The sequence below is a fragment of the Calonectris borealis genome, chromosome Z (genome assembly GCF_964195595.1).
Source record: "Calonectris borealis chromosome Z, bCalBor7.hap1.2, whole genome shotgun sequence".
NCBI classification, from domain to species: Eukaryota; Metazoa; Chordata; class Aves; order Procellariiformes; family Procellariidae; genus Calonectris; species Calonectris borealis.
The window spans coordinates 90,492-202,892 of NC_134352.1; the positions used below are offsets into that span (position 1 = coordinate 90,492).

The 112,401-nt window shown below is 48.8% G+C and overlaps 6 protein-coding genes across 24 annotated transcripts; 4 read left to right on the forward strand and 2 right to left on the reverse strand.

The window, feature by feature from the left end:
• The first annotated feature begins 7,802 nt into the window (after nt 1–7,802).
• FRMPD1 (FERM and PDZ domain containing 1) lies at nt 7,803–33,870 on the forward strand. The gene is made up of 16 exons (XM_075136891.1): nt 7,803–7,888; nt 9,195–9,299; nt 10,095–10,252; nt 12,747–12,849; nt 13,253–13,298; nt 15,812–15,919; nt 20,579–20,674; nt 23,107–23,232; nt 24,388–24,507; nt 24,817–24,953; nt 26,155–26,281; nt 26,680–26,775; nt 28,016–28,198; nt 28,636–28,783; nt 29,491–30,306; nt 31,565–33,870. Exons 2-16 carry the CDS (start codon nt 9,199–9,201, stop codon nt 33,868–33,870), a joined length of 4,671 nt encoding a protein of 1,556 aa, XP_074992992.1. The 5' UTR covers nt 7,803–7,888; nt 9,195–9,198.
• Nucleotides 33,871–36,188: 2,318 nt separating this feature from the next.
• Nucleotides 36,189–43,313, reverse strand: TRMT10B (tRNA methyltransferase 10B). 6 transcript variants are annotated; one of them, XR_012671065.1, is made up of 9 exons: nt 43,132–43,309; nt 42,865–42,973; nt 42,608–42,732; nt 41,790–41,942; nt 40,939–41,017; nt 40,011–40,078; nt 39,577–39,700; nt 38,178–38,530; nt 37,037–38,035 (listed from the first exon to the last, which is right to left on the reverse strand). XR_012671065.1 is itself a non-coding variant. In XM_075138184.1 (8 exons), the coding sequence occupies exons 1-8, from the start codon at nt 43,279–43,281 to the stop codon at nt 38,424–38,426; spliced, it is 990 nt and encodes a 329-aa protein (XP_074994285.1). In that variant the 5' UTR covers nt 43,282–43,312; the 3' UTR covers nt 36,189–38,423. The 6 variants fall into 6 exon arrangements, 5 of the variants coding, with proteins under 5 accessions (XP_074994285.1, XP_074994287.1, XP_074994290.1 ...); XM_075138184.1 differs by having other exon boundaries at nt 36,189–38,605; nt 43,132–43,312; XM_075138186.1 differs by having other exon boundaries at nt 36,193–38,530.
• Nucleotides 43,314–43,534: 221 nt separating this feature from the next.
• On the forward strand, nt 43,535–51,726 carry LOC142075976 (uncharacterized). 2 transcript variants are annotated; one of them, XM_075138194.1, is made up of 5 exons: nt 43,535–44,036; nt 45,959–46,120; nt 47,948–48,047; nt 50,582–50,712; nt 51,344–51,726. In XM_075138194.1, the coding sequence occupies exons 1-5, from the start codon at nt 43,986–43,988 to the stop codon at nt 51,623–51,625; spliced, it is 726 nt and encodes a 241-aa protein (XP_074994295.1). In that variant the 5' UTR covers nt 43,535–43,985; the 3' UTR covers nt 51,626–51,726. The 2 variants fall into 2 exon arrangements, with proteins under 2 accessions (XP_074994295.1, XP_074994294.1); XM_075138193.1 differs by lacking the exon at nt 43,535–44,036 and adding an exon at nt 44,215–45,214.
• A 516-nt stretch (nt 51,727–52,242) lies between these two features.
• Nucleotides 52,243–73,327, forward strand: DCAF10 (DDB1 and CUL4 associated factor 10). 5 transcript variants are annotated; one of them, XM_075138196.1, is made up of 7 exons: nt 52,243–52,571; nt 57,034–57,147; nt 62,487–62,684; nt 63,125–63,327; nt 64,146–64,256; nt 65,455–65,600; nt 67,906–73,327. In XM_075138196.1, exons 1-7 carry the CDS (start codon nt 52,279–52,281, stop codon nt 68,248–68,250), a joined length of 1,410 nt encoding a protein of 469 aa, XP_074994297.1. In that variant the 5' UTR covers nt 52,243–52,278; the 3' UTR covers nt 68,251–73,327. The 5 variants fall into 5 exon arrangements, with proteins under 5 accessions (XP_074994297.1, XP_074994296.1, XP_074994299.1 ...); XM_075138195.1 differs by having other exon boundaries at nt 52,247–52,571; nt 67,882–73,327; XM_075138199.1 differs by lacking the exon at nt 52,243–52,571 and adding an exon at nt 52,828–53,453 and having other exon boundaries at nt 67,882–73,327.
• A 2,602-nt stretch (nt 73,328–75,929) lies between these two features.
• SLC25A51 (solute carrier family 25 member 51) lies at nt 75,930–82,673 on the reverse strand. 8 transcript variants are annotated; one of them, XM_075138209.1, is made up of 5 exons: nt 82,554–82,673; nt 81,774–82,070; nt 79,849–79,950; nt 78,910–79,020; nt 75,930–78,595 (listed from the first exon to the last, which is right to left on the reverse strand). In XM_075138209.1, exon 5 carries the CDS (start codon nt 78,566–78,568, stop codon nt 77,681–77,683), a length of 888 nt encoding a protein of 295 aa, XP_074994310.1. In that variant the 5' UTR covers nt 78,569–78,595; nt 78,910–79,020; nt 79,849–79,950; nt 81,774–82,070; nt 82,554–82,673; the 3' UTR covers nt 75,930–77,680. The 8 variants fall into 8 exon arrangements, with proteins under 8 accessions (XP_074994310.1, XP_074994305.1, XP_074994306.1 ...); XM_075138204.1 differs by lacking the exon at nt 78,910–79,020 and having other exon boundaries at nt 81,892–82,070; nt 82,554–82,671; XM_075138205.1 differs by lacking the exon at nt 78,910–79,020 and having other exon boundaries at nt 79,849–79,977; nt 81,892–82,070; nt 82,554–82,671.
• Nucleotides 82,674–87,433: 4,760 nt separating this feature from the next.
• Nucleotides 87,434–108,778, forward strand: FBXO10 (F-box protein 10). Of its 2 annotated transcripts, XM_075138121.1 has the most exons (11): nt 87,434–87,571; nt 87,700–88,290; nt 92,184–93,032; nt 95,460–95,609; nt 97,030–97,166; nt 100,802–100,872; nt 101,463–101,615; nt 103,137–103,412; nt 103,709–104,019; nt 106,617–106,798; nt 108,441–108,778. In XM_075138121.1, exons 2-11 carry the CDS (start codon nt 87,706–87,708, stop codon nt 108,604–108,606), a joined length of 2,880 nt encoding a protein of 959 aa, XP_074994222.1. In that variant the 5' UTR covers nt 87,434–87,571; nt 87,700–87,705; the 3' UTR covers nt 108,607–108,778. The 2 variants fall into 2 exon arrangements, with proteins under 2 accessions (XP_074994222.1, XP_074994223.1); XM_075138122.1 differs by lacking the exon at nt 97,030–97,166 and having other exon boundaries at nt 100,821–100,872.
• The last annotated feature ends 3,623 nt before the right edge of the window (nt 108,779–112,401 follow it).

A 112,401-nucleotide genomic window follows, 5' to 3' on the forward strand; every position in this document is an offset into this window, starting at 1 on the left:
GATGTGGAGACAGGTCTTTCTCAGACAAGAGTAGAGGGGTAGGAGGGCTCTGGATGGACAGGGGGCTTGAAAGAAGCCAGTGAAGCCTTTCCAGAAATGGCAGTTGAAGTTCTTTTCTACCAAAGCTTTTCGGTCACGTCCTGTACCAACTGCAACTGCTATGGAAAGGGTGGCTCGGCAGCAGATACGGCACCGTTTGGGTGTAGCTGGAGCTTACTGTGGTGGTGGAGACTCCTTTGCTTCTCTAATTTAGCCATTGGTAGCAAGCATATGGCACACATTTCCAAGTAGTAGTGCTATCTAATTTATCCCGGGTTTTGCTCCTCTAAGTTTTAGTAAATTACCCTCTCAATTCTTGCTCAGCAAGCTGCTAGCAAATAGAGCAGTGTGTTTAATGCTATTTAGTTATCTGGGCTCTAATGCTCATGAAAAGCCTGGCATTTTTAAAGCTGAAGAGAAGCTCTTAGGCTTTTGTGAAATGGCTCTCTATGCAGCATGAAATTCCCGAATCAATATTTTTCAAGTGCATATATTTTCCCTTTCTTTATTCTTCCTTTTTTTGGCATTTGCCAAAAGGCTATGCAGAAGTTGTTTCCCAGCATACGTAGGAACACATAAAGATCATCTTTACCAACAGGTATGGAGGACCCTGTTGCATTGCCTGCCCTGAACTTATATATGCTGAGGTGAGTTTTCTTCTGTGCAAACAATCCCAGGAAGACACCGGAAATACTCCAGAGTGCCAGACTTTACAGGCATATTTGTTAGTTCAGGGTCGGCACCAGGACATGGAGATCAGTGCCAAGATGTAGAGTTCTGCACAGAATCTTTTTCTTTTTTCCCCCTGCTGTGCAAACGGCAAGTGGCATGAAAGTGTTGCTAATCGGGTGAGCTGTCCTAAGTCAGGAAATTAGAGGGGAGCATTCCTTCTGTGCTGACAGTTCTTGTCCAGAGAGATATAGCTGAAGGGATAAAAGTCTTCACACACTTCCACACAAGTCTATTTTTAGAAGTGAAAGCTATTCAGGAGAGAAGTATTGATTTTTCTCCTTTCCACCTTGAACATTCTGTTTATCATTTTCTTCAGTTTGTGTGTAATGGACCGTATACAAAGCTATTCTTACTTCTCCTCTGCTCTAAGTATATGAGCCAGGCAAGGATTTTTATTTGGTGCCTGAAGTCTTTGCATGCTATGTCCAGAACCTCGTAATTTAAAACTGATTCAGATGTGAAGCCTCTTATGTCTGCAGGAAACCAGAGCACAATGAGGGTGTAATGGTACAGGCCAGACTTGCAAACGACTTCAGAAAGAAAGCTAACAGCTGGCACTGCCCTGCAGATTGGTTGGGAAGAGAAGCAGTGAACAGCTAACTTGTGTTCGTGGTCACTAATGACTTCTGGCCACCAGTAATATGTCTGGTCAAGCTAAAAGAGACAAAGAAACCGTCTTCACAAGTATCTGGCAGCAACAGGGATGATCTGGCAGCGCTGGTCACACTGCTCTTGTGATGTTTGCCTGAGAACAGGCACAAATTACAAGATGTGCTCCTGGCTCCCTGGATCTGGCCAGGTATTACTTGGCTTTTGCTTAAAGATGCCACATGACGGATTCCTCTGTGCCTCTTGGAAGATGGTTGTGCTAGGTGATTGCTGTCAAGGGTGTAGCTCATTTGGAGCTTCAGCTTCATCCTTCAGCTGGCCAGCCACCACTGGTCTCTTCCTCTGTTGTTCTGCTGCAACAAGGGCCTGTTCCAGGGCTGGGCGTGGAGCCGCCTTGCCAGCAGTGCTGGCACCAGGTCCCAGCAGTGCTGAATCTGTGCCCTGGCCAGTAAACCGTGTGTCCGCAGGTTGCATGGGGTCTCATGCCATTCCTCTCCTCCGCAGGCACCTCAATCCCAGGCTGTGCCGGTCCAGGGTTGCATCTGCTGCATGGCAGGTTCCACTGTGAAGAGCACCTGAAGGGTGTGGCTGGGGCTCTGAGAAGCTTTGTCCCAAGTGACATGCACCTGTGAAGATACTGCAGTCTTTCAGAGCCAGAGTGTGTCTGTGTAAAACCTGACCAGTGCTGTGGGAAAGAGGAATGTTGGAGGACTCAGGTAGCCAGGATGTGCAAGTACCGGTAGCACAGCTGGTGTCTCTGGGAGGTGTCCCTGGTGTTCCTGGGAAGCCTCATCTGTGTGCAGCAATTGCATCAGCCAGGGTTCAGCAGCACCACGGTCTGAAGCAGAATCTCTCCTGTCTTCCCTGGGTTGCCAAGTGCTCAAAATTCTCCTGCTGACTGTTTTTGACTTATGGCAGGTGGAAAGTTTCTTTTTTTTTTTTTTTTCCTTTTTTCTTTTTTTTTGTCTTCCTGGCAGCAGCTGTTTGTAGGTGAAAACCTGGGTTTCCAATAACATTAAAAGCAATAGTGCTTTTTAAAATATTTTCTGGAGTGAGTGGTAGTGGTGGTAATTCTTTTCCTGATATTACAAAGAAGTGCTGAACATCAAAGGTTTTTCCATTTTGTATGAGAGGAAATAATGCTATGACTTGGCAGCACTTTGTGGGAACTGCGGCTTGGGCACATGATGTTTCTGACATGGATTGCACCTCCTGAAACACTTCATGGCTTTTTTACCACATGATGTGCTACTTTCCTCCTACTTTCCTCCCCCAGCCAGCAACTAAGCACCACACAGCCGCTCGCTCACTCCCTGCAGTGGGATGGGGGAGAGAATCAGAAGAGTAAAAGTGAGAAAACTCGTGGGCTGAGACAAAGACAGTTTAATAGGTAAAGCAAAAGGCATGCGTGCGCGCAAGCAAAGCAAAACAAGGAATTCATTCACTACTTTCCATCGGCAGGCAGGTGTTTAGCCACCTCCAGGAAAGCAGGGCTCCGTCACGCGTAACAGTTACTTGGGAAGACAAACCCCATCACTCTGAACGTTCCCCCCTTCCTTCTTCTTTGCCCAGCCTTATATGCTGAGCGTGATGTCATATGGTATGAAATACCCCATTGGCCAGTTGGGTTAGCTGTCCTGGCTATGCTTCCTCCCAGCTTCTTGTGCACCTGGCAGAGCATGGGAAGCTGAAAAGTCCTTGACTAGTAAACACTACTTGGCAACAACTAAAACATCAGTGTGTTATCAACATTAGGCTCATACTACATCCAAAACATAGCACTATACCAACTACTAGGAAGAAAATTAACTCTATCCCAGCCAAAACCAGGACACCTCCTTTAAGACTGGAAGATATAGTGCATTGTGGGAGGAGTCCAGTCAAGGACTGTGACTTCTGAAGTAGCTGCAGGAGGCATCAGAAATGACACTTCCTCAGGCTGCTGCAGTCTGTCTCGTTCACACAGCATGGGTCCATTTTGCCAGGGTCAGAAGGATTTTGCCTTGGCTCTGAGGACGGGCTGATGAGTGGGCATGGTGGTGGTTGTCACTTGGGCTGTGATGAGCCATTCAAGTGCAAAGTACTTTCATTCTGTAGAAACAAAAGCCTAAAACCCAAGATGCATTGATGGCTTGATGAAAAACTAACTAAGCCAGATTGGTGCTTTTGCCTAAGGTAGTTTGTGACAACAGCTGACAAGCCAGAACTTGCTCACCTGCTCACTGGAAGCAGTGACAATGACAATCCAAAGTGGTGACTGCTTGCTTGAACAGCTGGAGAAGCTTTGTGCACAGTGGCCCTGTAATCGGATGGTGCTGGACTTGCCTGGTCTTGCTTGGCAGACAAGGTCATATGTTTCTGGCACAGCACAGGTTCTCTTTCTGGCTGCCGATGGCAGTAGATGAACCAGAGAATGTACAGAAGACTATGTAGGATTGTGCTGGCGTGCTGACTCTTGACCAGCCTGGAGGGACGTGGCCCATACTTCTGCACAGTGCTAGGTCACAAGCTTGCTGACCCACTGGCTGGTGCTGTAGGGCGCCTTCCCCTTTTAACCAAGTCAAAGCTGCTCATTTTCTGGGTTCCAGCTTAGCTTCCCTAACATGGAGAGGCCAGGCTGAAGAGCTCAGGACTGTCATGTGGTCAGAGAGTCATCAGCTGAGCTGTGAAGTCCTTGTTAAGAGAGCAGGCCATCCTGCAATACCAAAGCAATTATGACCAGGACCCCAGAGGTGATCAGACAAATAGCAGACGTAAGAGTGTGGAGGATAAAGTCTGCTGAACAGACTTCAATCCTATTAGTGACATCTGGCAATATTGAGCAGTGTCATGCGGGTGTTTTCCTTGTGAGGAGAAGCAGTGCTGCTGTAATGGGTGAGGGGACTGACATCACAACACACAAGGATGTTTTTGGCGATGGAGAGGATCCTGCTCTGGACCCTCCTCCTTGGGCAGCAGGATGAGCCCCAGATGGGCCCGTGACTCTCATATGACAGAAACTTGTGTGTGGACAATTTGGGCTGGCCTTTGATCTGGGCAAGCCCCATGTGAATGCAACTTGTCTCTGCAAAAGCCAGGGAAACATCACAGGTTTGCTCAGGGAAAACTTCTCCTACTTACATTGTGTTGACTTGTGAGACAGGATGACCATAGTGATTTTTTTCTTCTTCTTTTTTTTCCTTTTTTTTTTTCCTTTTTGCAAGGGTCATGTTATTTAATTGTGTGGTTGTGGAAACTGCAACAGCAGCAGTTCAATCACAGCCAAATCATGACAGCAGCATGGCTCACCCCAGCCCATGTGCTCATGTTCCTTTTTCCCTAACTGTTCACCTGCCTCGCTGCAGGGGCTGGACATGGGAGCCATGACAGGGGCCTGTAACAATCCTTGATTTCTGTAAAAAAAAACTTGGTTGTTGGAAGAGAAAGGAGACCCGTCCTGTCAGCATCTGCTGTGTTTGCATGGAGATGAACCTGGGGAGAGTCCCAGGGGATGTGGAAGCTGGGAGGTAGTAGGTGAGTGCTGGGCTGCACTTGTGGATGCGTACTGTGCCTCCGTGACCGCATGTCATTCAGCTGCTCCTGCTTCTGGGCAGAAATCATGAGTCTGGGCATCTCAGTAGCATTTTAGGGTTGTTGTCTTGGGTAAAATGTCTCCTAAGAAGAAGAGACCCCTTGTGGGCCAGGTGCTACACAGGCAGAAACATTCTTGGAGGGATTTCTAGTATCATCTTCCCAGCCGGGGTTTGCTCACATCCTGGTGTGCCCTGGTTCCGGCTGGGACAGAGTTAACTTTCGTCCCAGTAGCTGGGGGGGGAGTGCTGTGTTTTGGGTTTGGTATGAGAGGAGCATTGATGGCCCATTGATGCTTTGGTTGTTGCTGGGTGGTGCTTGCACCGGGGACTTTTTGGCCACCCATGCTTTGCCAAGTGCAGGGGAAGCGGGGGCGGGAGCATAGCCGGGGCGGTTGACCCAGCTGGCCAGTGGGGTGTTCTATACCATGTGACGTCATGTTAAGTATAAAAACTGGGGGGGCAGGGCTCTCTTGGTTCGTGACAAGCGGTCAGCGAGTGGTGAGCAGTTGCATTGTACATCGCCTACTTTGTATATTCTGTTATTGTTGTTGTTATCATTGTTATTATTACTGTTCTACTTTGTTTTATTTCCATTATTAAACTGTTTTTATCTCAACCTGTGAGTTTTTCTAATTGTGCCCTCCCAATTCTCTCCCCCATCCAACCGGAGAGCTGGGGTGAGCGAGCGGCTGTGTGGTGTTTAGTTGCTGGCCGGGGTTAAACCACGTTATGGGTGTGAAAGCCACCTTCCAGAGCAAGCTGCAAAAAATACACATGACACGGTTGTGCATTTCATCATATCTTCCCTCCCCTTTGCTTTTTCATGGCAGAGTAGAGGAATATAAGAAAGTCCTGCCAGTGTCCAAACTGTAACTATTCTTGCCAAAAAGGCTGAAGGTGCTGGTGAAACCATGCTCTGCCCTCTCTGAGACAGAAACACAAACATTCACCAGAAAAAACTAAGAGATCAAAGCGATCTCCCACCAGTAGGCAGAAGGCAGTAACTTAAAGGAAGGGAGTGAATGGAGGCAAGTCTAAGCTCAGGGTGGCAGATGAATCCTCTCCTTGCCTACCTCGCCTTCCCAGGTGCCTCTATACAACAGGTAGGAGGCTCTAGATTTGGAAGGTCGGTCAATTGATAATGTGGATGATGGTGCATATACACCTGCTGGTCAAACTTAAGGGCAAGAAGGAAATGCACAGGCAGTGGAAGTGGGGACAGAATCACCCACCCAGGTTTCCTCTGAGACACCAAGCAATGGCTGGCTGCAAATACCTGGCAAGTCTTGGTTTTCTCTGACAGAGTTTAAGGATCTTTGTGTATTAGGATCCTAGCCCACTCAAGCTGCTTAGTGACATGCTCAAGGGCTTAGCTCAAAAATAGTAGCAACAGGGCAGGTAGGAGAAGGACTCAGGTCAGAGCTTTCATAGGACATCTTCGAAACAAGGAGGAGGCGCCAACTGGACATGCATGATGGCTCTCTGCAAAAGGCTGGGTAATCCTGTCCCACTCAGCACACATGCAGGTGCGCCTGTGTGCCCTGGGGACACCATGAGAGAGAAGGCTGCTACCTTGTGTTTTGCACTATTATAGGGAAATATCTGCCAAAATCGCCTCTTCTAAGATGCCTATTGTTTGGCTCAAACATTCTGGTTTACTGAAAGGACAATGTGGGTTTTTTTCTCTTTTAGTATTCCTTCTGGGTTTTTAAGCATTTATGTTTGTTCTTCAAGCTTTTCCTCCTTGTCCTGCAGGTTAAGAGACTTTCTCTAGAAATTCTGTTTTGTGAAGCACAGCAGAGCATAGAAAGGAAAGGCTGTCCTTTCTGCAGAAAAAGTAGAAGATACGGGGCAGGAGTAGATAGGGTGGAGATGCACATGGAGGTAATGAGAAAGCACCAGAGAACAATTGATCTCAGTGCATCAGTAGCTGAAGCAGGTGACTTGTAGGCATCCAAACAGAGAGCCTCTTGGGAGGAAGGACCAGCGCAAGCAGGACTTTCCCTGTGGCTCAGAAGGGAATGTTAGAGCATTTGAAGGGATGTAGGAAAGCCAAATCAGTTTATGCTACTGAGAAGAGAGATTAAGTCAAAGTCAGAAGATGGTTGCAGCCACACTATTGCATGAGTATTACGCTGTCTACAGAGCTGACTGTCAGAAACAGTGAAATACTGAGGCTGAAAGGGAACATGCTAAGCATAGACGATGACTGCTCAGACCTTGGTTTGAAATGTCCTATGTGTGTCTTTCAGATTGCAGAACTGCTATGCTTCTGCTTGTTCTGTGGTTACTTTCCAGTCACCCTCTGGAAGGGAGGGGATTTCCCATCCTACAAGTTTCCTTCAGAAAACATCACTTGATTGCAAGGGTACTCGTTTTTGGTTCAGAGATGCTGCTTAGAGACAGATATAGGAGCAGTGTGGCTGAAAGAGCAGTTTTGAATTGTGTTGCTTAAGAAAGAGCAGCTAAGAGAACGCTCAGTGAAAAAACTCCTGCAGGGTTGAATTTTATGGCTGTCTTGTCTGTCCATCGCTACACAGGCAGGTAGTGAACTGGGCCAGAATGGCTTCCTGGGAGGAAGGAGACATCAACGAATGTTTGTCCTGTCCTCTTATCCTTGTTAGAAAAGATGAGTTAGGGGGAGTGTTACGAGTGGGAGGGTGCTGAGGGGAAGAGGTCCAATTTGTGTGAGACAAAATGTTTTGTGCCTCATTTCTGTCAGCTTCCAACCATCTCTTTTATATCTTGCTATTCTGAAGTTAACTTACTAACATTTCTGCTACAGCAGAGCTCCTGCTATGGACCAGCAGCCTGCTGTCCTGTGCACTGTCCCAGCATAACAGACAATGTCCCTGATGCGCAGAACTTACTCTCTGAGCAGAAGACACTCCGGACATAGAAACCTTGCAAGCTGATCAGAAGACACAGTGTGAAAGGTGGCTATAATAATTCTGTTTCCTTGCTGAAATACAATTGAAATACAAAGAGTTGATATTCTTTATGACTTCGTATAGATGCAGACATATTTTCTGTTTCATTTTGTGTTTGGTTCACTTGCAGCTTACAGTTCTTCCCAATGTTTGAATGAGTAACAGAAATGGTGTGTGGCTACAGCCTTTCTGTACCTTGGAAGGCATAAGTGGCAAATTATCTGCTTTGATAGAGGAATTGTGGACTGGCAGGTTCATTTTGGGGTCTAGAAGCTGACCTAGCCTTTGCATCTTCAAAAGAAGGGACATTTTTAGGTGCAATTAAAGTTGCAATGAATTAACCAGATCTGAACTAAACCCTTCTAATGCCACAGTTCTTCAGTTCAGTAGGACTAAAAACATCCTATCAACAGCAAAGAGTACATGCACGAGGAGCAGGTTGGGTGAGTTACCATTTTCATATTGTTGAACTAGAGCTTTTAAATGGAAGATCCAGGATGAGCCACTCACTTCCCTGATTTCTGGAACCACATATATTTGCAGAGCTCCAGGACTAGTAGACGCCAGTACACTGGACCAGTTGTATCAGAGACAAATTTGAGCTTATTACCTTGGTTTAGAGACTGCTTCTGCTAGTGCAAACAGCAGTGTGCAGCAGCTTGCACTGGCCACTCAGTTTCTTGCTTCATTACTGCTCTCTGTAGAATTTCTGTGGCTGTATTAATCTGAGAGGAAATCTGTTACAGGGAGGGAATACACCAGCTCTCTGCCTCCCCAAGGCAGCCAGGAGTTGGCTGTAAAACTCACTGTCATGCTCTGAAGTGTTTGGCCCACTGAGACTGTGTACTTGTCCCTGAAATGATGGTCAATGGAAGAAGCATGTCTAGTTTGGATCAATGTATAGGTGGATGTTACCAAACTTATCAGTCAGAGATCCCAGACTAAAATAGAGAAGAGCTTTCCTATGACTAGGTATGACAGCTTTCTCTTGTTGAGAAAACAGATCACTGGATCCAGAAACCATGAAAAAGGACTACAGAGGTTACTGGGTCATTCTCTGCCATGAGAAGCTAATGCACTATGACTGCCAACATGGGCTAACCAAAAGCACCAGGCAGGGGAGACTGGATGTTAACATAGTAAGTGTTACAGATGTTAACATCTTCTGTTAAAGCACGTGGTCTTCCCAAGGTGCCAATGGATCACCTTATTACAAAAGAGTTGTGAATTGGTGTTGGTAACTCTGAACAGTGTCTAGAAGATTTCCTCATTCTTTTATCATTCTATTTCCTGTGATTTCTGTCCCTTTCAGGTAAATGGAAGATTTGGAGACTAACTTAATCCACAAACGCAAAGCATGTAGAATAGAGCAAATGGTAGCAAAATGGCTTCATCGCTCTCGGGATGGTGCATCCAGGTAAACATGTTTTTTGTGAAAGGAATGTCTATTGATTACCTTTGATCAGAGGCAGCACAAGCTTGTTCCCGACAAACAGGGGCAGTCGCAGGTTGCAGATCTTACTCATTGTTTCAGTTGTTCTTGGGAAATATGCATACAGTAGTCCCTAGAAAAAACAGTGTTTTTAAGCATTGCGCTTGGTTTCCAGGGACAGATGTTCCTGCTTTCACCCATTCTGGTTTTGTGAGCCACATCTGCAGAAACATAATACTGCTCAATGCAAAATGTGCTTTTCTTGAAGATGGGGTGGTACTTCTCTTTGTGTCTTGCCATTAGCCCATGTTTTTAGGGCAAGACTGAGTTGCATTTACAAGGGATCCTGGCCCACAGCTGCTTTACTTTCCTAAGGTCTGTGAATCAAAATGAAGCTGGACTGGAACGTGGCAGAAGCAGAGAGCTGTAAATTCTCTCGCTGCCTTGCTGGGTAAAGGTGTTGCTGTGATCTATGGAGGTCAGGGCTTGCTGTGGAGCACACCTGGAGTTCTCCCTCCATGTGACCACTGGGCTGAGGTGGCTGAAAGAGTTGTGGTTACTACCAGCTGGTGCCACTTGTCTGATGTCTTTAGCTTTCTATGGAGCCTGGGGGATCACTGGGCCTGCACTACAGAGCCACCTGTGGGTACCCAGAGAAGTGCTGGCCTCTCTGTGTACTGGTGCAGCCCACTGAAAATGTGTGTGTATGTGTGTGGATCTATGCCCCTTTCATAAAGTATCTTCTGACTATATCGTAATTAATCACTTCTTATCTCACAGGGGCAGAGTGTCTGTGACAGACAGCACCAGTGATGGCAGTGGCCAGTCTGCAAGCCGTGTCAAACTTACTGTCACAGTATACAAAGATTTGGTCCTCCATCACTACGGCTTTGAGATTTGCCCAAACCTTCCTCTTACGATTGCATCTGTCACTGCAGGTAAGCACTGTTTCCTTCTCCCTACAATCACAGGTGTGAGAAGCCTGAACTGTCCCAGATGGCCTTAGTGATAAACTCCTGCCAGGTATTTATGAGTTTTTCAGGTACCTCTGGTTGGCATATAATCCTTGAATATTGAGGGCAAAAGCCTGTGTGCCTGTGGCATGCAGAGTGCTTGAACATCTACCTGATTCTGATGGCATGGAAGAAATCTAAGCCAATGGCAGCTTCATTGCTAATCCTTTGCCTGCACTCGAACACAGCTGACCTTCAGGGATGCAAAGAGCTGCTTCAAAGCAAAGTTTTTTCTGGTGTTTTATCTGAAATGCAAAGGAAGAATTTAATTTAGAGTTCTTATTCTGCAGTGGCCCCGGTACTCTGTTGTTGAAAATGGTCTCTGGGCTTACAGCCCTGTAGTGTGGAGAGGATCACTGCTAGTTACAGGCAGCCCAGCTTAAGTCAAGCAGATCAACTCTTCCAGTTATAAAAGGGAGGGGTATAACTCTGCTTTTAAGGTGGCTTGGGCATTTTGAATCAGAAACTGTGAATCTGTTTTCTATTTACCTTTTATTTTTTTAATGAGTACACAAAAATGCCTGCTTTTTATCTGTCAGTGTGAGTGTGACAGCCAGAGAAAGACTATGCCCGAGCCAGGCAGGTAGGTGTTGTGGGGAGGGTGGCTGGAGAGCTGGCCTGGCTCTCCCTCTGTGGGCTGTCACATCCCCCATCTGCCTGGGGGAATGGACTGTCCGAGTGCTCGTACTTGCAGAATGTTTAGCATAAAGGCACTACAGTATGGTCTCTGTCCTTTGACAGTGCTTTTGAGTGAAATTTTCTCTTTATGCCTCTTCCCATGTGAAACGTGGCTAAATTAGCTGAGAGTCTTGGCGTCTACGAAGTGGGGAAGGTTTTCTGTTATGCTTTTTTTTTTCCTAATCAGAAAGAATCAACATTTTATTAAAACTGAGGCACAAAGAGACCTGTCCTTTTAAGTCCTGTCTTTTGCTGTGGGAGCCCACGGCTAAAATTTTTAATTCCAAATGATTGTCTTTGTATTTTGCCTTTCATGTACGCTACCTGACGCCAGGGTCTCCCTGAGGGACAGGGGGCGGGTGCTAGGTGGGTTTGTGGCAAATCTATCTGGCAGAGAAATTCAATAGTATGCCTCAGCCAGCAGGCTGGCCGTGGTGGAGCTGGGGGCTGCATGCATGCTCCTCCTTCTCATACCAGAAGTCCACCTGCTGCTTAGCCCCTTGGATCCTGCGGCTGCCACTCTCCTGGAAAGCAAAGCTCAGAAAACATCTTTTTCTCTTGTTGTGGGTCCTCCCAGCAGGCAGCGTGGTTAAGTGTCCCGGTTTCGGCTGGGATAGGGTTAAATTTCTTCCTAGTGCTGTGTTTTGGATTTAGTATGAAAAGAATGTTGATAACACACTGATGTTTTCAGTTGTTGCTAAGTGCCCTCCTAGTCCAAGGACAGCTCCCATGCCTACTGACTGAGCTAGGTACACAAGATGGGAGGGAACATAATCAGGACAGCCAGCCCAGCTGGCTAATGGGGTATTCTATACCATGTGACGTCATGCTCAGTATATGAATTGTAGGCGTGATCCAGGAAGTACTGATCGCTACTTGGTTATCGGTCAGCGCGGGTGGTGAGCAATTGCATTGTGCATCACTCATTTTGTATATTCTATCATTATTTATTATTATTCTTTTCCCTTTTCTGTTCTATTAAACTGTCTTTATCTCAACCTATGAGTTTTTCTCACTCTTACCCTTCCGATTCTCTCCCCATCCCACTGTGGGGGCGGGGGGAGTGAGTGAGCGGCTGCGTGGTATTTGGCTGCCTGCCAGGTTAAACCACGACATTAAGGAGACCTCCTCCTTGTTCTCCCAAGTTGCAGAGGGGAGTCACTATGCTGGGAATCCAGCCCACATCTCCTGGGGACTGCTGCAGCACCTTGGGCTGGATGGCGGCATGCTGGGAGCGCTGAGCCCTGGCCTGTGCGCTGTATGTGGTCAGCCGCTGGGATGTAACCAGCAGGGTCAGGCCAGGGTGCAGACCCTGCAGAGAGGGAGCACTGTGCTGTGGCAGCTGCCCAGGGCTCGCAGGCAGGTGAAGGGCAAGGCAGTGCTGCTACACCCCAGTCCTCCTGTGGTTTCCCGAGAGCCTGTGAACCCTCCTGCTGCACCCCAGGCAGGCGGTGTGTGAGGACTGTGTGGTGGCCTGCGACAAGGGAAAAGACATGTGCAAGAGTGATTTTTTGTGGGGCCAGAGGACAGCCCAGGCAAGGCAGCGTGGACACAGGCAGTGGTATACCAGCTGGCATCAGGGCCCAACGTCCTTTGGTCCCTTTTTATTTTGCCATCCAGAGGCAGTAGCTGAGGCAAGTGGGTGTTGGGTGGGAAGAGGAGCTTGGAGTGAGTGTCCCCGGTGGGAGGAGGTCTGCCAGTTTGGTGCTGTCCCGACTAACAGTGTGCCGGTCGCCTGCAGGGAGCACCGCCGAAGGGAAGCTGCAGCCAGGCGATCAGCTCCTCCTGATAAACTCTACCGCAGTGGACAACGTCTCTGTTGAACGAGCAGCTGACATCATCAGGTGTGGTCCCGCATGGCCTGCGGGGATGAGGTCGCAGAGGGCTGACAGGAGGGATGCGGGGACCGGGTCTCACCAAGGGTTGCAAAGGTGCACGGCTGCTTGGGGCCGGCCCCCCTGCGGAGGAGGACCTCACCGCCTGCCAGGGTGCTGCGCTCGGTGGGGTCCTGCCCCACAGGGACGAATCTGCCCTGTGGCTGAAAGGCACAGCAGCCCAGGAGAAAGGGCTTCCACCACTTTCCTGTACCATGGCGGCGCTTGGTGGGCTGCGCCCTGCCTGGCTGAGAGCCTTCCCTCGCAGGGGGGGCGGAGGGGCCAAAGGCTTCGCTGGCGCCATCTGCCGCGACACTGGGGAGGAAGGCGCAGGCAGCTGCTGACCCTGGCTGACTGCGTGTCTCTGTTACAGGGAGGCCGGTGACGAGCTCCTCCTAACCGTCCTGCGCTGCACGTCGGTAAATGGCCTTTCTTCAGCACTCTCAGCACTCCCAGCAGCACTGCCCAGATGGCCATGGCCAGCAGTGTGGCCTGCAGGGAAGGTGGAGCGGCTGGGCTGGCATGCAGGATGCAAAGGCCCAACCGAAGCTGAGAGGGAGCTGCGAGGGTCCTCTGCTTTCACGCTCACCCTTTGAGGAGGTTTTGGGGAGAATCAGTGGTAACTCCTCACAGCTCCCCTGGGTGCAGGGCCAGGGCGGCTTGCAGAGCCTGTCACACGAGAGCCTTGCTGAGCGATTTGAGCCCATGCTCCCTGGAGCTGGAGGCTCCATCAGGAGCTGTGGGGGCCCAGCAGGCTCCACAGGGGCTGGGAGGCCACAACAACTGGGATGCAGGCAGGTCTCCTCAGCAAGCTGTGGCCAGCCCACCAAAAGCAGCCTAGAGTGCTCCCCACGTGCTGGGGCTGTCTGGGCCCCAGCGGACACGAAAGGCAGGTGCTGAGACTTCAGGCCCAGAATCCAGCCTAGGTGCTCCTTGGAAGCTCTTGAGGTTTTCCTTTCTGAGTGCTGGAAAAATTTATCCTTTTTTCTCCAGGCTCCGTCTGGTTAAGGGCTGGGACCTAGGTGTGGATCATACTTTGGGAATAGAAGCAATGTTTTAGTATGAAACTTTGGTGCTGATTGCCCATTCCTGTAGCATGAAATTCCCCAGAAGGCACGTACTGCCAACGTGATGTGTTTATCCACATGAATTTCAATGTGTGTAAAAGCTGAGCTGCAAAGCAAGGACAAAATTGGGTTTGTGTGCTTTTTGGCTTCTTGTGATGTATGAAAGTGGCCTGAGGGGGATTTCCCCCCTGCCCCACCCCGGAAAGCATTTTGGGAGTGTTTTTTGTTTGTTTGGAGGTTTTTTAATTTTGATTTATTCTTAGAAGCAAGAATGATGATTCCTTCAGAAGAGTTACTGGAGCTCTCAGACTTAAGGTCATGAGGTTTCTTGGTCATTCAGTAAAGATACATTAAAGAGAAAAATCTCTTAAATGTATTTTTCCTGCCCAAAGTTTTCCAGGTATTGGCATTCAATGGATGTGCACAAAGCCAAAGTAACCAGAAAAAACTTTAAGCAAACCCACTGAACAGTGGCTTGCCTCTTTTGTTAATCTGATCTCCCTTGCCTAATACATCGTCTGTCAGTCTTGCCAGTGCTTGATCTGGCTCTGGAGATCAAGGAAAAAATGAGAGTTAGTTATGGAAGACCTGAATGCCTGCCAAAGGGGGGAAAATGCAATGGCTTTTCAAAGAAAAAAGGATTTGGAAGACCCTTCACAGGATTTGGAATACCCTTCACAGGCCTTCATCCATTGTTGAGAAGCAAATGGGGCACGAACCCATTTTTGTTTTTTCCCTTGCAGGTCACTTTAAGGACACCTCCAAATACAGCCAAGGCTGATCTTGGGTTTGGGGTTGGCTCTTGCCCCACTCTGAAGGCAGCTGTGCTTAGAGCTGAGAGGTAACGCCTCCCATCAATGGATACCAGACCCTCTGCTGGGGCTGCTCTGGCCACATAGAAGGGATGTGGGAGGCCTTGGCCCTCCTCTGGGCAGCTGCAGGGCACGATGCTCTCTGCAGCCTGGCAGACTCTGGAAGGGCTTGCTGGCCAGGCACAGAGACTCCTGCCTGCCTCCCTTCCTCCATCCTTGCCAAATGGCCTTGGGGCAAGATGGGGCTGTGGCAGGTTGGGAGGCACCTGCGCCTCTGGCAAGAGGGCAGGAATTGCTCTACCTCAAAATGATCTGGGAGGATACTGAGGGATGCTGCCTCTGTTCTTCTTAGGGAGTATCATGCTTTACAAGAGCAGGACATTTGGGCACAAGAACTCAGTAGTTCCTAGGCTCGTATGGTGTCTTGTGAGCTTGGTAGTCCCCTGTCATGGTGAAAGCATGGCTATGTGACAACAGTGCAATGAAGTCAAGTTGGCTTTTTAGCCTTGGGCAGTTTTCTTAAACATTTGCAATATAAGAGTATGCTCTAGAAACCCCAGCTGAGCTGGGAAGTGCTGTATACACGGCTGTGTTCTTGTGATATACTGACAGGAGGTTTTGTCTGTCACTCCAAGGCAGCCTGCATGTGTTGGTTTATGGTACTGTGTAGCCCCACTGCAAGCCAGCTGTTGGTAGATTAACAGTCATTCTGCAGGATCCTGGTTTCACTGCAGGAGTTGGGGAGATGCCTAAGCACAATAACTGGTTAACATGCAGTGAAATTAGGAGTGTGTACAGCATGTGTGTCCCCTTGTTGAACAGCTGGGTTTGGGTTCAGAAGGCAGCAACTGCCCAGATAGGTCAAAAAGGCCTTTAGGAAGCCTGGAGGCTGAGAGACTCCTAACGACACCTGTTCCTGTAAGCGCGAGGCAGCGTGGTGTAAGCAGCTTCAGCATGGGCTGTGATCGCACCCCTACGTGTACTGTGGGCCTCTGCCTCTCATACGTAACTGCAACAGACTGAGCTGCCAACCAAGTGCTGTTATTTTTTCAGGGCGGGCCTAAGTCATCGTTTCTTACTGCAGAGAAGAGGGCAAGGCTAAAAACAAACCCTGTGAAAGTACGGTTCGCAGAGGAAGTGCTGGTGAATGGACACACACAGGTCAGTGGGGCATGTCTGCAGCCGGGCACCGTGGGCACTGCATGCTGGGAAGAAATGGGTCACTCCTGCAGACAGATGCTGGGCTGGGTTAACATGGCCAGGACCTACAGAGTGGCTGCAGCCTCACTGTGCCAGTCTGCCCTGGCTATGCATCCAGGCATCTGGTCCCAACTTGTTTCCTAGGCTCACTGGTGATCGGGGGAAGAGCTGGCATCTCCAGAGATTTTATCTTTGATTTGCTTACTTAGACTAATGAAAAGTACCTGCATGTACCACTTTTGTTCTTTTACCATCAGGTAAACTTTAAACCAGGATTATACAACTGTGGGATGTAGTAGTCATCTCTTGAGGTGCTAATCTCTCCCTAGTAAACCTAGACTGAAGTTTGGGCATGACAAATCCTAACCCTAAAGATGAGAGGTGAATCCTGCTGTGCCTGCCAGGTTTATTTGCTGCCAAAGTAGCTGGGGTATCTCTTCCTCGCCTTCAGTAGTGTTCAGGTAGCATTGTGTTCAGAGAGTTTGGTACTGGTGACTTTGCTTTGGTGTTAAATTTGACATATGTTCTTTCGCTGATGACAAGGGTGACAGCTTCTTGTGTTTCATATCCTTGCAGAGGTTTTCCACAGAGCATTCACAGCTGCCTCCATAATGTAAGCTGAGCCAATCTGTTCTTACGTGAAACAAGATCACAGCTCACCGGAGGAATGCTGCAAATTTATCACAGGCTTTCTAGCACTGATAATAAATGAGCTGGGTAGATATGGGTCTGCCTGTAGTAGAAAAGGACAAGCAGTGAGAATGCTTGTAGCTTCCCTGAAGTGAGAACAGCTCTTAAATGTTTCCTTCTTCTTTCTGTGTAGCTTGCTAAGCTCAATGTGGTTGGGATGGACTGGGGTCAGTTGGGAGTCTTTAACTCTTTTGAGTTTTCCTTTTTCCCTTTGGAATGAAAAATTTAAGTGGTCAAAATCCCCCATTCCTGTCCCCTACTCATTAGTGCTGTTCAGTTGTTCAGGTCTGACCAAATCTTGCTTCTTTGCACTTTGCAGTGATGATGAACCAGCCATTAGGCCCTTTTCTTCTCTTCTAGGCTGTCTCTTGTTTCCCACCTCTAGTGGTAGGGAGCTCTCCTGACCCAGCCCAGACAGAGCCTTCCCTGTGACAGGCGTTTTGTCTTTTCCTCCTGCACCAGGGCAGAGATGCAGCCAGAGATGTCATGGATATCACCAGCCTATTAGACAGGCACAAGTGTGAATGCTTTGGCACCTGTGGCTGGCTCCAGGCATGTCAGGACTCCTTCTCCTTCTCTGGCCTGCTCTCCAGAGCAGGAGGGGGTCAGGTGTGACTCCTGACACGTTTGCCACTAAGTTTCTCTAGGCTCTGGGCTCCTTTTCTTCCTGCCAAATTGTTGCCAGATATGCTGGAGCTGCTGCAAGGCTCGTCTCTGCTCTACCAAGGGCTGTGTTCACATCCCTCAGATCTTAATGACAGGTCTGTCTGGGATTCTACCTGAGCATTATGGCAGCTGGGCCACCCTTCCTGACATAGAAGCCAGGTACTGGAACCCTCCTGTGGTTGGGAGACGTGACATACAGGCCACAGAGCTCACAAAGCAGGGAACAGGGAAGGGGAGGATGTGCTCTGGAAGTGGTCCCAGGCAGAGATGACTGAGAGGCCTTGGGCAAGGCTGGTCGTGGGATACAGCCAGACCTGAAAATGCCAGCAGTCTCTGCTTTTTCTTATAGCTGGAGGTTCACACTACTATCTGCTTGGGAGCTTCCTTGGAGCTCTTTCAGCCAGAGGTTGGGCACTGGTGTTGCAACACATGGAGGTCTCAGATCTGGGCCACTCAATTACTGATTGCAACGTAGGTCTTGAGAAGTCTGAAGAAGGCAATTCTGGATGGGACACTGTACCCTGCGCTTCCTACAAAGCTTCTATCAATATTCTGCTTAGCTAAGTTAATCACACCTTTGCAATTGCAGAGGAGGGACACAATCAATATATAGTTTGCCATTCATTTAATGAGAACATAAAGGTAAGAGAAATTCATTCAGATGTTGGGGTCCCACTGGTGTTAGCTTCCCTTTTCACCAGTTGGATATGGACCCTGTTTTGAACAGTAATGTATTAGCACAAAGGAAGAGCATATACATTTTTTGCATATTTATGACTTCTTTCTGGAAAAGCACCATAGACAGCAGCTATTCTGCTTGAGTGTTTTGGAACTGCTCTCCTTTCAGCGGACTGATGTATTAAGACAGCCAAAATGGGTATTACGGCCCTGAAAAACTGCAAAGCCTCCTGTTTCAATAAATATACTACTCTTGTCATCTTAATGGAGCATTGCTAAATGATCTTTGTGGCAACTGGAAGGAATGCAGAGGCTGCCTTCTGCAGTTGAAACCTGAAACTCCAGTTTGGGAACATAAATTCTTAATAAGCCTCAATGCTATCCAGCCTCCATTTTCTGTTGCGAACTTATTATATATTTCCATATAACTGAATGATATGCAAGAGACAGGCCCCTCAGGATCCTCAGATCAGCATCAGTCAGTGTATTATTAGAAGCTGTGGGCGTAGCTCTAACATGGAGTAAATCAACCTTGCACCAGACAAAACAGGACGGGTACAGCTGCTTAAGCCATAGCAGAAGCTTTCACAATTAATTCATAGTCGTCTATTAGAGCCTGCACAAAAGGAGAGAAATCCCATCTGGGTGTTCTGGCCAGCTAATTGGATCTGACCAGGAGAGTGGTGGTACTTCATTTGTATATGAATTTCTATATAGATTTCAAGTTCTGCTGTGTGCTGGCTGTACAAGGCCCCATTCATATGATAACCTGTGGTTGCAGGAGCTACCAGAGAAGATGTGCAGTTGGTATAAACCAGCATCACTTTTCTGAAATTGATGAAGGACCCAAAGCCTGTCAAAGATATGATGTGTTTGTGCTACTTAGCACGAAGGAGTTAGAGCTTGGGCTCGGGAATAGTGGCAATGTTCACTTTTTTCTCTCAGTGATGACTGTAGGCAGCTTGAACCCCACAAAACAGGGAGGGGAGGAACAAAGAACAAGAATCAGAAGTGGTTTATGTTTGTTCTCGTAGTACTTCCAGGGTATATGGGCTCTCTATCAAGAGGGACCAAGGTTGTGAGATTTATAAGGTGTTGCACAGCGCATGAAACATAGGAGAGATCATCTTAGAAATGCCATTCTCAACCTTGAGACTGTCATGACAAGTGGATGTCCTGGTTTCGGCTGGGATAGGGTTAAATTTCTTCCTAGTGCTGTGTTTTGGATTTAGTATGAAAAGAATGTTAATAACACACTGATGTTTTCAGTTGTTGCTAAGTACCCTTCTAGTCCAAGGACAGCTCCCACGCCCTACTGACTGAGCTAGGTACACAAGATGGGAGGGAACATAATCAGGACAGCCAGCCCAGCTGGCCAACGGGGTATTCCATACCACGTGACGTCATGCTCAGTATATGAATGGTAGGCGTGATCCAGGAAGTAGCGATCGCTACTTGGTTATCGGTCAGCGCAGGTGGTGAGCAATTGCATTGTGCCTCACTCATTTTGTATATTCTATCATTATTACTATTATCATTTTCTCTTTTCTGTTCTATTAAATTATATTTATCTCAGCCCACGAGTTTTTCTCACTCTCACCCTTCCGATTCTCTCCCTGCCCCACCGGGGGTGGGGGAGTGAGCGAGCAGCTGCATGGTATTTGGCTGCCTGCCAGGTTAAACCACAACAGTAGATAAACTCTTTAAGATTGGAGAAGCATGCTGGTCCAAGAACATAGGAAAGATATGCTAAATGGGAAGTCCAAGGGTGGAGGAGTAAACCTTCACAGCACTGAACAAGAAGAATAAGGCTGAAAACAAGAAGGAAGGTGCAAATGAGCTCTACTAAAGCAATAAGGTGGAAGACTGAAAGTACAGCTCTAGACAGCCCCAGAAGGACAGAGGCCAAGTTCCCAGACCCTTCTCAGAGCACCCAGTGGAGGTGCTTTTGCTATGGGAGTCATTGCCTTGTTAATGCGTTTGAGACCTATCTCAAGAAACTGTGGTGACATCATCTGTTTGAGAAGCCCCCGAGTCACAAATCTTAGAGGAATGCTCAATAAAAGTACCACGGCATGTTTAGCTGAATCCTACTGCCTTCTTGTGGTGTGCAAGATCTATTCATGGTAGCATGGAGGGTTTGGGTAGCTCTTGAGTTGAAGTCATGGCTGCTGCCAATGGGAAAGTGTCAATGTGCAGGTTAGTGCTGCCTGGTGCCCAGTAATGGGAAGATGTCTTTTTCGGCAGACATTGCTGCTTTTCTGGTAATAAGCAGGGAGGATGGCTCTCAGCTTTCAATATCTGCCAGATCTTTCTATGCCATGTGGGAACTGAACAGTGGGCGTATCTGGGCCATGTGCAGCTATTGCACTGGCTGGAGTTCTATGGTAAAGGCATTTGTTACGCTCTCTTTCACTTGTTCTGTGCCAGAAGCATAATCAGTGAATAAAGCTTGGTGCCACAGAAGAAGATTGCAAAAGCAGAAAAAGATTTTCATTTATACCAGGATGTGCTGTGTCAGGCAGAGCAGCCTGGTACCCGGAGGCTTAACGTCCAAGGATTAGTGCTGTTGCTTTTGTTCTGCAGGGGAATTCTCTTCTTTGTATGCCCAACGTTCTCAAGGTATACTTGGAAAACGGACAGACAAAGGCTTTCAGGTTTGAGACGAGCACTACTGTGAAGGTAACACGCTTGGTTGACTGTCTTTGTTCCCACCACTTGAATTCAATCCAGTAGCAAAGGTGCATGCAGTGGAACTTGCAACCACTTGGTTGTATTGGCCAGCTAGTAGGAACAGGATTGCTGGCTGATGCTGAGCATGCTGGATTTTCCATGCCCTTCCTGCAGAGGAGGTGTTGCTTTGGTGCACTCTTTTTCCTTCTCAGCAACGGATTTTCACAGAACTTGCAGGAACTTGGCTACGAGACCACTACAGCTTTGTGAAGTGTGATTTAAGTTGGGCAAGAGGACACGTTGCTGGGGGACTGGCAAATCAGCAGCTGTCCACACAAACGTTGCTTTCCTTGGAAACCACATGGTTGAATGCAGAGGAGGTTGTTTAATGTATCAGTGACAATGTGCATCCCTGAGAGGGAGAACAAGACTCCTGGCTTGGGACCTGGACAAGGAGGTCCAGGTTTGGATATCATGAGAACTCAGCAAGTGCAATTGTGCCAGTTGTTACATAAAGTGCCTGTTCGTGTTCCAGCCTCATTTTTGCACTGGTAAAAACGTTCACCTGTGGACACATGAAAGCTGATTAACCCCTTGAGATGGAAAAGCAGTACCACCTCCCTAGGATCACTTGTGCTTCGAGGCATTATAGAGAAGTTACCATCATTCTTTTCAAAATACAGTGTTGCTCTCCAGAGCCATTAATCTAGCACTTTCCATAACTGCTGTGTTTAGACATAGGCTTATAAACTTTAAGTTTTTCTAGCCTGATCTGTAGAGTTGCTCAGTGTTTATGTTGGAGTTAATAAGATTTGCCTGTGCACAGTGATTGGAGGCCATAGTTTCTTTAAAGGATATATGATGTCCTGCAGCCGTGCAGTTACTGTGGAAAAGATGCATGATGGACAGACATTCTGGAGTTATTAGGCTGAAAGGATATTAAGGGGAAAAGCAAGGAGATTTTATTCATAATGCACCGAAAATTTTCCTCAGAAAGAAGGAGTTTATTGTCTAGTTCATCCAAACTTCACAAAACTGTTGTGGTCTCTCATGCAAGTAAGTCTCTGCAAGTCTTGTGACTTGCAGGGCAGAGAAAAAGAAAATAATGAAATAAAGCAAGGAGGTAGTAAGGAAAGGGGAGATGAGTTGTAAAGAGAGATTTGAATGCCCATCTGCAAGGGATTAATTTCTAAAAGTGGATAGCTCTTCGTGTTTGACTTGAGTTGCTCACCTCTGACCTGTAACAAATTTTTCCCTATTGGAGTTGAGTGCAACCCTCACCAGCATCCTCACAGAAACTCAAATGGGTGAAATGCTTCCTAAGTTAGGTGTTTTCAAAAGTTCCTCTGCTGTTTGAGAGATCCTTGCTTAAAACTGAGATGAGTCAAACATTTATGTTTACCTCAAGAGGCTTAAGTGAGTCAAACGAGTTTTCTTTCAATTTGTACTCCGTCAAGCCTTATGTACCAATACCAAAAATAAATGTAGTTATTTCCATGACAGTATTCCAACAGAATTCTCCATACAACTGAAACACCAGTTTCAGTCAAATTTGGTAAGATTTTTACAATTATGCTCTCAAATTCTTGTTTATTGGTGGGGAGAAGTGTTTTTCACCAGTTCTTTGTAGTTTCTTCAAAAAGTGTCGTAGAGTTCTCAAAAACTAGAATGGTTAACAGCAAACATTTAGATCAAGGGTGACAAAAGATGCTCAACACCACCAAACTAAAAACGGTAAGGCCAAAACTTTCAGCATGAAGCAGCCCAGGACATGCAACTCTCAGAAGTGGATTTGATGCCTATTACACCTTGAAGTTTGCATCTTACTGCACTCTTACCACAGCAAGCTGCAGTTTCTCTGCCTTGACCTCCTGATCTACTGAAAAGTGTTGCCTTCCCTTTATCTGTGCTTCCCCTGCAGTTCCCTTGATTCCCTTCCTTACCAACTGGCTCACATCAGTGGACATGGGTGGCTCTGATCACCGTCCTGCCAACTGCCTGGCTGGCATATTCTTTTGTTGCTCAGACATCCAGCTGGGATAGCACAGCAGCTAACTGCCAAGTTTGTGCTTGGTGTCCCAGAGAGGTTGCCATCTCCCGTACCTCCACTTCTGATGAACTCAACAAGCTTTCTCTAGCCTTGAGACCTCTGTGGTTTGTCTAGGTCAATGTGTTCAGAAGCTGTCAGGGAAGAGGGAAAGGCAGTACATCGTATAGGCACTGGTTTCCTGTGAAACAGCACTAAAAATTTCGCTCTGTGTTGTAGCACCAAGCATTTTCTTGGCTGCAGAGAATTTTGTGTCTGGCCACTGCCATTTCAATGCTGTCCCACACAACTCCCAGCAGCAGGCTGGAATCATCCACATTCATGCAATGTGCTAGCAGTGCTCAGCAGCTGTGTCTTAATTCTGTTTGACTGTCTATGTGCCTTCCCTTCCCAGGACATTGTTCTCACTTTGAAAGAGAAGCTTTCCATCCACAGCATTGCACACTTTGCCCTCGCTCTGGAGGAACAGTACAACGTGGCAAAGATCCACCTGTTGCATGAGGATGAGCTCATCAAGCAGGTGAGGAGAGCCCCTCACATGTCCCCACAGCCATGCTGGAGGGAGGCACCAGCACTAATAAATTGTGGCCAGCAAGGTGCAAAGAGAGCTCAGCTCTGCATGTGTCACAAGAGGGGGTGAGCTTGGTGCCATCTCCAGAGGTGCGGTGCTGTCCTCTTCTCTTTGTCTGTTGCATGTATTACCACTGCATTAACCAGAACCCTTGGAGAAATGGTGCTTTTCGAAGCGTCTCACTCAGTTTAGAGAGCCCACAGAGCAATACCCATGGGCTGGTATTGCTTGGACCATGTAGAGCAATCAGGGATGAGTGCGCTTCATGCCACCTGTCACACAGGCCCATCTACGGAGAACTATTTGAGACAGTCTTAAAATAGCTGCGTACCCAGCTATTTACAGTTCCCTAGATAGTAAGAGAGTTAACTCAGCCAGGTGCCACTTTGATTAAATTGTAAATCAAAAGTTTGTGTCCTGCAAACATGAGGTTAGCTCTGTTAGTAATTGTTGCCCTGCTAGTAATTCTGGGCTAATCTAATTTGTGAGAATGTGCCTACTTGGGAGTCTCATCTCCATGCTGTTGACTTTGTTGGTTGGTGATCCGCTGTGATGCAGAGAAGTTCGCTAGCTAACACTGTCCAAGCACTGAGCACATGTGCCTCAGAATTTCTGCTTTGTTTCAGCTGGTGAGCCTGTATGGGATTTGCCTAGAATAAAATATGCTAATGTATAACCCAGGGGGCTTAACATTGTATTGACATTATGATGATGATCCAAGTGTCAGTTTAGGGCTGCTGTATCTTATGACTGAACTTAAAAGCAGTGAAGCTTGCCCCTTCGTCTGTCAGTATCATATGGCCTTGAAGCCTCTGTCCTGCAAGTGTATGAGGTCAATGGATATTTAATGAAGTTTTGCTGTCAAAGGACTTCCAAGCTACCACAGAAAGAAGCAAAAACCAGAAAAAGAATTGAAGATAAAATTACAAACACTAGCAATGTCTCCTTGTATTTGCTAAGGACAATGGCTAATCTGCAGCCATCCCACTTGACAGTAGCTTTAAATTATTTCTGTGAGTTCATACAAGCCAGAGGCTTACTATGCATTTATGAAGGGAGGGACTGCAGCAATAGTTGTGGCATGATGCTGTTTGTCTGTTGCAGGTGGTCCAAAAAAGAGAATCTCACGACTACCGGTGCCTCTTCAGAGTTTGCTTTGTACCAAAGGATCCCTTAGACCTCCTGCAGGAAGACCCAGTTGCCTTTGAGTATCTCTACCTGCAGGTGAAGACAAAGCATTCCATGCTTCAGGATCTCTTCTCACCAATTCTCTTTTCTGCCTTAAACCAAAGCATATTTCAGGCCAGTTCAGTTCTATGAATGTGAAATGCAGAGCACTTAAGAACAGAGTGTTTGGATTCAACTTGCCTTAAATTCTTGAATCAACTTATATGCTTGGCTTTTTAACAGAATGAGATTGAAATGAGCTGGGTGGTTCCCTTTATTTGACGCATGGTAGTCATATCAGAGGTCTTATCCTGACTACTTCTTGAGCTCATCATCATCATGCTAACTCAGCTCCGTTTGTTCCAGAGCTGCAGCGATGTGCTTCAGGAAAGATTTGCTGTGGAAATGAAATGCAGTGTGGCATTACGTCTGGCTGCTCTGCACATACAGGAGAGGATCTATGCTTGCACTCAGCCACAGAAAGTATCCTTGAAATACATTGAGTAAGTTCCCAAATTTCTGTGTTATGTTGTGACTAAGCCTGGCAAAAGGAGCCAACTAAAAGTGGCATCATCGCTATGTTTGCCCAGTGTTTAGCTCTGGATAGAAGACTGTCTCTGACCCAAAGAGACTTCAGTCTCATAGTAGTGCCAGTCATTTTAGGGCAAGATGGCTTCACGAGCCTCCCTGTCTTTAATCTGCTGAGCTGCTTGAATAATATGGACAGTATAACATCTGGGCGTGTCCCTAAGCAGAAGGAGGTTCTGATCTGTAGCTAGAACAGGGACATAAAATTGCAAATCTCTCACATAGTTATGGTTACCCAGCCTGCTCCTGCCAGTGTACTAAAATTTGCATGCTACAGTTGAGAGAGGGGATAATCATCAACTTTGCACAGCCAGTACTTTACATCTCTTCATCCACCAGAACTATATCAGAAATATCTAATTTCAGTATAAGTGATAGATCTTGTGAAGAAATGGGATCTGGAAAAAAGATCAGCAGCAGTGCTCTGCTGCATGTCAGTGCTGTTAGACCACACTTGCCCTAAAGAACAACCCTGCTTTAAGAACTTGTGATGAGCTAATCATTAAATAACAGACATTTGTGTGGTAACTGCACCATTAAGCCAGCCCATGCAAGCACTAGCTTCCTTGCATACAGCTATGTGCAGTTAGTGGAGAGAAGCGACTACAGACAACTGCAGCATTCTTAGTTCCTGGATATTTAATGCTTGGGCTGAATAAACTCTTCAGCAGAACAGATGGCCCACATTTTTGGGTCTAGGGAACTGGAGATGTTAAGATATAATAATCTTGTAACCAAAGTAAAGTGAATGTAAAGACAGAATCTTCATCCTCTGGGTGGTAAGGACAGATTGGGACCATTATGCTGACTAAGCTTGTAGATTGTCTCCTGTATAATCACGTAAAAAACCAGACATTCTGGATGAAAGCACATGTTCCTCCAACCCCATCTCCTGACGTAATAGCAGATGCTACATAGAAGTGAATTCGAGTGAGGCAATCATGTTGCATGAGCTGTCCGGACATGTTACAGCACCCTAAGGCTCGGTGCATCCTGGACGGGCATGGTGCCTTTGCCCTTCTCTGCCTCTGGCCAACTGCCGTTCTGCACATTCCTGTGTTGCTGGGGGAAAGCGCAGCTGGGACCCCCTTTGCTTCCTTCCCATCTTTCTGGCAGGAGGGACTGGGGAATCGAAAACTTCATCTCACCAACTTTGCTTCGAAACATGAGAGGGAAGGATATCAAGAAAGCCATCAGCTACCACATGAAGCGGAACCAGGTGCTACTGGACCCTCGGCAGAAGGTAGTGTGCATCCCCCCCCAGTTCAAGGCACATCCAGGATGATGGCAGCATCTCTCAGGGTCAAAGAGGCAATGTCTTTCCTTCATGGGTCTCCTCTCTATGGGACCACTTGGGGCTTTTCTCCTATCTTTTCCTTTTGTAACTTCCTCTGCTGCACACACATCCTAATTTCCCTGCATGGTGTGTCTATTGCAGTTTGCTTGTGGGATTGCCAGATGGCAAATGTGGCAATGTGGGATGGGCCTATACAGATCTATTGCCTATCCAGACCAAGCTAGATGTGTTGGTCAAATACTAAGTCCTATATGAAAAGAACGTCTTCTAGTCTACAGGCTACCTGTCAAACCTTATTCGTCTGTCGTGTTTCTAAACGGTATTTCTTCTCTTGCAAAACGAAGCATATGCTCGCAGCAGTTCAAGTGCGCCTGAGCTACCTGCAAATACTGGGAGACCTGAAGATGTACAATGGGAAGATCTTTAATGCCACCCTGATGGTACGAGTGCCGCTTATTTATGACAGTTTTGGCATACTGTCTTATTGCCTTGCTTTCTGCATCTCTTATGGCAGTGTTCTTGGACAATAACTGCAAAGATAGGGCACAAGAAGCAGTTTTAACCCTTTTTCTTTACCAGTGGGTAAGATCATGTCTTAACCAAAACAAACCCTGTCTAAAGCAGAAATGTTTAAATATTTTTCTAAATTGATTGTTGATGTGAGACTAGCAACCTCTTACTGAGTCTTCTTCCCTGTATTTGCTTTGATGCTCATAGAAAATGTAACATTAGCTCTGGTGATGCTGTTTCAGCCATACCACTTTTCCCTGTCCTGTGACATCATGATAAATATTGGTAAGGGACTCTGCTAGGGTAACTCAGCATAGTTCCGTTGAAGTGAATAACATACTACCCTATACAATAATTATGCATATTTTTTCTAATTGAAAGTTGTGATTCTTGCCCTTCATTCAAGCTCTATCTAGATTTTGTATGTTGCAAAGTACTTAAGAGATCTGGGGATGTTTCAAAAACTCTTGATATTGGCCACACTTAAAACTTGCTGTAAAAAAGAACACTGCTCTTTTCACAAGCGGTTTCTAGGGGTTTTTTTTGCCTGTCCCCTCTTGGATCTCTACTAAACTGTGGACCACAAGCTGTTTCGTACAGAGAGCTGAGCAGCATAGGTAGGTCTGTAGCAGAGGAGGACCTTACTGATGGGTTGCAGTAATGCCTAGGTTTACACTTGTATGCAAATAGAAATATTTCTGCCAAATTATATGGCTGTTAGTTCCTTTTTTAAAGTGTCTGATCCTAGCAGAAAATGTTGATACTTCTTCCAAAACCAAAAATGCCTTCCTGAAGCTTCTAGCCAGCTCCAGTAGATCTCGCTAGGTCCATCTGGCTAGGTCCAGCCTGCCAGGTGACACTTCTGATAGCAACCTGCTACTGACCACCTCTTTGGATCTGCTAGATGGCTGGTGCATCTCTGGGGCCACCTGCCTTGGGGGCACAGGGAAACTGGCGGTCCCCGAGCCAGAGAAGAGAACGGCCAGGAGCAGGTGACCTGACAGCCTGTAAGTAACAAGGGGCTCCCTTTGCAGCTGGTTACAACCCAGTTGTAGAGTCCAGTGTTAAAAGATACCACACAAGATTGGGTGGCTGAGGAGTCCCTGCCCAACACAGGTGAATGGGTTCCTGCTCAGATTTTGGCTACAGATTTAACCTCTCCCCCTACAGCTACAGGACAGAGAATCATACGTTGCCTTGCTGGTGGGTGCCAAGTATGGGGTGAGCCAGATTATCAATAATAAGCTCAACATCATAACAAGTCTGGCAGAGTTTGCAAACATCAGCAGGATGGAGCTTACAGAGGAGTCTGAAAAAGTGAGCATGGTGAAAATCTACCTGCAGGATCTGAAGGTAAGTAGTGCTTCATGATGGCCAGCGTGTGGCTGTGTCAGGGTCAGAGAACAAGGGGGGGTCATTCACACCATCTATTCTTTTCAAAATCTGACATTTAGTTGATGGTGTCATCAGTACAAAAGGCTTAGAACAGACTCAGAAGGGAAAGCTCATAGGAAGAATACCAAATGACTGAAGAAAAGTGATTCTTCCAGCTGTCCTCCATCAGTGAGACATACCAAAGAAACAAAATGCGAGAAAAACAATTTCTCTTCTTCCTCTGTGCCTCATGCAAAACCAGAGTGCTCTGCAATGATGGTGGTATCGGACAGAGGGAGTGTCTTTTCAGTGTGCAGCATGTTCCTGCAGACTGTGGTACAAGCAATATTTGTCTATTCTAACATTTTTTCTGTTTTCTACCCTTCCCCACCCCCCCAACCCCCCCCCAAAAAAAGCTGCTGACTCTGCTGCTGGAATCAAACAGTGCAAAAGATCTTGTCTGCCTCATCATTGGCTATTACAGACTGTTCGTGGATGCAAATGTCTCTATATTTACCTGGGGAGAGAGAAACCAGCAACTGCACCGTGTCTCAGCTGAAGAAGGTTTAAAAAAAGACCAGCCGTTTTTTTGCCAAAGGATGGGGAGAAAGTGGGTGGATCCTCCAGCATTAGAGGTGTTATTCCCTCCTGGGAATAGCATCATGCTAGAACAGTGGCCCAGGGGTGTGCAGTGGCATCTGCAAATTATTAAGACTGTCAGCCTTGATTGCAGGCAATGCCAGGTTTCCATCAACCCCAGACATGTCGGGTATGGGAAGAGCAGCAGTAATTGTCAGCTCTTCCCAAGAAGTGAAGGCTGAGAGCCTGTCATCGAAATGGCAAACCTGTCCTTGAGCGTTTGTGCTCTTTTACCAAGCTCCTGAACAACTTTCCCTCTGCTGGCATACCTCAGCTAGGAGAGAGAGGATCTGTTTGCCATGCTGTCCTGTCCCTCATCAGGGTAACTCCAGCCTCATAGGGGCTGCAGACTGAGGCTTTAGGCAACAAGTTAGCTGGCTGCTGTTCTGCAGCTCCCTCTGGTACTGCTCTGCAGTAAAACCAGGCAAAGCAGGCAGGAGGGACCAAGTGTCCTCTGACAGGTTATGGCCCTGCAGGTCAGACTGCATCTTCATTTTGTTTGCTGATGAGCAAGTGAGGGCAGAGCTCTCTGGGCTTTGAGTCTCTGCTGTGCAGACAAGTTCATAACCCTTGTCTGGCTGTTCCTCCTTGCCACCACAAAGGACAGGCTGATAGATGTGTTTAAATCCCAGGGTACGAATCTCGAACCTGCAGTGACTCTGAAGACTCCTGGGAGCTGGATTCCTCCTCAGAGCATTGCTTGGACACTCCTCTAGCATACAGCAGCGCCCATCCTGTGTGCAACAAGGAGGAGCTGGGAAAGCTCCACAGCCTGGAGAAGGACAGCACAAAGCCCCAAGCTGGAGGGAATGACCAATGTAATGGGGGTGACAATGCAACAGACAGCACATCCGAGGCTTCAGATTCAGCCAACACTGAGAGCCGAGGCTTTAAGACAAGTGGCTCCAGTGACTCTATGGATGCGCTGGAGGAAGATGAGTTGGAAGCTTGTTCTTCCTCCAGGCCGGAGTTCTTCCACTTCTATACACCAACAGTGCAGGAGATGAGCAGCTCAGACAAGAGCTTCTTCCCCATTCGTGCTGCAGGAGGCTCCAGCAGGGCAGAAACCAGAGACTACTTCTGTTTCTTGCAGGTACCACATACAGAGGAACCTGGGTGTGAAGACAGCCCCTCTGAGCAGAGGGGGGAGGACATTGGTGCGTCTGTGCTGGAGACCAAGCTGTCTGAGAGAAACACTGTGGGCTACTACAGCCTATGCTACAGCATATCCCCTGCAGGCAGTGTGGAGAGGAGCAACATCAGTCGCAGCCCTCAAAAAAGTCCTTGGAAAGATGGGTCTGCCCGGGAAGAGGCACCATGTGCAGCAGAGCAGACGGCAGAGGCGAGTGATCTTATTTTGGAGCCGCCCCCAGGCTTTGGTGACACCAGCTCTGAGGAGGAGTTCTATGATGCTGCAGACAGGCTCAGCCCTCCGGATGCCCTGGCAGGTAAACCCTCACCCACTCACTGCAAGTCACCTTCCTTCCACCCCCTGGGCTAGGGTGTTGCCTGTTTCCCGTGTCAGTCTTCCTGGAGGGATCATGTTTCAGCTCTTCATAGTTTTCCCAAGATATTTGAAGGACCTTTGAACACCCATTCTTATAAGCCACTCTTCAGCAGAAATACAGTGGATGTGCACACAGGGGTCAGAGCTGCAACTTTGCAGGGAGATTTGTCATCGCGTCCAAGCGTTGGATCCCAGAAAAAGTTTTCAAATGAGTTTGGCATTCTGGAAAGTCCCCAGGTTTCTGCAGGAATTCCAGAATACTGATGTATGGCTCTGCCTGATCCTGAAGCCAACATGCTGCATGAGTAAGTTCTGTGCATCCTTCTATGTAGGCTGAATCTTTGGTGATGAAGAGAGTGATGAATCCCAGGAACAGAACACAGGAAAGATGTGTGTCCTTGAACTGACAGGGAGCTTTATGGCAAATATTCCCACTGTTAGGCAGTACCTTCACTCTGCTATCTTCCTTCAAGCTAGAGGAGAGCTAAAAGCTGTAAAACATTATTGTTCCATGCACCCCCAAGATCAAAAATAGCTTTCGGGTCAGGGGCATGTTATGTAACTGGGTCAAGGAGTCCTGTGGCTGAGCAGCTCCTTGGTAGTTGTTTTTTCTCAGAAAGGAGAGGATTCTTCCTTCTGAAATAATCAGCTCTTTCAACATTAAGTGAACTTCTCAAGAATTTGTTTTGTGTAGTTAGAACAATTGTGGCTTTTGCGTTCATGCACGGTAAGAATACCATGTTCAGGCACAAAATTGTAATCTCTGGAAATTTTTATCATCTAAATAGCCAGGCTTGGAATTTCTGATAATTTCTATTCAATCTTAATAAATCTACTGCTGTAGGCAGTGCTTTCTGTAGCTGCTGCTAATATCACCAAGTTTAACTTGAGAATTATAGCTGTACCTGCTATCAGATGAAGTGACTCCAGTAAACAAGGGAAGAGACTACCCAGTGCCCTTCATCACTAATCCTGGACTTCAGTCTTTGTAGCTGCAGGCCGCTTGACATAGCTGATTCCAAGTAGATGCTTGATCATAACATAAGAGACAGTTTCCTTTGGGAGCCAGGCTTTGCTGCCAAACATTTATGTCTGCAATTGCAAGACCTGTGTTAAGAGCTTTTTGGCCCACTGCATAGATGCATGGATATTCTGCTGCCTGGGGCTATTTCCTGACTTGCATGTTTTTTTCTTGCCAGCAGGCTACAATATTATGTCCTGGGAGGGTGCAGACAACTCCTCCTGCATCCTAAAGAAACCAAGGTGTTACAGCTTGGGGGAAAACCTAATGACAAGGCAGACAGCGAGGGAGAAACACAGAAAGGAGAAGGAGCTGACGTATGCCAAGAGCCTGAGGAAGAGGAGATCTTTCCTGAAAACCGATTACACCTCGCAGGTCACTTTCCCCTTGGCTTTGCCAGGTTCTCTGCAGAGCTGCTGCTCTTGGCCACCCCCACCACCACTCCTTGCTCAGCCCCCAGCTCCACCCCCTTCAGAGTTGAAGGATGGAGAGCTGGGACTTCCTGCTGCCACCCAGGCCCAGAGAGATACTGCTAGCACAAACCCATCCTCTGACCTGATGGAAATGGAGCCTGACACCATGGAAACAAAATCAGTGACTGACTCGGTGGTTTCTTCCATTTCAGCTGTTCGCCTGCAGGGTGACCAGCACAGGGAGGAGAGTGCAATCCAACCTGCACATGCTGTACATCCACCTTTCCTGTCCCTGGAGGAAGCTGTGCCCCTTCCAGGGGGACAAAGCAGAGCTGCCCAGGAAAGTTCCTCCGAGAAGACAAATACGGGGTGGCCGAGTGAGGAGAGCTGTGTGGCCATCAGTGGCTGGCTGGCCCGAGTGGCACTGGAGGAGGTGGGTGAGGCAATGGCAGCCCAGCACAAGGCTGGCGATGTACCCCCATTCCTGGGCCAAGAGATGACCTGCCTTGCTAATGAACACACACTGCCGCCATCATCTCATGGCCCCAGCGTGGCCTCTCCCCATGAGGTGGCCCAGGACCAGGAACTGCTCCCCACTGCTGGGAGGCAAGCAGTGTGTGAGGAGCCTGTCCCAGCTCCCTGTGAAGAAAGAAAAGCTAATCATGACAGCTGTGCTGAAAACAGCAGTGACATTGCCTTGTCACAGGCAAAAAGCAGACAAGTGATAAACAAGGAGGCCTTACGGAAAGTGCACAATAAAAATCACATGGGTTTTCCAGATGCAACCCAGCTCTTAACAGATAGCAGCAGCACTTCAGGTGTTATAACTCGCCTCTCCTGGCTCTCATTTGGGGTAAGGACAGACCTCACATCACCCAGCCCATCTCAGGAGAGGGTAGATAGCCCATTAGAGCTTTTGGCCTCTCAGAAGACTAGTGCATGTCTGGAGGCTGATGCTGTCCGAAGAGAGATGCAAACATCCCCAGCTGTACCACCCTTTAAGAAGGAGTTGGTAAGTAACCAGGAGCTGGACGACGGAGAGCCCAGAAAAGATGCAGGAAATGTGGCTCACAAACAGCCACAGCCTGTTCAGACTCCTCTTCCCAGAGAAGAGGCTACTGAGGTGATGAATGACTCTCCTCTGACTCCATCTCTAGGGCTTTCCATCTTCTCAGGCCCAATTCCCTTGGGCTCGTTGGGGAAAAGAGCAGGAGACAATGGGGCTTCAAAACACTCCTTCCTCTGCTTTAACCACAAGAAAAATGAGCAGACCCCTTCTGACCCCATCATGAGCAAGTCCTTGGGTTTTTCCACAATGAAGAGGACTTCACCACCTCAGCTTGGGATGGACAAGTGCAGCTGTCAGCTGTCCTATATCAGCTGCTTCCACAGTCCTGATGACAAGGGGGAACATGAAACCACCATCCCCATGTGCAGCATGTTTCTCAGGCCCCTCACCACCCCACCATCCAGCAGCTGCAGTCTTCCTGTGGGCAGTTATCCAGTCTCCATTGCTAGGGATGTGGCATGGTGGGACCCTCATGTCCAAGCCCTCAGCCAGTTGAAGGACCAAGCACAGATGAGCCCTGCAGATTTCCCGTGCTTCCTAGCCTACACCACAGAGCTTCAGGAGGTTGTGGGGAAGCTCTCTGGGAACCAAGCAACCCACCTGCAAGATCAATGTGCAGAACAGGGTGCTGAGAGCAAGGGTGCCCTTGGCTTAGCCTCCCGGGACCTGCTGTCCAGTTGCCAGGAGCTCCTGAAAACAGAGCAGCCCCCCAAAGAGCTGCAGTGTGCGCTGAGGGTGACATTTGACCACCTGGTTCAGCTGGCAGTGGCCTGCTTCCAGGTGACACACTGCCAGCTGTGCAAGCAGAGGCAGCAGGAGCTCGGGGCCGCGCTCGTGGATGTGGTGGGCACCTACCACCAGCTTGTGCAGGCTGTTCACCAGCAGCTTCGCAGGCAAGGCTGCCCAGATCTGGGTGCCAAGCTCCTTGCCCGCCAACATACAGCCCTTACAGCTGCCATGTTTTGTCTCCTGCAGCAGTTCACGGTACCCCCATTGTTATGACGGAGCTATTTGGTGGCACACAAGTGCACTGGGTGGGGAAGAGCCCAGCCATGTTCCCTCTGTCCACTACCACGGTCTCCCCCACAGGATGTTTAGTCCTACAGCTTGAGAATGGTCACGGAAGGATGTGTCCATGCATGTTGGCTTAGCTCCGCCAAAAGCCGCCCTGTCCAGGGGGTGGTCATGGGGCAGGGCATACCGCCCCCCAGCCTAGCTTTGTGTAATTCTGCGTATACAATCCATATGTAATATGCAAACTCGTAGAGTACTTTAGTGGCTTATGTATCTTGCCTGGGGCTTGTCCCTCACTTCCCAAAGGCCTTGCAGGTGGCCAGTCTCAAGGTGTTGTCTTAGCCTTCTTCTATCGCCTGTGGAGAAAGACAGGAGCCTCTTGGCCTGCCTTTCCTCCTGCTCCTTACTCTCCAGGCAGACTGAAGTAAGGTGATGTCAAATCCCACCGTAGCCCAACATGAAGGAACCCAGGCTGCTTTGTCCACCTACTGTGGCTGAGGATGTGTCTGGACTTGTAATGGAAACCTCTCTGGGAACAAAGCTATGCTATATTTAACTGCTTTTCCTTGCAAGGGCTGAAGGGAGGGTTGTCCAGGGGAGGGAGGCAACACCATATCCTGCTCTTCTGATACAATTTCTGTGTGTCAGCCAGCTCTTCTATTTCTGTTGGCTGATACTTGAGAAAGCCCCTGATTGATTAACCCTGCTCCATGCTACTTACGGATCCTCGTCTTCCAGAAGGAACAGGGAAGCCCAGAGATTGAAATGCCACCTTCACAGCTGTGGAGATGACCCATTATGCTGGCCTCCCTAGGAGAGGGCAAGCCCCTTTTCCCAGCCTTGTCAGTAGCTCTTCTTCCATCATGTGCAGTATATCCCTAGCTAGGTATGAGCTGTTTGCCCTTAAAGGTTGTCTGGCTGTGCATCCCTAGTGAATCAGCACTCTAGTGCTGGAGGCATGACCTCAGCGCCCTCTGATGAAGAGAGCAGAGGCAGGTCCCTGATTGCTGGGGTCTAGTTTAGGGGCTTGTTTGGGAGTGGCTGGCTTTCTCTGAGGGATGCCTGCAGCAGGTGTGCTGCGTGACAAGCTATCGCTGCAGCAGGTCAGTTGCTGCAGCTGAGTCTGCTCAGAATGGAGTGGTCTGCACCAGGCAGTAGAGGAGCATGGGTGGGCCACAAGAGGTGGCCAGCTCTGCCCATGCACACCACATCTCTGCAAGCACCAGGGCAGCATGGGGACAGGATTGTCCTGTGGCTCTGTAACCTCTGAGGGAGGCCACCCCCACTTTTTGCTCATTCTTTAATGCTTCTGGAGGGAGTAAAGGGCAAGTCATTGCAGCTGAACCCCGGTATGGAAGAGCTGGGACAGAAGGGAGTGCTGCAGCACCCCTAAGAGACCTCCCTAGCCAAGCAGACTCTAACAGCCAGGCAAGCAAACACCCACAGGAATTCAGCAACCTTTAGCAGCCCTACACCAAATCCCCTACAGCTGCTACTCTCATGGTGTGCCTGCAGGCAGCAAGCTAGCTAACCAAGGGCAGTCTGCTTTCCTGGTCTCACAGGGACGGGGTGGCCAAAGTACCTTCAGCCACTGGGGAAGGTAGCACTGCCAGGTGGTTTGGATTAGCACTTTAGTAGTCAGAGTGGTTATCCTCAGGGTACTCAGCCCCCTGAGCTGGAAGACAAGGACGACGAGCAGGATAAACCCCCCATAATTCAAGAGGATGAAGTTAATGACCTGCTATGCCACCTGGACGTTCACAAGTCTATGGGGCCGGATGGGATCCACCCGAGGGTACTGAGGGAGCTGGCGGAGGAGCTTGCCAAGCCACTCTCCATCATTTACCAGCAGTCCTGGTTAACTGGGGAGGTCCCGGACGACTGGAGGCTCGCCAATGTGACTCCCATCTACAAGAAGGGCCAGCGGGAGGATCTGGGGAATACAGACAGTCAGCCTGACCTCGGTGCTGGGGAAGATCATGGAGTGGTTGGTTTTGAGGGTGCTCACGAGCCATGTCTGGGACAACCAGGGGATCAGGCCCAGCCAGCACGGGTTCATGGAAGGCAGGTCCTGCTTGACCAACCTGATCTCCTTCTATGACCAGGTGACCCGCCTAGTGGATGAGGGAAAGGCAGTGGATGTGGTCTACTTGGACTTCAGTAAAGCCTTTGACACTGTCTCCCACAGCATTCTCCTAGAGAAGCTGGCGGCTCACGGCCTAGACAGGTACACTCTTCGCTGGGTAAAAAACTGGCTGGACGGCCGAGCCCAGAGACTTGTGGTCAACGGAGTTAAATGCAGTTGGCGGCCGGTCACGAGCGGTGTTCCCCAGGGCTCAGTACTGGGGCCGGTCTTGTTCAATATCTTTATCAATGATCTGGACGAGGGCTCCCTCAGTAAGTTTGCAGATGACACCAAGTTGGGCTGGAGTGTTGATCTGCTCGAGGGTAGGAAGGCTCTGCAGAGGGACCTGGACAGGCTGGATCGATGGGCTGAGGCCAATGTATGAGGTTCAACAAGGCCAAGTACCGGGTCCTGCACTTCGGCCACAACAACCCCAGGCAACGCTACAGGCTTGGGGAAGAGTGGCTGGAAAGCTGCCCAGAGGAAAAGGACCTGGGGGTGCCGATTGACAGCCGGCTGAACATGAGCCGGCAGTGTGCTCAGGTGGCCAAGAAGGCCAACGGCATCCTGGCCTGTATCAGAACTAGTGTGGCCAGCAGGAGTAGGGAGGTGATCGTGCCCCTGTACTCGGCACTGGTGAGGCCGCACCTCGAATCCTGTGTTCAGTTTTGGGCCCCTCACTACAAGAAGGACATGGAGGTGCTGGAGCGTGTCCAGAGGAGGGCAACGAAGCTGGTGAAGAGCCTGGAGCACAAGCCTTATGAGGAGCGGCTGAGGGAACGGGTTGTTTAGTCTGGAGGAGGCTGAGGGGAGACCTCATCGCGCTCTACAACTACCTGAAAGGAGGTTGTAGCGAGGTGGGTGTTGGTCTCTTCTGCCAAGTAACTAGCGATAGGACAAGAGGAAATGGCCTCAAGTTGCACCAAGGGAGGTTTAGATTGAACATTAGGAGAAATTTCTTTACTGAAAGAGTGGTCAGGCCTTGGAACAGGCTGCCCAGGGAAGTGGTTGAGTCACCATCCCTGGAGGTATTTAAAAGACGTGTAGATGAGGCCCTTAGGGACATGGTGTAATGGGCATGGTGTGTTGGGTTGACGGTTGGACACGATGATCTTAGAGGTCTTTTCCAACCTGTATGATTCTATTCTATGATTCTATATGCTGCTGCCTAGCAAACTCGGGGACTCAATTAGAAAGTTAGTCTCTTACACTGAAGCCCAAATGCAGACTTCTAGCTACACATCAACAGCTGATGAATAGGGGGAGGTGAAGAGTAAGAACTGGAAGAGCCCATGGGACACCAAAAGAGCCCACAGGGCACAGCAAAGCAACAGGCACTGGCAAACACAAATTCAGCCTATGTGGGGAGCAATACCCTGTATCCACCAACAGCTTCTGTGGCAGAACGCCCTACTGACACTGTCTCATGGGCACTGAATTCCAGGTGGTGTAAAAAAGCTCTTGATGTGAAAGAGAAATGAAAACACATAAGCATACAAGATAGTAATTTACCTCAGAAGACCTTCAAGTCCTTCCACTGGTACTTAGACATAGTCACTGACCATGAGGTTTTTTTGTTTTGGGTTTTTTTAGCAACAATGGCTGAGGTAACATATTGACTTAGATCCATCAAAAATGCTTTCTGCTGCAGCCGTGGAATATGTCACTGCTCTTTGCACAGAGCATAATCAAATCCCAAGTACCTTTCCAGGAGGAACGTCAGGGTTAGTGACAGTGTGTTATGATGTACCATGCATGCATCAGTAATTGTAAGGATGCAATGGGAGTTTAAGAGTAAACATTTTATTTTAGATTAGATGCATAGGATTAGCTATAGGCTTCAACAACTCACCAAGTCTTCAATTCAATTGGTTTAAAGTTGTTAGGACGTGGTGTACCTGGGAACCATTTCTCCACTGGGGAATCACTTCCCATTTTGTGTTCCCCAATTGGAACAGCACTGTCCTTTTCCACGGGAAGGAATTTTCGTCGCCAGTGAGCTTTGCAATTCTAACTTCACTTTACTTACTGTTTAATCAAGATGAAAGAAGATGAAAGAAACACCTTAAAGCTCTCCTCCCTGTCCCAGAACAAGTGTAGATGCAAGAGTCAGAAACACTCTTAACAAGCATCTGCAAAGAAGCAAAACTGAATTCCTGTCAGTTTTTACCTGATCCCATTGGCTTTTGTTTTCTATTCAAGGGGAAAAGTAAGTTCCAGCATTGTACTGCTGAGGTAGAATGTATCACTCTCGACAAGGTCCTTAAACAAGATTCAGGCAGAGCTGTTTTCTCTATGCACATTCATGCTGGTGCCTCTGCTTGAAATTTGGAGTTTGCGTCTCTTGTCTGCACAGCTCCTTAATATCACAAAATAAAGAGTTTTCTTGTGCATTGTCATGCTTTGGTATTTCCACTTATTTCACTGCATCTGGTAGCACATAGCCTTTTCCAGAAGAAACTCCAGCTTTCAAGGCTGCTGGCCAGCTTCGGGTATCATAGTAAGTTGATAAGACATCAAAGACTGTCAGGAACAGAGAGATGTACCATGCTGTGATACCGGTATCAATAGCAAGCTCTGTAATACACACCCCACTGGCTGCAAAACATCAGAAAATGGTAATAGCTGATGCCAGAGAAGGTTAGCATGGGGTTTGCATTCGTTCTCATTTGAAATCTGATGAGCAAGTGTTTGAGGCAGCTCATCTAGGAGCAGACAACTATTTTGAAGATGACTTTGGGGAGCTCTGGCTAGGAAAAACAGAGTATTAACTAAAGCAAGGTACCCCCAGTCACCATTTTGACCCATCTGTGCTGCTGATGACAGTACACCCGTGGTGGGTCATACCTACTGTGCTTCCACCATTGCTTCTCAGATGCTGTGTCTCTGCATCAGGGCTCCCTTGGGACACAGTGGTCTCCAGCAGCTAGGCTTGCTGCTCTGCAGAGCCCACGACCATCTCCTCTGCCTTGTGCTGACAGAGATGGCAACAAGTCCTCATGCCAGAGATAAGAAGTTACTAGAGCTGGCCTAGGACATGAGCCCCTCCGTAGTGCCTAGCAGAGAGATGTCCACATTACAAACACACAGACTGCCCGCAGAGGTGGAGGAGCATAGGCACATCCACTGATGTACCAGGTGGCCCAGCCCATGGTCATGACATGGGGCCATCACAATGGTACAGCACACAAACACCCCACCCTGGTGTTGTGAGCCTTGCCTCGATTGAGCCTAACACAGGCCTCACAACTTCTGTCCTCTTTTGCCTGGGACCTTGTGTGATTTCTAGCAACAGCAGCCTTCTCACATCTCCCCACACTAACTGTTCACTGCTTTGTGCAAAGCAAGAGTGATGCATGTCCTGCTCCTCCGCAAACGGGCTGATGCAGACAAGCAAACAAGACCTTAAATTGGGGACAGCAGGCATAAAACATAGTAAGAGAAACCTCTGCTCCCAGTGTTTCCCCCATTACTCAGCACCGGGCCTCCATTTTGAAAACTGCTGCTTGATAGCCTCCCCACGCCACCTCCAGCCCAGGCAAGTGTTATGACATGGCTCAGCCTCTCACCTTGATTAATTGCCAGTGTCTCCGAGCGGTAGTTCTTGGTGTTAACAGTTTTCACCATGTACTCGCGAATGGGGAGGCGGGCTGTTTGCACGGACTGCTCTTGTGCCCTTTGCAGAGTCAGCTTCTGCAAGGGAAACAAGAACAAGGTGCCCAATGTGCACAAACTTGCACATGCATAGCATGCACGTCATTTTGGGTACAAGATGCTACGAAGCTGAGAACTGTCCTGGGGCTCATTTCACTGAGACTGCTGCAGTCTCTCTCAGCCTGGTGCTGGATCCAGGCAGGACCTTGAGGAAAAAGCAGATGGTGGCACAATAGTGAGGTCTCAAATTGAGGCAGCAGCAGTACTGGGTGCCACCAACGGGATGACTCTGCTCTCATGAAAGAATGGGGCAGCCAGCACCTTCAGGTTCTGACAGGCTACTACCCACCTTGTGAATACTTTCATCCACCAGGCCTCCGAGGACGTACACTTTATTTCGATCAATATCTTCAAGGACTAGAAACAAGATAAGCACTTGCTCACCACCATACAACAGTAAAATCCTGCACTACACCATTCCTCAAGCAAGACACCACTTCCATGAGAAAGCTGTGGCCAGAGTTAACCTTCACCCTGGAGCCTCAGACTGTGAAGGAGGCTGAGGCTTCAGAGACAGAAGTGTCTGCCTGAACCCACAGGCAGACTGAAAGGGGAAGACTGGATGTAGGCTGAAAGGATGGAGGGCCAGAGATACCATACATTGCTCCCTTTAACCGTTGTTTGTTCTGGGCTGAGGCTGATCTTGTCAGTCTGATCCCAATCTGCTCCGCAGATGCCTCCCCACTGTCAAGGTCACCTACTAAAACCTTCCCCCACCCTTACCAGATTCTTTATTAGAGTAAGGCACTTGCATAAAACAAGAAAGGGATGTATGTCCCCAGGAACACGTGGCTGGTTAGAAATGGAGGAAGAGGAGAAAATAAACACAGCAGCAAATTAAGCAATAAAAGGAACATTGTAGCTCCTGCATTATGTCAGAAAAAGATGTAATTTAGACTGTATTCAAAACTGCCACAGCATCTCCACTTTGCCACTTTGTAGTATTACAAACTGCAGGGGGTCTACACACAGGTTTTAAGTTAAATCTGCTGCAGATCACTCACAGCCCTGACTCGAAACCTCATTCCCTGTCAAAACAGACTGAGATATGAATAGGTTTAGCATCAGACCTAAGTACACCGTATATCTCATGCAATTTGAGACCGTGAATGCTTGGAATTGAATCACGTGAAGTATGAAATAGTCTCAAAAAGAAAAGCTTAAAAATCAACCTTTTGCCCTAGTTCCCCTGTGCCTAAAGCAAGTAAAATATTTACCATTCTCAGAGTCAGGAGTGAGATAAACAATTGCATCTAAAGGAAACAGGTCTAGGTAACTTTCTTGAGTTGTATCCATCTGAAAAATGGAAGACAGGAAGAGAAGAAACCCATTAGCCCAAACTCCATCTGCCAGAGCAAAACCCACTCTCAGACACAGAAACATACCAGAACCGACACTGCCTTAGTTGTTTAAACTCCTACAGATAGAGTAGGTTTTTTTTAATTTGGAGAATGTTTCTATATGGGCACTGAACAATACATATCTCAAAATCCATTAAAATCTTCTCATCAAAATCCCTAGACATGGTTTGAGGAACGGAGATCAGCAATAATTGCGTAATTTTAAATGGGATTCTAATTCTTGAGAGATTCAGGAATCTCCACTTGAGGTGGTTTTCTCCCCTCACTGTTACCAGGTGCAGCCCCACATATGGCTCAATGTCACTGCCATAACCTGTATGTGTGGGTCTCGTGCTCAAGTCAGAACAAGCTCGGTACAAAAACTCAGGACAGGAATGAGTGACCTGCCCAAAGCCTGACCAAGCTTATGTGTCTGCCTCTCCCCAATATCACAGGTCTCTTTGCAGAAATAGCATCTCAAGAAGGAATTCTCCTCCTGCAGGCAGGAAGGACATAAGCTCTAACCAGAAGGCCTTGCACATCACCCCATTATCTGTCAGTTCTTGTCTCCTGCCAAAGGGCAAGAAGATCTGACCTTAACCACTGCCACTGAACTGCATTCCCACCATCTGAGCCCACCTCAGCCTGTCTTGGGTCAACACTGAGGGCCAGCACTGTGGCCACAGGGTGCTACGAGCCTTGAAAGCACTGTGGTCAGAGACCCTTACCAAATAATTGGAGAAGCCGTCGTTCATGCGAAAACACTCCTCATAGATCAACGAGCCCACCACAAACTCCGTCAGACAGAGCCAAAATGGCTTCTTGGCACGCCTGTTTGCCCCGTAGAGTCTCCTGATCTGGGAGGCGAGGCGGCTTGTTTCCTTCCAACAAATAACAAGCACAGTGACCCACAAGTCTAGGGGCAGGGGGTAACATGGCTCCATTCAGGGCCTGCAGACATCCATCGCGCCCATGTCACCGGCTGGTTGCTGAGGCTCTGGAAAGGCTGCTCCTGGGGAGCACAGCTCAGCTACCTCTGGGTCTCAAGGAAAGCCAGTGAGCTGGGTGTGCAGCCAGCCAGTGCAACCAGGCAGCCATGGGTAGACCCAGGGGTGGAGGGACAGGCAGAGACCGGAGGGGCTAGCATCTCCCCAGAGGCTGAGCTCAGGAGAGCTGCTGTGTGTGCACCCCTCACACATCCCGGCTCTAGCTGAGCTGGAGGGTTTCTTAGAGTTTCTCAGCACAGCTAGAACAAACCAGTGACCTACCCCAACCACCTCCTCTCCCTCAGCCCTGTTTCAGAGGGCTGCCCTCTGCTCCCTCCCTGCAAACAGCACCTTCCAGAGACAGCACAAGGCTGGACACTTTCCAGAGCAGAAGCAGAGAGGGACTGATGGATGAGAAGAGCAGACATCGGGCCATGGCGAGGCTACAATGGCGCACGTCCCCAGGGTCTCCGAGAAGCTTGCAGACCACGGAAAGGGACTGCGCGGGCAGGCAGCGGCAGCACTGCCGCAGAAGGGCGTAGCAGGCAGGGGCCCCGTACCTTCTGTGTCATGCGGTCGGCCACGCCGAGGTCCACGCAGAGTCGGGGCCCCGACGCCCTGGCCTCCAGAAGGCGTTCCTTCGCGAGAGCGGCCGGGGCCCTCCTGCCGTCCCGGCTGGCAGCCCCTGGGAGGCAGAGCAAAGAGAGGGCAGCCCACGCCCCGGCGGGGCCGCAGGGCCTCGCCCGCCCACGGCCGGGCCCCCGCCCCCGGCCAGGAGCCCCTCGGCGGGGCCGCTCCGCGCCGCCCCGCCCCTCACCTGGGCCCTCGGCCCGCCGGGCCCTGCTCCTCTCCCGCTCCTGCCGCCGCTTCCTCCTTTTCGCCGCCAGGACCCGTTCCCAGCGCCTCCGCTTCCGCAGCACGTTCCTCTGTGGGAGCAGCGGGGCCTCAGCCCTGCGGGCCTCCTGCCGCCAAGCCCGCGGGGCGGCTCCGCCAGCGGCGGACCTGAGCCCGGCCCGGCCCGGCCCGGCCCGGCCCGGCCCGGCCGCCCCCCGCAGTGCCCCCCTCCCCGCCGCGTGGCCCCTACCGAGCACCGCGCCGTGCCGCCCGCCCGCCCTGCGCCAGGGCCGACGGCCAAGGGCTCGATCCGCAGCAGACGGAGGGCCTCACAGGCTACCGCCGCCTCCTCCTCAGATTCCGCCGACGGGCAGCCGCCACAAGCGCCGCAGCCCGCCATCGGCGCCGCGTTCCCTACGGGGTGGGGCTAGGCGGGGCGGGGGCGGACCCAGGGCGGGCAGGGGCCGACCTGGGGCGGGGCCTGGCACGGAAGGGGCGGGGCGGCGGAACCTGGGGCGGGTGTCCTCGGCGGCGCGGCGAGCGCGCCGGGTTGGAGAGTGGCGGGAGGCTGGGCGGTCCTGTGGTTGGGCGAAGGAGCTGAGGGCGGGGGAGAGACCGAGGTGTGCTGCTGAGTACCTCGGGCACGCTCCTGCGCCTGCGCTCCGCGGAAGGATGCAGCAGGTCCGCGCGGTTCCTGGGGAGCGTGGGCCAGCCCTTGGCACGGCTGGCGGGGAGCCGCGGAGCGAGAAGGCAGGGGCAGAGCCGCGCCGTCGGCTGCCGCCCGCGGAGTGCGCCGCACCACGAGCGGAAGAACCATCTCGCGGTGGCGTGGGCGGCCCAACGGCTTCTCGCCGCGGAAGTGGCGCAGAGGGGCGGAGGGTGCGGGCGCTTCGGCGGGCGGCTCTCCCGCTCCTCCGCCTGCTTGCGGACCCTCAGACTCCCCGGGGGCGTCTCAGCGCCGTGGCGGTTTCCCAGCGTTGAGTGCACCGTGCCGGGCTGCGGGCTTGGCAGCCGGCTGTTGCTGCGGCGGGGGGAGGCCGTGCCCAGCCAGCCTGCGCCGGCCCTGCCGCCCCTGCCCGGCGTCTCGCGAAGGAAGGACGGGCCATGAGCGGCTGCCTGCTGCGCGGCCCGTGGCTGCGCGCCCCCCGCCCGCCCGTGAGTAGGCGCTCCGTCCGGGGCCCCGCCAGGGGGAAGTGGAGGGCGCTCCAGACGGGAGGAGCCGCCCCGCGGAGCCGGGGCAGCGGGCGACGGCAGGGCCGGCGCGGCGCGGTGGGGGCGGCTCCGGGCCGAACGCGGCGGGCGGGGGCGGCCATCGCCCGGGGGCTGCCGGCTCCTGCCCCGACCAACTGCCGAGCGCGCCCCCGAGCACCCCGGGACGGGGCCTGGCCTCGGTGCCTGCTGAGGGACTCGCCCCCGGCGGCGGCGTCCGGCCGGCCCCTCCGCGGGAAAAGCGGTGGAGCGGAACAGGCTTGCTGGCCACGCCGGCTGTGGCCTCCACGGAGCAGTAGGGTCTCATCGAGGCCACCGGCTTCTACCCCTTGACGGTTTCTCCTTTTCACTCGGGGCATCACACGCCATCGCAAACGGAGAGTGAATCTGTCAGGCACGTGCACACCGTCCATCCTGAAGCTGCTGCTTCGTGTCACACACGCTGCGTCCTCTGGTCCCTAACACTTTTTCTTCTAGTGATAGAGAGAAAAACCCACCAGACCTTTGTATTGATGTATACAGGTTTGCTCCGGTTTTGAACCGGGGGCGCAGCTGACCTTTACATGATGGGAATCCTTGCTTTCAATGGCCCTAAAGCTACATGTTGCACCCCAGTATTTTTGCACTTACCCCCATAAGTTTCATTTCTGAGATGGTTTTCCTGTTTATACTTGCTTTAGTGTTTTTGTCATCATTTTTGTAGGTGGTACCTGGATACGCTGTGGTATGGCATGTACAGCTGTACATCTTCCTTCCTCATAGCAGCAAGCTGATGTGTTTCTGCCCTGGTTATCATTGTTACTTATTTATGCTGCATAGTTGTGTTGGCGTTTCAGGCCAGAACTCAAGTATATGCCAAGCAACAACACTCTGAGAATGTGTGATCCAACAAAAAATTTTTTGGTTTTCACCCCAAAATTTTGGGGGACACCATGCAGTGGTGGGGGTGACTGGGGATCATGTTTCTGGGAACATTCAGAACTGTTGTGGTGCGTACCGGAGAGCTGGGAAAATGCACAAGGCGCACTCTGAGCAGGATGCCGGGACACCCAGGCTCTGCTCCCACACCTGCACTGACTGCCCAACACCATGTCACCCCACGCTGCGGCCCAGCCCTCTCGTGTGTAAGATGCAGCTGCTTTTGTAATGTTCTTTGCGACACAGCTGAAGAGCTAACAAGGCTTATAGCCTAGACGCTGCAAGACCACAACTTCTTGCACTAATGGAGCATTACAAAGGGTGATACAGTCTTGTCAGTACCAAACCCTTTCCAGTGGTTCCGGCATAATGATGTCTGCTTCAGGCCTCCAGAAGGCCTGATTCTGGTGCCAGTGATTGTTCTGCAGGAGGGAGGGTGGCTTTGCCTGGATGAAGGCCGATTGGCAGAAAAAAAAGGCCAAGAATTTATTCTTTGTGCTCCTTTGTTGAAGGAGATCTGTTAGACCCACACTGCTGGATGTCTGTGTGATGTTACTGTGTGCAGATTGGCGGGAAACACCTTTTAAGCTTGGGAGATGCTGCAGGTCCAGCATTGGTGCAGATGGGCTGATCCATGGCTGGTGAGGACTGTAAGGAGCAGCAGTTGTGGCTTGCAGCTGAGATGGTGCATGGGAGCGGGGCAAGGGGAGGTAATGCTTGCCAGATGCCCACACAGCAGCTTAGGGCTGCAGCCAGGAATGGAACTTGGGTTTTCTTTCCCAGAGCACTGACTGCCCTGCTAATGGAACAGCGAGTGGCTTACAGTGACAGATGCCCCTGAGTCCTGTCAGAAAAGCAGGAGTAGCTGATGAAAAGTCCTCCCTCCCCAGGCTGCCGAGATGATACGTGTCCTTCCAAATAACACACTTTCCTCCCTTCTTTCTCCCCAGCTTCTGCCTCTCCTAGCCTCAGGGGGACTCCGGAGGCAGCCCCGGGTGGCGTACAGCACTAAGGAAGAGAACGCTGCAAGACCTGTTGGGCGGTACCCGATACCCAATAAGAAGGACATGCCATATGACATTGTGGAGCTCATGGAGGAAGTAGAAATGAAGGTAGAGTTCTGCTGCAAAACTCTGTCAGTGGAAGGAGTCCAAAGTCCAAGTAGGTCATATACCAGAACTGGCAGTTCTGGTCCAGTTAGGTCTAATGCAAACCTGATAGGAAACGTGAGCAGCGCTTGCAAAGCTCCTTCCAGTCTACAGGATGGAGATTTTACTGGAAATCCTGCAGTGTGTTGGCAGGATTTTAAGTCTCCCTGGTTCCATGAGACTAGTGGGTTGTTTCAGATGGTTTCTCATGCACGGGGTTAGCTGGAACTCTGACATGTATTTATTTTTGTGGGAGAGCATCTGTGTTTACTTGAGACAATATTTAACACTTCTAATGAAGAAAAAATGGGAGGAGCTATTTTGATGACAGTATTAAAAGGCTCAGAGGGTATTTTTGCTTTTGAGCTTTGACTTTTTTTCTCCAAAGCTAAATGGGCTACAGAGTGGCAGAACAGTAAGCCTAATGCAGAACTGTGTATAAGGGGAAAAAGAGGGAATTAGACGGGAGTTTCCTTCCCTGATCTTGCAGAGGAGGAATGCCACACAGTCCTTCCTGACAGCTAAAATACTCCACCAGCCACAACTCCGTGGAGACTTTTCTTTTCCAAGAGCTTCCTCTGAGGGGAGTGCTGGTCCACCCCTCCCTATCCTTCCTGCCAGCCTGTTGAATCTGTGCTCTGCTACCATTGCAGTGGCCCCGGCATAGTTTGCATAATAATGAAAAGAGTCAGCAGACTTGAGGGTAAATATGATGTACAGAGGAAGAGTCAGCTCAAATGTCACATGCTGTGACGCAAACCCCTGTGTGTCAGTGCACTGAAAGGGTCAGCAAAGACCTACATATAGGATCCAATCAACTTAGCAGACTTGGATATCCAAACAGTGCTGCCAACCTCTGTTGCCAGAGGTTCCTAAGTAAACTAACGGGTTGTGGATGAAGAGGGAAGAGCCTCCCCTTGGTTAACTAACAGTAAACAGACAGGTGAGACAGGAGGAAGGCACAGGCAATTGTGTGGCAGCAGAGGGAGGTTGCCAGAGGGATCTGTGACACCTGGGCTACTTTCCTTTTCCATAAACACCCTGAAGAACAGCAGCTGGTAAGCTGATGGAGCCTCTGGGCAGTTAGCACAGTCACAGCAAACCCAAACTGTTTAGAACTGCAGTGAGCAGCCAGGCACTGAGGGTGAACCCCTGCTGCTAAATGCTGACTGCTGTGACCCGGGCACAGGTGGGTGCTGCGTCAGCTATTCCTGCACGTGAGAGACAGCAAGTGATTCTCTGGGAAAGGCAGCCCTGCACGCCATCACAGAGATTGACTGGGCATTGGCAGTTATCAGGGGCAGAACTGGGAGAGAAGTAGAGCTGCATCGTTGTGCCAGCATATACGTCCACTGTGTGCCGGCACTCAAACGGCGTGCTCTTCAGATTGGGCCAGCCCTGCCTTGTGTCCTGTAAGCTTGGAGGAAAGAGGAGAGTTACAGGAGGTTTAGGATAGTCAAATGGGCATAGCAGCATCTGTGCAGGGAGACCAAGTGCAGACAGCCTCTCAGTTTAGAAAGGAGCTTGCCGGTGTGACTGGTCATTACTGTGGCTGAAGGGAGCAGGGCAGTCAGTCGTGTTGTGAAACCGCAGCAACACCTAATTAAGAATCACATCATTCCATGTTCAGCCATATGTATAAATGGGCTCAAAGGGCAAGAGAATGGGTCTGCAGAGATTCCCCAGCACTGCTGTACTAACAAATTGTTCTCTAAGCCTAGTGCATTAATGTCGCCCTCTGTGCTCTGTATTGTTACAGTTCTTGCCTTGTTTTTCTTTTGCCTTGAACAGACTGGATTTCTGCCCAATGTGTTCAAAGCCATGTCTCACCGACCTGCTGAATTCAGAGCTTTTTTTGCTTATTACAACACCATTATGAACAAAGACACAGGTAAACCATACAGCCACCTCAAAACTGCCCTTCCCTTTGTAGATGCGAAAAGTTGCTAGAAGTTACATTTCTGACATCCTCAGATGTATTGCCTTACCATAATAACAACTGGCAGAGGCTGAAACTGTGCAGCTGCTTCGGGCTTCGCTCGGATTGCATACAGCTTCATACTCTTTAGCTTGTGGTTAAAAAGCAGCTCTCAAGCCAAGCTCTGCTGCCTCACTGCACCGTGCTCTGTGTCACGACAAAGAAAGGACGGGCTGCTGCCTAAGGGAAGATGAGCTGGGAGCCGAGTGAGCTGGAAGGGCACAGGCAGAGGCAGTGGTTTCATGGGCAAGGCTGCAGCCCCACACTACCGGAGCAAGGCGAGCAGGTCTGGCAGTAGTGACCAGGACCAGCCAGGAGCCTAGATTTCCCAGGCAAGTCCATGGGGACAAGGCAGATCCAAGATCAAGCCAGAAAGGCCTGGGGGTCAGTCAGGTTTCAGACCAGCAGGGTTACACAGCCAAGAACCGCAGCAGCAGCATGGCTCAGGTGAAGTCACAGCCAAGGGCCCAACATAAAACAGCTCCAAGGGATGGGCGGGTCCTTGCTGAGCCTGCCTGCAGCTCTTTCTTACAACAGTTCTTGGCAATGAGCTGTCCATGAGTGTTGCACAAAATTTGTGTGAGGGAGGCTGTGCCCTCTGTGCCTTGACGCACTGTGCCATGGACTTTGAACCCAGGGGTGTCTGTACCCTGCAGCAGCAGGGAGAGGACTGAGGCGCTTGCTGCGTGCTGGGACGCCTGTGCAGCAGGTGACCTCTGGGTGCCCCGGCATGGAGATGAGGGAGGGCTGGCTGCAGCAGCGCCACTGGGCAGGGCTGTAGGGAACTCTGCACGGCTTTCCAGCCTTTGAGGAAACCCAGTTTGAGGACTGCCTGTTCCTCCTTCATACTTCCTCTTGTACAGGGCACCGACGTGCCTATTCTCACTGCTTTTTCTCTGAAGGTACATTAGTAAAACCAGGATTTTGTAAAATAAGCTGGTGCGTGTAGACTGCTGCTCCTGCTTATGGGGGATGAGGGCTCGGGAGGAGTGTGTCGGCGAGATCTGGAGGCAGGAAGGAGTGCAGCCTTACGCCTCTCCACATGGTACATGCAGTCTCTGCATGAAGCTTTCTGCTCTGCTTGTGCTGCTGCAATGCAGCCGTGCCCCTAGCTGTATCAGGGTCTGGTTTTCCCTTCTCATTCCCATGCTTCCTTTTTGACTTGAAGAGTAGGACTATTTTGGATCCCACCCTTTTCAGCATCTCTCCTGCAGTATCATGGTGTTGCCACCTTCTGGCACTGAACCAGAACAAGAAGGCCTTTCTGAATCCTCTTTACTCAGGAGGTTTTAGTAGTGTCTTCCATGCTCTTAGAAGACACTGGTTTTATGGAAATATTTTCAAAGTCCAGTAAAGCTTTTGTGGGGACAAAGAGGGACCCTGGCCTTCCCTGTGAAGTGTAGTTTTGAAAAAAACTTGCTGCTAATTATTTAAAAAAGGCAAAGAGCATGAGTGCTGACACATAGCCAAGTGAGTTCCTCAGATCCTGTGCACAGTCCTGTTGTGAAGCTGTTAGTGAAAATGATTGGGATTGATTCAGAGTATAACAAAGCACAGCCTTCTTTTCCATGGCTGCTTTAGAGCAGTCACAGGACTAGACAGTCTGTAGAAGTTGTGGTTTGTCTGTCTGGTGGTCACCAGAAGTTCTCAAAGCCCCAGTCCTAGGGTAACTCATTGTTCCTTTTGTTTTTTTCTTTTTGCCTTCAAAAGCTGCCAGTAATGTTTACTTGCTGAAACCTGCTTAGCGGGTTTTAAAACACTGCACTTTTCTGTAAAAGCAGCAATAAAGCATCAGGGGAAGAACAGACAACACCTTCCGTAGCCATTTGCCTCTGAGACGTACATAGAGAAGTACCAACCGAGCTTCCTACTCTGTGAGCAAGTAATTTTGCTCCTCTGAGTTTTCCTGTTATGTAGAATGGTTGTTTCCCTGTTGACCAAATCTGATGTCCCTCATCCTAATTAGGTGCCTCATGAGCAACTATACAGGTAAATTGTTCGCAGGGATGATCACGGAATCACAGAATGGTTTGGGTTGGAAGAGACCTTTAAAGATCATTTAGTTCAACACCCCCCCTGCCATGGGCAGAGACATCTTTCAGGGTGCTCAAAGCCCTGTTCAACATAACCTTGAACACCTCAGGGGTGGCACATCCACAACTTCTTTGGACAACCTGTCCCAGTGTCTCACCACTCTCATCGTAAAACATTTTCTCCTTATGTCCAACTAAACCTACTGTCTTTCAGTTAAAACTGTTGCCGCTTGTCCTATCATCTAGGAGCTTTGGTTGCAGTGTTTCCCTGAATGCCCTCTGGAGCTCTGTCTCCTGGGCTGTACTGCAGGCAGCTTGTACCTGGAGCCTTCCCCTCCCTGTTTCCCCAGTGATGCTTGCTGTGGTGGACATTTTTAACAGCAAAGTGTGCCAAATCTTTTGCTGTCCCTGTAGGGCGACTCAGCAAGGCAGACAAAGAGCTCATAATTGTGGCTACAAGTGTTGTGAATAGATGTCCCTACTGTGTGGTTGCACATGGAGCACTTCATCGGATATATTCCAAGCAGCCAGCACTGGCTGACCAGGTCAGTCGGGTTATAACACCTCCTTCGCATGGTCCCTTGGGAGGTGGGAACGGCCCTGTCACGTGTCTGCTTTCTCACCTGAAGTTTTGATCCTTAACCTATAGTTTGAACGTTTGATCTATGTGGTTCCCAGCAATCTTGAGCAATGTCTGGGGCCCTAAGTCAATACTTGGCATTGGTGAGCAGTCAGACCAGTAGCCGGTGGGAGTCTGTGTATCCTTATCCACCTTCCAAGCAAGATGCAGGGAGCGATGGTTGACCTGCAGAGCATTCATCCTGCTGCCCACATTCTTTGCTGTTTTAGTCTGGTCTGTGCAGTAACTTGCTACTAATGTCTGGTCTGTGGAGTAATTTGTTACCAACAGGGAGCTGAACCATCCTGGCATCGTTGGGTCCTGTTTCAAGAACTCCTCCATAGCCTGTTCAGCAAAACTGCTACAGTGCCCAAGATGAGATGGGTGGTAAAATACATGAGCCTGTTGTCTGATGGTAGGCAGGACGTCTGGTTCAGGTGCTGAGTAAGAGCCTATGTACTGCCACCTCTTTGGTTTGAGGAGCAAAGAAGGTCGTCAGCCAGTTAGTCTGTTTGCTGGGTCCATCTGTGCTACCTCTGGTATCTGCCTTTTCACAGGTCATTGTGAACTGGAAACTGGCTGACCTGGGTGACCGGGACCTGGCAATGCTGGAGTTTGCTCTTGCAGTTTGTCGAGCTGATAACATCACTGAAGAGCATTTCCAGAAGCTAGAGAAGCATGGTTTTGACCGTGAAGATGCCTGGGACATAGGCATGATTTCTGCTTTTTTTGCTATGTCTAATCGCATAGCCCATTATATTGACCTGCGCCCAAACAAGGAGTTCTATACCATGGGCAGGATGCCCCATGGAGAGAAGGAGGAAGCTGAGCATGCCTGATGTGGCTCTCTGATGCCTGCGCATCTGAAAGATTGATCAAGCTCTTAATTCTCAAGCTAGCGTGGCTTATTTCTGAATGTATAAAGGGGTTAAAAAGTTAATGCCAGATTGTAGCCATGAGGGATAGTGGGCTTCCCTTTTCCTCAGTGTTTGGGCTGACTCCGGTGCTTCTGCGCTCCTGGCACACCTGGAAGATCGTAGCTTTGGTCTCGGCACTGGCTGTGCAGGTAACAAGCTCGCTGGGGCACGGTGTGACTTAACACAGCTGTTCCATGGCGTTTTGCGAGCTCCGCGTTGTGAGATCTAATACACTTCATTACGGCCAGGTGCTCTGTACGTAGTCTTCGCGGGGGGCAGGTTACCGGCGCTCTGCGGTTCCCGGGGCCTGGGGAGGATGGGGGAGGACGAGGAGATCGTCTTTTCCCCGCCTCCGTCTGCGTTGCGCGGAACGCCGCCTCCGCTGGCGGGGGGCGGGGCGGGGGTGAACGGGACGGGCGGGGGGCGGCGGTCACATGTCCCGAGCTGCGCCGCGAGGGGCCGTCACGTGAGAGGGCGGTGACGCGCAGGGGGCGGGGCGGCGGGCGCGCAGGCGTGGTGCCGCCGGCGGAGGGCAGACGGAGGCGCGGCCCGGCGATGCCCGCGCCCGGCGCGCGATGAGCGCGGAGGCGTCCCGGGCAGGGACCGGCGGCCCGGCGGCCTCGGGGCCTGGCTCGCCCGCTGGCATGGAGCCGGCGCTGCCGCCCGCCTCCCCGCGGGCGGTGCCGGGGGGCGGCCTGTTCGGGTGGCTGCGCGGGCGCTGCCTGGGCCGCAGCGCCGCCGTGGACCCGGCACGGGACACCTTCCGCGCCATGACCGGGCTGTACGGCTCCATCCAGCCCGCCGACTCCGTGTACCTCAGCACCCGCACGCACGGCGCCGTCTTCAACCTCGAGTACTCGCCCGACGGGTAGGGGCCGCGCGCGGTTCCCCGCTCCCCGGCTCCCCCGCGGGCTGCGCCCGGCGACTCCGCTGCCCCGTGCTCCCCGCAGCCGGCCGGCCGCCGCGGCTGCCTGTCGCCGCTCCCGTCGGCGTCGCGCTGCGCTGGCCCACCCGGGCGGGCAGAGCGGAGCCCGCGGTGCCTGCGCCGGGGCGGTGCCCTGCCACCCGGCTGCTGCCCGCTGCGGAGCACCTGGCTTGGCTGCGCTGGCTGCGGGGGACGGCGCCGGCGATGCCCCGGCCTCCAAGAGCCGAACCTGGGCCTGGCAGGCGGCGCGGCTGTCTGCGCCGCGGAAGATCCCCCCGGGTGCTGGGCAAGGCTGGTGACCCCCTGCCCCGTCGCTCTCTGCCTCGGGGGGCCACTTTTGTAATGATCCGGTATGCCTGTGGCTGGGGGACTGTGAGGTCTGAGGTGGCTCAGCTGGAGGAGCATCGAGACTCTACCCGGGGAAGACAGGGCTTGGCTCGTCAGGCCCAGACGGGAGGCCCTGGTGCTGTACGGCGACTGCACTGCTCCGCGGTTCCTCCCTGCTAATGACTGCATGGCCGTCACGCCGTGAACCCGTCACGTTGTGAGCCGTCTGGTTGGTGTTTCGCTCCAGGCTAGCAGCTGCGTTGCAGGCAGTAGGCACAGAACAGCACCGGTGGAGCAGGAGAGTGGTAACAGAGGGCTCCCCTGGACGGAGTGCGCTTTCCATGGCCTGGCGGTGCTCCTGGCTCCTTTGCGGTTCTTCCTGCAGGAGAAGGGGAGACGATAAACTGAGGCATAAGGTTGAGAACAGAGTGGTGGAACCGTTTCTTTAACTCACAAAAGCGTTAGCGTCAGATGTGCTCAGAAGGTTAAGTTTCTTATGTAAGTAAGTAATAAGTATAAGTAATACTTACTTACTTATTCATTTAGGGTTCTGTGAATTTTGCAGGTCTGCACTGGTAAATGAGTTTAGAGGTGTCCTGCTGTACACTTGTCTAACAGTGTAGACAAAAGCAAAAGACCGTTGGACTCATTTAGAATAAAAGAAGTCCTGGCACACGAGCTCAAAGCAGAGCGAGTTCAGTTCAGAGATATCTGCATATTTGATTCTTGCAGCATGCTTGTATGTGAACTTTTCTTGGCAGAAACACCTTGCAAGCTAGGGTGGTCTCAACAGTATTTTCAGTTTGGATAGTCAGAATTGAAATCTTTGTTACCCTTGATACCTAGTCAGCTTTTCTGTTTTCAGCGAGTTTTTGTCAGAACAGAGTTCTGGTTTCCATGAACTTCTGAATTCATGACGATTTTGCCATGGTTGTGCTGTAGAGCCAAGTTTCAACTCCTTATTTGTTCCTATGTTTTTTGAAGAGGACAAAGTTCAGCTCCAGAAACTTATCAAAATCATTCTCAAGTGACTGTTGCTGGAAAGTAATTTCTTTTGTAGATCCCCAGCCAGGTGTGCTTAAGGTTCCTGAGGCACGGGGCCCTCTCTGCTGTATGCGGTGCGAAGAGGCCAGGTGGGATCGCTCTCCTGGCTTAGTCGCAGTGACTAAATTGCAAAATACCCACACGTGGATGTTCTGTACTGGTGTAGAAAGTTTCAGCTGCAGTAGCAGTACAGCTGGGCTGTGGTTTAAGGTTATTTGTGCAAGTTTCTGTTGCATATGTAGTTTTCTGGGTTTGTATGCCTCCTTTGTGTCTGACACTTATAAGGCTGCACGGTGAGCTAAATTAGGGATCTTCCCTTTCCAAAAACAAACCCAGTAAAAGGGCTCTTGTGTCAAAGGGATGTGTCCATGGACCTGGTGTTTTGTGTGGCTGCAGTGCTTGACCCAGCGGACTACAAGTGGTGTTGGGCATAGGTTAGGACATGGTACTGAACCTCAGTTGCCTTAATACCAAATGAAACAGCCCAAACCTTGTGTGATTCTCTGCTGGTTAGGCTTAGCTTAGAGCTGTCACTGACCTGCTCTAACCCATGCTGGCCAGACCCATCCTGTGCCGTGGAGATTTCTGGTCTCTCTGTAGCCTCTACCAAGGGAACCGACTGTGGTCAGCAGTGCTGCGTCCCTGTTCCTTGCCCGTTCTGTCAGCTTCTCGCTCCTCAAAGCACTGTTCTGGGGACACAGCGGGGATCCTGCAGCTGGGCTCTGTGTGTGCTGCCGGTTAGGTCTGACCTGCCTGTGGGGAACTGCTCCTCACAGGCTCACTTTGCGCACCGAGGGTCACGCCCTCTTGCTGTAACACTGCTGTACTGGTCAGAGTTGTTGCAGTGTTGGGAGAATTTCTGAGCTTTCCTGGAGATCGGCTTCACTAATTTAGCAGGCCAGACTTCACTGTTACTGTCGTGTCATTGTACTTAGTCAGACCTTTTCAGCATACATGAACCCAGTAAATATCGATACCCTAGGAGACCCTGGTGCAGAGCTAGACAGCCTGCTCAGGCTGTGGACAGTTGATGTTTTCTGTGCCTGTTGGGACTCCTGTGAAGTCTCTGCAGACGTCTCTGGTCTCATTCACAAATAATCTGTATTCTGGACAAGGTATTTGATTTTTTTCTCCGAGAAAAGCTATAAATGGATGCACAGAGGTCTTCATGTGGGGAAGAAAAGGTGCTTCTTTTAAAGGAGGTAACATCCTTGAAATTGTAGTTCCTGGAAGTTGTTCTGGTTTTGGCAAGTGAATTAGGTGGTACAGTAAGGTCCTAAATCTTGCTCCAGACTTTTCTGTGTCCTCAGAGTAGTAATGGTAGCATGGTTTAATGTCTGTTGTGAAATCTCAAAAAACATGGATAACAATTAGCCATGTTCCCAGCCTCAGTCTCTGTTAATGCCCAATTTAGACTGGTGCCAGTGTCTTGCTGCTGCCTTTGACCATCACTTCCATAACAACACTACTGCATTTAGAAAACAATATCTTTTGTCGCAGAACTCTTTTTCTTTGTAGCTAATAGCATGTGATGTCTAATAGCAATCCCCTGACTTCTTGCTATTTTAAAAAGTAAAACTTCTAAATCTAAACTTTATAATATAAGCTCTTAGTGAAAAAATGACTCGGTTTCAGAAAGGCTAGATATTTTAAATAAACGTTTGAATCAGTCTTATTTCTGCCTTTAGCATTTGCTCCCTTCATGCTATTTTGATGTAGAAAAATGCAGGCAGTCAGTAAGAGCTGCTTGAATAGTTGAATTATTGAGGAAGGATGCTATCCTTTAGAGTTTAGTTTAAAAATTCTGCTCCTGAATACGCAGTCTGAATGTCATCTTTATGTTGCTTTTGTGTGGATGCCAAACTAAATAGCCGTTGAAGTCAGTGTTACGGAAGGAGATGAGGAAACGGTACGTCTTCACCCAGAAGAAGTCGGTGGTTGCACTTCAGGACTGGCTGCCTGTTACAAAGTGGTGGTGTAGCTGGGGTAACATCTGTAAAGGTCTGAGGGGCATATTGTCATAGTTGATAAGGGAGGGAGATTGGAGGGGGTTATTACCGTATGTTGTCCTTTTTAACGAGGATTAATGCAATGACAGTGTAAAAGGTGGCTCACAACTGGTTGACTCACATGTGTGAGCAGACTGCCAGCACTTGACGCAGGCTGCACTTCCTTTCTCAGTACAGCCTCTGTCAGACCCTTGCATTTTACAGAGCTCTTCAGCTGATTGTCTGACACCCCGAAAGCAAACTACAGTGTCAACCCCCCGAAAAGCATTGCCAGTGAATGGACAGAGGGAGACCACGATATGGGCATATGGGAAATCTGCAGTAGAATTCCAGAGTAGATGCCTTTCCACTTACTCTTGGGTGCTGTTGTCTTTTTTTTTTTCCTCCTTCCTGCAATATTAAGCAAATATCCTCACATGAACAAAGCAGCAGGTTTCATGCCAGAGCTTGATTCTTCTTTTTTCCTGGACAGGAACCACTGAGTTCATGCACTGCACTGCAGTGATGGGACAAATCACCCTCAAGTAACTTCTAAAAAAACCACTGATGTAAATACACTTAACTGTGTGATTTAAATAACTCCATCATTGGATTTATGAAGTACATAGCTGTTACAAAACAACCACCCTGTGTGTTTTTTAAAAAAAAAAGAAGTGAATTAAAAGATCATGTGGTCTGTTCAGCGAATGCACCAGCTGTGCATTAATTATGCCAACAGCCAGGTAGGAGAAGAGTCATGGTCTCTCAAAAACAAGTTAGAGAAGTTAACTTCTGCAGAACAAAACAACATGCTATTTTCTTCTACATTTTTTGTGTATTAGGTGCTTGAGAATAGGCATGTGCAAGAAGGCAATAAAAAAATATAAACACGGCTGCAAATTCTGTGCAGTGTAAACAGAAAGCCAAGCTGGGTAATGGTGAAGCTGTGTTTCTGTGAGGATAGGGAATGGAGGTTAGCTGGATGCCCACAGATTTATTTCATTTACCGAATACAAATGTTTCTGTTTTGCTCTACTCCCCTGCAGGTCAGTGCTGACTGTTGCTTGTGAACAGACTGAAGTACTGCTTTTTGACCCAATATCTTCAAAGCACATCAAAACTCTCTCTGAAGCTCATGAAGACTGTGTAAATAATATCAGGTAGGTCAGAAGGAATAAAAGACCTCATATTTTGTCTTACCATAGGTGCTTTTCTTATGACAGCGTGATAAGCTTGTGTTACTCCCCAAGCTTTCTGGGTGTTGTGAGGCCGTTAGGCTGCAGTTTGCTTTGTGCCATTTTCTTTCTCTGTGGTATTGGAGGTGGGGAAAGGCTGGAAAGGGGAAGAGGAGGAATCTGAAAGTGGTGGTGGTATATAATGCTAGCAGATGGTTTTGTTGATGGAGGAGCTGCAGTTTATGGTAGGGGAAGAGTGTTAAGGTATTATCACCTGTATTCCCTGGCCTTTGGTATGCCCTGAATGAATGCGGTAAATCAGAGCGAAAGTAGTGTGTGATTTATATTTGAAGTACAAGTCTGAGACCATAGCAAGATCAGATATTTATATGAATATGGCTGGTATTTTGAATCGTAAGAGTAATTGCCATAGTTGCGTAGAAATTTCCAAACAAAGATTGGCTGCTTTAAATACAGGTATGATATAGAAGAGCTGGGAAAGTGAAATGGCTTCCGCAATTCAACTTAAATTCAGTCTTTATGGTTTAAATCCTTTGCTTGTTTTCTCAGGATGAAGTGGGAAACAGCAAGCGCAGGAATGTATATCATCAGTATTTTTGTCATGTAGTGTTTTTCCTATTAAATTCTATTATTTTTAGCTGTTCTGGGTCTGAGTTCACTTTCACATGTGAACTTAAGACGGTTTTTAACCTTGTGGACAATATTGCAGCCTCTCTTCACTCAGATTCTCAAAGCAAAAAAAAACACCAACCCAAAACCCAAACGAAAAAAAACCAAGAAAACTGTAGAAGCAATCTGAGCATTTCCCCTCAAAAGAGCTGAATAAAATGTGGGATGCCAATGTCTTTACGTGTTCTTCAGATAAATTGATGTTTTTCACAAGCTGCCTGTCCTTTTTAGAAGAGACTGAAGTTTTACATCAGTTGGATGTCTTTCAGAAAAGCTGAAGTAAAAGCTGGGGCTAGCTGACACAAATAGAAAAGAAGATGTTGAGAACATGGTTTTCTGTGAGGAAATACAGCTTTTCACTTATCTTGCATGCCAGTGGTTGTCCTTGAAATGTGCTTATTTTTAGATAAAGCTAGGTGAGAAATAAAGCCATGTTATCAACATATTGGAAGGGAAAGGCAAACCGCATTTATTTTGATTTTTATACATCCCTAATTCAGTATCTGATCCTTACATTCAAGCTGCTCTTGCTGGGGTTGAAGGGAGTTAGTCTGGATCATGTTTTACAAAGAGCGTTTTGTTGCAGGCTCCTTGACCTGTTGGCTGTCTCTGTTATAGTCAGCTGTGCTGGTCTTGGAAATTTATCTCATTCCTTGGTTGAGAACAGCATTGAAACTTCCTGCCACTCTCTCCTCTTATTCAAAGGATCTCTTTTCTTTCCACTTTGGCTGTCTGTGAGGCTGTAAGTCTGTTCTTGGTCCTTAAATGTCTTTTCTCTGTGTAGTTTGATTTACATAAAAATACCAGTACTACCTCCAAGCAGATAACTCTGAGATATACTGTTAATCACCAGACTGAGGTCCTTCCTAGCAACATGTAATAAACTTTCTGCTTTCTTTCTTAAAGCTTTATTTCGTCTTTGTAGGATAGTGGCATCTTTTTCAGTCTTTTCCTGCATGTCCCCATTTGTTTGTTGTTATAAACTTAGTTACAAGGAACTTAACTATATTCTGTAATACATGGTTAGTACAGCATTACCTGGAGTATTGTTTCTGCTTAATGAGCAGGACTCCAGGCACTGTACTACTACAGAAATTCCTTGTAATAGGCACCTAAAATAAATACCATTACTGCTGTGCCCTATAGCAGGTGCCTCAGAGGTATGTATGAACAGGGAAGCACGTAGTGGTCCTCTTCCAGTAGTCTCCCAGTTGCTGGGGATTTCTGTGTAATCATCTGAAGCAGACATTTTTTCCCACCTGAATTTGGTCAGGTTTTGAGCTTACTTAAAACTCTCCCATGGCCGAGCTCCTTAGCACAAATGTGTTTCAAGGACTATTTAATAATGTTTTTAAAACTTACTAGCTTAGTTTGAGGCCCTCTAGTTTTTTTGTTTTCTTAAGTAGGAAGACAAGGAACAACTAATCTCTGTTTACTTTCTCTGTGTCAGTTTTATATGCTTGAGTCATATGCACCTTCAATTAGCTGTTTTTCAAGTGAATCCTAGTCTGCTTGGTCGTTCCCTATATGAAAGCTGTTCAATACCATTTGTATCTCCCTGTCTATTTCTTCTGAAGCCTGTTTGTGGTAGGTGAAGCAGGGTTGCCTGTAGCATCCAAGATAAAGGCAAGTGATGGATTTATACAGGCAAGAAGTGTACTCTGTTTTACTTTCGCCCTGAAAATCTGAAATGTTGGATTATTCCCATTGTAGTTGGTTATTTTTCATTGGAGTTATTGCTGTTTTTACATGATGTAGCCTGGTTCTAAGTCTAGAAGATAAAATGCTGTTTCTAGGGGTAACTTACCACATGCCTCTGTGTAGATCGTTCTTGCCTTAGTTTTCATGTGCAGCTACTTCTGGTGTTTTTCAGATAGGTTTTATTTTCCCTTCTACGTCAGGTACTTTTTTTTTTCCAAAGGCCTTCGTCAGGCATGAATTCCAAACATAAAACAGTATGCTTTGCCCTTCTAAAAGTAAGGGCATGCATAAATTACAGTGGGAGTGGAGTATGATAAAGTTTGGTCTGTGTAATGCAAGCTAAATAATTTTATGCAGTGATTTTTGCAGTGAACCAAATAACTTGTCTAAGGACACTTTCAAACCAAGTCTTGTTTTCACTTCGTGCTTTTGAAAAGTCTTCCGTTTGCTTCCGCAACCTCTAGACTCAATTTATTCAATTTATTACCTAGCTATGCCTTTTTAGTGCTGATTCCAGCCCTTCTATCCCCTTCTGCCTGATGGAGTGTTTTTATGTGAGATATTCTTTCCTTCTATAATCACTTGAAGGTGGTCAAGCTGCCTCATGCTACTTCAGGCAAGAGTGAATACACTGAATTTTGGCTGAAGACCAGAGATTATCATGATGAAGAATTACCACCTGAGCAGTCTAAGTACTTAACCTGATCAGTGTAGTAATCCAACTAGTATGACCCCTATTCTTTTCCACTTTCTCATCTTCTCCCAATATGACATTAGCAACAACCCTGTCATCTGTTAAGAAAGCAGGAACTCAAGACCTGCTAAGTGCAGAACATACACAGTGTGTATGGAGCACTATGCATGTGAGATAAATTCACTGCTGCATAAAAGTGTACTGTAAAACTGTAGGTCTGTAAATACCTTGTGAAATACAGAGCAGTAGGCTTGCTCTTCTGCGGTAGTTTGAGTCAAACAGAATTCCGGGTTATATTGTGATTCAAACCCAAACCACTCAAATCCTCAAAGGCACTTCTGTATTGAAGGAGTCCATACATTTGGGTAGGCTGTGCAGCTACTTCCAAAGGTGATCTGAAATTCTCATCCTAAACAGTGCTCTGCACATGTACTTTGATATGTGTATCTACTTTTGTGCATTTGAAAAGCCCAACTTCGTATGCCTGCTTCAAACACGTGAATTGTACTATTAGCAAAGGAAAGGCAAGAAAAGTGGGAGCAAAAGGCCCTTGCTTTTTGATGGAGAATGTTGAGACTGTCCAGGTGGTACAAAACCTTCCTGGATGCAGGAGGTCTGCATGACTTCTCCTGGCTCCGCAGCTGCAGCGAGCAGTGCTCCTAGGGCATTGTGGATTTGGACGGACTCCAAAGCAAAAAATGGGCAAAGGTGGAATGAAATTAAGGGTCTAGGGAAATGTGCAAACAGTGGCAATGTTCAGATGTAGATCCAGTACATGTTTCCAAGATAGCAATACCATGTGTAGTGTAAACCATGTGGTTAGTAAAGCAAGCCATGCATTGGACAGTTAATCTGCTGGATTAAATCTCTCGGAAAAGCACTATTGTATGTCCCATGTAAAACCATGGGGCCAGCTTTTCAGCATGCTCGATGCAGACATGTGGTGTGCCTCAGACGTCTGTGCAGAGCTGTGGCCATATCACGGAGTGGCAGATGGTCTGGTTGGAAAGGGCCTCTGGAGATCCATCATCTCTAACAGCCTTCTGGTAAGAGCAGGGCATCGGTTTGCCTCACCAGCACCGATAAGCCTGGCACTGAACGTTTCCAGCATGGGCGGTTCCATTACTGTCTGTGCAGGGCTGGCTAGGCAGGGCGTTTCTGAAAGCGGGTCCCCGTTGATCGACTCCTATAGCAGGCTTTGCGATGAGTGCTGTGCTCTGCCTGTGCCAATGAGGTCAAGATCTGATGAGAGCTTTCGGTTGGGACTGACTACATCAGATGCCAAGCGACCATGTGTGGTACAGAGCAAGGTCAGGCCTTGCGGAGCGGGAGGCGTTCAGGCGTTAGCTAAAGGAGGCTTGGACACCATGTGTTTTGGCTAAGCTAGCGGGATGTGCACCATACAGAGCAGCAAGGTTTAATAGCAATAGGGGGCTTCCAGTAGGAATAACAAAACGTGATCTTTATTTTTAAAACCGCCGTTGAGTGCAGGGAGCTTATATCTGTAGTGGGGAAGAGAGGAAGATTTAAAGAATAGTAGGGAAAGAACGACGGTGGATATGTCAGTAGAAATGAAGAGAATAAAGAAGAGCATGGGTTAATTAATTATGAGCTGATAGGATCTTGTGTGGTCTGAATGAAGGTAGAATTGCTGTGTCTTCTGGTGCTGCCTGTCCATAGCAGCGACAGGATCTGGCAAAAAGATGAAGGCATCTGGGGAAGATGAAAGGCATAAATTACAAACAATCTAGGCTAGCAAACCTCTGTTGCAGGGACTGCCAAACCAGTCCATGGGAATAGGTTGCCAGTGGTCTAAAAGCTGACCAGTCCTAGGACGTTTGTGTCTTATAAAGACTTGGTAAGTTTAAAGCTGAGTATTGTCCAGATGGGTAAGTAATTTAGTTACCACAGGGATTCTGTGTGAGCATTTGTTCCTCTGGTTATCTGGTGATTGTGTGATTTTTACGCGATTCATTGAAAAAAAAAAAAAGACAACCAAAAAAACAACCAACCAAAAAACCAACCAAACAAACTTCTGCTATGCTTCTGCAGGTTTACTAGTTTGCTACTACAGATGTACTACTGGTTCACATCCCGACAGTACTGATTTTTAATGGAACTGTTTTATTGGCAAATATTCTGCTGTATGTTAATTTTTTTGTGTGGCCACTCTCCTGCTTAAGAATATTTCGATTAGAAAAGGCACTAAGCAGCCACAGTATTTCTCTCCCATTTTCAGGTTTCTAGATAATCGACTGTTTGCAACTTGTTCTGATGACACTACAATAGCACTTTGGGATTTGAGAAAGCTGAACACAAAAGTGTGCACTTTACATGGTCACACCAGCTGGGTTAAGAACATCGAGTATGATACCAATACAAGATTACTAGTAACATCAGGGTTTGATGGAAATGTGATCATCTGGGACACAAACAGGTACGTGGCTGTGTTCGAGCTGTTACATTCCTAGAACACACAAGGGTAGGGTTCTTCTGTACAAGATGGAAAACCTGCTTCCTTGAATGGTGCTATAATGCATTCTTAAATACTGTGATTAGTTTATAGCCCTTATCAAGAACTTGCATCACCTTTACATGGTAATAGTCCACTAGCTAAAAGCTGTATAAAACGAGCAGTTTTCTTGCTGACATGCCAAAATGTAGTTCTTCCTTTTTGAAAAAGTTCTGTCTTCATACACATTTCACAGTATGAAAATGTGATTTCTGCCATTTCATTAAGATCTGATTTAAGTAGAATGAGGACAGTACTCAAAAAAAGTTTTCAGATGAACAAGGATTTTGGACTCTTCTGGACATTATTAGGGACTTGAGTTGAAGCTAATCGCAGCCATTTCTTGTGCTTTTTTCGCTGTCCAGGTGCACAGAAGATGGATGTCCCCACAAGAAGTTTTTTCACACCCGTTTTCTTATGCGAATGAGGCTGACACCAGACTGTTCCAAAATGTTGATCTCAACCTCCTCTGGATATCTTCTGATTTTGCATGACCTTGACCTAAACAAATCTTTAGAGGTTGGCAGCTACCCAATTTTAAGAGCTAGGCGAACTACATCAAGTTCAGGTGAATGCTTGTGGAAAAGTCTGTGGCAGCTTCTGTGTTAGAGGTGTTTTATGGGATACTCTTAGCTAGCCAAAGAAGGCAGAGATGGAGTCGGAAGGATTCTGCCGAGGAACTCTTCAGCATGGTAGCTGCTCTGTTGTTGAGGGGTCACACGCATTTGTACTGTTGAGTAGTATGTTGTGACTCAGGAAAAGTGTCTAAGGTGATTTTTGGTGTCAAGACTTCAGCACTGCAGGATATAGTGCCTGTGGAATTTTGTCACCTCGAGCTGGCAGTCCCTAGCTTTATTTATCTACTGTCCTTGGTCCTGTAGTAAAAGAAACTTAACCTATGTTCAGTGGGCCAACTGTATGTGAGCTCCAGAAACTACTAGTGACTGTTATGTAGGGTGTGGTTGCTCTGGAAGAATTGTGTGCTCTGAAATTTCACTGTTTGCTTTCTCCTGCATTGTGGCACTAACAGAGCAAAATACTGACAGAAAGTCTGCCATGTGGGGTGTCAGGATATAAAGGGAGAAAATGGCCTGGGGAAAAATGCATACCCCAGCTTTTAGCAGTCACAGTGCATAAGAAGGAAGGAAGGAATGCAGCTCACTTCTTATTCCCAGTAGAGTTTGTTGTGCTGGCAGTTTATTTGTATGAGGCACAAAAAGAATGGTACTTTTAGACTATAAACTGAGCTCTGAAAAGTGTTTTCTTAAAAAGATGCCTTACTCTTACCCTTTACTGAACATTTCTTAGGAGGGTTAAGTGAGGGACATGCATAGTAAGTGGGCTGTGCTTAGCTTATTATGTTCACATGGCTGGTGCTGTTTGCAGACATAACGTCATCAGGTTCGTCTGGTCCTCGAACTGTTGGTTCACCATGTCACCAGAATGATTCAGGTCCACTGTCTGAGAAACACATGTCACGGTCCTCCCAGCGAGAAGGTAGGAAAAAATTTTAAAAAAATAAAAAATAAAAAATCATGAACTTTGACTCATTGTATCCAGAAGAGGCCAGAGTATAATAGTGGAAAAACTGCATTTTTGTCTCTGTGATTTTTAAAAGAATAATGTTGCTGTGGCTTCTATTAAACCAATAAAATATCATTGCACACAGAAGTCTGGGGATCTAATCAGTTTTCTTCCAAGAAATCTGATAATAGCAACAAGATCTTTATTTTATATTAGTACATTATTGTTGTTACATAGGGAGGAGAGGTACTCCCTTTTCCTTGTGTTTTTTCCTCGAACAAAGTTTGTATGAATGACCTTCACAGGTGGGGGGGAGGGGGGGGGGGAGAAAAAAACAGAGCAGAACGTAGCTATGTTTTGCTTTTTGTTTTCCTTAATTATGGGAATACGTATCTGTAGTTTCTCCATGAGGAGTCAATGGCATAGAAAAAGAATATGCAGACAGGTTCTTAAATGTGAACAGAGTGTTTTGTGAAGTTCTGATTACAAACCAAGTCCTACCTAACTACAGAGCTATGAAAACTGATGATCCTGTGATTAGCAGGCTTCTTCTGAATCTAGGATATGCTTTCAGAGAGGCAGCGTGAACCTGGCAAATTGGTAAATACTTTGTGAATCACATGCAATTTAAAATAAGTATAATATTAAGTTTTAACTACTCATGGTTGTGAGATCCTCAAACATACTTGAAAGGAGGAGGCTCATCTGGATGCCGGGTCATGATTTACCTGTGAAAAGCTTTCTAGGGGTGAGGGGGAGAACGGAGGCAAGCTGCATACAGCTGAGCAGACTTTGGAAGGCATTTGGAAAAGACATCATACAAGTTGGAGAACCAGTAGTTCTTATAAAAAAACAGTCTTTAGACTTTGTCTTAATGATAATGAAGAGTTTATGTGTGGAAAGTTAAGTCTGACTTAGTTCACAATATGAGGTGGTTTAATGCAGGTCTTGGAAGGCAAATTTCAAAAAAGCTATTTGAAATCAGGACTAAGCCCATTGGTATTAGCTTCAGTTGTTCGTATAACCTCTCGTTTGATTTATCCTTTCATAAAGGTGCAGTCTTTTCTAGCAAGTGTCATGTGTTTGACCTAGTTTCAGCAGTAGGCTGATGAGAGAGGTGAAGATCAATGTATAGACTTCACTAAGACTTACAGTTGACTTCCCCTTCTAGGTGGATCACCTAGAAATAGTTTGGAAGTCTTAACACCAGAGGTTCCTGGAGAAAGAGATCGAGGCAATTGCATTACATCACTACAGCTACATCCAAAAGGGTGGGCTACGCTTCTTCGGTGCTCAAGTAATACAGATGACCAGGAGGTAAAATAAATATGTTTTTTTTTTAAAATACGTTGAGTAAGATGTATCAATCATACAACTATATTGAAATTTCTTTTTTCTGGGTAAATTTGCATTTGAATAAATTAGTCAGTTATTTCTGCTTACAAATACATTAATTTTACACCAAAAGTATTAATTTTTTTTTTTAATGATCTTATATGACTTTGTATCCTGCCTTCAGTACTCCTGAATTGCCCAGCTCTTTCACAGAATACATTTTACAGTTCACAGCTCTGTTAAAAGCTTTCAAACAGTAGTTGTGCCGCCAAATACATGACTTAAAAATATGTACCTGCCAAAATATTGGAGGCATGAACTTGGAAAAGACAGAGGATTAGAGAGTTGCATACTGGTGAACATGGTTTAATTTGAGCAGAGAAGCTCCTCTGAATTCTTCAAGTGCCTTTGGAATGTTTTCTATCTCCATTGGTGCTCCAAGGATGAAGTGCTCCTGCTGTGCTGATGAATGCTTTCCAGAGGGTGCTTCTACACTGCTGTGAAAAAAACTCATGACATATTTCTGCATCTACTTAAAACTGACACACCATAGGTCTGAATATGATGAACTCTACTGTTGTTTATGTAATGTCAAAGTGCCTTGGTGTCAACTCTCATCCTAAAACTCTGCAACTTAAATACAAAGGTGTGGAATTCATGATCTTCCTGGCAGAATCCATTTCAAGCCTTTACCTGAAGTGCTAAGTCATAAGACCAGCTACAGCTCAGCTGCAACTTGCATATTTCACTCGCCTAAACACTGCTTTAAAGAAGTAATAGCAGACTTTAAGGCCAGTGTTGGATTATGCTTCCCCAGATTCTGTTTGTGAAGTGTCACATAATAGCTGCTATATTGCACTGGGACCCTGTTTTAAGACAAACAAGCAGTCTGTAATGCACTCAGAAATAATGAAAAAACTTCTTCATGGACTGTATACAAAAAGCAAGAGCGTGCTGGTTTTGTTTGGGAGCACCTGCTTTTGAAGAAGTACTTCCAGGCTAACTCGAGCTCTCTTCTAACTTAAAGCCCAGCCCAGAGCCTTCAGAACACCTGGATTTCACTAGATGGTCCTCTTGCAAACACCTTTTTTCTCCTGGGGTTATTTCATAATTATTGCTGAGACAGTTGTGCAGACCACTCTGTTTTCAAGACACAGAGGTTTTATATTTGTTTTCCAAAACCACAAAGAATTATTTGAATATTTGACCAATAATAAACAGTTTAGTTATTTTGATAGCTGGTGTAAATTGGGGTTGGTTTGGTTTTGGGTTTGTTTGGGACTTTTTGGGGAGTGGGTGTTTATTTTTTGGTTGGTTTTTGGTGTTTTTGTTTGTTTGGTTGGTTTTTTTAAGAAAGCCACTCTTTGTAATGGTAACTTCTTACAGACGTGTAGAGGACTAAATGGAAGCTTAGCAGATTTGTTATAAATTTTAATGCTGGTTCTGTAAACTTACAATCAAACCACTATACAACACAGAATTTTTTGAAAATGCAAATATTATATTGCGTTAGTTGATACTGACAATTGACCTAGTTATAATTTCCCATAGTCCTAGTGTCTGCCTTACTCTATTCTATTTATATTCATTACTGTTATTCCCTTTGTGTTTATTTCAGTAGAATACATGAAACAGAACTAAGAACACTTCTTTTGTCTTGTGGCTGAAATTGAATCTTTCGACACAATATAAACTTTGTCATAGAGCTGTTTTTGCATTTGGTTTGAGATTAGATAATTAGATTACACATTAAAATCCCTGGCTGTCTTACAAGTAACAAGCTGGCTATAGAGCTGTTCATAACATTCCTTCAAAACTCTATTTCCCTCGTGTTTCAAGATTTCTTTCCTTTTGAAGTTAAGGGCACAAAATGCCAATGGTCAATTGTAAATTACAGCAGGCTGAGTTCTACTTTATTGTAGATTTCATTTAAATGTTTACTAAATTAGAGCAGATGCCTGGCCAAAGGATTAGGCTTTGCTCTTTCCAGATTTAAAAGCTAGATTTAAAAGATTGTATCTAGCGTCCGTTTAATTAAAAAAGCAGCTTTCATGGTAGACAGCTGTTTTGCTTAGACAGTTCAAAGCGGAGGAGATGCCAAGGAACCGGCCTGTTTCCAATGTTCCATAGTAGATGCTTATCGAAGAGTAGATAAGCAATAGCATTGGTCATTCCTGTGTTACTCAACATGCAGCGGGAGGCAATGAGTATTTGCAGTACTTTACTTTTCTTTCAATGTTCCTTTCTCTGCCTCTCCCTTTAGTGGACTTGTGTCTATGAATTCCAGGAAGGAGCCCCTGTGCGCCCCGTCTCGCCTCGTTGTTCCCTGCGATTGACTCATTGCATTGAAGAAGCCAATGTGGGCCGGGGTTACATCAAAGAACTTTGTTTCAGTCCCGATGGCCGGATGATTTCATCCCCGCATGCCTTTGGGATCCGCTTGTTGGGGTTTGATGCACACTGCAGTGAACTTGTCGACTGTTTGCCCAAAGAAGCCAGTCCTCTGAAAGAAATCCGTTCCCTCTACTCTCACAATGACGTGGTACTGACAACCAAGTTTTCTCCAACACACTGTCAGATTGCCTCGGGGTGCCTTAGTGGACGTGTTTCTCTGTATCAGCCAAAGTTCTAGGCACATCTTGCATCAACAGGACCTTCAGATGTTTGTGGTTTTTACTTCAGTTTAGTTGAAGTGTGTTCTTTCTGAAATCTCTAAATCCGGATAAGATCATAGTTACTATGATCTCTGAACACAACAGTGGAATGAGTTTCCAGCCCAGCACTGTATGCATTCTCATACTGCATCCACTTCCATGCGCTGTGTTTTCAGCCTTCCAAGCAGACCTCTGCTCCTGCTGATCCTGTGCCATCAAGTCATTGTTCTGGTTTGTTTGTACCATAATACTTGTTGAGAATTTCCATCAATGCAACTTGAAGTGGGCTATTTGAAGCAAATGTAGAGGGGGCAGGGGTAGCAGTTCAACCAAAACTCCCCTAGGCTCCCGAGGTACGACACCTCCTTGTTCCAAAGGAGCTGGACTCCCTCACGTACACTTCCTTGGCCTTTTCTGTTGCTGAAACTACTATACGGTGATTATTAGATAATGAACTGCTTTTCTGTGTAACTAACATGATTAGTTACTGTCACAAAAAGAAAAGAAAATTTTGTTTTCATTTATATATTAATCTGGTTGCTTGTGATTGGCTAGAAAAATGAGTCAACTTTCTGTATGTTTTGCTACAGTTAAAACATTTGGTTTTCTGTGATTGCATATATTGTGCTTATTGCCAGAAGGAAGAGGTTCTGGATGGAGATGTAACTGCATTTGTTCCTCAGAGAATTTAGTAGGAAAAGACTGGGGTGGGGAAGCAGGAGTTGAATGGGTGAAGATCCTGTCCTGTAACTGCAGATGAACTGTTCAGATGTTTTGTACAATGGGGGTGTCCTTAGTCGGCCTCTCTTGGGCAACTTTGACTCCTCAGCCACCAGGATTTCTGTTGTAGGGAGCTTTCCACATCAGTAATGTAAACCTTCCTCCCACATTTGAAACTTAACACTGCAGAATTTTCTGCTGATGTTAAGCCTATGTCCCACCTAACTGTTCTTCCACACCTCACCGGCACCATTGAGAGGAATTTGTCTAGGATGTGTCCGTAATATCACCAGATAAGCTCTTCTTCACACGTACTGTCAGTTTGGGAATGGATTAAAAGCATTCCTGTCTACAGTAAGATCTATTTGGATTTAACTGGGCTTATCGTAAGATGTGAAAAACGTTCACCATTAAACCATATATTAAGTATGAATGCCAAGTTTTAGCCCTCAAGTTAATATAGCCAACCTTGTAAATGCAGTTATTCGAGTCTCGTACATCCGTATCAGTTTATAATATTCTCATCATTTACATGTTCCAAGATGGTTTTTTTAGTATTTCACTAATGTTTTGCTGACCAATCACACAATCAATTCAGCAGAAAACATTACCTAAAAAGGACTGTCATATTTTGGTGTTCAAATTCACTATCTCTGGCTCGACAGAGCATGCTTTGTAAAAGTTGACTCATATAAAGACTTTTGCAAAATATGTGTTTGGGGAAAAAGATGACATCTATGAAGATGAGATAGCTGCAAATACATAAGTCTGATTATCCTCTTGTAGTTTTGTGTAGGTAGCATACTCTGGGTGTTGGTGGAGAAGTCATTGAAACTTAATGCTCCTCTGCATTATGAGAAAAAAATCTTAAATTTCTTCTTTTGAGGAACTTCTTTAGTAATACAGAGCCTTCAATATTGGGTATTTGGTAATCTGAGGACTAGTTAATTACTCCTTCATTGGGTTTTCATCATCTCTAGCAGCTGACTGCTAAAGGACTACATTCAATTGGACAAGTATGCACAGCTGACAGTCTTCCTGCTGTTTGGTAAAAGTCCTAAACTTTCTCTTCTCATGGGTTTTTAACAGAATTATTTGGTGATGGTGTCTCAGTAAAGTATCATCCCAGCTGGACAAGGAAGAATGATTTTTTAAGTAAATATACTCAGTTAACTTAAAATGCAAATAAATGCCCATAGTCTTCTCAGATAGCAACTGATAAGTTAAAATGTTCCATAGCATATCTTCTGAGCAATTCTGATGTTGCTGAAACTATTGTCTTGAACTTGAAAGTAGACTGATGAAATCATAAATGAAGCGAGATGCCCTATTTTCCAAAACACTGACTCCTAAGTTCAAACACTTGTACCTTTTCAATGATTTTGGAACCATCTGCAAGGAATGGAATTCATAAAAAGGTATTTTTTCACTTCAAGTTAATGGGCCAAGCCGTGAAAAATGGGGCCTAGTGACTGCATGAATAAAATATGTAAGTGTATCTGAGACCACTTAGAAATACATCACTTCCATTTGCACCCAGCTCCTTTTGCGTCCGTATAACAGCCTGTGAACTTGAACCTACATCTGGGGCAGCTTGGATTTGTTGGTTTGTTAGAAACTGTTCAGGGGGACTTCACTTGTCTGTGACTTAAAGCAATGGAAGTGAAGTGCACAGAAAACTTGAGAACAGTTGTGGAATGCAAGATTTTTATGCAAAGGAGGAGCTAAGCTACAAGGAGTTTTTAATTGGCCAAGCTGTTTGGGGCGAAAAACAAAACAAAACAAACCAGTAGCAGCATGTGGCAAAACTTCTGGATACTGTGTTCTTGACATTAGTCCAGTTGAAGTGCTGAGTTTCCTGTTCCTGAAGTATTTTGAAACAGAATGCAGTGTGACTGTATAAACACTTGCATTTCTCTGTACTCCCCTTCATTAAAAGTTGTGGCCTGTTAGTAATAAAGAAACAGGTTCTCCCCCCGTGCCCGCACTGGACCATGATGGCTTTTTCCCTAAGCACTTGCTTTCCCCACTTCTAGGCTGCTGTTTTCTCATTTATTTAATGTTTTACTAAACATCATTAAAGGGACTACAGGTAACACTTTGAAGAAATCTTAAATACTGTTCTCACAGGCTTGAAACGTGTTTGTTTTGGAGGTGAAGAAGCACCCATGAAATCAAAGCAGTTCTTGACTCTGTTTGTTTGTTTGTTTGTTTTCATAGCTGGTTTTGTTTTTTCCTATCAGAAATTCCTTGAACTGGTAGATTGCTTGTGACTTTAATTCTATGCCTGTTAATATGCACTGAGTGTTACTTTTTTAATTCTACCTCATGATATGCTGTTTTTTACAAGAGTATTGTGCTGAAACATTGGACACTAACTTTTCTGTATAAAGAACTGTTACTCTAAAGTGACACACGTCATCACATCTAGATACCACCTGCAGTGCACAGCACTAAGAGTGGTGGGTTGACCAGCCCTGCCTAGCTCTGGAAACCAGGGCCACTGAGCAGGAGGGTAGGACTGATGCTAAAAGTTGACCTGGTTAAGGCGTTTGATGATATGTTGATGCTTTTGTAGCGTATGCAGCAGATGCATATTAAGATGGATTCCATCCATGTAGGCTGTAGAAACGTTACCTAGTTCTTCTGATTACATTTGTAATAAGTTTGAATTAGAATAAGTAGGTAATCTTAGATTTTGATCATTTGATTACTCCTTTTCAACAATACTTGGAGATTTTCAATGAAAGTTAATCTATTTTACCTATGAAGTTCACGTAAAACCTATTGAAACACTATTCAGTAGTTTATAACTGATACGCCTTGCAGTTGCATCTTGGTGGAAGGAATGATTTTCAGTTCTCTTTCTGAAAATATTACCTTGCCTTATTGAATTAATGAAGTAATTTGTTGGTGACTTTTGGATTATTTCTAGATAGTCAAAAAAAGGTTTATCTTACTGTTACATTTCAAAAGATGAATTCTTAACCTTCCAGAACTATGTAAAACTGTCTGAAACAAATAGAAGAAAATGTTTCAAACAGTAAATGAAAGACTGCACTAACAGCAAAGTACGGTAGTGGCTTATACCAGAAGTTTCTTTAAACTGGTTTACTTTCAACCACTCAAACATTAAGTCACTTGATAAATTTTACAGTGTTTCTACTGAAGATAGAACTCCCCGTTTGATTGTAAAGCATGCAGTACGTTTTTTAAATGCATGGTTTCATATTCATTAACTTCTGTAGTAAAAGAATTCCTCCATTCACAGCATGGCTGATCAGCAGAAGCAGATAAACTGCATAAATTAAGATCTCTATAGGAATGTCAATGCATAGCAGCGTCTACAGGAACCAAACTAGTGTTTGAAGCTAGCAATCCTTTTGTAATAGTCCAGTGACTGTATGTTGTGGGAGTAAATGCATTTTCTGAGTATTAGAGGTCAGTCTTTAAATCACTGCAGCACTGTTACACATTTGTGGGAGGGGGAGAGAAACTGTTAATGGGACTATACAATGACATTCATGTGTATGTACTTTCTCTGTATGAGGGGGGTGTGTGTGTGTATTTCAGTATATATACAGCCACAGGGCATCAGTCCACTTGTCAAACAAGGGTAGTTCAGGGAAAAATGTAACCTCCAAACAGAACTATTGGGGATAGGAAGAAAAGCACAGTGATATAGACAGACACAGACACGTTTGTTTGCACTCTTGGAGTCTTGGTAAGGACAGTTTGATTGCCTACTACCAGAATTAGAATGTAAGCATCAGGTTTTTCTGGGGTTTTGGGGGGCGGGGGTTTGGTTGATTTTGGTGGGGTTTTTTTGTTTGTTTGTTGGTGTTTTTTTTTTAATTTGGGTAACACTGATGTGGAGAAGGTCCTGATACCGTAAAACATGGGTCTGTTGCTGTATGAAATCTGAACTCTTAGAAGAAAGAAATACACTTGCCAAATGAAAGCTTTTAAAAAATCTAGTTTACAAGATTCTAAAAAGTTGGCGTAAAAGGAAAAAGTCAACAGACCATAATATTTTTGTCCTGCAGGAAAAAGAAACTTCTCATTTCCTGATCTTAGTCAAAGGTGCATTTTCTTAAGCACTAAGTATCTTCAGTTAAGTATAAGGTTTTTAATACAAGAACAAATTGTGCATGTAGAATATTTTGAAATACCTGAGATTTCATAGTAAAAATTGTAACCTTTTAATACAGTATAGAAAGTATCAGAACTGCTCTGAAAATATTGTACTCACAGCCGTACAGTAACTTACTATTTGTGGACAGTTTCTCTTGCTTGCATAATAAATTAAACATTTAATAATTCAATGAATTAAAATCTATTTTAATGTATTTATCTTATACTGAGCTCTGTTCTGTAATGCTCACTGGTTCTTGCCTGCTCCCTACAACTAAGAGGAAAAAACAGTGCTTAAAAAAAAACTTCAGTACACAGGTGTCTTTCCCTCCACAAGTTTGTTTGCTGCTGTCCTTACTGTCAATGCTTGTGAGAAGCAGCAGCTCACTCACGAAGCCTAGAAAGCAGGACATGTGTTGGGTCTAGTATGATAATTACAAACTAAGTGTAATTAACCATTCCATTGCCTGAGCACCTGTGGCGTAGAGAGCTCCTTTTGTTCAAACAGCAAACCCTTGAAGGCAGCATTGCTGTTCTTGTAAAATTTTGTGGAAGGAGACTTGCAGTGGTGAGCAGGCAACTATCTGCCCACAGGGAACAGCGTGAAACCAAAAACTATCCTGCCTGCTCTGCCATGGATAGCTGTGTCTGAGACGGAGGGTCATGGGTTGCCTGTGCCGAGAGTGACACTCTGCCCTGTAACGCTTCCACTTGCAAAGGTTTAGGCTCCAGTGAAGCCACCAGGCACAGTGAAAACAGCATCTGCACAAAAACAAATTCTGCCTCAGCATCACCTGAGGAGCAGATGAATGTCACAGTGTCATACAGGACTGATGGGGCAGGTGGGGCACTGCATGCTCAGGGCATGTTGTGCATGTCACTTGGTCAGCTGCTGTTGTGTTTCCCGTAAATGAAGCCTCGATACACGCAGGAGCAACATGACATCTGAGTTTAAATCAGAAGGTGGATTTGAGTTGGGGCAAAGGAATACAAGCTAAGCAGGTGAGAAAATGAGCATACTTCATTGCCCTGGCTTTGCTATAAAGGTGGTACTAATAAGCTGCTGCTGCAGTTCTCAAGCTTGTGTGTCACAGACCCAGCTGTAGTGCTCTTCCATCAAGTTTTCCTGAAAATGAGATAAGAAGAGTCAAAATTTGACTCTGAACCTCTTATCCATACAACAGCTCTGTTTGATACAGACCACCAGCGCAGGCAGTGGTAAACAGTCTGTACCCTGCCTAAAATAATATGCTATATCAAGTTCACCTATCCTGATGCTGCAAAAATGCTGTTTGGGCTTGTCAGCACTTGTGGCTTTCTCTTGCCCCCTGATTACACATTGCATAATAAATGAGGGGAAAGCTGTCTCTCTAGTTGTTAAGATGTGATGCCATTAGTTTATATGAGAAAAACCTAACTGGACCATCACAGCCTTACTGACCTGTGATGTTTATTTCTCATAGCTGTTACTGGAGCCTCTTGCCTTTTCCAGCCATGCTGTCATCTCAGAACTGCTGAGAGCTGTTGCCTTCATATTAAGTTTACTTTCCCATGCAAAAGCCTGTGTTCTTCCTTCTCCTGCCCCGCAAACAGCTAAGAACTGGCCAAACTTGATTACCTGATTAGCATAAAACAGGTATACAAGGTCTTTGGAATAGAAATATGTCTCAGAGGGACAGAGCAGGATTTTGCAATATTGCCCTCCTTTGCTCAAAGCAGTTATTACCTAAACTCTACCTCTATTAGTCTTTCTCTCAGCAGTGTTCCTGTTATCATTGTTGGTGGAATACCCCTTCTCCTCTTTGGCTAGAAATGATTGTTGTAGTCCACCAAGAAGAGCAACCAAGGCACCAGTAATCATTTTTAAAATTCTGCTTTAGGGGTTGGTCAAACCTCACTATGACTCCCACCTGCATGTTTTTAGAGAAGGCAGCAACTGAGGCCTAGCCCCTCTCACTGTTCAGGCAATGTCCTGGTTTAGTTCCCCTGGCATCTGTAGCAATGCAGTGATGAGACAAGGCAACAGAAGACTGAGGATCCCACTCCTGAACTGTCCCATGGAAAAGGTGCTAACCTGCCAGGGAAGATGATAACCAAGGCCAAGGCCACTTCTCTCTAAAACACTTTCTCCTTCACACTACCTGCAGTAACCCTGCCCTGCACGCAAGACAACACATAGAAACACTGCTAGCTAGGCTTGGTTTGAAGAGCTACTCTTTCCTGATCCTTGCCAAGTATCACTTGTATTCTTAAACTGCAACTGTATTAAGTAAGTATGGAGTTGAAGCAGCTTGGTTATAGTCAGTTTGTTGAGACTGGAAACAATCTTGAAACTCGCCTGAACAGAGTTGTTTTCATGTTAGTTGAAGCATCGCAACTCCTCCTGTGCTCTCTTCCCGGAGTTTAGTTTTCCTGTTTAGCAAACTACATATTCCATCTCACAGTTTTGTGTGCCAAAACTCAGTGGACCCCTCTCTTCCCTGATTATGAGTATCTGTCCTCTTACACATAAAACATCTGTAATTTGTTAAGCATACAAATTTGATTGTGTTGTATAACTGTCAAAGATGATTATATAAAGCAAAGATGATACTTGAGCATAGTTCTGTCATGACAGACCTGCAGTGCACTCCATCTAACCATGTCACATAAGCAGAGACAGCAAGAGACTAGGACTGCACTTTTTTCTTTTTGCTACAGTAATGCCAATCACTAATTAGTGGCGAGTTTATGTTAAACTCTTACCCTTAATGCTTCAGATTACCCAACATTAGAGAAGTATATAATATCTTTCATGGAGAAAGAGGATGCAAATTTTTTTATTCTATCAAGCAGTGATTACAAAAAACAGTACACTGGAAAAATCAGATTCTGCCAGTAACAAACATTCAGTAAACATTTTATTTAAATGCAGATAATCACAACATTCGCATACAAGAATGCTCACTTGTGCCTGGCCATTTTTGACTGTGAAGCTAGGGACTATATTACGGTTATAACACACTAATTAGAACCCATATTTGAGGACCGTTTAGCAAATTGAAAACTCCAATTAAAAAAAGTAATAGCTGTTCCAAAACTTAGGAAAAGACCAATTCAGACCAGTTTCTGAAAGCTGCCCCCCATCATCCAAAATATTTTGTTTTATATATATAGTTTCATAAAATAAAGTCCCCCAGGAGAATCAAATGCTTTTTGTTAAAACCCTCACCTGGTTTATGATCATGCTTACCCTTCTGTCCCTTTCTCTAAGGCCTGAAGTCATATCTCTCAATTACTAAATCTGTAAGCACACAGTACTTCATACTTCCATAAGTCTTTCTCACTACTCACCTACAGAAGTCCTTAAACATGTCTCCAAATGCTGTATCTTTCCTACCTAGTTGCTTCTAAGGTTCTTTGGCTGTCGTCTCTGCACACTTAAAGACTTCCACTGAAGTGGGCAATACCCAGAAACCTCATCTTGTCAGTGCTGCTGTACTATTCTGTCTTACAGAACTGTTAAGAGTACACATCAAGTAGGCAGAATTCCCAGTTTCAGATAAAAATGACTTGTTGTGATCCATTATTCCATAGCCCAAATGAAACAGAAGTAATTTGCAAAAGACAAGATACCTCAGTACAAAAAAAGCTGTGTTTGTGAACTACTTTCACAACTGCATGAAGCTGAACTACTTAATGAGCATTACAGAAAGGGCCAACTTCTTTCTGGCCCCATAGATGTAAGCAACAGAAAAAGCAGCAATGCAAAAAAAAAAAAAAAAAGCAGAACAAACTCCATGTTTACAAATAGAAGGTTTTTTAACAAGGAAGGTCACTTTAAAGCTTTAGTAAATTTGCTGTTTCATTCCTTCCACTTTTCCCTTTTTCACATGAAGGCACACGTACATATACACACACAGAGATCCCACTTTGAACTGGAGTCAGCTTACACTGAGGTTAAACATTCAGTTACACTCTTACGCTGCTGAATGAAATGTTCATCTTAAAGTCAAGCATCAAAACAGCTGGCAGAAGAGTTTGCGTAGGCTTAGTTTAAGCTTGAAGTTCTAAACTTCAGTCATCCTCATCTGGATCTGTCCTTTTAGCTTCAAACAATAAGGAGTACTTAGGACCCTAAACCATTTGAAAATGCAGTTCTTAAATCGAGATTTTGAAGTTTATCAGGCAAAGGAATCAATTTTCATCAGCCCCTTCTTGATTTTCATGTTCTACAATGTGGACAGTGGAGCACATTCCATCACAGAGCGTTACAAAATTTTGGGAGTGATACAGAAGCCGCTGGACTAATGTAAGTCCTTTTTAAATTTTTTTTTTAAACTTAGTATTTGTCTAGTAGCTCCATTATGGGTAAACTCACATGCCAGCAAATAAATACTTGAAAAAGTTCATCTTAATTGCACCAAGGTTTAGATGCATCACCATTCCCCCATAAATATTGAAGGCCAAGACTAATTACCTTTCACACTACGCAGGCACTGTTCCCTGGGATTAAGTGACAGCATATGTGCCAATACCCAAATGAACAGAAAAGCCAAAGGAAGATAGTGGTTTTCACAACAGCTTGAGCAAGAATTCATAGGTTGCATTGATTATGCCCCAGGACAGGACAGAACGATGGTAATTCAGATGGGCTCCTCTGAAAAGGTGGATCAGTTTTCTATCACGTTCCAGCCAGATCTTCACGAAGACTTTTGAGAAGGACTGAAATTCACCACCAATTTGAGCTTGCATGCGAGTTTTTACAACGTTCACTGGGAAAAACAAGAATCCCAGCATGGCACCCAACAGCCCTCCACAGATAAAGTCATTGACCAAATGAGTGCTGTAAGAAGTTGCTTCAGGCAGACACTGTTTGATAGGTCCCCGTAGGCCGAAGAAGAGTGCATTACTAGGTCCATTTCGGAGCAGAATAGGCACCAATCCCCGATAATATTCTCTCATCCCATAGACTTTCAGTACCTTGAAAGCCTGGTAAGTGTTTGTAAATTTATCATGGTGTTTGTAGTCCTGAAGCAAAGTCTGAACTCGCTCAAAAGGTGTAAGAACAGCTTCTGTGGTCCCTGCAAGCACTGCTGCCATGCTGCGAGTGAGGAGTTCAGGAGCACTCGTGTGGCTATGGAGCAGGGAGGAGAAATCTTCATACAAGCCAAACATTAAAGCCAGCGTTGTCGTTTTCTGCATTAACGGGGGAAGGATGCCACGATAGAGATTTCGAATTCCATCCTTCTGCAGCTGATGTATTGCATCCTTTGTTTTCAAACCATACAGCTGCTGTCGAAAGAGGACCTTCTGGATGGGAAAAGTGACTGCTATATTTGTGAAGGCCGCACAGTAGCCACAAAGATAATGTTTACCAGAGGTAGCTGTTACGTCATTGCTTAGGTATTCCTTTGAATTCGTTGGGGCAGAACCTTCTGAATCCATCATACTTTTTTTCATACTGTAGTATATCTCACTTCTCCTTCCCTACATCAAAAAAGAAAAGAACGAACATGAACAGAGCTGCAGATGGCCCTGCAGCTTTTTTCACACTAGTGGATCATTCAAAAACCACCTGGTATCTTATGTCCAAGTAAAGCCCATAAAATTTGAAGGAGAAAAGCGACAACATGCCAGATCTGACGGGTGTTGCACTGTTTTCTACTCAAGTCTCAGAGACCTGAAAAAGCGGCAGTTTTTCCTTTCTGTACACTTTCAAATTAAAATAGAAATAAATTGGGAAGGAAATTGAGATACGAACTCCTCAAGTGCTACACTAGAGCTGACAAGAGGAAGCTTACACACTAGATTTCCCCATTCACTGTGCCAAGGAATTCAAACAGTGAAAGGTCTACTCTCACACTAATAAAATACACATCACCGGGACAGTGGTGGTGGGGACAGAAGAGAGTCTAAGAAAAAAAGAAATAAAAAAATAAATAAAATACATGCAGTAGCATTACAAATACTGATCATTGCAGTAGCATTACAAATACTGATCATTCCACTCTGCCTTTCCCTGTAGCAGAAAACAACAGATAATTTAAATAACAAATTGTTGTGGTTTAACCCGGCCAGCAACTAAGCACCACACAGCCACTCGCTCACTCTCCCCTCCGCCCCAGTGGGATGGCGGGGAGAATCAGGAGGGTAACAGTGAGAGAGAAACTCATGAGTTGAGATAAAAACAGCTCAGTAATTAAAAAGAAATTTTTTTTTAAAATATTTTTAAGGTAAAAAAAAACAACAAAGAGAGAGAGGGAAATAAAAACCAAGAAAAGCAAGCGATGCAAATGAAAACAATTGCTCACCACCAACCAACCGATGCCCAGCCAGTCCCTGAGCAGCGGCCACCCCACCAACTTCTCCCCCAGTTTTCTTGCTGAGGATGATGTCATATGGTATGGAATATCCTTTTGGTCAGTTGGGGTCAGCTGTCCCAGCTGCGTCCCCTCCCAACTCCTTGTGCATCCCCAGCCTACTCGCTGGTGGAGTGGTGTGAGAAGCAGAAAAGGCCTTGACTCTGTGCAAGGACTGCTCAGCAGTAACTAACACATCCCTGTATTATCAACACTGTTTTCATCACAAATCCAAAACATAGCATCGTACAAGCTACTATGAAGAAAATTAACTCTACCCCAGCCAAAACTAGTACACAATTGTAATCACAGGCTTAAATTAAACTACAAGAACACTTTTAAGACAGTTTTGAAAATTTCTGAAAGTTCCAGTTAATTTACCTGCAGCTTCATCTGCAGAGAAAGACAGCATCTTGAACCCACACTTGATTTTCATGTTGTGTTGAGAAGTTTAAGACCTTGAGCCTGGTTAGATCTGAGATCCTGAAGGACACGTAAACGGAGACAGTTCTGCCAAATAAAGTAGAGAAGTACTGAAGTAATCATTACCATGCAACTCTTGTTCATCATTTAAAATGTGATTATTTATTCAACAATTATAAAAAGCTGTTTTTGCAGCTGATCCGAAACCTAACTTCCATTACAGCACAACTTGAGTCAAGTCAGTAACAATCAAGTGAGGCTGGTGGTGGTTTGTGAACTTCACATACTCCCCACCAGCAACATGCATGAGACTTCCATGATTTCAAAATGGTATTTGGGGCTGACACCCCTGCTTGGCATGAGGAACTGTTTCTCAAGGTGCAGCCACTATAGGCTGTTATGTGAAGGATGCATGGCAGAGGCTATACAGAAACAAACTGGATTGCTCAAAGCAACCCAATGGATTATTTTGACAAAGTATACAATTTATTTTTAAAACAAAACACGTATTGGAAGAGCCAATCCAGGTGTATACAAGTTAAACGCTGTTTAATCGTTTAAGGTCTGGCAAATGAAAATGCCATCTAAATAATTTACAAAGATGAAGTGTTTCTGTCAATATGAAAAGTAACATCAGAAACAGGCATTCATATTAGATAGCTTATACACCACTTTATGTACACACCAGTTTAGAGTATTATTCAGATTACTGTAGTTCTACTTGCATATACTAAAAAACTCGCATCTGCAGATACACTAGTCTTAGACAGGGGACAGTGGGTCATGCTAATTCAACCAACACAGTGTGGAAGAGTCCCACCAGGGACAACACTGTTAAGATGATTCAAAAGGCCTTGGACAACTAGTCAGCTGACAACAGGCAGCTGTCTGCAGCCAAAACATATTTTTCCCTCAAAAGAAACTTGTAATAAATAAAATAAAATTTAAAAAAGAGAGACACCTTTAGTTTAGTTTCAGAAGGTACATGCTCCTTTTGGCCTAACGGCTGGATCTGTCCAGTAGAGAAGCGTTGAAAACTGCAGCAATCCTCATGTAAGGCTTCTGAGTTGGGAACTTGCAAGAGCTAGGCACAGCAAGTCCTCCCAGAAGTGTTTATGATAGAACCTTTGCTTTCACACATAATTTGTAAGGCCTGTGCCACCTACAAGTACTACAGCACAGCAGCCACTTTGTTAGAATTTAACATAAAAGAAACAGTTCTCAAAAAAAGAGTAGAAGTTTTGGATCAACGGCATTGCCTATAGATACAAACCCCTGAAGCTGCTGCAACATCCCATTTATACACAGAAGTTCCCCTCAACCCAAGAGCCGATTTCAGAGCACTCTAAGCAAGGGGGCACACGCGATGCTTTTTGACACCATGTTCCCTGATCCAAGGTCTGTAGATCAGGTGCCTGCCATTGTCACCATCTCGTGGCGTGCACAGCTAGTGCTTCTAAAGAAGGATTTCAACCCATTTACCTGCCTAAACGACCATGGCCTTCAAAAAGCTGGCATCTGACCCACTAGGTCAGAAAAACACAAGGGAAAGAATAAAGAAAAAGACATATGTTACCTGATATTACATTATATCTCTGTAATACTAGTAAGACATCACAGTGTTTCCCGTCATCCTGACTGCTGTGGAACGAACGTGCTACCTAGGAAGTCCTCCTGGACCAATCACAGTTTGAGATTACTCTGGGAACTGAACGCTCGTTCAATCAGTGAATCAGAGTAATACTACAAACTCACACTCTTTTGCCATCAAGTATGAGAAACATTCACCCTAAACAATGAGCCAAATCCTGAATATGCAGATGTGTCAGTTAACACGGAATGCTTATGAATTCGTTCATTTGTCTCTCCAGGAGATCACCTACCATATAACATACACCTGATTACCAGCTCGGGGTTCACCAGCCAATGGCTCCTCACCACCGCCAGCCCACTGCAAGCACCGAGCACTTCCCAAAGCAGGCAGCACGTATCCAGACTCACTGCATTCTCGGCGCGGTGCTTCCCGCGGTGCAGCTGCCCGGGCAAGCCCGCCGATCTGGTGCCACTGAGGAGACTTCAGTGGTCCCAATGGCGGTGACAGGGCCGCCCGGCCGCGGCGCCAGTGTGCCGGGGACGCTCGGGAGCGATCGCCGCCCCTCCGAGGCACGGCACCAGGCCACCTGAAAGCAAACAGGCAAGCACGAGTCAGGAACGTTGCGGCAAAGGCGCAAATGGGGAGGCCGTGCTGCGCCGGGACGGCAGGAGACAACACCCGCCCCCCCCCCGCGCGCGCGGCGGAGCAGCGAGCAGCGCGGCGCCCTCCCAGGACGGGGCCGGGGCCGGAACCACAGCCTGCAGCGCTGCCCCGCTCCCCGGCGGCCCTCGGCCCCAGCAGGCGGGCGGGCGCCGCGGGCCGGGCTCGCGCTCAAGGTCAGGGGCCGGATGCGCAGCGGAGCACGGGGCGGCGGCTGCGGCCCGCTGCCGGCGGAACCGCGCGCGCCCGCCCTCGCCGCGGCGCGCCTGCGCGGCCGCCGCGTCAAGCCCGCTCGAGCCCCACCGAGCCGGGCCAGGCCGAACCCCGCCGAGCAGAGCCGGGCCGAATCCCGCCGAGCAGAGCTGGGCTGGGCCGGGGCGCGGGCGGCGGGCCCCGCCTCGGGACGCACCTGTGGCCGTTGCCATGACGGCGGCGGGGCGGGAGGGGACGGGAGCCTCCGCCGGCGGCCCGGCCCCACGGCCTCCGCCGTGCGCGCGGCGGCGTGTGACGCAGCTGCGCCGCCTGACGCAAAGGATGACGCTAGCGGAGGGTGTGAAGGAAGGGCAAAAAACCTGGGTGCACCTCCCCTTCACGTGACCCAGGGGAAGGACGGTGGCGGTGCTACCCCCTCCCCGCCTCAGCCAATCAGGCAGCGGTGCAGGGCAGGCGCGCGAGCCGGGGCTGGGCAGTCGTCCCGCCCCGCCCCAGAGCCCCGCCCCGAGTCCCGCCCCCCGGCGTGCCGCGCGGGTCCGGCTCGGGGCGCAACGGGTCCCGCCGGGCCGGGGCGGGGCGGAGCGGAGCGGAGGTGAGCGCCGGACTGGGGGGCGGCGGACTGGGCAGCCTGCGGGCGCGGGGTCCCCAGCGGCGGCAGCGCGGGCTGCGGGCTCTGCTGCGGGGCCGGAGCGCCGCCTCCCGCCCGCGCTGCCCGGTGCCTCGGAGTCCGCGCCGGGAAAAGCTGCAGCGTCTCGTTTGGGCCCGCGCCCCGCGTGTCCCCCGCGCCCCGCCGGTAAGGGTGCGGGAGTGCCGCGCGAGGCCTCTCCGCGCAGCTCCCCCGCCTCGCCGGGCAGGGCGCCGGGCCGCCGCCCATCCCAGGAGCGTGCCCGGGCAGCCCCGTGCGAGCCCTGAGCGCCGCCAGGTCCGGCAGGGGAGGGGCGGCGGGGCCGAACTCTGCCCGCAGCTCCGGCGGGGGCGGCGGGAGCGCCTTTGCCGCCCTGGGCTGGGCTCCCCCTCGCTGCGGGAACCCCGGAACTCTCGGGGAGAGAGCCAGGGAAAAGGGCCGAGGGAGGGCGTCCACCGCCGGCGGGAGGCTCGGCAGAACTTCTACCCCGGTTTCTTCTCCAGCTTCCCAGCCGCCCGCACTGCCCCGGGTTTCTGCCGATCCCTCGGCCCCGTTCTTAGGTTCGTAGCAGCTTTAGGACAGGTACCGCGCCTCGGAGTGGTGGTCCTGAGCAGGGGACCGCAGGCGTTTTTCCATGGCAGAACGTCGTCAGAAGAACACCGGGCTGACTGCAGGCTGCCTGCGGGTGCTGCGCTGGGGCGGCTCCGAGGCCCTCGGGGACTTGGGCGCTCGGTCCCCGACGGCTGTGAGGCTGGTGTGAAGCCGTCAGCAAGGCCTCCTCGCTGTCCTTTGAGAAAGGTATTTTCTTTTCTTGGCTAGGCTTGGTGTCAGTATTGCTTCTCAGTGGGGAGGTGCTGGAAGATACAAAGCACTGACAGTGCATAGTTTTATTGTTTTTTTTGTTGTTGAGTTTGATTCATTTTAGTAGTTTGGTAGTAAACAAGAATGGCTCATTTTGTTATTTAAGTAAATAACAATGCTCATGTATTGCTACCACAAAGTTTTGTGGTAAGGCTTATTACAGTTAAGCCTGCAAAAGGGAGAGGAACAGCAAATAGAAAATGCTGAGCTGTTTGCCTGTTTGAAAGGGTGTGAGACTAAGTCTTCCCACCAAGTTCTGCTCAAAACTCTCACTCTTCCAGTGTTGGTGTCTGGTTTCCATGGCATCACGATGCCCAAGCTGGGGATGTCATGGCAGGGGAGAGGGTCAGAGCTGCCAAGCCCTGCAGACTGTAGTCATGAAAAAAACTGGCTGGACGGCCGAGCCCAGAGAGTTGTGGTGAACGGAGTTAAACCCAGTTGGCGGCCAGTCACGAGCGGTGTTCCCCAGGGCTCAGTACTGGGGCCGGTCTTGTTCAATATCTTTATCAATAATCTAGACGAGGGGATTGAGTGCTCCCTCAGTAAGTTTGCAGATGACACCAAGTTGGGGGAGAGTGTTGATCTGCTCGAGGGTAGGAAGGCTCTGCAGAGGGACTTGGACAGGCTGGATCGATGGGCTGAGGCCAACTGGATGAGGTTCAACAAGGCCAAGTGCCGGGTCCTGCACTTCGGCCACAACAACCCCATGCAACGCTACAGGCTTGGGGAAGAGTGGCTGGAAAGCTGCCCAGAGGAAAAGGACCTGGGGGTGCTGATTGACAGCCGGCTGAACATGAGCCGGCAGTGTGCTCAGGTGGCCAAGAAGGCCAACGGCATCCTGGCCTGTATCAGAACTAGTGTGGCCAGCAGGAGTAGGGAGGTGATCGTGCCCCTGTACTCGGCACTGGTGAGGCCGCACCTCGAATCCTGTGTTCAGTTTTGGGCCCCGCACTACAAGAAGGACATGGAGGTGCTGGAGCGTGTCCAGAGGAGGGCAACGAAGCTGGTGAAGGGCCTGGAGCACAAGTCTTATGAGGAGCAGCTGAGGGAACTGGGACTGTTTAGCCTGGAGAAGAGGAGGCTGAGGGGAGACCTCATCGCGCTCTACAACTACCTGAAAGGAGGTTGTAGCGAGGTGGGTGTTGGTCTCTTCTGCCAAGTAACTAGCGATAGGACAAGAGGAAATGGCCTCAAGTTGCGCCAAGGGAGGTTTAGATTGGATATTAGGAGAAATTTCTTTACTGAAAGAGTGGTCAGGCCTTGGAACAGGCTGCCCAGGGAAGTGGTGGAGTCACCATCCCTGGAAGTATTTAAAAGACGTGTAGATGAGGCCCTTAGGGACGTGGTTTAGTGGACATGGTGTGTTGGGTTGACAGTTGGACTTGATGATCTTAGAGGTCTTTTCCAACCTTAATGATTCTATGATTCTATGATTCTCTATGAGGGACTGCTGTCACGAGACCTTCCTTCCCAGCAGACTGCATGGAGTGCTGCTGTGGGAGTGTGGCAGCAAATCTGTATTTCTTCCAGTAAAGTTAAAGTGGGAGATTCCCCACTGGGTACCCAGGCGTTGTGTAGGACCCTAGGACAAACTTGAAAATTAGTTTCAAGGCGAGTCTGTGCTTTCTTGAGCAGATTCCCTCCTGATAGTTGCAGGATAGCTGGAAGTCAAGCTGTCTGCAAGGAGAAGTAAAATTCTCCGCATTTGGTCGAAGAGTATCATCCAAAGCACTAAGCGCTTGCCTGCCATGCCAGCATGCATCTGTGAGAGAAGAAGGGAGCCTGGTTCCCAGTTGCTTTTAACAGCATCATATGTGAAATGAACTCTGGCATTAGAGGATAACCACAGCCCTTGCCGGAGCACATTTCCCAGCATGTGAGTGGGCATGAGCTGGCAGTGGTGGGGATAGGCAGGAACAAAGCCAGAACCACCCGGTGCAGGGCCAGAACTGCTCCTGCTAGCAAAGGCTGTCCCGGGCACTCAGCTGACCTGAAGCCGCCCCATGGATGTGCATGCTTTCTTGTGGTGTTTGTAGGGCTCCTACTGCACCGGAGCACTGATCTCTGGCTGCTGTGCGCCAGATAACATGCACGAAGCGGGCTGCTTCACGGGGAGTGCTGACGGGTGGTGGAGCTCCCCGTTTTGCACTATTGTTATTATCAGTGGCCAGAAAAAACATTTCTACTCTCAAATACTAAGTGGTAAATTTTGTGAGGTACCTCCCCGTTTATTGAAGCCGCTTGTCCAGTGCTTTGTGGAGACTGGTGGGAGGTCACCGAGCCCATGAGGCATTGGAAGGCTTGCCCCTTGCTGCATACTCCATACTTCCCAGGGCCAGCGTGGGAAGCGGGAGCTGAAGTCCTAGAATCAGGATGGGCATCGTGCTGTCAGCAGCCATCGTTTCTCAGGGTGGGAGATGGGGAATGACGCTGGGCAGGTGGTGGCATGAGCCGGCGCAGAGCGGCATGGTTTCAGCAGCAGCGGTCTCATGCTGGGGTGGATTGGGTGTTTGGGGTCCATTATGAGCTGTGCCCACTTTGCTGGCGATGCATTGCCAGCAGTCATGAATGCTTTCTTCTTCGCGATCCCTCTTCTGCTTGAAGGGTCCCGCTGGTGTTCCCGGGTGCTAGGCCGCAGGATGAACTCGGCCTCTGGAGAAAGTTTCACACCTTTCCTAACAAGCCCCCCATCCCAGACAGGACTGTCAGGCCGGGGTTGGGGACTGGCAGCCCTCTCTCCCTCGCAGTGCAGTCCTGTGAGTCCCCCTATTGCCAGCAGCAGCCGGGCAGGTCCCACGGGGCACGCCGCTCCCTCCCCACAGCACGACCTGGCTCTGCATTGTGCAGCGTGTGCTCCCAGCCATGCCTTTTACTCACCAGAGGTGCGTCCAGCCTCGCACCCGCCCTGCCTTGTCAGCTCCTTTGGCTGCTGGGGCTTTGCTTTGTGCCGCCAGTGGCTCTCCCAGGGGGGCGGAGGCAGGGGCTGGGACCCTCTGCCGGCCCCTCAAAAGAGGCCCACATGCTGCTGAGTAGTTGCCCGTGGCTCTGCCAAGAGGCATGCTCTCCTGGGAGGCTTTGGCCTCATCTTCACCCTTCCCGGCTGCCAGCTGTGATTTGTCCGGAGCTGCGCTACAGCCTGCCACCCTGGTAGCACGTTTCCGCCCCTGCACTCACTGCACACAGCTGCCCACTCCTTCTGCCTCTCTGAATGTGGGGGTAGTCCTGCTGGGGCTGGGAGGGCAGGGCCACTGGCTCCCCGCCTGCCGCCACCTTGCCCAGCAGTCTTGGTGCAGCGCTGGAGGGAAGTATTGCACCTGCTGGGGCGGCTGGCAAGACCTGCTGAGGGCCAGCTGTCTGCCAAGGACTGACAAAGTGTGGCAGGGGGGAACCACGGCAGGGGACACAACAATGCCACGGCCTGCCAGGGGCAGATAGACTGCACGTGAACAAGCACATCCTTGAGCCCCAGGGTTAAGCAACAAAGTTTTAACCACCCCAGGAGAGCAAAGACCTCAGAATATCTTGTTTGGGCATTGCTGACCCATGAGCGGAGCTAACAGGAGAAGGAGGGAGGGAGAGAGGGAAGGAGGGAGGCCTGGGGGCAATGGTGGAGGAAGCACGCCATAGGATGACTGCTGAACCCTGCTTGGTCAAAGCCTGTGTCTCTGCCAGAGGCGTGCCAGCCTGCTGCTCTGGGCCTGCTTCTGTACAGCTCTGTCCCTGGAGAGGTACGTCTGGCAGGGAGCTGCATGTCCCTGTTGACACGGGGTCCCTGCCCTGGCTGAGCCTCGCCTTCCCTTCCGTGCTCCACAAGCTCTCAGGGCTCACCACTAACTCTGTGTCGCGTCCTTTGCAGGTGCTGATGGAGGTCGGCAGCCTGCCGGTGGAGCTGTGGCAGCTCATCTTATCCTACCTGCGCCTCCCTGACCTGGGCCGCTGCAGCTTGGTCTGCAGAGCCTGGTATGAGCTCGTCCTCAGTCTGGACAAAACGCGCTGGCGGCAGCTTTGCCTGGGCTGTCTCGAGCACAGACACCCCAACTGGCCCAACCAGCCCGGCGTGGAGCCGCGGTCCTGGCGAGAGGCCTTCAAACAGCACTACCTGGCCTCCAAAACCTGGACCAAAAACACACAGGATCTGGAATCCTCCAACTGCCTCTCCCTCTTCCGGAGGAGGAAGGGCCGACGCCGGCTCTGCGTCGGTGTGGGGGGTGAGTTCGGCAGCCTCCGGGCTGCCCTGGCTGCTGCCAGCCCCTATGACTGCCTTGTGCTGCTGCCTGGCGTGCACGAGGAGCAGGGCGAGGTGCTGCTGAAGGTGCCCGTGGAGGTTGTGGGGCAGGGCAAGCTGGGGGACGTGGCACTGCTGGCAAGCATCGACCAGCACTGCCCCACCGCCCGGCTCTGCAACATGGTCTTCATGCCGGCCCGCTTCACCTCAGTGCTCTACAAGGTGAGGCTTGGTGGAGCGGGCGTGGTGGGGATGCCGAGGCTGATGGGGTGTCACGACCAAGGGGGTTCCCTGGTCTGCTGGCATCTGGCGAGCACAACTTTGGGTCTGTGGGACTCCCTAACGCATGGGGTCTCAGGGGCTTTGTCCTCTGAATGTCTCTACTTTGTTACAGATCACCACAAATGCCACACAAATCGCCACTAGCAAGTCTGCCTTTGATTAATAAAGCAAATATATATATATCAAGCTATTACAAATTGCTATTACTATCAGCAACCAATAATATAGTATCAATGAATAGTATGGCAGCAGTCAGTAATAGAAACAATCAATTGTATAGCAACAGCCAATATTATAGCAACAACCAATAACAGCAACGAACAAGTAGGTATATACTATTACAGCTTACTGGAAACTTATCACAAATACAACAGCAGATATGCTTATGATAGATGACTTACATGGATCTATAATACAGGTATCGGAGAATTAGAAAGATTTCAGGAGGGGCCAAACCATCTGTAGCAGGTGAATTGTTAAGAGAGGTCATAATTTGTAAACTAAAAGGGTTTTATTAATGGTTAAATGATGATCAAATGATAATTAATTGATGATTGAATCATAATTAAATGGTAATCAAATGGTGATTAAGCAGTAATTGAATGGTAATGAAACATTGATTTAACAATGATTTAAATGATGATTTAAACGATAATTTAGATGGTTGTGAAACACTACTACTTACTACTCTTCTAATAATTAAGCTACAGCTGGATATGTATTTAAAATGTCGCTAGCATACAATATACCTTTAGGCCTAATGTAAAATGCCTATTACCTCGTTATAGATATCAGACACCAGGTGAGAGGTCTCTCAGCCTCGAGGTATCCCTGCTTAAGGGAGATCCCTTCTGTGCAGCGTCCTGCCATACAGGACAGCTCAACGTGCTTGGGGGGCTACAATATTTATAGCGTAGTGACGAACTTGTAGTCAACCCCCTCCTTTGGTGTTTGTGCAGGTGCGCAGCTGTAGCAGTTTTAGTTTTGTCTAGTCCCAGCTCAGGCTGGCACTGTTAGCTCCTCATAAGTCGTGGCCTAGACTCCTTTGTCCCTGAGATCATCTGGCCTGGCACTGTTCTCACGGTTTGCACAGCAGGGCTGACTTCAATCAGGACTACTTGTCAGTGATGCCTGAATCAAAGCATGGTTCATTTGATCAGAGTGGAGGCATCCGTCACACCATCCTGAGGGGCACCCAACCGCCCCAGAGGCAGGAGGGCAAACTGAACCAACCCCAAAAGTGGGGCCAGAGGGGGACCAGCGAGGTAACAGAGTCTCACATCAAAAATGTTGCATGTTACAGTCTGGCATCAGCTGGGCATCCCCAGCCAGGGTCTGACATGCAGGTTGGTGCGGAGACTTCAGCCAGTTTAGGAAGAGAAAAGTATGTGCAGGACAGGACGTTCTCAGAGAGAGAGGCTTCATTTTGGATAAAAATTAAGTCTGTTTTAAGGGGGCGTAGCACACCACCACTTTGAGCAACCAGTAAATGCTGTTAATTTCCATTTTTCACCTGGAACAGCCAATAGACGATATTTTTGTTCTTTCAATGCAATTTTGTTTTTCTAGACTGTTTTACAGTCCCTTGGTTTTTGCACTTACCGGTGTTATCTCAGGATGTCTCTGGTTTCTCAGTACCCAGCTGCAACTCAGAGACTCAGCTGCACTTCTCAAGGATGTTTCTGGCTCCCAGGTCCCAAGTTGGCAGGCGTTTTCCTTTGTTCAGTGATTTTCCCCTTCTCACCAGCTGCCTTTCCGACTGCCCGCATAGCGAGTCGTGAGTGACCCGAGAGGCTGGGCATGCAAGAGGCACCCTGGGAGCCAGCACTCCCCACAGTGCGCCCTGCACCAGCCCTGTTGCCCCAAAAACCGGTTGTTGCTGATGTGCGCTCTGCCCTTAGCCTGGGCTGGGAGCCTTTGGCTGGGATGCCCAGGGTCTTCTCCGGACCTAAGCCAGGACACGGGATCACGGGCCCAGCCCCACTGCCATGCTCTGTCCTGACAACACTTTGGTGCCCATGACAGCCGCTGACTGGTCCAGAGTGGGATGTGCCCAGTGCGAGTGCTGCACCTGTGAGCTGTGCCTCTGAAAACGAGACCTTCCTTGTGATGAGTCGGCCCATAATTAGTTATAATTTACAGTTTCATTTCCTTTTCACAACTTTATTATGTGACATATTTAACTTAAATCAGTCTTAAAGTCCCCAGGAGCAAGATAATGCACTAGCACGCAGTGGGAAAACTGAGTTGCAAATCTGCTGAGAAAGTCCCTGTTTGTCCGCAGCCATGTGCTGGGTCGCTGAAGCGGACGTGTGGGGTCTCGCTCAGTGATGTCTCCTGCATTTGGCTGGTCAGTGTGGCTGCATTTCACTTTTCATGCTGTCGCTCTGGTCTCTGCATGCAGCAGGGTGATGGTACATCCCTTCAGCTGCTGCCGGTGGAATGAGAGTGTTTCCTCCCAAATCCATCAGTGAAAAATAAATTAAAAAACCAAACTTACGCCAATCCTACCAATCTTACTGGCAGTCATTAAAACCCTGCGAGGTGCAATTTCGAAGGGCTTTCACAAGCAGCCTCTCAGAAGCTGATTTGATTGTGTCCCTTTTAATTAGCTTTTTTTAATTAAAAAAAGGGAAGGTACGATTCAGTCTGGAGCAGGCTAGTGGTCTGAAGGGATTTTTGTGTGGTTGTCTTTGGGTACAAAGAAATGCATTCCAAAACCTGTTTGCAGTATGACCACTTCTGAGAGTGTTCAAGGCTGAAAACAAATGTTAGGATGGTGTGTTGGCGGCAAACTCTGCAAATCTCTGTAAAATTGCCCCAGCTTACCTGTCACAAGCTATTGATCTGTCTGCTTTTAATGTGGTGCACTAGGCAATCAAGAGATAACCTGGGAAGAGAAAATAATGATTTAAGAGATTCCTAGTCAAATTAGGAGCACAGTGAAATTCCAAGCACACTACTCTGCTTTTCTGACTTGACCCCTCTACCTTGTTGCATTTCTGTTGGCCTTTTCTGTAGATAGGCAGAGACTTGCCTTCCCTGTGGAGGAGATAGATATTTGGCCATGCACAATCATCCTGGTGGTTTGCCAGCACCTGTAAATTGCTACGTGCATTGCCTAGCAAAACAGGAAGGCCATGGTAGGGATGGCTCATAATTCTGCAAGTACCAGCAAGTCAGATGGGAAACCACAGCCAGGGAGCAAGGAATTGATGGTGTCTCCCCTACTACAGTGTCACAAGATAATGCCTGTGCAGCAGTATGGCACACATTTTTACCTGTTTTACTTTGCGCTTGATGCATTGTGAGTGCAGGATCCTTCCACCAAGTACGCTAACAGCTCCAGAGAGAATTGTAGGTCTCCGGGCCAACGAGGCAATGTTTGATGTCATCTTACCTGCTGCTTCATCCAGTAAACCCCTGAGTCCATTAATGATGCCAGCTGGCAAGTACACATCTCTGAAGATTGCAAACTCTTCTGTGTAGGGGCCGTTGCTAAGGTTTAGTGATCTTGGCACATCTAGGCCCTATCTGCTCCCGCACGTGACTGCTGGGCCTTGCTGAGACTGCAAAGCTGTGTCTTGGCAGGGAAGTTAAGGAAATCTTGCCAGCAGGGAGGAAAGTCAGTAGGTGTCGCTTGTTGCAAGATACTTGCTAACTCAGCTTGCAGCACTGCATCTGTGCCTGTGTGAGCTTGTTGTGTCTGTGACACCTGAATGCATATTATGTTTGTGAGCGTGAGCTTGTTTGCTGTGGAAGGACTTCATGGTACGTCCAGGACTGCTTTTTCTTGCTTTGTGTAATGATCTCACATTGTGCTTATTCTCCAGACAACCTCAGGCTACGTCCAGTTCGACAATTGCAACTTTGAAAGTGGGCAGCTGCAGATCCACGCCCCAGGGACATGCCAAGTGAAGTTCTGCACCTTCAGCCAGTCCAGCATCCATCTCCGCAGCATGGCGCTCTGCGTCCTGGAGAACTGTGAGTTCACTGGCAGTGAGAACGCCTCTGTAACTGTGGAGGGCTGCCCAAGCTCTGACCGTAACTGGGCCTGCAAGCACCTGGCCGTGTTGGCCAAGTCCTGTGCAGCACCCATGCGGGAGCCCAACCCAGCTGGCTGCCCCGTGGCCAAGCAGGATGGCTGGGGGGAATCGCTCCTGGAGCCAGTGAGAACGTGCGAGATTGTCGTAGGGGAAGAACGAAGCAGCTTCCTCTCTGCTGTGGATGCTCAAGCTCTGCTTGGCTCAGCCCAGGAGGACACTGAATTCGGAGAGAGCCTGCGGGCAGCAAAGGAGAAGGGGTACCAAGCCCTCAACTCAAACTCCAGTGACAGTGACTTATGCAGCGATGATGAAGAGGATGCTCAGGCTGCGTACAAACTGCCCTACAAAGCCCACAGCCTGAGTCACACACTTGCCGATGTTACGCACAGCAGGCTTCAAAGCAACAAACTGCATGCCCTTCAGAGGGACCTTAAGCTCAAGTCTCTGCAGCAGGAGCTGCAGCAGGACAAGGAGGCCCAGTCTTTGGCCAATTCTCTGCAAGGCTGCATCATCCGAGAGTGCCTTTTCAGAGATGGGAAGGGAGGAATATTCATTTATTCACGAGGGCAAGCAAAACTGGAAGGAAGCATCTTCAGGGATCTGACCTATGCAGTGCGCTGCATACAAAACAGTAAGGTGCTGTGAAGACTGCTGCGAGCCCTCTTCCTTCTCCCTCCTGCTCTAGCAGCTCCTTTCCTATGTATAGCTTGGGTTAACCAGACCAAACAAAAGGCAGGTCACTTGCAGCCGCTTGCTTTCTGCATGCAGTAATGTTGTAATTGCAATTGGAGGCGTTAACTCGGTGGCATGTTGGGGTTGTGTAGTGAGGCCCATTCTACCTGTAAATTGAACTTTCACCCTGTAGAAGTGCTGCTGGTTATCATCACCTTTGCTGCTCCCAGCACAGCCTGTACCACAAACGCAGGGACTTGGGGATTGCAGTGTCAACCTCTGGTCTTGCCCCTTGCCATGGCGAGTCCTGGCTGCTTCAGGAGAGCCTGCAGGGGTGGATGCCTGCTGCAGGCAGAGATGGGGTGTAAGGAGGGATTTTGGCCAGGGATATGTGCTGGAGGCTGAACTGAGGTTTTTCCTCAGCACAGCATCATCTAACGCTGCACTTGCCCAGAGGTCTTCACCTCTGTGCCTGTGCTCCTCTTCAGGCAGGATGGTGGTGGCCAGGACTGGGGGGGAGAATCACACTGCCAAAATCCCCAGTGCTGGCGGTGTCGGGGGGGGCTCAGGAGGCTCCTCTGCAGCCACCTGCCCAGAGCAAAACTATCCCCACCACTATCCCCACCACCAGGATTTGGGCCCATTTTTCAGTCTATTACCTTAAAAGACTGCAAATAAAAGTTTTGCGCAGGGAGCGGAAGGGTAATGTTTTTCTGCCCGATTCTGAGAAAGGACTTTGCTGTGATGGTGCTAGCTCCCCATCTGCAGTCCCCACAGAAGGGCTGTTGAGCGCTGTTGCCTGGGCCCTGCAGAAAAGCTTCACTTCCTGGCAGTGCAGGACAGCTTCTTTTTTTCCAAGGGATACCCATACCAGAGGTGCCGTCCCGAAGGCTGCCCCACAGACACAGAGTGGCGGCAGGAGGGAGCAGAGGCACCTCACGCAGCTCCGCTGTGCTGCTCAGCCCCTCTGAGCTACTTGGTAGGGTGTTTTAACAGGAGTTAGGCTAGCAACAAATGGAGCTGTGTTCTGTTTTTATTCCCCTCGGTTTGCTTGCAGTTCGCTCAGCAGCCTGATTTCAACTGGTAGCAAATGGGAGGGGGATGAGGCTGCTGCTCTCAGTGAGAATGTGCTCAGCTAGGAATTAGCCCAGAGACTTTTGTCAAGAGGTGGGTGTCAGAGCATCAGGCAACAGGAGACAGTGAAATGCCTGGCTGTGAGATGGGGCCAAGGTGCAGCGCAAAGTGGGAGCATGGCAGAGCTGGCAAGGGCTCAGTATCCTTGCACAGTCAGGACTCTCCAGCGCAGGGCAAGCCTGGACCAGGGTCTGGGCTGTGGGACCCAGCTGGAGTAGGTGCCTGCGTTTCTTGCCTCCTGTAGCTCCCTCCCCGGGCAGCCAAGCGTGACTGATGAAGACAGGAGGTTGTCAAGCCCTGCTGAACTCCACGTTTAGTCGAGAGATTGAATGAACCTTTCTGGAATAAGCAAATAAAAGGAAGTATAATTTAATTACCTTCTGATCTGTGTTGCTCATTGAAGTGGGATATGCAAAGGCAATTTGTAGATTATTTCTTAGCACTCATAAAATATGGATTTAAGACATGATTTTGTTTGGCTGGAAAATAGTAAAGATTGCTGCGCGTAAATATTTAACTACTTATTTGCTTAGACGAAACTAGGTTGTTGTGAGTGGTGTCAGTGATTTCAGTTTGCTGGCTGGGCCATTTCTACCCCCAAATGGCAGCATCTTTGCTCTGAAGGTGCAAGGTGATGGACAGGTCGTGTGCTGAGCATGTGTGCTGTAGGGCACTGGCCCAGTCAGCTTCATGGGAGACTCATAGGATGCTCCATGGCATTTGACATGTCGCCTCTGAGCAGCTTTGTGCAGTAGAGGGTCAGGAGGTAGCTTGTTGCCGACTGTGTATGGAGGGGATGCTGATGCAAATGGGGACTGCCTGGGTGGGGAGGGGGCAGGTCTGTTGTACCATGAGTGGTGTGGAGATGGGACAGGGAATGGTTGCTCACTGTTGCTGATGGTATGCAAGCGCAATGCAGTGAATGAAGCCATTGGGCGCAGCTGAACACGGGCTTTTATCAAGCTGAGGGACGTGTCAGGCCAAGAGGGTATCTTTGCTCTGGCTGTGCAGCATCAAGCACTGCGGGTCCCCATCCCCAAGCAGATCCATGACAGTGGGTAGTACCCAAAGGCTTAACTGTAGCACTTGTCCATACGCACTGCTCTTCCTTTCATCTGGCCTGTGTGCCTGGCACACCCAGGATTGTTGGAGAGGCAGAGAGGTCATAGATGCAGAAGGGAGAGCTATAGCCTTTGGTCATATCCTCTTCCTCATCCTTCTAACTACAACTACAGGTGCTTCTCCTCTTTCTTGCAGGTTATCATGCTGAGGAATGACATCCACCATTGCAAAGCATCGGGGATATTCCTGCGCCTGTCAGCAGGAGGCCTGATTGCAGACAACAACATCCATTCGAATTGTGAGGCTGGAGTGGACATTCGTAAGGGAGCCAACCCCCTTGTTCTGGTACGTACCCCTCCAAGGCGTGCTGGAGGGCAGCTCTTTCTCTCACATGCTGTTTCTCTCTGAGGGGCAGCAGGGATCCATCTCCCAGTATAGAAAACACTGACCTTTCTGTTAGCTTTGCCCTTCAGCCTGTTTCTTAGGTTTTTGTTGATGAACTAGACTACAGCTAACCCCAGGGGCAAGGCACAGTGCTGCCTGATGGTGCATGCATGGTCTCCTGCTCTATTTGATGGTATGTGTCTTAAAATTGCTGTGCATAGGGGGAAGGGTAGGGGGATGTTCCCCTATCAAATAAACACCCCTGTGTAATGAGTGAACTCGTGCAAGCAAGGTAGTAAATTGGCACTGTACTGTAAATTGTTTCTCCCACACTAGGAATCGTGTTGTCTGCCCTGGAGTTAGTGGAGAGTCTCAGGTCTCTAGTCAGCCTCAGGCAGTGGGGGAGCAGCAGCCTGCCCTCCAGCGGTGTGGCTTTTCTCCAAATTGGTAGTGTCTCCAGCTGTGCAGCGGGTGACCTTGTCCCTGTTTACTGCATGCTGTATCTGTAGTCATCCTTGGAGGAACCGGGGCCTCACCATGCAGGGTGAGGCAGACGGGTAGATACAAACTACCATCCGAGTGACCCTGTAGCTGTATCTAGCTCTCCATGTGAGCTCTGCACAGGAGATGGGGCAGGCAGAGCTGTGGCCCCGTGGAGGAGGAAGTGGCAGCTCAGCCATGGAGCCACAGGCTGTGTCTAGCCTCGGTTGCAGCTTTGAGCTGCTGCTTGTTGCTTTGCCTGCTTTGGCGATTCCGACCCTGCCACTCTGCGAGATACTGGGCTGGGACTGCTGTCTTCCTCAGAGTGTCCCAGCACACTCCTGTTCTCATGGAGATGCTGACCCCTGTCGTGGAGAAAAGCAGCCGTGTGGCTGTTGACAGCAGTCATTCAGGCTGTGCAAAGCACTTGAGAAAAGGCACCACGCTGTAATGCCGAGTTCCCTGCTTGGACTCCTGTCTCCAGCTCCTGTGGGGTGCCACCAAGGGTCTTTTCCTCTTGGTGGCTGTGGGCAGGTGTTAGACTTGCAACCCCACCAGCCCTGCCCAGTGTCAGATGGGCTGCAGGGAACAAAGCATCACCAGGTCCAGGGCAGCCCTTGGAGATGGCAGCAGGAGCTGCTGGAGGAAGAGGCTGCGGGCATGGTGGGAAGGGAAATTTGGCATTGTATACTAGAACCCCAAAGAAAGGTAAAAGTTAAGTGAGCCTTGACCGAGAGTGATTTCTTGGCAGCTGGATTAATTATCCTTCTGTCCTTTCCCCCAGCAGGGTTGGGAGCTGTTGCATTTCTCTGTGGTTGCTGTCTCCTCTTGGTTACTTTTATGAGTGACCTTCCTTCCTTTTGCTTTTATTCTCTCTACATGTGCAAAAATAAAACCGTAGTGCAATAAGATACACAGTGGCCTTCGCTCAGGCATTGTCGTCGTTGGCAACGGAAAAGGCATCATCCGTAGCAATCAGATCTATGGGAATAAAGAAGCTGGCATTTATATTCTGTATAATGGAAACCCCGCTGTGAGGTATGTTAGCTAGCAGTTGACCTCTCTGTCTCTTCCTTCGTCTGTTAAGAATTATTCCATCCACTGTGCACACTTTTCTTCTCTTTTTTTCTATCCCCACCATAGAGCAGAAATAGGATGACAGTGCACTAGTGCCTTTCTGTGACTTCCTTGTATCTGCTTGCTGCACCCAGGTCTTTGCCCAGTGCCAGTCCTAGGTTTTCCCCTGGATCTGAGGAGGACAGAGGCTGTGTTCAAGATGAACAACCCACACGTCATGGTGCTTTTTGCAGGAAAAGGAGTAACAGACCTCGGCACTCCAATAGTTGTTACTCCAATTCACCTTTCTGCTTTAAACACCTGGAGCTACTGACTTGTGTGTGATTAATACCATTCGGTTTAAATGTTAGTATTGGTGTCTGGCAGGCTTTCTTGAGGTCGATGCCATCAGCTTTACCTGATGGTATGAACTGGTAGCAATGCACCAAGAAATTAGATAAGAAATTAGATAGCAGCTGAAGCATGGTATTGGTTGCAGATGTGAGGGGCATCTCGTCTGTACTGCCACCCTTCCCGCCTCTCACTATACCTGTGGGTGATAAGGAACAGGCGTGTGACAACTCATTGCGGTGCTTTAGAGCAGGGTAGGGCACAAAGGGAAGAAAATAGTTGCCCTGGATCAGCCCTATAGCTAGGATGTGAGTATTCATGCTGGAAGTGTTGATAATTAACAGTGCTTCAGCCTCAAGTCCTGCAGTCCTAATGAAAGCAACTTCTTGCAGGTTCATGGTGCAGAGCTGGTGAGATTTAGACAGATTGCCTGTATGGACACTTAAGAACATGTTACCGAGGCACTTAGTCTAGGTTGGGACCTGGAGAGGAGAAGTCTGCACCAAATGTACCAGCCCTGAAAAGTCATGAGTCAGGGCCGGGCTTTCCAACAAGGGATTATGAAAGTGCTCTCAGAAAGGTATTGATTTCTGAGAAAAGCCGTAATGGCAGGGCCCAGCAGTGCAGAGGAAACACACTGTGGGATGTGGAGATTCACTAGATATCCTTCCCTCCGTACTTTTTTGCAACATCATTTGCGATCCCAGCTTGCACCTCGTGACTGATGTATGACTGTCTGTGCTTGCTGGCACGTAGGAAACGATGTGGAGGAGGCAGGGAGGAAGCTCGGTAGGAAGACATCTTTTTCCTCCTGACCAGCCACCTGTTTTGGAGGAGCTCCCCTGCTGCGCTCATGCGTGCCACTCTATGCTGCCTTTTGGCTGCGCTGGCTCGAGGTGGGCTCCGGCACTGGCCGAGACTGTGTGCACCAGCGCTGTCCCAGTGGTGCCACATGCGGCTGAGTTGAGCATGTGGTTCAATGGGGGCTGTTGGCACGGCCGGGTCTCACTGATAGGATGGCGTGTGCAGCTGCGGGCAGGCAGGGCTGGCAGAAGGGGGAGGTTTATGGTAGGGATAATGTCCTTTGCTGGGTGCCTTTTCCACAGCTGGAAACAGAATAATGTTTTGCCCGTCCCTGAGAGCTGCAAGCCCAGCTCCATCTCGTGTTGCTGCCTGCAGCTACCTGGTTTGGCGCCAGGTTTCGGTGGGGCATTGCGAGGGGCTCCGTGCAGAAAGCAGGGGGGTGTCCTTCTGAGAAGTGTGCCAGCGACATGGGTGCCAAATGCCATTTGTAAGCATGATACAGGCCCTTGGACTTGTACACCTTTCAATCAGAGGTACCCTCTGCAGCAGCTAAAAAGTAGTTTGGGTAAGACTTCATCCCCTGCTGCCGAGGCTGGGAGGTGCCAAATGTGGTAGTGTTCGGTGGTGCAAGGCTACTGCCTGTTCCCCTAAGCTGGTGAGAGCAGCACTGGAGGGCACTGCCCTGCAGTGGTGGGACTTGGGCAGCTGAGAGCCCCTGCCTTGTGTTCCTGGGGGATTGCTTCTGGGACGGCTTCATGGCTTCTCTTCCTCCTTACGCTGCAGCTGTTGGTGCAAGCATGGATTTAAAGTACAGGCGCCTTCTGTGCTCTTCTCACCTGGTCCCTCTTTCTAGAGGCAGGTGCATGTATCATACCAGGCCCTGCAGTGCACAAGCTGCTTTCCATTCTCTGGGCACCGCTGATGTTCTGGCAGGGTTGCGGGGGCTTCCCTTGGCTGCCAGACTGAGCGGCCCTGCCCGAGCAGGCAGCTGCAAGTGGAGGGACAGCTGTGCTGGGGTAGCCATGCCAGGGCAGCTGAGGACAGCAGAGGCACTAGCTGTCTGGCGAGGCAGGGTGGCCCCTGCTCTGCCTGCATTTGTCCCTGGGGGCAGGACAGCAGCATGAAGCACTGCACCCAGCCCTCCGTCCCCAGCCAGCGCTGGTAATCACACATTGCTGGTGATCGCATGTCACAGGCGCTGATTTCCCACCCTGGCTCACTGCTGTAGAAGCTCCTCTGCTCCCTTCATAGCCTCGGGGGAGTGGAGCTGTCTCCAGTGAGTGCTCCTGGGTGGGTGCCAGGGCAGAGTCGGTGCCAGGCACTGCACTCGGTTGGTGTTTTTTCTTCATGATCAACCTGATGGCTCTCCCACTCCAAACCTCAGCAGCAAGCCAGAGATTCAGGGTCACAATGTGGAGGAGGAACTGGTGGTGGCCTCAGAGCTCCCGGGCTTCGTTCCTCCTGACAGGCCATAGGTGGGAGTCCAGGGAACAGCGGGTGATGCTCAGGCGCCACAGCGCCCACGCGTGCTCTCCAGGCTGTAGTTCCCAGCATGGCACTGCCTCTGCTCCTGCCACCTTGTTTAATGTTTCCCACCATCAACCGCAATCACCGTCTGCCTGCTGGCTTCGGGGCTCCTCTTGGAGCAGCAGTCCTGTGGCTGATAAAGCTTTTTGCCTCCTCCTTGGGTTGGGGAGGATGGGGGAAACACTCTAAAGCCCTCACAGACTCATCTGTGACATCCACCTAGGTGGGCTATGTGGTGTGTCTCCTGCACTTTTCCATGGAGGCACGGGGGTCTGCAGCTCAGAGTCCCCTGCTCCACACCACCCACGGGGGTACAGAGGCCATGGCAGCTGGCAGCGGGTGGCCTGCCTCCCCACAGGGTATGCTGCATGGTGTTGGGAAAGCCGAGTGTGCAGGGTGGTTTGCAGAGGAGTGAGTTTAATCCTGAGGAGAAGGAAAGTCCATCTCAAAGGTGGGGGTAGCCGTGGTTGCAGGCAGCCAGCAGAGTGGAAAGGCCAGGGTGCAGGAGGCAGCACTTGGTTCTCCCTGTCGGTATGTTCCCTGTGGCTGTGGCTGTGGCTGGCCAATCCTGGAGTCGGCACCCTGGCTGGACAGACAACTGGCCTGACATGGTGGCCGTTTGGGTGTTCATGAGCACTTCCCGCTCTTCCAATGCTCTTACTGACGTGTGTTTCTCCATGCCTCTTTTGTGCTTTCACCTCCTTGAAAGTGGTTTGGCTATCAGTAGCTCTGCTCTGCTTTGCATGTACCTTCTCCACTGTGCTTCCCTCTCGCTGCACTTCGCTGTGCGGCTGCCCTGTGCCTAGCACTCACTGCCAGGCATAGACAACAGGCTGTGATGGGTACCTGTGCAGAGACCCATTGTGCTGGCATCGGTGCAAACCATGAACAGGCAACACTGCTGCTGGTAACTTTCTTTTCTTCTCCTACCTCAGTGGGAACCATATTTTCCAGGGACTCGCTGCTGGAATAGCAGTGAATGAGAATGGGAGAGGCCAAATCACAGGTATGGGAATGAAAATTATGTTCTTACACCCAGTTCGTCTCTCTCTTTAAGCTCTATCTGTTTGTTTGATTGCAAAATTTATTTTATGGTTCTTCGGTGACTTTAGGTGTAATAATCCCCTGGTTTGCATTTTCTAGTTGGCATTTCTGTCCTTGACAGAGGGAGCATGTCTTTCTGCAATGTGTCCTCCAAATTATTGTTCCCTTCATCTCTGACCCAGCTGGGACATGAAACTGTGCTCCAAGGCAATCTGCCACGTGGCCTGCATTTTTTCCCTTCTGTGCCATCCAGTTTAGAAGCTAAAGCTGTCAATGACGTTTTCCTACTGTTGCGGCACCTCTGAGTGGTTTTCCACTCTGTCCTACACCTCGGAGGACAGGGAGGTGGTTACTGGAATTGCTAATGACCGGTGTCCTGTGCTGGAGAGCATTGCCAGGGGAATGGGGGAATGGGGAAGCTCCTGAGGCTTGGGCTTTGCCGCAGGTGATGGGAGCTTTTCGGTGGGGGCAGGTCTCGGCTTGCCAGGTCTCCTTGCTCTTCTGTGGGCAGGAGGCTCATGTGGTCACCCCGTCCTCCCTGCCTGGCCCTAGGGAACGTCATCTGCGAGAACCAGTGGGGCGGGGCAGACATCCGCCATGGGGGCGATCCCATCCTCAGGAACAACCTCATCTCCTGCGGCTACTCGGACGGCGTGGTGGTGGGCGAGTGTGGGAAGGGCCTCATTGAAGGAAACACGATCTATGGTAAGGAAGCAAGCTGAGGCAGAGAACAATTCTCACCTTCTCTCCCGTCCCCCCGTCCTCTTGGGATTCCTGGGCTGCCCTCTACATCTGATGCACTCCAGAGCTGTGGTGGGTGCCTGGGAGGGGGCTGGTGGTGGATGCCCAGGAGGGAGCTGCAGTGGCTGCCCAGGAGGGGGCTGCAGTGGGTGCCCGGGAGGAGGCTGCGGTGGGTGCCCAGGAGGCTTGGCTGGGAATGGCACCAAGCTCAGCCCAGCGCAAACACTGCAGAGGTCCTGCCACCAGTGCTGCCAGGCTGTGGCTCATAAGGGGCCCTGCCCCTGCTGAAGAGACCACCGCTTTGTCTCCAGCGGCTGGCAGGAGCTTCCCTCTGATCCCTGAGAGGGAAGCCACCCTTGCACCTTCGCCCTCATGCAGGACAGGGTTGCAGGAGAGGACACGCAGTCCCCACGGGACAAAGGGAGCTGCGTTTGCTGCTGTCCTGCACCCAGCTAACCCGGAGCTAGAGGAATCTGGCATGGTCTGTAATCTAACAATTGGCCAAAGTCTGACGGGGTAAATGCCCCAGGTGATTTTCTTAGGAAGCTGGAAATAGCTTTTTTAAAGGGGTTTTAAAGCGGCTGCAGAGTGAAGTGCTGCAGAGAGCCCACCGCTGCCAGAGCGCAAGTTGGAGTCCTGGAGGGGCTGTGCTCCTCTCTGGCCCTGTTTAGGTCAGAGACGAGACACAGGCAGTCATATAGCATGGCTTTGTGTGCATCTGTCTCTCAGTCTGTCCCGTTAGTAACACTGGAGGCAGTAGTGGCCAGTAGTGCTGGCGGCCAGTGTCAGCCCCTTAGAGCAAGAGTAAGGTGCACAGAGAGGGAGTTCCCAGAGGTTTCTGAACAGCGGTGGCTGGGGCAGGAGGAGGGTGGTCGTAGAGCCTAGCCACCCTGGGGGTGGTGAAGCTGCAACTCAGCCTGCATTAGACACTGGACAATGTGGACACCTCGGTTCTCGAGGCCAAGCCTCAGGGAAACCTGGCTCAGTACTCCGGGAGCTGCTCAATCCCTCGCCCCAGAGACTCCCAGTCCTGGAGGAGGACAGACCATGGCATGCCTAATCCCAGGAGGGGATGCTGGTGGCACATGGGCTTCCAGCACTGTGGCTGCCTGTCTGCGGCGAAGCCAGTGGACAGGGCTGTACCTGGCCATCCTGCAGAGCCCTAGGGTGGCAGGGGTTTACGTCCTGGTTGCATGAGTTAAACCAGGGGACTTGAGCTGGGGTCAGAGCATGGACAGTGCCAGAAGAGGGCGGAGGTGGGGAAATGAAGGCACTGAGCTCACGGACTTGAGTCAGCCCAGCGGGACCAAGTCAGGGCCAAAGGATCACTATGAGCCCCTGACACGGGTTAGCCTTCATGTGTGCTCAAAGAGGAGGATCACCTCTATCACATCTGCACCACATGTGGACTACCAGCTCCTTCTGGTAGGGCTGGGGGTCTCCAAGCACTGCTGAGTTGGTGGGCTATGCCGCCCTGCGCTGCAGGCAACAAGGGCTGCGGCGTGTGGATGATGTCCTCCAGCCTCCCGCACCTCATTAACAACCAGATCAGCCACAACAGCATCTACGGGGTGGCGGTGTTCTGCCGCAAGGACGATGCTGGTGACTACCCTCTCAGCCAGGGAGCCAGCGAGAACTTCCAGGAGGAGAGGGAGGGTGCCGGCGAAGAGAATGACCCTGACATCGAAGAGGAGTACCTGGCTGCCCGGCGTCCCATCAGTGTGGCGCTGGTGGAGTTGAACAGCATCAACCACAACGGAGGTGAGCTTGGGGCCCAGGGCTCTTCCTGGGCTGCAGGAGAAGGGGTGGCATGCAGAATGGTGTGTTGTCCTGGCCCACTAGCTCTGGGGTCTGCCAGGGTCTTCCTCAGCTGCCACCAGGCGAGGAGCACTCTGGAGAAATGATATGCCAAGACCTGAGTATGGGTGGGTGTTTGTCCTTAAGGTCCCAATCAGAAAGTCATATTGTGACAGAAGAAACTGAATAGCTTTTAGAAACAGAAATACATGACTGAGGCTGCAAGCTCTTAACTGATAGCTCTTCTTTTTGGTTGGCAGCTGCTGGGTTGCACGTCAAGAGCAGCGAAGCGCTCAACATCATCGCCAATGTAATTCACGCCAACCGCGATGGCGGGGTGGCGGTGCTGCAGAGCAGCCAGCTGACACGCATTGCAAACAACAGCATTTCCTGCAACAGCCGGAGGGGCGTGCTGGTCGAGGCCGAGTGCCAGGTGGAGCTGCGCGGCAACGGCATCTATGACAACAGCAGCCATGGCATCGTCTCCAAGGGAGAGGGCGTCATCATGGAGAACGACATCATTGGCAACCACAGGTGTGGCCTTCAGCTGCTCCAGGCAGCAGACATGAAGGTGCGTCTTGCAGAGAGCTGAGGAAGCACTGACTTTTGCATCTCTGCGGCCAGGGGCAGAGGCAAGACAGAGCCTGCTGCTGCTGCCCTCCCTCCCTGGGCAAGGGGGAAGCCAGCAGGCCCCCAGTTGGCAAGCAGGACAGGAGAGACTGTCCTGGCATTGCCAGGCAGAGGAGCGGACAATCAGGATTGCATCCTCAACCCTGTGATTAGCGGGGGTGTAATTTCCAGGCTGCATTAGAAATGTGTCCAGCCAATTGAGGGAAGTTGTCGCCCATCTCCTTTACCATCGGGAGGCTGCATCTGAAATAATGTGTCCAGTTTTGGTTAAGAGGGAGGGGAGAAAAGGGAGAGCGTCCAGTGCAGAGCTACCAGGATGGGCGAGTGCTGGGATACATGACTGATGAGATGAGGCAGAGGGAGCTGGGCTTGGTTAGTCTGGCAAAGAGGAGGCCAAAGAGGATCTAACAGCAGCCCATGGCTACCTGAATGGCAGTCAGAGCCAATCCCTTCTTGGCAGTGCCAGACACTACAACAAGGGTCAACAGCACAAGTTGCAGTGGTTCCTGGACCTTCGGAGACCATGTGGGAGACTGGGGGTCTCTTGCCTTGGAGGGCAGTGCAGGCCTGGGACAGGTCACACTATGGTGTGGGGTCACCATCCTTGGGAGTTGCCAAGCCTTGGCAGGACAAAGCCAGGACTGCCCTGATCTAGCACTGTAGACAGTCCTACTCCAGAGCTCTCTTCCACCAGCACTCCTTAACTCCAGGTTTTTCGTGGGCAGTCATTGGGAATAGGCTGGAGGAAAGTTGGCAGAAATTGTTTGGGAAGAGGGAAGATATAGGTGGGAATTAAGTAAGCATTTGTTTTTAATTGGGCTAGTAGTGCAAAACTAGAGTACACTGCTCAGAAGAAAGTGACATTTTCATCCCTAGGGTTTGAAGTGTGTCACATCCTAACATCTGTCAAGAGAGTTTTAGAAGTGCTCTGTAGGGCCCAGAGGGAGGAGGTGAGATACTCTCTAGTCTCTGCGTTGTTGGGTCTACGCTTATGATTGCTCACATGCAGCAGGAAAGCACACGTGTACCAGCAGAGCTGGCTGTGTTGCCCTAGAGCGCTTGGTATCCACAGTGACAGGAATGTGAAAGGAGGTCTAAGAGCAGCAGCAGCTTTTCAGGTGGGCAGGCGCATGAGGGAAGGGCTTGTGCAAGCTCATGCCATTGATCCGTGGCAAAGAAAAGAGTAAATTTTGGAAGTCCTATCTCAAGGCTGTATCCTCATTGGCAGTGATCCACAGGTGGCTTGTCACATCTGTCTGATGTTTAAGCCTTGGTAAAGGAGAGCTCAGTCGTCATTTCCCACATGTGGGTTCACAGATGGCTTGGAGGAAAGACCACTCTTCCCTCAGAGTGGCAAAGGGAATCCTGTGCATTTTGGTGCAACGACATTCAACAAAGTCCGTCTTCTCCCAGGCTTGTCCCTTGTATTTAACTGAATGGCACAGTCAAGTGGGTGATCCTATAGGCCTTTGTGGGAGATTTGCAGGCTGCGTGAGCTGTGCTGAAGAACTGAGGTAGCTGGCATCTGAACTAGATTTTTTGGAAGTTGTATGCATCTAGTCAGTTCCCAAGATTAGTGCCTGGCTCAAGGTTGCCGCTGTTCTGTTCTTCGTTGAGGTGAAGCCATTGTGCATGAAAATGATCAATAAATGCAATTTAAGTCATCATGAAGGACCCCTAAAAGGAGTATACAGAAAGCCCTGCCAAGACAAATGCTCTGCATGAGTCCCACAGGGGCTGCAGACTCTCTTGTCCATAGAAACCATGCCCATAGAAGAACATTGTCCTCTGGACCAGAAGCTAAAAACTGATGCATTTTCCATGGTCCCAGCTGTCCAGTCTCCTGGAGCACACAGGCAGGATTCATGTCGCAGGGTTCATTTGGGGAGCAGAACGTCCTTGTTGAAGTACTGGTGATGTCGTGGTGTTGTTGCTTCTCGTCTGCTCACTGGCAGAGCCCAAGAGGTGCCTGAGAGCAGGTGAGATGCTGTGCGGTGCTGGGTGGGGAGGAGTGCTGGACAAGGAGTGTTGCAGCAGCTGTAGCTGTGGAGCCAAGGAGAAGAGACATAACTGATATTCCAGATGATGGCACAGCAAGAGCTGTGGCCTTGTCTTTCTTGGGAAGAGGAGACTCCCAAGTGCTTTTTTTTCATGTACAAAGAAGTGACAGCCTGTCAGTACAGCCATTGAAACCTGGAGGGCAAGGAGCAGTGGCAGGTTCATGTTCAGCAGCATCTGTGCTTGTGTTTCATCAGGGAGTTGGGTACTAGCTGCAGTGAAGCTTGTGGCATCTAGCATTGACACCAAATGACCTGCCAGCTTGGGCCACCAGTAACGTGTGGAAGGCTTTGGGAAAGCTTGTGCGTGCATGACTACAGAAAGCCATCATCCATTCTGAACCCTTGGTATGCTCCCAAACTGCCAGGGAGTGCTAGTAAGTCTGCAGGAGAGCTTTGGGGTTTGGTTTTGTGTTGATCAAAGAGCTGTATGAACAATGTCCTTCTGCTTGGGCCATCCTGTCTAAAGCTTATTTTGCAGGTGACCAATAACAGGATCCAGTCCTTTCGGGACTATGGGATTGCTCTCTTTGATGAAGCCAAAGGCCTGGTGCAGGAAAACCTCATTTTCCAAGGGAGATCCAAAAAATCCATTTTGCGACCAATGTCAAATGCAGAGGATTGCATCATCCAAAACAACGTGCTTCTCACCTTCAAGAAAAGGTGAGGCCTCTGGCACCATGGGGTGCAGTTGTGAGCTTGGAGCCACCGTTGTGCTCCTGTGCTAGGCAAGCACTGGAAGGCTCTGCTTTGTAGCTCCTTTTCCCAGCTTTCCACACCTGCTGACCCATGGTACGAGCCCCACGTGCGTGGTGAACCTCTGCAGATGAGGACTGCAGATCAAGCAGAGCCAAGAGGTTCCTCACGGGATACCTCTAAAGCCAAGTGAGGGGCTTGGGTTATTCCTTGACAGGCCAGTGTGGATCTTCACGATGTCCCTGAGCATAGGGACATCTGCCCTGTGCCCTGGCCAGCTCATTCTCCTGCGCAGTGCTGCCTTTGAAGCGTGACTGCTGTGTTTGCGTACTGCACTGCTGTCCCTGCAGCACGGACAGCCCCGGAGTGTTTGTAGCCTGGGCCAAGAGAGTCAGAGGAAGGAGGAATGGCCAGAGCCACCCCCAGTCTGCATTGTGCTTCTGTGCTGGTGAGGAGGATGAGGGTGGCTTCAGGCACCAGATTCCATCTCCAGGTTTTTGCTACCAGAGCAACATGAATGGTGAATGGGAAAATGGATCTTGGACTGCTTGTTTTTCCCGGGTGTGATTTAGCTACCCTGGTCTTTGTGCCAGTGTGAGAACGTGTCTTCTGGTAGTTTTCGGAGGTACCGCTGTAGCTGCAGTCCTCCAATGGGCATTGCAAAGCTTTCCTTAATTGCCGGCTGTCAGCCAGATCTCAGTGACTCTCATTATAGAATCCTAGAATCATTAAGGCTGGAAAAGACCTCTAAGATCATCGAGTCCAACCGTCAACCCAACACACCATGCCCACTACACCATGTCCCTAAGCGCCTCATCTACACGTCTTTTAAATACTTCCAGGGATGGTGACTCAACCACTTCCCTGGGCAGCCTGTTCCAAGGCCTGACCACTCTTTCAGTAAAGCAATTTCTGAAATTTCATTATAGGCCTTGTTCAAAACAGGTCACTCTAGACCAGGACTCTGCAGCAGACACCTGAGGAGGGAAAGCTGGAGCCCCATCACCCATACAAGGGCTGGGTATTCAGTGGATTGTTATTTTTAGCTAGAAATTTGACCTTGACTCTTCTCTCTGGGTCACAAATCTTGGTCCAGGGTGTGGGAGAGGACACAGTGAAATTGGAAGGGATTGCATTACTGGAGGGAGGTTAGGCCATGGAGTATTCCAGGTTGATGATGCTCTCACCTGGTCCTCCAGACTCCCATAGCATGAAAGTCAAGTGCACTAGGGAGGACTCTCAGCACCTCCTCCAGTGCCCTTAGCCCCAGTGTTCCTCCATTAGGTTTTCAAATCTGGGCCCCTTTAAGCATTGACCTTCCCTCTGCAGGCTCTTGCCCCATCCCCCAGAACTTGCAGTCACTTAGAGGTGTTGGCTGTGAAATCACAGAAAGTAGTTTTTGCAGTAAAGCAAGATGTCTCAATTCTCCAACCATTCCTGTCCCACTGGGTTTTGGAACAGATGTCGCGTGGTGAGCATTGTGCGCCTGCCAGTACTGCCAGTTTCCTCCTTGAAGGGTGAACCTCAAAGGAGCGTTTCTAAGGCTGCTCTGGAAGCACCATTCCACCCTGCTCACAGCCACATATGGGGTGTCTCTCCTTTTTCCCAGGTTTGAAATGGAGTGCATGCTGATCAACCCCCCAGCACGGCCTCATATGGAAGGAGGTGCCACAGGGTCCTGCACAGCGGCTGGTGATCAGAGGGTTTCCAGCATAACCACCAGGGTGGATGGGGGCTGCCACAACCACGGGAGCATCTTCTGCACCATTCTTTGACCAGGGAGGAGGTTTCCTTACTGGACTTTCTGCCTGTCTTTTCTCCAGAGCTGCCACCAGGAAGGTGTTGCAGCTTAGGTATGGGAAACCCCATTGGACTGTACTCCCTTTTTCATGAAGGATTTTGCAACTTCAGTGGCACCTCAGTAAATAAAAAAGAGCTGGGAAAACAGCCGTTAATTTCTTCCTCTTTGCCTACTGAAATCACTGCTGGGGTAATTTACAAGCGAGCAGTTCCTTAGATGAAATGCACTCCTGGCAGGACCACTGGTGTGCCTGGCTGGGTGTCCCCAGCCTGAGCTTTGGACAAACCTCTCTTCTCATGGGGCCTGTGGCATTATTTATTTGGGAATCACTTGCTTTGAAGCTGCTTTGTCAGTGACCATCTGCGTTTGTGCCAGAAGAATCAGAGGCTGACAATACGTCCTGTGTGGTCTTGCTCAATTTCTGTTTGTGCTGATTCTGACCCAGAAGGGGCACACAGATCAACGCAAACAGACGTGCGCACAGATATACATATGTGCAGTGTAGGTCCCTCCAGCAACTGGGCTCAGACGCTGTCTGCCCAGTGCCTGCCCCTGGGTCCCAGTCTCCGCAGTTTCTGGCACCAGGACATATGAGCCCCCAGGGACTTCAGGCCTCTCTCAACAGACAGGCAGACAGACACACAGAGACAGACAGGCAGGCAGACAGAGTGCCTGGGCTCCCATACCACTTCACATCCTTGTTAGTAGCAGCCCCGCGCAGCCCCCCCCACACCACCGATGCTGGCATCCACACTGAAGGGAGAGTCCTCACCCTGGGAAGAGTTAGAAACAGCATTTGGTGAGCGGACAGGACAGACACTGCTCGTCAGACACAGGCATGGCCAGACCAGCATCTGTCCTTGGCCACCAGCCACCTGTTTACACAATGGACTACTTTTTATCCCCTTATCCCTCTGTTTTCCCATGTTTGTTCTTCCCCAAACCACCTTGATCCCTGTGTTTCCTCACATTTAGTTCCTCTTCTGGGCATCCTGCAATAAGCATTGTGCGATCCTGGAATGTTCTTCCCCTGCACCCTGTAGCATTTCCCATACCCCTGGCAGTGATACCTGGGTCTGTGGTGCTCAGGAGAAGGTGGGTGTCCCCCAGCTCATGGGGCTGAGCTCCCCCTGGCACTGGGAGGAGCTGGGCAGCGGCTCATGGCTCTGAGGGTGTCACTGGCAAACCTCTGCCGTCCCCTGGGGTTCAGGGCTCTTGCTACAGGGAGATGGAGCCTTGCATGCTGTAACCTCGCATGACCAGTTAGCCATTTCTGCCTTGTCATCCCCCTGCCTGAAACTGGCAGAGGGTTCCCAGTTGGATTTTCTCTGTCTCATTCACATAACAAGCTGTCCAGACAGGTTTTTCCTCTGGTATGAGCTGGCATAACTGTGTTGCATAGTCTGATGTTGTCTGCTGCTTCCCTGCAGACGGATGCTGTAAGAAGACCCAATCCACTTTTTTTTTGCTTTTAAATGGAGAAGTACTATTTTCTATAATTTCAGGAAAACTGTCTGCCATAAATAAAATGCTATATTTTAAAAGTTGTCTACATTTTAGTAACTGAGTTGCTTTCCAAACTGAGTGACGTTTTTCAGAGTGGCTTTTGCGGCAACCCTCTTGGAAGGGGCTTGTTGCACTGCAAAGCGGTGGGATGCAACCCTGCCCACCTGGCAGGGACGGGCACTTGGCAAGCACACAGCGTGTGCCAAAGCCTGGAGTGTTTCGTATGCTCAGGAGTGGGTTTAAAACCAGAGGTAAGCGACAACATTACAAGTTGGCAAATCTCCATCCCTAGCTGTATATATATACATATATTAATTCTGGCTGTACAGTCTGGAGTCGTCTTGAACCACCACCAAAGAAAAGCTTTTACCATTAAAGGACTGCCTGTTTTATTTTGGTCAGTGAGTTGGCCAAAGGCCTGGTTTGCCTCAGGATAAATGCAAAGCTGACCTATCACAAGCCTTCAGAGACCAGTGCATCTGAGGCATGAACTGCCGGTCGCCGTTCCCTGGGTAGAGTGGGAAGAGACGTGCAGCACAAGGAGAGCCAGGAATGGGGTAGTCTCCTGAGATGAACATGGCTGAGCTGAAGTAGACTTAGAGAAATGGGAAGATGAAACCCACTAGGGCATTGCAGACAGTCCCTGCCGTGGTGGTACTACTCAGGAGGAGACAAACTTCAGGGAAGGAAGGCTTGTAGCTCCTAGCTGAGACCCACCCTCCAGCTGATATAACAGGGTTGGTTTGCTTGACAGATGGTCCTGGAGCAGGAGTAGAGTCAAGCAGTAGAAGAAGCTGGCAGTGGTAGTGGGAGAGATGCCAATACAGAATATGCCTGTAAAAGTCACTTGGTAAGCAGCAGGAGATAAGCAGCAGGAGAGGAACAAATGCACAGGTTGGTAGCAGGGATCGGTGGGAAGAATGCGAGAACCCAAATTCATGCTGCAGGGCACGAACCTGAAGTCCCAGACTCCGTGAAGCTGTCTCTGCAGTACTGCCTGCCTCACGTACAAAGGCACGGATCCACAGCCTTGATGTGTGGGGGGCATGACCTTGGGGAGATGGGAGAATTGGGAGAGGAAGGGTGGGCTGCACGAGTCAAGGCAGAGCCAGGCTGCTGGCACAGACAAAGATCATGGTGGTGTGTTTATACTGAAAGTTGCCAGAAGGTTGGCATGCTGGCAGAAGCACCTGGAAATGTTCAGTACTACTCTGAAAATGCCTGTAGGGAAAAACATAGCACAATTGCAATAGATGTGGAGGCACAGACTTTTCTGGCACACAGAAGATGGAGTGGGCTGAACTTGCACATACGTCTAAGCCAATGTTAAAAATCTAAAAAATAAGATGGGGCACCTGTAATGCCTGGGGCTGCCTGCAGTGGCCTGAACCCTGGGGTTTAGGAGAACATCTGTGTTCAGGCGCTTCTCAGAAGCTTCTGAATTCCATCAGCCAGACCCCAAAAAACCCAAACAAACAAAAAACAGTGAGATCTGGGATCTTTACAACAGCTTTAATATCCTTTTCATTCTGTGCTTTTTGCACTTTGGGGCAACAAAATGCACCGTGGAGGATCCACATGCTGTCAAGCAGACATACAGAAAATTGCTCACAAAATACATATAGTTTAACACACTTCACATAGCAGAATATGAGTAAGCAGTTAATTTCAATATATGGAGTAAGACCTGGAAGAGGTCACGTGATCATGTATCCTTAAACTTTCAACAGGTTGAGCTGAATGTGGAGTTCAAATAGTGTCTTGAAATGTTAATATTTATACTATCAATCACTATGGAAAAAATCCAAATGTTCATACTGACTTAATCTTCACAAGGAAAGCGAAAATTAAGTTTGCTTTCCCAATTAATCTTTCAATTTTAAGTTAAATGTGCTTGAGACCCTGACTGGTCAGTACAGTTAGGACTTTCAAACACAAAGTGAGAAAATATTACTCTCTCCTTGTGTGGAGAGAATTCAGTGCGCATTCATTAATTAATTTTCAGTGGTATTCACTAATCATAAAATATTTCATGTTCTTATATTACAGGGGATAGGTTATAGAGCATAATCATAGAATCACAGAATCATAGAATCATTAAGGTTGGAAAAGACCTCTAAGATCATCAAGTCCAACCATCAACCCAACACCACCATACCCACTACACCATGTCCCTAAGCGCCTCATCTACACGCCTTTTAAATACCTCCAGGGATGGTGACTCAACCACTTCCCTGGGCAGCCTGTTCCAAGGCCTGACCAC

Excerpts from the sequence above, each read along its gene's own strand:
- FRMPD1 (XM_075136891.1), top strand. The coding sequence starts at position 9,199 with ATGGAAGATTTGGAGACTAACTTAATCCACAAACGCAAAGCATGTAGA. Across the intron at positions 10,253-12,746 it reads GATTGCATCTGTCACTGCAG|GGAGCACCGCCGAAGGGAAG; the intron begins GTAAGCACTGTT and ends GGTCGCCTGCAG. Across the intron at positions 30,307-31,564 it reads CCCTCCGGATGCCCTGGCAG|CAGGCTACAATATTATGTCC; the intron begins GTAAACCCTCAC and ends TTTTCTTGCCAG.
- TRMT10B (XM_075138184.1), bottom strand. The coding sequence starts at position 43,281 with ATGGCGGGCTGCGGCGCTTGTGGCGGCTGCCCGTCGGCGGAATCTGAG. Across the intron at positions 40,079-40,938 it reads CACTCCTGACTCTGAGAATG|TCCTTGAAGATATTGATCGA; the intron begins GTAAATATTTTA and ends TCTTGTTTCTAG. Across the intron at positions 39,701-40,010 it reads TGGATGAAAGTATTCACAAG|AAGCTGACTCTGCAAAGGGC; the intron begins GTGGGTAGTAGC and ends TTTCCCTTGCAG.
- LOC142075976 (XM_075138193.1), top strand. The coding sequence starts at position 45,050 with ATGTTTCTGGGAACATTCAGAACTGTTGTGGTGCGTACCGGAGAGCTG. Across the intron at positions 48,048-50,581 it reads CATTATGAACAAAGACACAG|GGCGACTCAGCAAGGCAGAC; the intron begins GTAAACCATACA and ends CTGTCCCTGTAG. Across the intron at positions 50,713-51,343 it reads AGCCAGCACTGGCTGACCAG|GTCATTGTGAACTGGAAACT; the intron begins GTCAGTCGGGTT and ends GCCTTTTCACAG.
- DCAF10 (XM_075138195.1), top strand. The coding sequence starts at position 52,279 with ATGAGCGCGGAGGCGTCCCGGGCAGGGACCGGCGGCCCGGCGGCCTCG. Across the intron at positions 63,328-64,145 it reads GCGAACTACATCAAGTTCAG|ACATAACGTCATCAGGTTCG; the intron begins GTGAATGCTTGT and ends TGCTGTTTGCAG. Across the intron at positions 65,601-67,881 it reads GTAATACAGATGACCAGGAG|TGGACTTGTGTCTATGAATT; the intron begins GTAAAATAAATA and ends CTCTCCCTTTAG.
- SLC25A51 (XM_075138201.1), bottom strand. The coding sequence starts at position 79,506 with ATGACATCATCCTCAGCAAGAAAACTGGGGGAGAAGTTGGTGGGGTGG. Across the intron at positions 78,596-79,419 it reads TGGGCATCGGTTGGTTGGTG|GGAAGGAGAAGTGAGATATA; the intron begins GTGAGCAATTGT and ends TTTTTGATGTAG.
- FBXO10 (XM_075138121.1), top strand. The coding sequence starts at position 87,706 with ATGGAGGTCGGCAGCCTGCCGGTGGAGCTGTGGCAGCTCATCTTATCC. Across the intron at positions 95,610-97,029 it reads GAGCCAACCCCCTTGTTCTG|TGCAATAAGATACACAGTGG; the intron begins GTACGTACCCCT and ends ATAAAACCGTAG. Across the intron at positions 97,167-100,801 it reads AATGGAAACCCCGCTGTGAG|TGGGAACCATATTTTCCAGG; the intron begins GTATGTTAGCTA and ends CTCCTACCTCAG.